Source organism: Sciurus carolinensis, chromosome 7 (genome assembly GCF_902686445.1).
Source record: "Sciurus carolinensis chromosome 7, mSciCar1.2, whole genome shotgun sequence".
Taxonomy (NCBI): Eukaryota; Metazoa; Chordata; class Mammalia; order Rodentia; family Sciuridae; genus Sciurus; species Sciurus carolinensis.
In genome coordinates, this window is record NC_062219.1 from 102,962,832 (window position 1) to 103,107,010 (window position 144,179).

At 38.6% G+C, this 144,179-nt stretch overlaps 3 protein-coding genes across 4 annotated transcripts; 2 read left to right on the forward strand and 1 right to left on the reverse strand.

Annotated features, from left to right (window-relative positions):
* Nucleotides 1-14,342: 14,342 nt before the first annotated feature.
* Fbxo9 (F-box protein 9) lies at nt 14,343-64,296 on the reverse strand. Of its 2 annotated transcripts, none has more exons than XM_047557831.1 (13): nt 63,953-64,296; nt 56,250-56,336; nt 54,034-54,192; nt 51,217-51,274; nt 48,058-48,157; nt 45,294-45,424; nt 44,434-44,548; nt 20,730-20,848; nt 20,435-20,525; nt 19,705-19,800; nt 19,290-19,383; nt 17,727-17,878; nt 14,343-14,925 (listed from the first exon to the last, which is right to left on the reverse strand). In XM_047557831.1, the coding sequence occupies exons 3-13, from the start codon at nt 54,178-54,180 to the stop codon at nt 14,817-14,819; spliced, it is 1,212 nt and encodes a 403-aa protein (XP_047413787.1). In that variant the 5' UTR covers nt 54,181-54,192; nt 56,250-56,336; nt 63,953-64,296; the 3' UTR covers nt 14,343-14,816. The 2 variants fall into 2 exon arrangements, with proteins under 2 accessions (XP_047413787.1, XP_047413786.1); XM_047557830.1 differs by lacking the exon at nt 63,953-64,296 and adding an exon at nt 61,088-61,658.
* On the forward strand, nt 64,156-118,905 carry Cilk1 (ciliogenesis associated kinase 1). The gene is made up of 14 exons (XM_047557829.1): nt 64,156-64,421; nt 81,549-81,821; nt 84,894-84,948; nt 90,455-90,576; nt 91,529-91,608; nt 100,182-100,314; nt 100,963-101,134; nt 102,565-102,732; nt 106,552-106,872; nt 108,544-108,734; nt 108,858-109,006; nt 111,705-111,833; nt 114,161-114,283; nt 115,221-118,905. The coding sequence occupies exons 2-14, from the start codon at nt 81,721-81,723 to the stop codon at nt 115,373-115,375; spliced, it is 1,899 nt and encodes a 632-aa protein (XP_047413785.1). The 5' UTR covers nt 64,156-64,421; nt 81,549-81,720; the 3' UTR covers nt 115,376-118,905.
* A 3,129-nt stretch (nt 118,906-122,034) lies between these two features.
* Nucleotides 122,035-136,023, forward strand: LOC124989026 (glutathione S-transferase A4). The gene is made up of 7 exons (XM_047558933.1): nt 122,035-122,135; nt 123,064-123,167; nt 128,375-128,426; nt 129,712-129,844; nt 131,733-131,874; nt 133,409-133,540; nt 135,446-136,023. Exons 2-7 carry the CDS (start codon nt 123,081-123,083, stop codon nt 135,566-135,568), a joined length of 669 nt encoding a protein of 222 aa, XP_047414889.1. The 5' UTR covers nt 122,035-122,135; nt 123,064-123,080; the 3' UTR covers nt 135,569-136,023.
* Nucleotides 136,024-144,179: the final 8,156 nt, after the last annotated feature.

Sequence of the window (144,179 nt, forward strand, 5' to 3'; positions counted from 1 at the left end):
TGGAGATTAATGCTCTATCTGAAGTGTAGGTGGCAAAGATTTTCTCCAACTCTGTAGGTTCTCTCTTCACGTTACTGTTTCCTTTGCTAAGAAGAAACTTTTTAGTTTGAATCCATTCCTTTTATTGATTCTTGATTTTACTTCTTGTTCTTTAAGAGTCTTATTGAGGAAGTCAGTTACTAAACTGACATGATGGAGAGTTGGGCCTACATTTTCTTCTAGTAGGCACAGTATCTCTGGTCTAATGTCTAGGTCCTTGACCCACTTTGAGTTGATTTTTGTGCAGGGTGAGAGATAGAGTTTTATTTCATTCTGCTACATAAGGATTTCCAGTTTCCCAGCACCACTTGTTAAGAGGTCATCTTTTCCCCAATGTATGTTAATGTGCCTTTGTCTAGTGTGAGATAACTGTATTTATGTGGGTTTGTGTCTTCTATTCTGTTCCTTTGGTGTTCATGTCTGTTTTTGTTCTAATACCACGCTGTTATTGTTACTAAACCTCTATAGTATAATTTCAGGTCTGGTATTGTTATGCCTCCTGCTTCACTTTTCTTACTAAGGACCTTTTATTTTTCCAAATAAAATTTCATGACTTTTTCTATTTATATGAAGAACATCATTGGAATTTTAATAGGAATTGCATCAAATTTGTATAGTACTTTTGATAGTATAGCCATTCTGACAATATTAATTCTGCCTATCCAAGAACATGGGAGGTCTTTCCATCTTCTAAGATTTTTGTTAATTTATTTTTTGTAGTTTTCATTGTAGAGGTCTTTTACCTCTTTTGTTAGATTGATTCTCAAGTTTTTTTTTTTTTTTTTTTTGAGGCTATTGTGAATGGGATGGTTTCCCTAATTTCTCTTTCAGTTGATTCATCATTGGTATATAGGAACACAATTGATATTATGGGTATTAATTTACATCCTGCTACTTTGCTGAATTTGAGTTCTAGAAGTTTTCTGTTGGAATTTTTTGAGTCTTCTAAATGTAGAATCATGTCAGCAAATAGTGATAGTTTGAGTTCTTTCCTCTTTGTATCGCTTAAATTTCTTTTTTTTTTTTGCCTACTTGCTCTGGTTAGAGTTTCAAGGAGTATGTTGAATATAAGTGAAAGAAGGCATCCCTGTCTTATTTCAGTTTTTAGAGGGAATGCTTTCAATTTTTCTCCATTTAGAATAATGTTTGCCTTGGGTTTAACATATGTAGCTTTTACAATGTTGAGGTTATGTTTCTACTACTATCCCTAGTTTTTCTAGTGTTTTGAATATGAATGGATGCTGTATTGAGCTTATCATGTGATTCTTATCTTTAAGTCTACTGAGGTAATGAATTTATGTTAATGATTTCCACATGTTGAACCAACTTTGCATCCCTGGGATAACCCCACTCCATCATGGTGCACTGTCCTTTTAATATGTTTTTGTATGTGATTTGTGAATATTTTATTAAGAATTTTTGCTTCTGTATTCATCAGGGATATTGGTCTGAAGTTTTCTTTCCTTGATGTGTCTTCATCTGGTTTGGGTTATTAGGGTGATACTAGCTTCACAGAATGAGTTTGGAAGAATGCCCTCCTTTTCTATTTCAAGGAATAATTTGAGGAGGGTTGGTGTTAGCTCTTCTTGGACAGTCTGATAGAACTCGGCTGAGAATCCTGGGCTTTTCTTTGTTGGTAGGTTTTTCATGGTGTCTTCAATTTCACTGCCTGAAATTCATGTGTTTAAATTTTCTATGTCCTCCTGATTTGATTTTAGCAAGTCATATGTCTCTAGAAATTTGTTGATGTCTTCAAGATTTTCTATTTTATTAGAGTATAAATTTTCAAAAGTGTCTGATTATCATCTGTATTTCTGTAGTGCCCATGGTGATATTTCCTTTTTCATCAGGAATTTTAGTAATTTGAGTTTTCTTTCCCTTCATTAACTTGGCTAAGGGTTTATCAATTTTATTTAATTTTTCATAGAACCAACTCAGAAATCTATATTTAGGGAAAGTAACCTTCAAAAATGAAAGTGAAATGAAGACATTTTCAGTCAATGAAATTCTAAAGTTCATTTCCAGCAGACTTGATTTCATCTCTAATTTTAATTATTTCCTGTCTCTGCTTATCGTAGAAGATTGTATAAGGCCTAACCCCCCACAAGCAGCTGCAAAAGCCCCCGCCCCCTTGGAACCACACCTCGGCAACATGGCGCATATCCTGCTTCTCTTCCGGAGCGTCAGTTTCCCTGGGCACACCCCGCACCCAATCACTCTCCACTGCCCTGCCTCAATCCCCTAGCGACATAGCTTGCCAAATCACCTACCACCCTATCCCATACCCTGGCCTATGAGACCTCTCTCCACTCTTTAAATAAAGTGCATGTATTCTCTGAATAAAGCGGAACTTCTCCGATGGACTGGCAGTTGGTGTCACCTCGTTCTTTCAGTGGTGCCGAAACCCGGGAGAGATGAGCGCCTCTCTGGCTCCGTCTTTCTTCTGCTGCCGCTCCGACCTCGTCCATCTTTCCTGGCGCTGGCTCTCTTCACTCACCACTGGCTCATCTTTTGGGTAAGTCCCCCCGGGGCAGAGGAGCCACTCTCGTTTGGGCTATCGTGGGACTCTTGACTGTGATCGTCTGGCAACGTCCCAAAGCCCAACGGGAAGGGAGGTCACACCCTGCCTAGGCCTTCAGGGCCACAGCGGACTCCCGGGTTTCTCCTCAGCCATAACACTCCAAAATCGGCACTTCACTTAGATCTTAACACATAACTCAATCAGGACTCATACTCCCGTCGCCCAGTTTCACTTTTAAAGAAATTGACCTTCCCTTGCGCCACCCCTTCTCTCCACCGTTCCTCTTTGCTGTTCTTTCCAGACCGTGGGGTCTCCAGAAACCCTGGTGCCAGGTTCCTTCAGGCTCTGGGCCTTTGCCCCCCAAAGAGTGAGGGCCTGGGTGATGATCCACACCCTTCTCTTCTCCCGGTTCGTTTTCGAACCCCTTTGGGATTGATTGAGACCTATCGGGGATGCCCTTTAGGATCTCTTCTCTCCTTACTGGCCGAAGGATATTCCTCTATCACCTTTCTTTTTCCTTCTCTCTCTCTCTTTCCCCTTTCTCTCCCTTCCCTGTCTCTCCTGTCTCTCCTCCTCTCCTTCTTGGCAATGGGAACGTCTTCTTCCTCCCCCTGGGGGACTCCCTCCTTCAATGTCTCCTAAAAAAACCTTAGCACCCTGTCCCTCAAGCCAGATTTGCACCCAGGATTGGCCTCACTATCCCCTAGACAATCAGAGTGTGTGGCCCCCCGAGGGTACACTAGATCCCAATATTTTTCGAGACCTCTCCAATTATTTCCAGCGCCAGGAAAAATGGAAGGAGATTCCCTACATCCAAGCTTTCCGCCTTCTAGCCCAACGTCCCTCACTCTGCTCTACCTGCACTCTGTCTCAGGTCCTTTTAGCCTGCAAATCTCCCTCACCCTGCAGGCCTCAGAGACAGCCTTCGACCCTGCTGACGAACCCCCCCCGCATAGGCCTCCACCTTCTGCCCCCGCGCTTCCTCCTGCTGCTCCCTCCTGCTGCTCCCTCCGCTATCCCAGTATCTTCCCCAACTTCCTCTCTGCCCCCACTTCCTCCCACCTCCAACCCTTTTAGCCCTCCCTTCACACCCTCCCGAGGGCCTCCCCTTACCCCCCTCACTATTGCCCCTCTCCATGAAGTGGCTGGCGCCGAGGGTGTGGTCCGGGTCCATGTGCCATTTTCCCTGGCAGACCTGATACAATTAGAGAGAAAACTGGGTTCCTTCAGTACAGATCCCACCACTTACATCAGGGAGTTTCAATGGGTCCTCCAGGCTTTTAGCCTAACACACCATGACATTTTCATGTTCCTGGCCAACACCCTCTTACTTGAAGAACGTTGCCGAGTCTGGGATGCCGCTCAAACCCATGCCAATGACACACATTGCACTGACCCCAACCATCCACCTGGCCCACATGCAGTCCCCGAACAAGACCCACATTGGGATATAACACCGCCCAAGGAATCCAAGCCAGGGACCGTTTTGCTTCTTGCCTGGTTATGGGTCTTAAAAAGGCTGCCCATAAGGTCGTCAATTTCCAAAGAGTTCAGGAAATTATCCAGAAGAGGGACGAAACCCCATCCAAATTCCTAAACAGGCTTACCCAGGCCCTCCAACAATACACCAACCTAGACCCCACCTCGGATGACGGCCGGCATGTCCTTATGACGTATTTTTTGGCCCAATCCTACCCTGACATTAAAGCCAAATGTAAAAAATTGGAACAGGGCCCAGCTACCCCTCAGACCGAGATCTTATCAGTGGCCTTCAAGGTTTTTCATAACAGGGAAGAGGAAAAGGAGCGCCGGAAGCAAAGAGCTGATCAAGCCAATTTCCAAATGCTGGCTCAGATCATGAAACCTACCCCCCTGGGCATTCTCCTGCCACACCCAACTCCAAGCCTCCACCTGGGGCATGCTTTAAGTGTGGCAAAGAAGGACATTGGTTAAAAGCCTGTCCCTCTCCCAGGCAACCCAGCACACCTTGCCCAAAATGCCAAAAGAGGGGCCATTGGGGTTCTGACTGCCCTTTCGCCTGAAGGGGCAGATGGTCAAGTGACCCCCAAGCACCCGGAACACAGCAACCATCTATGGTAGGGTTAGCCGATGAGGATCGACCAGGCCTTGGGTTCTCCTCGACCATGTCCATAATAAGAAGAGAACCCAGGGTCATTATTATTGTGGATGGTGCCCCCACCTCCTTCCTCCTAGATACTGGGGCCACTTTCTCGGTCTTGAGGGAATTCCGGGGCCTTACCACACTTAGCACCTCTCCTATAGTTGGGGTAGGAGGGAAACAAATTCTCCGCCACAAAACCCCCCTCCTAACTTGCTCCATTAAAGTCAGTAATTTTTCTTTCTCCCACTCTTTCTTAGTTATGCCTCAATGCCCTGTCCCTCTCATGGGAAGGGATATCCTCTCCCTATTAAAGGTGTCTATCACCATACCATTTTCATCCTCTCCCACGACCCCCTTCCTTTTAGCCCTCATTTCTGAAACCAGGGATCCCATCCCAGAAAATTATTCCCTCCCCACTTTGACCTACCCCGTAAATACTGCAGTATGAGACACTAGTAGCCCCTCCAATGCCCAATGTTCCCCTATTACTATTAAACTACAAGACCCCACCAAATATATACATCAGGCCCAATATCTCCTAAGCACCACCGCACTCCTTGGACTTCAACCCATCATTGAGGATCTCCACCAAAAACAGTACATCCGTCACACGCATTCACCCTTCAACACCCCTATTCTGGCAGTTAAAAAGGCCAATGGATCATACCGCCTAGTCCAAGACCTCCGCCTAATCAACGCTGCCATTGTTCCCATACATCCCCTAGTCCCTAACCCGTACACTTTACTATCCCAAGTCCCCGCATCATCCACACACTTCTCGGTCTTGGATTTAAAGGATGCCTTCTTTTCCATTCCCCTTGACCCTTCCTCCCAAGATATCTTTGCTTTCACTTGGATGGACCCACACACGCGGCATTCTGAACAGATGACATGGACAGTCCTTCCTCAAGGGTTTCGGGATAGTCACCACCTCTTTGGACAGGTTTTGGCCCAGGATCTCAAAACCTTCCATGCATCCCATCCACAATCTGTCCTCCTGCAGTATGTGGATGACTCTGTAGTTCATCCTGGGAACAATCCCAAATTGACACTGCTTCACTCCTCAACTTTTTAGCCGAGAGGGGTTACCGCCTTTCCCCTTCCGAGGCCCAAATCTCCCTCTCAACCGTGACTTACCTAGGTTTCGTACCTAGGTTTCCAGCTCTCCCCACAGAGAAAGGAAATTACTCTTGACAGGAAACAGCTCCTCACCACCCTCCCCATCCCCAAAACCAAAGCCGAGATCCTCTCATTCCTGGGACTGGCCGGGTACTTCAGGGCCTGGATTCCAAACTTCTCCCTGTTGGCTCGTCCCCTCTATGACCTAGTGAAAGGGGACCCTGAAGAACCTCTATCCTACACACCTCGCCTCCCCTTCCTCAAACTTAGACAAGCTCTAGTTGAAGCCCCCGCACTTCATCTCCCGGACCTTACCAGACCTTTTCCCCTCTATGTCCACGAGAATAGCGGTCAAGCCTTGGGGGTCCTAAGGACAGATCTATGGCCCTTCCTTCGCCCCTGTGGCCTACCTTTCCAAACAATTAGATCCCACTGTACAAGGATGGGCCCCCTGCCTACGAGCCCTAGCAGCCGGGCACCTATTACAAAAGGAAGCCTACAAATTAACTTTTGGGGCACCTCTCACCATCCTTTCACCCCATCACCTCAAGGATCTGCTCTCCTATAAAGCTCTCCAGTCCCTTCCGCCGTCCAGACTCCTAGCCCTCCTATCTTCCTTCCTGGAGAATCCCACCATCTCCTTTCTCCCATGCCCGCCCCTAAACCCTGCCACTCTACTCCCAATACCATACCCTCCCAACACACCTCTCCATAATTGCTTGGAGACCCTCCAGAACTTTATACCCTGTCACTCCTCCATTTCCGAGGGCCCCCTCCCACATACTGACTTTACATGGTTTACAGATGGGTCTTCATTCAGGGAAGACCACACCCATTATGCGGGTTACGCAGTAGTCTCCCTGGATTCAGTCATAGAGGCCCAATCATTACCAGCAGGTACTGCTAATCAGCAAGCAGAGCTCACTGCCGCCACCCGAACTTGCACCCTCACCGAAGGGAGGAACCTCAACCTGTACACAGACTCTTAAGTATGTCTTTCACGTTCTCCTGTCCCATGCGGCTGTATGGAAAGAAAGAGGCTTACTTAACACCAAAGGGAATAAAATCACAAATCCAGCACTAATCACCAGACTCCTAGAAGCATCTCAACTGCCCCATTCATTAGGGGTCAATCACTGCAAAGCCCATCAAAAAGACAACTCCCCCATAACTCAGGGTAACCGTAAAGCAGATATCGCCGCACGGGCCACAGCTGTGTCAGGGACCACCAATACCCTCCTCCCAGCCTTACCCCAGCAATCAGAAACCCCAACTTCAACTTCCCCTGAGGTCACCCTTCAGGAAGACTCTCATTACAACTTCCTGAGGATAAACTCTCCCTCTTCTGTCTTCTCCATGCTCTCTTCCACTCCAGCCCCCAATCACTGTCCCATTTTTTACAAACCTTCTTCTCACTTACCCAGCGGATAAAACCCTACTCCACTATATTTCCCTCTCCTGCACCGTTTGCCAGCGCACCAACCCCAACACTCCCCTCAAACCTAAACCTTATCCCTCACACCAGGCCAGGGGCCACACCCCTGCGGCTGACTGGCAGGTCTATTTTACCAACATGCCCCCTGTCTGGCGTCACAAATACCTCCTAGTATTTGTGGACACCTTCTCAGGACGGGTGGAAGCATTCCCAACAACCAATAAAAAGTCCTCCACCGTGGCTCACTCTCTCCTAATACAGATCGTTCCCAGATTTGGAATGCCTACTTCCATCCAATCTGATAACGGACCAGAGTTCACAGCCCAAATAATCCAGGGAGTATCTAAATTCCTTCCACTCCCTTGGCACTACCACTGTCCCTACTGACCACAAGCATCAGGGAAAGTGGAAAGAACCAACAGAACGTTAAAAGATATTTTAACCAAACTGTCTCTAGAGCTGCATCTTGACTGGGTTCGTCTTCTACCCCTCGCCCTGCTTCGACTTAGAGCACTCCCAAAGAAACCCACCAACCTTTCCCCATTTGAGGTCATGTTTGGAAGGCCTCTCCTACCACCTGGCATCACAGCCATTCCAGGGCCCATACCATCTGCTATAGCCCTACCCTCACTCTCCCACCTTCGGGCTGAACTATGGAAACATCAAGATTGGCTACTCCCAGACCCGTCGGCCACAAAAAATGATCTTATACTACACCCAGGCCAATTGGTCTTTCTCAACACCCCAGAACCCAAAGCCCCCCTAACTCCCAAATGGGAGGGACCATATCCCCATCATCCTATGTACCCCAACAGCCGCTAAGCTTGCCACATCCAATAACCATGTAACACCATGGGTTCATATTTCTAGATTGAGGCCTTATACCAGGAACCCATCCTCAGCAGCCGCGGACCTTGACCATCTACAGGACGAACCAATACACCACTCTTTTCAGTGCACCCCCACCCCTCCAACCCTCTAAGCTCTGTCTCTCCCGCTCCCCAACCCTGTCCCCCATTCAGGAAGAATGACTCCCCTCTTAAGCCTCCTACTTCTACTCCCTCTCTACCCAGAGGGTTCTCAAAAACCATCCTTTGTCTGGAGATTTAAAGTGTGTGAAACCTACACAGACAGGCAAATCAGTATCACTCATCTTGCCTCCACAAAGGACTGCCCCCTGACAGGGTGTTCCTCGGCCATTGACTTTCCCTTACCTCCTCCCAATTAACCTGTTGGTGCGCAGAAAAGCTATTTCTCCCCTACTTATGCGCTACCCATGACCAAAACTCCACCGGTAGCCTCCTAAGGGGGCACACCTGAAATTCAAATAACCTCTTTCTTCACATCCATGATCCCTGGGGCTTCTTCTCCATTTCTCAGGAATACGTCCCTGTACACGGAACTCTTTCCCTGGTTTCTGTCAACATCCAACACAAAGAGGAGCAGCTCTCCTCTGCCCTAGAACCACCCTCTCACTCCTCCGCCAACTCCCCTGGGTCACCCATTTACACTTGGGTGCAGGTTCTACTCTCGCTGTTCTCAATCGGTCCCTTCCTTCCTTCTCCCCTGGGAACTGTTTTCTCTGTGCTTCTCTTGCACGCCTGCTTCTAGCCTACAGACACACACAAGTTCTAACCCTCTCTCTGCCTTTATCCAAAACCCCCTCCTCACTTGTATGTGGCCCATTCTAGGCCCCTTAGCTGTCATCTTAGTGGCCTGTCTCTTCCTACCTTATATCATGAAATTCATCCAAACCCAGGTGGAAAAAATCTCTAATCAAAGCTTTAACCAGCTCTTACTCAGGAATTACCAGCTTCTAGCCACCGAGGACCCAACCAACTCCTCGCGAGAACATCTCACCAGTTGTTAAGATGACCAACCCCTTCCGTCACCAGTGGCAGCTATTCCTGGAAACCCTTGCCGCAGATGCCTGGATGGTCACCCCCAGCAACTCCCTCTCCCAATGGGACGACCAGCTGCAAATTTTGTGGTTCCAAGGGACTTTCATGGACTTCCCTCCCGGTGAAGTGGCTGCATTTGGCCTTCTGTTATGGGGACTAATAAGTGGTCTACTCCTCAACCCTCCCTTCTTGCCTCTACCTTCCTCACGACGACCCACTCCAGCAGGAGCCAGAGGAAGAACAACGACCCCATTCCCGTATATAGAAGAAAAAGGGAGGAATATAGGGCCTAACCCCCAACAAGCAGCTGCAAAAGCCCCCCACCCCTTGGAACCACACCTCAGCAATATGGTGCATATCCTGCTTCTCTTCCTGAGGGTCAGTTTCCCGCTGGCGTGGCCCTGCACTCAATCACTCTCCAACGCCCTGCCTCAATCCCCTAGCGACAAAGCTTGCCCAATCACCTACCGCCCCGTCCCATACCCTGGCCTATGAGATTCTCTCCACTCTATAAAAGTGCTTGTATTCTCTGAATAAAGCTGAACTTCTCCAGTGGACTGGCAGTTGGTGTCACCTCATTCTTTCAGATTGCTTATTGATTTGTTCTTTTTCTAGGGCTTTGAGGTATAATGATAAGTTATTTATTTGCTGACTTTCTATTCCTTTAAAGAATGCACTCAATGCAATGAACTTTCCTTTAGCACTACCTTCATAGTGTCCCAGAGATTTTGGTAAGTTGTGTCACTATTCTCATTTACCTCTAAGAATTTTTTTTTATTTCATCCCTGATTTCTTCTGCTATCCACTGGTTATTCAATAGTTTATTATTTAATCTCCAGGTGTTAGAGTACCTTTTATATTTTATTATTGATTTCTAATTTCATTTCATCATGATCTGATAGAATACAAGGCATCATCTCTATTTGTATTTGCTAAGAGTTGCCTTGTGGCCTAAAGTATGGTCTATTTTAGAGATGAATCTGTGTGCTACTGAGAAGAAAGTGTATTCAGTCATTTTTTTTTTTTTTTTTTTTTTTTTTTTTTTTTTTTTTCTTTTTTTTTTTTTTTTTTTTCTTTTTATTGTAAACAAATGGGATACATCTTGTTTCTCTGTTTGTAGTATTCAGTCATTGATGGATGAAATATTCCATATTTGTCCGTTAAGTCTAAATTGGATTTGTTCTATAACCTCTTTAGTTTTTGTTTGGAGGACCTATCCAGTGATGAGAAAGGCTTGATAAAGTCACCCAGGATTATTGTGTTGTGGTCTATTTGATTCTTGAAATTGAGAAGGGTTCGTTTGATGTATGTAGATGCTCCACTGTTTGGGGCATAAATATTTATGATTGTTATGTCTTGTTGATATATAATTCCCTTAAGCAATATGAAATGACCTTCTTGGTCTCTTCTGATTAACTTAGGCTTGAAGTCCACTTTATCTGATATGAGGATAGAAGCCCTTGCTTGTTTATGAGATCTATGTGAATGATATGCTTTTCCCATCCTTTTACCCTCATCCTGTGGATATCTTTGCCTATGAGGTGAGTCTCTTGAACAGCATATTGTTGGGTCTTGTTTTTTAATCCAATCTCGCAGTTTGTCTTTTGATCACCAAGTTTAGGTCATTTACATTCAATTATTATTGAGATATGATTCTTATTCCCTGTCCTTTTGATTTCTGGTTTTTAATTTGAATTAGTTTCTCCTTTGATTAACTATTCTAGTGTAGTTCCTCCCTTGGCTGGTTTTCAGTTTTATTTTTTATTTATACTTCACAAAATATTTTATTGAGTAAGTTTTATAGTACAGGCTTTCTATTTGTGATTCTTTTATCTTTTATTATGGAAGGTTTTTTTTTTTCATTGTCAATTCAGAAGCTTAATTGCTGGGTATAGTATTCTTGACTGGCATCCATTTTCTTTCAGAGCTTGGTATGTATTATTCTACGACCTCCTAGCTTTGTGGGTCTGGTTTGAGAAATCAGATGAAGTCTGGATTGGTTTCCCTCCAAATGTGACCTATAGCTTTTCTCTGGCAGTCTCTAAAATTCTATTCTTATTCTGTATTTTAGGCATTTTCATAATAATGTGCTGTGATGTGGGTCTGTTGTAATTTTGTTTATTTGGGGTCTATAAGCCTCCTGTATTTGGTTTTCTAATTCATTCTTAAGGTTTGGAAAATTTTCTGATATTATTTCATTGAAAAGATTGTGCATTCCTTTGGTTTGCATCTCTTGAGTCTTCAACTATCCCCAAAGTTTGCTCTTTTCATTTTATCACATATTTCTTGGAAGTTCTGTTCATGGTCTCTTTAACATCTTTTCTCCATGAATAACTTTATTTTCAAGGTTATATATTTTGTCTTCATTGCCTGAAACTGTCTTCCAAGTGGTCCAGTCTGCTGGTGATGCTTTATAATGAATTTTTAATTTGGCTTATTGATTCCTTTATTCAAGGATTTCCCACAGATTCTTCTTCAGGATTTCTATCTCCTTATTGAAGTGATCTTTCACTTCTTGTATTTTCTCTCTGATTTCATTTCTTATGTCATCTTTTACCTCACAGATCAGTTTAAGCATGAACTTCTGATTCCATCTCTGACATTCCCTCCATTGTGATGTCAATGGAGTCTATTGTTGAGGTACTGTGTTATTTGGGATGGTTTGTTTTCTTGCTTTTTAATATCGTTTGTCTGTCTACCCATCTATGTGAATGGATCTCATGCTGTAGAGTTTCTACCTTATGAGTTTATAGTATCCCTCTATGTTACTAGTACCTCATAGATCAGGGAGGAGGGGGCTCCAATGAGAGCAAATCTTTGCAAGCAACATAAAGTAGTTATACTAGGTATTTGGTTCCTATTTTAATATATAGTGTTAATGGGTACAATATGTAAAAATAGTAGGATCAGCATTTCCATCAGTAAAAACAATAGTCAAGAATTATGTTTGGCTTAAAATCAAACAATAGGTGTTATCTATGACTTCTGCTGTATTAATTATTGCTGTGGCATTGGTGGTAGGGGTAGACATTATATACCTCAATTAGGATTACAAGGTATTAAGGATAGAGTTGAGTATGAGGAAAGAAGAGATTGGAGGTTAGAAAATTGTTTGCAATTTCAAAGGGTGAATAGGGTAGATGCAGTGGTAAGTTAGGATGTGTTGTTAATGTGAAAGGGGAAGGAAAAAAAATAGAAGACTATAAAGGAGGAAAGAGAATGGAATTTGGATGTCAACAGCAGAAAAAAGAGAGGGAGACAAGGGAGGTAAGAGTAATGGCAAGGACTATGCAAAACAAAATCAAAATATGCTAATCAAAAACCCTAACCCTCAAAACATAAAGCATGGGAAAATAACACCTTCAAAAAAAGAAATATAAAAAAAGAGCTAGAAATGAAGAGAAACAAATATGTATATGTATAGGAGTCCTTGAATCAATTAGTACACATCCAATTAAAGAAAAAGAAAACAACGGAAAAGGAAAAATCTTGGTGAAATGTTAAAAAACTAAGGAATAATTTCCAGTATGGTGGACAAAACAGTGAGTATTAAGTTCTCTACACCTGATTTTCTTTTCATTTCTTTCTGAGGTATAATCTAAGTGGGAGTATATATGGGCCATGGATTGTCAAGTCCTTCCTTATTATTGTGTTGCTCACCGAGTTGAAGGTTGGGGTTTAAAACTTCCCAATTTTCCCTCTTGGGAGATTAGTGTGGGCAGGCTGGGTGGTGAAGCTGTTGGCTTGGGCAGGTGGGCCTGGCAGTGAATTGGCATGTTGGGCAAGCTAGGCTGTGCTCAGGCAATGACACAGCTGGCCATGATAGAGGGGCCTAGCTGGCCTGAGCCTGGTACATTAGGGCCAGGCCCTGGGTCCTGTGAGCTGTGTGCTGGGCTGGGCAAGCCTGTCAGCCAAGTGGTGGTCTGGCTTGCAGGCTATGGGCTGGTGGTGAAGTTATGGGCCTAGTAGGCTGAGCAGTGGTTCAGGGTCTGGGAGTTGAGAGACTAGGGAGTAGGGGGCTGGAGGGCCCAGGCAAGTGCTAGACTGGTGCAGGACCCGGCAGGTCCCTGACCCAGCAGGTGCCAGATCAGCTGGCTGGGCAAGCTGAGAGTCAAGTGACCTCACACCCACCCTTCTAATCTCCCAACCGCCTATAGCTGGCCCTGTCAGCCCCTGCGAGCTGCAGGACTCACAGAGTTGGGGAGAACTGGTTTCTCTCTAGCCTCTCTAACCTGTGTTCCCCTGGGAAGAAATGCTCCTAGTTTCTGACTTTCAATGGGTTTGCTAGGCCCAACCAAGTCCTTGCTAAGCTCAGACAGGCCCACATGGAACCTAGCTGCAAACTCACAGATCTGGCTTTCCAGTTTCCGTTAGCTCTGCCACATGTTTTTTGTCCTTTGGATATTCTAATTTTCTCAAAAAAAAAAAAAAAAATGTATATTGCTCTGGTATTTTTTAAAAGTATTTCACACAGAAAATATAATCTGTAAAAAATTATACTATTTCTACCTCTAAACTAAATAAGAGAAAATTGGTTTAGCCCTTGCAAAAGAATCCCTGTTTAAACTTGGTTTCCATTGCCTGGAACAGATTACCTGATCCAGGGACAAACTACAGAACACCAGAGTTCTCAAATTCTACTTTCCTTAAGGATGTATTTTTCTAGCTGTATGACTATGGGCTAATCATATGTTCTATTAATTTGTCAAAAATAGTCATGTGGAGCACACTTGTAATCCCACTGAGACAGGAGGATCTAAGTTCAAGGCCAGCCTCAGTAACTTAGGCCCTGCCTCAAAAAAAGAAAAATGTTAAGTCATACCATGGACATCTGCCTTATCTTAGGCAAGTGGTTTTTTTTCTTTTATAACTTGAAAATTGATGATGGGGATCAAAACCCAGGGATACTATCAATCTTGATGTGTTAGCTTTTTTAAATGCCTCATAATGAATTGTGGGAACTTCTGTTTTTTTAATGTCAATATGAACTTGGAAGCAAATTTGAGTTAGATGAGCTTGTTGAAGAGTTCCAGTCCTGAGGGATTCACTCTTTGACACTTACACACTTATATAATACTTGGATAAAGTCAGAGTATAGTTTGAGCTAAATATAAAGATGAACAATGAAATAAGGCTGTGATTCTTAAGTATTTGCTGGCTATCCTGGGACTGTTTATTAAATAATCTTACACTTTTAGTCAAATATATTTCCTTGAAAGAAACATTTATGATCTTTATTGGTTAAACAGTTTCAAACAAATCCAAAACAAGTTTTCACACTTTGAGCCTTAGTGCAAAGACATTATGTCATGCGGGAAGTAAAATACTTACTCAGTAAAGCTCTCCCCTGATGCAATTAGATATTAAAATGATCAGGCAGAAGAAGACTTATGTGATGGAAATTTGCTTGAAAAAGGACATGATTAAAACCTCTATTAAGGTTGTTCACAACATAAATTTGCTCAAACAACTTATAATTTTAAAACAACACCCCAAGAATCAACTATCCCTTTAAATAAAAAAAATAATCAATTTATACTCTTCTTAAAAGAATTCCAACAATTTAAAATAAGTTCCAATTCCATATATATATATATATATGTACATTTATAACTTAGGTGCTCTTTTGCGCTATATACTTTTTATTCATGCAACAGTGACAGGACTGGACTTGAGGCTCTACAGTGGTCTTTCTGAGAAAGCGGTATAGCTCCTTACTCTGGCAAAGAACAAGGGGGTGTACATTTTGTCAATCTCAAAAGCACTGACTGCGGTCTCACCAGTTGATCTGGAAAGAAAGCACAAAATTATTAGTATAGGTATTATGGTTTGGATCTGTAATATCCCCCAAAGGCTCCTTTGTTGAAGGCTTGGTCACCAATGCAGCAATGTTCAAAGGTGGAGCTTTTGGGAAGTAACTGAAATATGAGAGCTCTGAGCTCCTCAGTGGGTTAATTCACTGATGGCATTATGGGAAGGTGGTGGAAACTATAGGAGGGGAGGCCTAGTTACAGGCGTGTCCTGGAAGGATATTACTTATCTCTGGAACCTTCCTTTTTCTCTCTCTGCTTCCTAGCTGCCAAGAGGTGAGCAGCCTTCCCCTGCCTCACCTCGGGCCCAGAGCAGTGGAGCTGTCTCACATAGACTGATACCTCTGAAACATAAATCTCTCCTCAGTTATTTGTCATAGAGATGAAAAGGTGACTAAGAGGGAAATTTCAACTCCTTTAAAAACCTTCAGTGTTTGTAGGAGTGAGTTTATTTGATGTTTTAACTTTTAATTAAAAATTATTTAATTCATCTCAGTAAGTTCTAAGTAATTTAGCCACGCCGTAGAACATTTGGAAAATTTAGAAAAGTATCAAGGTCACTAATTGTTCTACCACCTAGATATAGCCATATGAAGTACTTCTAGAGTTTTCCCCAAGCACCTATTGGAGGGATCATGCTCTATTATTGTTATGGTTTGGACAAGAAGTTTCCCCACCAAACTCCTGTTAATACAGGAACATTTGGAGGTAAAATGACTGGATTGTGAGAGCTGTAACTTATTTATTCTGTCCTACTTTGAATGGACTGAGTGGAGTATAGACAGGTGGAGTGTGGCTAGAGGAGGCACTGGGGTCATGGCCTGGAAGGGTTGTTCTACCTGAGGCACCCTTCCTCTCTCAGCTTCTTGACCCCAAGTTTCCCACTCTGGGTGCTTCCACCATGCTGTGCTGCTGCACCTCAGGACCACAGCAATGGAGCTGGCTGTCTATGGATTGAGACCTCTGAAACCATGAGCCCCAAATAAACTTCTTCCTCTCAGTTGTTTTCGTGGGGTGTTTTGGTCACAGTAATGAAAAAGTAAAACAGTAATCTTATTTTCTCTACATTATACTGCCTGTCTCTACAATTCATTTAATTCTTCCTTTGGAGATTTAGGTTGTTTTCAGTATTTGGCAATTTTAAAATGCTGTGTGTGCTGTGTGTGTGTGTGGTGTAGTGGATGGAACTGAGCAACTCATGCATGTCAGGCAAGTGTTCTACCACTGAACTACAACCATTCCCAGCCCTTTTCATTTTCTCTTGAGACAAGGTCTCACTCAGTTGCCCAGGTTGGCCTCAATCTTGGGATCCTCCTGCCTAAGCCTCCTAAGTAGCTGGGATTAATAGGTATATGCCACTGCACTCTGCAATAACGTGGTACTTTTTATTATGTTCTTCAAACATATTCCTCAATACTCCTAAGAGAATTTCTAAGATACATATAGATAATTTAAGGCTCTTGTTAAAATGTGTTTCAAAATGAAACTGCTTCCACAACAGGAAAATAACCAGTGAAGCAGAGGAAAAGCAGGTGATAAATTATGCTACCACAGTCTTTTATTATACCTTTCTCACTAAAAAGAGAAATAAACATAAACAGAAAATTTAAGTGATTTTTGCAAATATTAAATCAATGTAGTGACTAGCAGCTTCAAACAACACCTATTATAATGTCCTTTTTGTCCTAAAAAACAGATCCTAGTGAGTACAGTGGCACTTGTCTACAATACCAGCTACTTTGGAGGCAGAGGTGGGACTGCAAGTTTGAGGCCAGCTTCAGCAAGACCCTATCTCAAAAGGGTCAGGGATATAGCTCAGTGGTAAAGCAGCCCCGTGTTCAATCCCTAGTACTGCAAAAACTATCAATAACTAAAACAAAAAACCAAACAACTAATCCTAGTTTTCTAGTGGTTCAACCATGTAATATAGCTATAACTCATTAGCTTGGTTCTACTTATGGTTTTTCTTTCTTTGCATCAGATTATAAAGAGAAGCAAAAAGGACTGGTAACTCAGGTGTCCAAAACCCCCCCCCCCCCCCCAAAAAAAAAAAAAAAAAAAAAACTCAGTTGTCAGGGTTTATCCAAGTAAGTAGGGAAGAGTCATTTGCAAGGTGGAAATGTAATGAAGAAAGTTTTCAACAATATGGTCAAGATTGCAAACTTGTTTAGGGTTTTGGATTCAATCTGAATGGTAAGCCCTTAGTCATATACTGATACTCTTTCAAACCTACCACCTGTTAACTTTAATTATCAACATGAATTGGTATTTCACTTCTAATGCCTTTGTTTTATTTAACTTATTTCTACACTACTCCTTTTTCACATGTACCCTTCAGTTCATTAATTATTCCATACAGGTTAAATCCTATCTCAAGAACACCTTTAAACACAATTCGCCTACTATATTTAACTTTGAAATATATGAAAACTTATTATTTTCATATTTTCACTTATTTCCATTTGATTCATCCTAAGGAATTCTAAAAAATAATACTGAACTACAGGAGAAGAAAAATTACCTGGTAATTTAAAGGTGCCTTGAGTACATCAATAAGTAATGGAATACCAATTTCATATCCATGATGGTTGTACAATTCACTATAAGAGTGTTCTGGATCCTCTACTTTCTCACTTAGGCTTAGCCTTTTTAATTTTGGCCATTTTCTTGGTTTGCAGTGGCTTTGCTTTGTAATGCAAATTGAAAACATTTAACAGTTTCCCAAGCTGGATATTAACTATACATTTATGCTAATCTTGGAACTTTTGATTCCACTCACTTGTAGGTAATGTGACAAGAATGATGGATCCAGATGAGTTTGTTGAACCTCTGGTGGCCACTGGAACACAGCTGTAGCCCCACATGAAAACTGTGATCTGCCTCTTGTACAGGAACACGACGAAAATATCTGTATTTGTAGTCAAGTGGTTTCTGTAAAAGAAAAGGTGGATGAGCTGTAAGAAACCTATTTCATTTGTATGTTTATGGGATATACTATGTAAGGGTAATACTGGAGGTAATACTTGCACACAATAAAGAGCTGTCTTGGGTATCACAAAAAAATGTACAAGTGCCTTGAAAAAGGTTAGGTACTCTAAAAATAAAAGGTTTCCTCTCCCCATCATTATAACTCTGTATTAAACCTGACTATGGTATTTCTACTTCATGGGTGAAGAAATGAATGTACAGAGAGGTTAAACAAGTTAACCCAAGCTAAACTTCCATCCCTAAAACCTAGTACTTCCTTCTACTAAAAAACACCTAGGAATATTTTATTAGATAACCTGGTAAAAGCTGCAGAAAAAGCACAGGGTATAACTTATCTTTTAAAATAACAGTAAAATAATCAATGGAGAAATAGATGTGACAAGGTTCACTAAAATTACACTTTTGAAAATGCTACAGCACAAAAATGTAAACACTGTGAATGATTTTGTATAAAAGAAAACTGACAATCTTCATGGGAGTTCCTATACGGTTTTATTAGAAAAAAACCTAAACAACTAGAGTCTCATAATTCCCAATTTTGACCTCAGAAAACTCCTGGTCATAGTCAAGGCAACTATCTCTGTTCCTCAGACTACTGCCCTGCATTCCAGGAACCTATCTCAGGGAGATAGAGAAGTCAGTGACAGGTGGTTACAAGAAGATAGGACTCACAGATGAAATGCTGCCCTATTTTGGTACATGATGCTAGAGAAGAGGGGTTTCATACAACAAATTTCTTTCAAAAACTACTACTTATACAGGCAACAGGCAAATACTCATTCCATTTACTTACTAACTGATGTCTTACATGTATGTTTTTTAACCAGGATTTAAAAAATACATAAGGAAGAAGCTGTGGAAAAAAAAATTGGTCTTCAATCTGTTAAGATAATTTAAAGTACTCTAGAATACAGAATTTATCAGTAATCACATTTGCTTGGTATTTTTTTCTTTTGCAAGAACAAGAGGAAGGAAAGCAGATTTTCAGTAGAAACCAAAATTCTCTCCAAGAATCTTTATGAAAGAATGACCTACGTGGCTACTTTAGGAAGAAAAAACCTCTTATGATTCAAAGTGAGAAGAGCCAGAAAATATATTCAGGTATAATTTTTCACGAGATATTTTGACTTTATCTTTTCATGTGTAAAAACACTGGACTGAAAAAGGCAATCAGCTGGAGAAAAACAAGCTGATCCAATAAAAAATAACAGGATAGAAAACTCTCTAGCCCTCCTCAGGTACTTTAAGTTGCCATATATTTTGTGAAGTAGTATAATGAAACAGTACTTTATTCCAAGAATGCTTGAATGAATAGTTAAATAATAAAATTCTCAATTCCACCTTGCATACTCACTTCTTCTTTTTTCTTAGTTATTACAGCAAATACTTTGGTCTGATTGTCTGTATCTTGTGACAAGCGATAATGACCCAGCAGAATTGCATCGGTTCTAAAAAATAAAAAAACACTTTATATCTATTTATCAGTTATTATTAGTATTTATCTAGGAAGCCATGAATTACAACAGCATTTACTCAATTTGCCTAAAGACAATCAGCTAGGATATACGTAAACCTTGATTCCAAGTCCCCACAAACCTACCAAAGTATATTCTCATATGAGAGGCCCAGGTAAGTCTTCCCCACCCCCATGACTGCCTTTTTCATCATCCAGAATTAAGTCGACAGATTAATCATCCAGTATTAATTTAAGCACTGGTTTCCATGACCTGAAAATGTGAACTGTATAAAAAGCTACAAAAAAACACTACCTGGTATTCCGAGTTCTTAAACGGGGAACAATGGACTGAGGCTCTTCAGGGGTTGTCAACATCATCACATGGCCATCAGGAAAGAATCTTATGTATCTGCATAAAAAGAAAAAACACCAAAGCAGACCATATACATAAAGTATAAAGCAGGTCGTTATTTTTCAGTATCTAAACCTGTTCATAGTTTTGAAATCAAAACTGAAATACTATGGGCCAAAGAACTGATAAAATATCATTAAAGCAAACTTGATGAACAATCTGTTAACTCTATTGACAAAGAACTAAAGACGTTTTATTTTTTCATCTTCCTTAGAGGGAACTGGTAAATTTTTAATTTTACTCACTGAATAAAAATGAAATGCTTTTCTAAAGCAAAAAAAAAAAAGTAAAATCTGATAATTAATACGTAAGTTTATTTATTTCTCAATGACAGTAATACTTGGTAAACACTATGGCTGGATAAAAAGTTATTTGAAAAGGTAAACAGGTACGGTCACAACAAAAGAAAAGGAGAGCTTGAAAATATAATTTAGAGACCAGAAGTAATTATATAATTTATATTAAATTTTTGGTTTGAGTGCAAGTGCAGTTCCTATGTCATGACACTGGATAAAAATAATAAGTGGCATTTTTGTGGATAAACCAAAAGTGACAAAGAACAGACCAAATAACTAATGAGCTAATACTTGGAGAGAGAATTTTCCACTCACTCAGTTTACTACAGTTGTACCTGTAATATTCCACTTGGTGCCAGGCTCTATAGAAACCATCAAGAGACTGTTCCCCTTGACGAATATACGTAGTTTTACTGATATATACACCTATTAACAAAACAAACAAAACTTTTAAAAGCATATAAATAAAACTTTAAAAGTTACAATCATATAACACAGCATTATTTTTATTGTGGCTTCCTTTAAATATTCTCACAGTACTTAGATCTATTATAGAAAATTAAAACAATCATGTAATTATCGAATACATCACATATCACTATTTCTCCTGAGTTGTAGAGTATAACTTACCATCAAATCGAACACGAGGCCGTTCTAAAAACATCTCTCTCCATGATGAGTAAGGAACAAGTTTAATACAGCTTCTGCCCCACACTTTCAGGCAGGCCAGACGCCATATTTCAGGGTCCCTAAGTAAAAACAAAACAAAACAAAAAACAAAAAACACATCATCAAATACAAAAAGCTAACCTATAGGCAGACATAAAAGTTTTGCTACCAGCTATCTTTTACTGAACAAGTATTTGTTAAGCACCTGTGTAGCACAGTTCCAAGGGCTGAGGAGAGAATGAAAGGCAAGGGAAAGGCCCTGCTCTTTTACTGATGGGAAAGCAAAAGGAGAGAGAAAATTTTCAGGCAGTACACTCAGTACAAAAATTCAATTGACAAACAAAGTAGAATTAAGTGGACAGGAGTGATGGTGTTGAGGAAACAGACACTGCTTCAGAGAGAATGACTGGGAAAGGTCTCTGGGAAGGTAACTGCAGCAAGGAGAGAGTGTGTTGGGCAGCAGCCACAATAAGTACAAGGTCAGAGGCCAAAGGGTGACCTGTGGGTTCAGCAAAGAGTCAGAAGTAGCATGTGGCTGCAGCAAGGTGAGAAAGGACTATATAATCTGAGAGGTATTAAGGAGCAGCTGAGGTACAGTCTTATAGCGGGGAGTGGCTATTTACATGAGATGGATGTCAATGGAGGATTCTATGCATGATTATGTTTTTAAAAGATCACTGTGGGAGTGCCAGGTGTCGTGGCACATGCCTAATCCCAGAGACTTGGAAGATTAAGACAGGAAGATCACAAGTTCAAGGCCAGCCTGAGCAACTTAGCAAGAACCCATCTCTAAAAAATAAAAAGGGGTGAGGTAGTTCAGTGGTAAAGAGTTACTTGTTCAGTACCAAAACAAAAAAGATCACTGTGGGAGAGAGGGCAGAGCGAGACGGTAGAACGGGACTCTAGAGAAACAGAAATTGAAATAAAAAATCAGAAATCCTGAGCTGAAAAATACAATGAACTAAATGACAAAATGCAACAGAGCATCAACAGAAGAACTGATCAAGCAGAATCTGTGAAGACAGGTTATTTGAACACATACAGTCAAAAGGAGGAAAAAATGAAAGAATGAAGGTAGGTTAGGAAACTTACAGGACAGCACCAAAAGAGTAAATGTAGTAATTAGTGGTGTTAAAAGAATAGAAAATGATAAAGGGGTAGAAAGCTTTTCTTTTTCTTTTTTTTCTTTGCTAAGGATTGAACCCAGAGCCTTGCACATACCAGGCAAGTGCCCTTCCACTGAACTACACCCCAGCCCTGGTAGACACCTTATTTAAAGAAATAACAGTAGAAAACTTTCCAAATCTGGAGAAAGATATAAATATCCATGATATATGGAGTTCAAAGGATCCCAATCAGATACAAATCCAAATAAGACCCTTTCATGACATACTATAATCAAACTGTTAAAGATCAAAAACAGGATACTGAAATCAGCAAGAAAAAAAAAGTAAATGACTTATATGGAAGTTCCAATATGTCTCACAACAAACTTCTCAACAGAAACCTTGAAGATCAAGAAAGTGTAGGACAAATAGCTGAAAGGAAAACAAACTAACAAACAAACAAACACCAAAACTTGTCAGCTGAAGAGGAATGATCCAAAATGGCTAAACAGAGGTGCCCTGCATGCAACTCTACCACAAAGAACCAGAGTAACCAAGGAAAACCTATATGGAAGAACTCTGGAAATAAGCAAGGAAGTGATGAGAACCCTAAACAGCATGGAGAATCAGAAAGGCAACATGGAGAAAAGAACAAAGTAAATTACAATTTCAACCCTAGTGTCCTGGCTGGGGAGCTCTACACTGCCAGGAAAAGGTAAGCAGGAAATACCAGTAACTGCCATTGCAGCAGCAGATAGGTATCCTAACTGCAAAATTGCATGGTCCTCACAAGCTTTAAATACAGTCTGAGAAGCTGTCTAATATAAGAGTGGCTGCCCTGCTCCTAAGAAGAAACTCACATTGGACCTCCCTCACCCTCTAAACCCAAGTTGCTACAACAACCATGGCAAGATTCCTTCCTGCCTTAGGTGCCATCAGTTCTCATTTTCTATAGCACAGCAGGGTAACTACTGGTTAAAAAGCGATTTATGCTATATTTTAAAATGACTAGAGGAATATGGAATTCCCAGCACCTAAAAATAATTTACATTGAGGAGACAGAAATGCTTATTTCTCTAATTTGATTGTTGCACACTGTATACATGTATTGGGTTACTACAGTGTACATTGTAAAGAAGTATGTTTCAATTTAAAAAGGGGGCATAACAAGAAGGTAGTTGAATAAGATCTTCCTGTAATCTCCTCCTTCAGAATACCAAGCTGTTCACAGCTACTCATTCACCAAACTACCTTCTCAAGAGCTAAGAAAATCAGGTGCCTGCTTTTAGTATAACAAAATGAAAAAAAGCAGTGAAGAAGGGAAGAGATGCCCTTGTCACACCTTCCAACTCCAAGCAGCTCAACATGGAGAGAGAATTAAGCCCAGGCCTTGAACTGAAAACCAGCACCAGGCAGGCCATGGTGAAACGCAGTGCTGGGCAAAGCCTAACCCCTACTGACAGGATAATACCCAAGGACTGAGTCTATGGAATTGAGTTAGGCCAGGTGGCTGACTCTTGTTACCTCTTTTCCTCACGTCATAGAGGGGAGCAAGACTTTATTCACTGGAAGGTAGGGTACAAAAACTAGCAGACAGCTTTTGTCTTGGAGTCTAGTATGAGGCCTCGTTAGGTAAAACCAAGCACTGGGGTAGAAACGGCAGGCCCCATACATAGGCCGAGCCTCACAGATGGAGCCCTGGCACCCAGTAAACACCTGTGTGGCAGTAGTACACTTGAATTTTGGCCTGCATCAGTTCCAGTCTTGGAATGGACCTTGGGCACACCCAGTGCAGGCCCCCTGCAGCTGTGAGATTCAGGTATAACCCAGCTTAGCACCAGACTTGGTAAAGGGGTTATCTCTACCACTCATCCCTCTGACCTTGGGCAGCACAGCTCTCGCCAGGCCAGTGCTCCAGATGGGGCTCTAGAATTTCCTAGCACAAAGCAGATACCTACATCGCAGTGAGATAGGCTTGTGTTTTGGCCTGCATCACTGCCAGCTGTGCCATGGGTCCCAGGGAACCACTGGGACTGTGCAGGTCCTTGTGGATGCGAGGCTCAGGCACAACCCAGCTTGCCATCAGCCTAGGTGGGAAAGTGCTTGCCTTCAACAACACTACCCCAACTCTGGGCAGCACAGCATGGTGTAAGACCCAATTTGCTGGGGACAGGAAAGTTCAGTAAGCAGCAGTGTTTGCCCTGAATAATTTAAAACTTAATACCGAGCAGATCCTAATGGCCCCTCTATCTTTAGGCCTATCTATGGATGGAACTTCTAGAATAGTTCCAATGTGCAGGGAAGACACCTAGCCCCAGTCCATCAAATTTCTATTCTAGCTAGCATCACTTGTGACAGATTGCAGTGGTCTTGGGCCACAAATCCACCTCAGGGATGGGCAACCCATCGCAATGTGGGCCATTGCCTGTGTTGGTGTTAGTCTTGGCAGGCTGTGAGCTCAAGGGAATGAGACAGCCTGGCAGCACGGGTAACCACAAGTGTGATGTAGGAGCATGGGGACCGTCCATCCATGATGACTTCCCAGAGCAGGACAGAATGCCACAGTTCTTGACCTCAGGCCAGTGACTGAGGACAAGGCATTTGGACCTGACCTGGTCTTGAGAAAAGCCTTACAGGGACAGACTAGTCTTCCTATGTACCCTTTGAGTTCTTCATTAATAATACACCAAAAGGAGGGTACAGCAGAATCTGGGCTTGGATTATCCTCTGGAATAGTGACAACACATCAACAGCAGACTCCTGGTAAATACGATTCCATGTTTCCGTGAAAAAGTGAAAGTGACTACAGGATCAGAGAAAATAAGTAACCTCCTTAAAATTTCTGGAAACAGACACAGACAAAGCCAGATTAGAAAAACTGGAAAAAAATACCCCATTTTTCAATGCCCATCTGGATATTGCATACCAACAAGCATCAAGAGCTTTCAGAAAATCATGATTTCACCTAGTATTAAAAAAAAAAAAAGTGTCAGAAACTGACCAGGCAGTAATCAATATGGAGAATGCTCAGATAATTTAAAATAGCTGTTTTAAGAAAAATCAATGAGCTTGAAGAAAACAGAATAAATGTTTCAATACTCTGAGAGAAACTTAGAGATAGAAAGAGTTTTAAAAAATCAAACAAGGGCCAAAAGAAGACAGCAAGGGAGTTAGGCAGCAATTCCTGATCTCTTCACAACACAGGAGGCAGTGAAGAAAAAGCAGAATTGAGAGGTGGGAGACAAAATAAATGCGCTAAGATTCAGAACTACAAAGTTTGAGACCAAGAGAGACTTGAAGATTGGTTATTGGAGTAGAAAATAAGTGCAGAGTCCCCTAATCCTGAACTGGACCCAGGGTGGAAGAAGTAGGAAGAGAGAAAGGGTGGGGGCAGAAAAACTCTAAGCTCACCCACTTAGAAACATTTGGAAAGGCAGACAAAATTTAAAGCATGATGGGAATAATGGCGTCCTTTAAGCAGAGTAAGCAGCTTAAAATCAAACTGTGAAAACAAAGCTGAGCCATCAGCCATCTTATAGAGCCCTCAATCGCTTAGTGACCCTCTTAAATCAACATGGCACCTTGCCACTGCTAGGCAGCTGCAAATTAAATCAGAGGGAAGACCCCTGCAGTGGGACCTCTTAAGAATCCATCTAGAAGGAATTTCTACAGGGATCTCTCCTAGCTAAAAATCTCCTGGGGCAGGAAAGTGCACCTATCCCAGCACCCTGCTCAGCCTCCTTGTGAGGGAGTAGGCATCACCCACCCCAGCCCCCATTCACAACCTGGGGCAGTGGAAACTACAGCCCAGGTGAACCACCTAAGTCCCTTTACTACAGTACCCCAGAGAGTGGCATCAGCTGGGGGAATGCTTCTGCACCACAGACACCTGCAGAAAATCCACAACCAGAGGATGTGCTTATATATGGTCACTAGGCACTACACCACCATGAAAAGTATCCTGTAGAAGGGAACAGGTACACAGTGATCCACAGCAGGCAGAGGGATACTCAAGAGCCTGCATCCTGAACTCCTACACACACTAGAAACAACCAAGAAAAGGACACTACACCCTCCGAGAGAGCAGTTAGCTGCAGGTCTCTGAGCTGTCAAACCAGAACCAGCTGGTGGGTGGTCCATAGCAACTAGGGAAGTGGCTCTTGTGTCAGCAACTCTGGAGGGATCCATAGTCAAAGAATGATGGACACCTGCTAAATGTTCAATGTAATCAAGATTCAACAAGAATTTTCTTCACATTGGCATGGTTTACCATAAATAACTCTGTTAGCTTAGATCATATATATCATTCTTTAACTTGATTGATAGTTATTACCCTAACACCCAACATTGCAATTTACCTTCAAAGCATATGAATGTATTTCTTCTTCTTCTTTTTCTTTTTTGGTTGAACACAGGGGTACTTTACCTCTGAGCTATATCCCCAGCCCTTTTTACTTTTTGAGACAGGGTCTTGCTAAGGTACTGAGGCTGGCCTTTAACTTATGATCCTCCTGCCTCAGTCTCTCAAATCACTGGGATTACAGGTGTGCAACACGGTGACTGGCTGAATGTATGTCCTCTAATGGGTTAAAGCATTAATTGGAATCGACCTATCTTTGTTTTCCTAGTTCTAGTTTATGCTTGTTTCCTTTATCTCCTATATTTCCTCTTATATTATCCACTACTACCTCAAACAACCACCATCCATTTCTCCTTTCTACCTTGATGTATATTATTCTTTCCTTTATCCCCTATGTTTCCTCTTATATTATCCACTACTACCTCAAACAACCACCATCCATTTCTCCTTTCTACCTTGATGTATATTATTCTTTTCTGTCTTTTCTCTTTCTCCTTTTCCCCATCTCTTTATTGCCCAATCTTTCTTTCTCCCCACTTTAAGTTCTCATTTAATGTTACAGCAATTTTACTAAATTTAAGAACTTATTTTTCAACCTATCCCAGAACTTTACTACAAGTTTATTCCTGGATTTGAGGAACTGGGGAGAACACTATCATCAAGCTTTTGGTTTTCAAAAAGTTGAATGACACAAGGCTTGGCTCTCAAGTGACTGTAGTAAATAGGGTTCAGTGGCATCTCTTAAAGTGGTGCTGATAATAGATCAGCAGAGATCACACACTGACTTAAAACATCAATAACTGGATATTCACCCAACCCAGGCTCTTAAGAGAATGAAGCTTACAGAGTGTAAGTGATACAAGAGATGGGTAGACATACAAATACAAGAAAGCAAGGGAACATACAACCCCAAACAGCCCATAATGTTTCAACAACTGACACCACTGACACCACAGTGGAGGAAATGTCAGAGAAAGAATTTAGAAAGTTCACAGTTAAAATTTCCTATAAGTTAAAAGAAGAGGTAAGTAGTAAAATTAGAAAATACAGGAAGTGAAAGGGCACTTCAATAAAGAGAGATTCTGAGAACCAAAAAGAAATCCTGGAAATGAAAGATTCAATAAAACAAATTAAAACCAAAAAGAAATCCTGGAAATGAAAGATTCAATAAAACAAATTAAAATTCAATGGAAAGCATCACTAATAGATTAGACCACCTTTGAAGATAGACTTTCAGGTATCAAAGTATATAATCTTGAAAATAAAGTAGACTATAAAGAAAAGATGTTAAGAGACCATGACCAGAATAGTCAAGAAATCTGGAATAACATCAAGGGGACAAATTTAAGCCAGGTACCATGGCATGTGCCTATAATCTCAGCAGCTTATGAGGCTGAGGCAGGAGGACTGCAAGCTCAAAGTCAGCCTCAGCAATTTGGAGGCCCGAAGCAACTTGGCAAAAACCTGTCTCAAAATAGAAAATGAAAAGGGTTAGGAATATGGCTCAGTTGTTAAGTGCCCCTAGGTTCAATCCTTGATGCCAAAAAAAAAAAAAAAAAAAAGCCAAATTTAAGACTTATTGGGATACCTGAAGGTTCTGAAATACAAGCTAAAGGGATGTACAATCTTTTCAATGAAATAATATCCCCAAATTTTCCAAACCTTAAGAATTAGATGGAAATTCAATTACAAGAAGCATACAGGACTCCGAATATACAAAATCACAACAGATCTACTCTAAGACACATTATATTGAATATGCCTAAAATACAGAATAAAGATAGAATTTTTAAAAGCTGCAAGAGAAAAGCAGTTGGTCATATTTAGAGGTAAACCAATCCAGATTTCAACTGACTTCTCAACCCAGACCTTAAACTCCAGGAGGGCTTGGAATAACAAATACCAAGCATTGAAAGAAAATGAATGCCAACAAGAATACTATACCCAGCAAAAGTAAGCTTCAGAATAGAAGATGAAATAACCTTCCATGATAAACAGAAGCTAAAAGAATTCATAACCAGAAAGCCTACACTACAGAAGATACTTAAATATTTCATGAAGGAATAAAAACTAGCAGTGATGAATTACATTAGAAGAATAGTCAGTTAAAGGAGAATCAAGTCTAATTTAGAAATACTTCAAAATGGCACAAAATAAGGAGCATCTCTCTATAACACTGGATGTAAATGGTCTAAACTCTTCAATCAAAAGACATATGTTGGGTTGGGGTTGTGGCTCAGTGGTAGAGCACTTGTCTAGCACATGTGAGGCACTAGGTTCAATCCTCAGCACTACTGAAATAATCTTAATCTGTTTTTTTCTTTTTGCAGTACTGGGGATCGAACTCAGCGCCTTGTGCTTATGAGGCAAGCACTCCACCAGCTGAGCTATTCCAATTAAAATCCCAATGATGTACCTTGCAGAAATAGAGCAAGCAATTATGAAATTCATCTGGAAGAATAAAAAACCTAGAATAGCTAAAGCAATCCTCAGTAGCAAGAGCGAAGCAGGGGGTATTGCAATACCAGATCTTCAACTCTACTACAAAGCAATAGTAACAAAAACGGCATGGTATTGGTACCAAAATAGACAGGTAGATCAATGGTACAGAATAGAGGACATGGACACAAACCCAAATAAATACAATTTTCTCATACTAGACAAAGGTTCCAAAAATATGCAATGGAGAAAAGATAGCCTCTTCAACAAATGGTGCTGGGAAAACTGGAAAACCATATGCAATAAAATGAAATTAAACCCCTATCTCTCACCCTACACAAAACTCAAATCAAAATGGATTAAGGACCTTGGAATCAGACCAGAGACCCTGCATCTTATAGAAGAAAAAGTAGGTACAAATCTTCAACTTGTTGGCTTAGGATCAGACTTCCTTAACAGGACTCCCATAGCACAAGAAATGAAAGCAAGAATCAACAACTGGGATAGATTCAAACTAAAAAGCTTTCTCTCAGCAAAGGAAACTATCAGAAATGTGAAGAGAGAGCCTACAGAGTGGGAGAATATTTTTGCCAACCATACCTCAGATAGAGCGCTAATTTCCAGAATCTATAAAGAACTCAAAAAACTCTACACGAAGAATACAAATAATCCAATCAACAAATGGGCTAAGGAAATGAACAGACACTTCACAGAAGAAGATGTACAAGTAATCAACAGATATATGAAAAAATGTTCAACATCCCTAGTAATAAGGGAAATGCAAATCAAAACTACCCTAAGATTTCATCTCACCCCAATTAGAATGGCGATTATCAAGAATACAAGCGACAATAGGTGTTGGCGAGGATGTGGTGAAAAAGGAACACTCATACATTGCTGGTGGGGTTGCAAATTAGTGCAGCCACTCTGGAAAGAAGTGTGGAGATTCCTCAGAAAGCTTGGAATGGAAACACCATTTGACCCAGCTATCCCACTCCTTGGTCTATACCCAAAGGACTTAAAATCAGCATACTACAGAGATACAGCCACATCAATGTTCATTGCTGCTCAATTCACCATAGCCAGATTGTGGAACCAACCTAGATGCCCTTCAGTTGATGAATGGATAAAGAAACTGTGGCATATTTATACAATGGAATATTACTACGCAATGAAGAATGATAAAATTATGGCATTTGTAGGCAAATGGTCGAAATTGGAGAATATCATGCTAAGTGAGATAAGCCAATCTCAAAAAACTAAAGGACGAATGATCTCGCTGATAAGCGGATGAGGACATATAATGGGGGTGGGAGGGGTTAGCATTAGGTTTAGGGTTAGGTTTAGAGTTAGGCTAAGGAGAGCGGTAAGAATGAAGGAAAGAAGGACTGTATAAAGGGAAAAGGGTGGGAGGGGTGGGGGGGAAGGGAAAAAAAATAAACATCATTACCCTATGTAAACGTAAAAAAAAAAAAAAAAAATCCTCAGCACTACATAAAACAGATAAATAAATAAATAAATAAAGCCATTGTCCATCTACAGCTAAAAAAATATATTAAAAAAAGACATATGTTGGCAGATTGGATTAAAAGAACAAGACCTAACAATACACTGTTTGCAAAAGAGTCACCTCACAGGCAAAGACATCCACAGACTGAAGGTGAAGGATGGGAAAAGACATAGAATGAAAATGGTACCTAAAAAGAAGCAGGAGTAGCTATTGTCATATCAGACAAAGTGAATTTCAAGCAAATCAAAAAAGACAAAGCAGGTTCACTTCATACTGCTTAAGGGAGATATAATGATTGTAAATATATATGTACCAAACAATGGTACATATACATACATACAACAAACTCTTCTCAATACTAAAAATCAAACAGACCACAGTATAATACTAGGTGACTTTAACATACCTCTTTCACCACTAGATAGATCATTCAGACATAAACTAGATTCTACACAACTAAAAAATACAATAATATGGACATAACACACATAAAAAGAATATTTCATCCATTAACAACAACTGAATTCACTTTCTTCTCAGCAGCACCTGGAATATTTTCTGAAACAGACGTATTTCAGGTCATAAAACAAAACTTAGTAAATACAAAAAAACAGAGGTAATACCTTCACTCTATCAGATCATAATGTAATGAAAGGAAAAAAATCAATGCTAAGATACAAAACAGAAACCACTCTAATAACACCTGGAGATAATATACTTTTGGTTGGGTGTGGTGGTGTACATCTATAATCCCAGAGGCTGAGGAGGCAGAGGAGGATTGCAAGATCAAAGCCGGCCTCAGTAACTTATTGAGGCCCTAAGCAACTTAGCAAGATTTCGTCTCAAAATAAAATATAGAGAAGGAGTGGGGATGCAGCTCAGTAGTTGAGTATCCCTGGGTTCAATTCCTGGGCACCACTACCCCCCAATATACTTTTGAGTGATGAATGGATAACAGAAGAAATCAGGGGAGAAATAAGAAAGCTCTTAGAAGTGGAAAAAAAAAATAGTGACATAACATATCAAAATCTCTGGGACAGTAGAAAGGCAGTGCTAAGAGGAAAGATTATGGCATTGAGTTCACACATCAAAATAATAGAAAGCTATCAAATAATCTAACATGGTCCTAGAAAAAGAACAACAAACCAACACCCAAATCAGCAAGATAGGAAATAATCAAAATCACACCAGAAATTAATGGAATTGAGAATTTTAAAAAATACATAAAATGAATGAAATGAAGAGTTTGGTTTTTTTAAAGTATAAACAAACAAGACTGAAAAATCCTTAGTCAAACTAACTAAAATAGAGAAAGCACTCATATTGACAAATTCCTAGAGACATATGACTTACCCAAATTGAAACATGAGGCTCTAGAATGGAATTAAAGCAGCTTATCAAAAACCTTCCAACAAAGAAAGGCCTAGGACTGAATGGTTTCTCAGCTGAGTTTTACCAGAATTTTAAAGAACTAATATAACCCCCTTCAAATTATTACATGAAATGGAAAGGAGGGAACACTGCCAATCATTCTACAAAATCAGTATTATCCTGATACCAAAACCAGACAAAGACATATCAAGGCAAAAAAATTCCAGGTCAATATTTTTAATGAACATAGAGGCAAAAATTCTTAATATTGGTAAGCCACATACAAAAACACAGTAAAAAGATAGTGCACCATGATCAAGTGGGTTTCATCCAAGGATGCTAGGTTGGTTCAACATATAGAAATCAATAGAAAAAGGTTTTGACAAAATACAGTATTCATGTTTAAAGCACTGGAAAAACAAGGGATAGAAGGAACTTATCTTAACATTGTAAAGACTACCTATGACAAACCCAAGGCCAACATTACACTGAATGGAGAAAAACAAAGCACTTTCTCTAAAAACAGGAACAAAACAAGGAGCCCACTTTCAACACTCCACATAGTTCTTGAAACTTCAGCAGAGTAATCAGGCAAGAGAAGAAAATTAATGGGATACAAATAGGAAAAGAGGAGCTCAAATTATCTGTTTGCTGATAACATGATCCTCTATCTAGAAGACCAAAAACTTCACCAGAAGTTTTTTAGAGTTGGTAAAGCAAAGTAGGGGATACAAGATTACTCATAAATCAGTTATATTCTTGTACTCCAAGAATCTGCTAAAAAGAAATTGAGAAAACCATTCCATTCATAAAATAATCTAAACAAACAACTTGGGAATCAATCTAACAAAAAAAGAGGTGAGTGACCTCTTCAATGAAAACTATAGAACACTAAAGAAAGAAACTGAACACCTTAAAAGACAGAAAGACCTCCCATGTTCTTGGATAGGCAGAACTGAAGCTGTCAAAATGGCCATTCTACTGCTATACAGAATCAGTGCAATTCCCATCAAAATTCCAATGATCGCCTTCATAGAAATATAAAAAGGAGTCATGGAATTCATCTGGAAAAATAAAAGACCCAATAGCCAAAGCCATCCTTAGCGAGAAGAGTAAAGTTGAAGGCATCACAATAACAGAGCTCAAATTAGGCAAGTTATAGTAACAAAAACAGTATGTACTGGCACCAAAACAGACATGAAGACCAATGGAACAGAGCAGAAGACACAGAGACAAACCCACCTAAATACGGTTATCTCATATAAGACAAAGGTGCCATAAACATACACTGGAGAAAAGATAGCCTCTTCAACAACATGGCAATGGGAAAACTGGAAATCCATATGCAGTAGAATAAAATATAACCCCTACCTCTCACCCTGCACAAAACTCAAAGTGGATCAAGCACCTACTAGAGACCCTTCACCTACTAGAAGAAAATGTAGGTCCAACTCTCCATCACACTGGCTTCAGAACTGATTTCCTCAAGAAGACTCCTAAAGTGCAAGAAATAAAATCAAGAATCTTTATAAATGGGATGGTATCAAACTAAAAAGCTTCTTCAGAGCAAAGAAAACAATCAAGAATGTGAAGAGAGAGCCTACAGTATGGGAGATATCTTTGCCACCTGCTCCTCAGGGCATCAATATTTAGAATATACATAGAACTCAAAAAAATTAATACCAAAAACATACTCCAAATAAACCAATCAATAAATGGGCAAAAGAACTAAACAGACACTTTACAAAAATTTGAAAAATGTTCAATATCTCTAGCAATTAGGGAAATGCATATCAAAGCTACATTGAGATTACATTTCATTCAAGTCATAATGATAATTATCCAGAACACAAATAATAAGAAATGTTGGCAAGGATGTGGAGAAAAGGATACATTCATACATTGTTGGTGGGTTGCACAAATTAGCACAACCACTCTGGAAAGCAATATGAACATTCCTCAAAGAACTAAAAATGGAGCCACCATATCACCCAGCTATCCTACTCCTTAGTATGTATCCAAAAGAACTAAAATCAGCACATTATAGTGATATAGCCACATCAATGTTTACAGCAGCAAAATTTACAATAGCTAACTATGGAACCAAACTAGATACTCTTCAACAGATGAACTCATAAAGAAAATGTGGGAAAAGAGAGCCTAGAGAATGGGAGAAAATCTTTTCCATAAGCACTTCAAATAGAGCACTAATCTCCAAAATTTATAAAGAACTTAACAAAACTTTATACCAAAAATACAAAGAACCCAATCAATAAATGGGCCAAGGAACTGGACAGACACCTTATAGAAGATATACAGGCAATTAATAAATATATGAAAAAGTGTTAAATATCTCTAGTAATTAAGAGAAATGCAAATTAAAACCTCCCTAAGATTTCATTTTACTCTAATTAGAATGGCTATTACTAAGAACACAAGCAATAATAGGTGCTGGTGTGGATATGGGGAAAAAGGCACACTCATACATTGCTGGTGGAGTTGCAAAGTGGTGCAGCCACCCTGAAAAGCAGTTATGGAGATTCCTCAGAAAATCTGGAATGGACCCACCTTTTGACCCAGTTATCTCACTCCTTGGTTTATACCCAAAGGACTTAAAATTAGCACACTACAGTACCGCAGCTACATCAATGTTTACAGCAGCTCAATTCACAATAGCCAGATTGTGGAACCAACCTAGATGGTCTTCAACAGATGAATGGATAAAGAAACTGTGGTGTGTGTGTGTGTATATATATAAGCCAATCCCAAATAACAAAAGGCCTAATGTTTCCCCTGATAGGTGGATGATGATACATAATGGGGGCGGGGAGGTGGAGGATAAGAGAATGGAGGAACTCTAGATTATGTAGAAAGAAATGAGAAGAGGGAGGGGGTGGGGTATAAAAGATGGTGGAATGAAACAGACAACATTACCCTATGTACATGTATGATTACATGAATGATGTGAATCTACATTGGGTACAACCATATAAACGAAAAGCTGTACTCTATTTGTGTACAATGAATCAAAATGCAGTCTGTAAAAATAAAAAAAAATATGAAAATGTGGTATATATATACAATGGAGTATTAGTCAAAAAAAGAATGAAATTACGGCATTTGCCAGTAAATGGATGAAACTGGAGACTATCATGTTTAGTGAAATAAGCCAGTCTCAAAGAGTCAAAGGTCGAATATTTTCTCTAATATACAGAAGCTAAGCCAAAAGATGGGCGGGGGGGGGGGGGGGAAGAAAAAGAGAAAAGGAAAAAAGGGAGAGGGAATTTCACTAAAATAGAAGAAAGATCAGTAGAGTAGATGAAGGGGACTGAGAGGAAGGAAAGAAGGACAAGAAAAGGAAAGAACAGTGGAATGAATCTAACCCAACTTTCATACGTAAATATATGAATATAGCACAGAGAATCCCAATATCAAGTATATCCATAAGATACTAATTAAAAAAAAAACTGTAAATAAATTGCAGAAAGATCAGTAGAGGAAAGAGAGCAGGGGGATGGAGGAGGAGAGGAGAGAAGTGCTAGAGACTGTATTACAGTAAATTGTATTTCATGCTTTTGTGATTTTGTCAAAATGTATCCTAATATTATATGTAACTAAAAAGAATCAATAAAAAACCTCATCAAACTTTACACTTTAAATAGATGCAGTCATTTGTATTTCAATAAAGCTGTTTTTTTTAAATTCTAAAAACAAACAAATAAATTCTTGATCTACAAAATATACTCAGCAGATTAAAAACACAACCTAGGCATCAATAGCAGGATAGATCAAACAGAAGAAAGAATCAGTTAAGTTTGAAGACAGGTTAATTGAAAACATACAGTTGGAGGAAAAAAAATAAAAAAGGAGCAAAGAAAGTTTATGGAACTTTAGGACAGTACTAAAAGAATAAATATTCAGGTGATTTGGGTTCAAGAAGGGCTTGAGAATGTCAAAGGGGTAGAAAACTTATTAAAATAGTAACAGAAAACTTCCCAAACCTAGAGAATGACAGAAATATCCATATACAGAAAAGCCGAAGATTACCTGAAAATTTTAAGCAAATCTACCCTAAGACATCTCATAATCAAACTCTCAAAGATGAACAACAGAAAAGAAATAACACACAGGGGTATTACAGTTCTCCTCATAGCAGACCTCTCAGCAGAAAGCTTACAGGCCAGGAGAGGGTGGCATGAGATTTTCACAGTACTGAAGAAAAAACTTATCAGTCAAAAATATTGTTACCCTGAAAAGAAAGATATGATTTAGGAATCAAAGAGGGAAAAGACACTCCCAACAACAGCTGACAGACTATATCTCTACCAGACCTATTTTACAAGAAATGCTAAAGGAAGTTCTTCAAACTGAAACACATACTACTGAGAAAGAAGAAAACTCACTAGTTAAGAGTAATTATGCAAACAAATTCATCATGCTCTGAATGGGTAAACCATTCATGAGATTACTATGAAGCTAAAAAACAAAACAACCAAAAATAACTACATAATAAGAGGCAATATACAAAATATAAACTGGGTTATTAAAAATTTTAAATGCTGGAATAGAGTGCAAGTGGAGAGCTTTCTTAGTATATATTCTCTTGTCATTTTGTTTGTTTCTTTTCATATAAATTGCTATCAATTCAGAATAGCTTGTTATAATCAAAAGAATTTTTTATAAGCTTCATGATAACCCCAGAGCAAAAATCTAAAATACACAAGCCAAAAATAATAAGGAACCAAAAACACACTATTAGAGCAATTCACTTAATGCAAAAGAAGACTATGAGAGGGAGAAAGAATAGAACTACAACAAACCAAGAAAACAAGTTCTAAGTGGTTACAGTATGACTTTATCTATTAATAATTACCATGAATGTAAATGGATTAAATTCTTCAATTAAAAGACATAAAGTGGCTAAAGGGATTAAAAAACAATACTCAATTATATATTGCTTACAGGGAACTCAGATCAACCCTAAGGATTGAGACAGAAAGTAAAGAGATGAAATAAGATACACCATGCAAATGAAATCCAAAAGAAAGGAGGAGCACCCATGTTTGTATTAGGTAAAACAGACTTTAAATTAAAATCAGAAAAATGAGATAAAGGTCATTTTGTAAAGATAAAGGAGTCAATTCAGTGAGAGGAAAGAATTAAAGCAAATACTAACAGATCTAAAGGGAGAGATAGACTTCAGTAATAGTTAGGGACATTACCACTCTACATATACCAATGAACAGATCATTCAGAGAGAAACGCAACAAAGAAATAGCAGAATTAAATTGCAACATAGACCAAATGGACCTAAAAGACAGCCACAGAACATTTCATCCAACTATTGCTTAATGCACACTTGAGAAACAACATACGGAACATTCTCCAGGATAGATGATATGGTAGGACACAAAACAAGTCAGTAAACTTAAAAAAAAAAAAAAAAAAAAAAAAAAATTGAAATTCTTTCTGACCACAATGCACTAAAGCTAGAAATCAATAAGAAGAAAAAAAATTGGAAACTACTGAAACCAAGGGGATACAACAAAAGCAGTTCTAACAGGGAAGTTTATAGTAATCAATGCCACATCAAAAGAGTAGAAAGATATCAAACAACCCATTGCTGCATCTAGGAAACAAACCAAACCTCACTTTAGTAGAAGGAAAGAAATAATATAGTGGAGAAATAAATGAACTGGAGACTAAACAAAAATACAAAAGATTAATGAAGCAAAGAGACAATTCCTTGAAAAGATAAGCAAAATGGACAAACCTTCAGCTACATTAACAGGAAAAGGTGAAAGAAGATAAAATCAGAAAGGAAAAAGGAAACATTACAATTCACACAACAGCAGAATATCATTAGAGATCATTATGAACATTTGTCAAAAAATTTGAAAATCTAGAAGAAATGAACAAATTTCTAGACATATCATGACTGACCTATGAAAAAAATAGAAAACCTGAAGAGACCAACAAATGACAAAATTAAATCAATAATAAATAGCTTTCTATCAAAGAAAAGACCACGACCAGATGATTTCACTACTGAAGTCTACAAAACATTTAAAAAAGAAATGATGTCAATTCTAAGTTATTCCAAGAAATGGAAGTGGAGAGTTCTTCCCAATACTTTCTCTGAGGCCAGCCTCATCCTGATCCAAAACCAGAAAAAGACGTAACAAAAAAAAAAAAAGAAAAGAAAAGAAAACTACACACCAATATCCTTGATGAATATAGATGCAGAGATTCTCAACAAAATACTAGCAAACTAAATGGCACATTAAAGATTATTCCCCATGATCAAGTAGGATTCATCCCATGGACAGAAGGATGATTTAATATATGCAAGTCAATAAATTTAATACATCACATCAATGTAATAAAGGACAAAAACCATATGGTTATCTCATCTGACACAGAAAAGGTCTTTCACAAAGTACAACATCCCTTTACGATAAATGCACTGAACAAATTAGGTACAGAAGGAACGTACTTCAAAATAACCTTTTTAATAAGCCAACAGTTAACATCATTCTGAATAAGGAAAAGTTGAAAGTTTTCTTTTTAAGATCTGGAATGACAAAAAGATATCCACTTTTATTCAACATGGTGCTGAAAGTTCAATCCAGCAATTAGGTAAGAGAAAGGAAGAAAGGGCATCCAAACTGGAAAAGAAGACATTCAAATTGTCAGTTTATAGATGACATGATCTTATATATAGAAAACTCCAAAGAGTCCATCAAAAAAACTACTGACACTAATAAATGAATTCAGCAAATCAATATACACAAGTCAGTAGCATTGCTATACACCAATAGCAAATTATATGAAATAGAAATCAAGGAAATAATCCTATTTACAACACTATTTGCAAATAAAGTCAAACAATAGCTAGGAATAAATTTAAAAGAGGTGAAAGATCTCTACAATGATAATTATAAAACTTAATCAAAGAAAGTGAAGAGGACCTGACAAAGTAGGAATACTCCCAATCCCATGTTCATGGATTGAAAGAATCAATATTGTTAAAATGTCCATACTACCCAAAGAAATGTATAGATCTAATGCAATCCCTATGAAATACCAATGACATTCTTCAAAAAAACAAGAAAAAAAAAGATTCTAAAATTATACAGAGCACAAAAAATCCCAGACTAGCCAAAGTCATACTGAGCAAAAAGAACACAGCAAGGGGTAGTATACCACCTGACTTCAAAACATTACAGAGCTGTAGTAATCAAAACACCTTGCTACTGGCATAACGAGAGACAGGTAGAATAGAACAGAGGGCCTAGAAGGAAGTCCATGAATCCACAGTCAACAGATTTTTTTTGTGACAAAGAGGTTAAGAACTTGCATTGGAGAAAGGATAGTCTTTTCAATAAATGGTGCTGGGAAAATTGGACATCTGTATGCAAATTAAGAAAGCCAGTCACAAAAATCAATTCAAAATGGGTTAAAGACTTAAATGTAAGACCTGAAATTATGAAACTATCAGAAGAAAACACAGGAGGAACTTCAGGAGATTGGAATGGGCAAGAATTTTTTGGACAAGACCCCAAAAGCACAGGAACAAAAAGCAAAAATCAACAAATGGGATTATATCAGCTTTGCTGAGCTTCTGCACAGCAAAGATAACAATCTACACAGAACAAAAATAAAGGAATATCCTATAGAGTGGTAAAAACGATTTGCAAACTACATATCTGACAAGAAGATGATAACCAGAATGCATAAGGAACTCCAGAAATTCAATAGCAAAACCCCAAATAACCCAATTTAAAAACGGATGATAGGCCACCCACAGTAACCTCAGTGATTTGGGATGCTGAAGCAAGAGCATTACAAGATCAAGGCCCTGCAACTTAGTGAAGCCCTGTCTCAAAAAATAAAAAGGGCTGGAGATGTAGCCCCTGGGTTCAATTCCCAGTACTGCCAAAAAAAAAAAAAAAAAAAAAAAAAAAGGGGGGGGTTAATAAATAGTAATTTCCTAAAAGATACAAAAAAGATACAAATGGTCAACATGTACATAAAAAAATGCTCAGCATCAATAATTAGCAGAGAAATGCAAATCAAAACCACAATGAGATACTACCTTATTCCAGTAAAGAATGACCAGCTTCAAAGACTAAGGATAACAAGTGTGGGTGAGCATGTGATTAAAAAAAAAGGAACCCTTGATCACTAATGGTGGTGGGAATGTACATTAATATAGCCATTATGGAAAACAGTATGAGGTTTCTCAAAATATTAAAAACAGAACTACCATATGATCCAGCAATCACGCTACTGGGTATATATCCAAAGGAAATGAAACCAGTATGCTGAAGAGGTACCTGCACTCCCATGTTCAATGTGGCACTATTCACAACAGCAAAGAAATGAAAACAACCTAAACATTCAACAACTGATGAATGCAAAAGAAAATATGGTAAACATACAGAGTAGAATACTATTCAGCCACCAAAGTGAAAACCTGTCATTTGTAGCAACATAGGTGATGAGTGAAATGAGTCAGGCACAGAAAGATAAGTACCATATAATCTTACTTACGTAGAATATTAAAAAAATTGATCTCAGAGGTTTTGAGTAGAATACTGGTTGCCAAAGGCTGGGGAAAGTAGCTTGGGGAGGGATGTAGAAAGGCTGATCAATGGATACTAAATCATAGTTAGATAGGAGCAAGAAGCTCTGGTGTACTATTGCACAGTAGGGTGACTGCAGATACTAATAACATGTTGTACATTTCAAAGAGTTGGAAGAAAGAATTTTAGAAGTCTTCACTGTAAAGAAATAAATGGGCGATAAGCATGTTTAACCTTATTTAAACATTATGATATATACATGTATTGAACACTAATTACATGGTACTCCAATAATATGGACAATTTTTATATTTTTGTACATTAATTAAAAAGTAAATAAATCAAAAAATGCAAAACAAAACAAACCTGCCAACCGATACTGTATCAAGTAAAGCAGTCCTTCAAAAACAATGAGAGACTCTCCCAGATAAACCAAACTTAGGGTGTTCACTGAACACTGTGTCTTACAAGAAATGATAAAGGAAGTTCTTCAAGCTGAAAGAAAAGGATGCTTAAGAATAACAAAAACATCTAAATTATATATAATATAAGAAGATGTAAATTATAATATTAATTCAATATACAGGGGGGAAGTGAAGTTAAGGTAAAGAGTTTTAGGTTTTTTGTGATCAGTGAAGTTGCTAACAGTTGTTAAAATAACCTGTGAAGATGTTTTTGGTTGGTCTCACAGTAACCACAAAGCAAAAAACTAACAGGTATACTAAAAATAAAAAACAAGGAATTAAAACACACTGCTAGACAAAATCAGCTAGCCACAAGACAAGAGAAAAAAAAAAGAATTTACAAAACAACTAGAAAGCAATTAACAAAAGTGACAGTAGTAAGCCCTCATTCATCAATAATTACTTTAAATGTAAATGCACTAAATCCTCCAATTAAAAGACAGTGCTACATGGATTTAAAAAAACAATATCCAACTTATCCTGCTTATGAGAGACTCACTTCATCTGTAAGGACACACAAAGACTGAAAATGAAGAGCTAGAAAGAGATATTCCATGTAAATGGAAACCAAAAGGGATCAGGAGTAACTATACTTAACATGAGATAAGACAAATTTCAGTGCAAAAGTTGTAAAAGAGACAAAGAAGGTAATTATATAATGATAAAAGGGTCAACTCAGCAAGAGCATACACAATTATAAACAGGTGTGCACCCAATATAAGAGTAACTAAATATATAAAGCAAACACTAGTATATCTAAAAAGAGAGAGGGACTACAATATAAATAGAAAGGGATTTCAGCACTCCACTTTCATCAATGGACCCATCATCCAGATAGAAAATCAACAAACAGTGGATTTAAAAAACACTCTAGACCAAACAGACCTAATTCACATTCATAGAACACTCTGTCCAACAGTAGCAAAATAAACATTCTTCTCAACTACTCAAAGAACACTGCCCAGGACAAATAATATGTTAGGTCACAAGACAAGTCTTTACAAATTTAAGATTGAAATGATATTAAATACCTTTTCTGAATACAAAAATATATACATAGAAATCAAAGATAGGAGAAACTTCAGAAACTATATGAATATATGCAAACTAAACAACATGCTCCTAAATAACCAATGGATCAATGAAAAAACTAACAGCAAAAATAAAAAAATTTAAGATGAAAATGGAAACACAACATACTCAAACCAATGGAATTCAGCAAAAGCAGTTCTAATAGGCAAGTTAATAGTAGTAAACACCAACATCAAAAAAGAAGAGGTTTAAATAAACAACACTGCATCTCAAGGAACTAAAAAAACAAGAAACTCAGAGTCAGAAGAAAATAAAAAATGAGAGCAGAAATAAATGAAATAGAGAATAGTAAAATATGAAAAAAAAACCCCAACAAAAAAAGGATATTTTAAAAATGAGAAAATGAACAAATCCATAGACTAAGAAAGAAGAAAAAATCAGAGATGAAAAGACAGTCATTACAACTGATACTGTAGAAATACAAAGAATCATAAAAGATGGTCTCTTCAATAAATGGTGTTAGGAAAAAAATATAAATACACAGAAGAATGAAATTAGACTGTTATCTCACACCATATACAAAAGCAACTCAAAATGAACTGAAGGTTTAAAAGACACAAAATTATACAACTATACATATATGATAAGCTCCTGATATTGATCAGTGATTAAGATTTTTTTGGGTACAACCTCAAAGGCACAGGCACAAAACAAAAAACAGACAAATGGGATTATATCAAATCAAAAAGCTTCTGTACAGCAAAGGAAATAATAGGGTTGAAGAGACAGTGTACAGAACGGGAGAAAATATTTACAAACTAAATATGCAATAAGACATTAATATCCAAAATACGTAAGTAACTCAATCAACCTGATAGTAAGAAAACAAATAGCCAATTTAGAAATAGGCAAAAGATCAAAACATCACTATCAGGAAATTTAAATCCAAACCAGAATAAGCTATTACCTCACTCTTATTAGAATGGCTAACATCAAATGAACACAAGATCACGTGTTGGCAAGGATGTGGAGAAAAGGAAATCCTTATAAATTGTTGGTGAGAATGTAAATTAGTATGGCCATTATTGAAACTGGTATGGAGATGCCTCAAAATATTAAAAATAGAACTACCATAAGATCCAGCAATTCTACTTTTGGGTTTATATCCAAAGGAACGGAAATCAGTATGTTGAAGATATATCTTCACTTGCATATTTACACTATTCACAACAGGTGAGATACAGAATCAACCTCAGTGTCCACTAATGGATGAATGGATAAAATAAATGTGGTTATGTATACACAATGGAATATGATTTTCAGCTATAAAAAAGAATGAAGAACATAATGTTAAGTGAAATAAGCCAGGCACAAAGACTTCACTGCATGATCTAAAAACAAACAAAAACGATTGATCCCATAGAAGTAGCAAACAGAATGGTGGCTAACAGAAGCAGAAGTGGTTCAGAAGGGAAGGGGAAGATGTTGAGTAAACAACATATAAACACAGGAGGAATACATCAAGAAATAATCCCATAGCATGGTGACTATTGTTAATGAAGACATACTGTATTCTTTGAAAATGCAGAGTGAATGTTGAGTATTCTCACCACAAAAATGATAACTATGGAAATACTGTACTATTAGCTAGACTGAAACATTCCACAGTGTATATATACTTCAAAACACCATGCTGTAAGCAATACACACATTTTTTTCTATCAAATTTTTTTTTTAAATAAAAAATTTAAAAAGCCCAGTTACTGGGGACTTATAGAGACGTGTGCGAGGATTAGAAGAGTGAAAGCAGGAAGACCATGAGGATGCCACTGCATTTTTCATGCAGAATGGTGGCTGAGTAGGAATGTCAGTTGTATAAGTAAGTGAAATGGTCACACTGGAAATAAATTTTCAGAGTAACATCAATGGGACTTGGTTATGGAATTAGTGAAATGAGATGAATAAAAGACGTATTGAAAATTGACATGATACTGATACAGCTCAAAATAACTCCATTTATAACTTAAAATACCCAGTTTTAAAGAAGCAAAATCTACTTATATTGGTGTCAGACTGAAAAAAATAAATCTCTCAAAATTTATGTTGAAATGTGTATTTAAATTTTTTCTCTTAATTATTTTTATGATGACATATAAAGTTTTTATTCCTGAAACTTGCTTTCTGACCCAAATTTTTATGTTTCTCATGCATAATAAATGGAATAACACTGCTTGAATATCCAATTTTGAAAGGTTGGTTATGATTCAACAGTTGCTTAACCTATTAAATTACAAGTTTTCAATTCTGCAAATACTTCAATGATATAGTTGCATTAAAATAAATTAACAACACTCAATTTAAGTTCCACATCTGGGACAATAGGACAAAATGAGCTAATAGGTATTTGTTAAATACAATAAAACAGAGAATGACCATTTGGAATCTTATAGAAGTTATATTATACAATATAAATTTAAATACTTATTACTTGATAGGTTTAGAATCACTATAAAAATAACAAATATACTTTTATAATGTAATTCTTCTTTTCAAGTGGGCTAATCTGCATGCAAACTCTATAAGCAGTGACTGTAATAGTTCTACAAATTTTTCTAAACCCTGGAAACATGCTAATCTTAAATACTAAGATATTTGAAAGAACCATGCTAAGTAGAGCTTTGCAAAACTTTTGTTCTTTCTAAGCTTTTACTCAAAACATCAATCAAGTTCTTCAACAAAACTGGCAGAAAATTATAATCCTTTACCCCACTTCATGATTTTTTTAAAAAAAGCACCTGGCACAGATATAGAATCCTCTGCACACCAGAGACAACTGCTCTAATGATCTGAGGTCCAAGTCACTGGACACCACCCATCGGAAGATGTACATTAGGACTTCCATTGGCAGCACTGTGAAAGAAAACCATCCTTTAATTACTCTCCTGTATGACATTTCACTATCAAAAAACATTCTCGGTACATTTATGCATTACTAGAAATTTATAGAGGTATAAATCACACCCTCAGTACTTCTCAGAGCTACAGCATGAGTGTATTTAACTACCCAACAGTAATCAATATTTCCTAGCATCAAGAAACAAAAATCTTTTTCAGTACAGAATAGATTGGAAGTTACTTCTATAAAGCACCCTTTTCCTTTATAAAATTATTTTTCCAGGAAGATATATTAAAATGTGTGAGAAAAATAATCTAATATATGTGTGTGATCCATATTGCATTCATTAACACTAAAAAATTATTTTATTGAAAATTTTAAATTGTCCTCCTCTGAAAAATTCCATAACAATATTCAACATACGAAGAAAAATTACATTAACTTCTAACATCTGGCTGCCTCAGGACTATTTTCCACCCTGGTGAAAATCCTTAGGCTATCAGCACTACTCCAGTTTCCTGGGGGCTATCTCAACAACTCCAACTGATCCTTTCAGATCTTCACTGAAAAATGTATGGCATTCTTAAAAAATTGCATTACAACTCTGATCTGCTTCAGATTTTGAAAAGTTTTTAGTATATATAAACAGTTACCAAAACTAGATCTTCTACCATATCCTGAACTAAGGTTACAATTATCTGGCAATATGTTAAGTCCAGAAAACTTCAACTTAAGGTGAAAACAACCAAGAATCCACACCTGATATGTGAGTCTGACTGCTCTCAAGCTCAGGCTGACAAAGTTTGAGCACAGACTCCTGAAATGTGAGCTGCTGCTGGAAGTAGGACAAGAGATCTGCCATCTTGCTGTCATCGTCATTATCTTCAATGCTGAAAAAAGGAGGGAGGTGAATAAAACGTCTCAGACTATGAACATAAGTTTAGAAACTGATTTTTCATAGCACTTTCAAATTTGCTTTAGAAAGTCACCCAAAAACAAGCTTTCTTACTGTTTTAAAAAAAATGCAATAGTAGTTTATCCTGCCTTGCAAAGGAGTTATCATACAAAATTTTTCAAAGAAAAAAGTTTCAGTGATCATCACCTATTAAGAATTAGGGTTTTTGGATTTAGGTAATGAGATACCTTAGTTTTATTTTAGAAATTGTCAAGTGATCTAAAAATCTTATGTAATTCTTTAAGTGATCTAAATTCTTTCTAAATAAATAAAAATCAAATATACTGATGCCATTTGAGGTACTTACTTACCAAGGATTTTCTTACAGATGTATCTAGTTATCCTTTTAAAAGAAAATATCTATTTTGGAAAGATCTTGGGGTCCACACATATCATCTACCAAGATATATCAAGGTGCAGTTAAGAGTCTTTAAAGGCTAGCTCTCCATTTTTCTTGAAGTTAACTTTAAAGATGATCAGACTTACAAAAAGTCTTGAATGAGAACCAGGAAGGTTTTTTTTTTTTTTTATAATACAACAAAAAGCAAGTTTGGTTAAGGCTAGTTGAACTCAATGGCTAGTTTACCAATATTTTACTGGGGAAGGCAAAACCAAATAAATAATGAGTCCATCAAACTTCTAAGGCTTATCAGATCAGGTAATTAAAAAAATCAGTCATTAAAAAATGACTATCTTTAAAGAACTTTGATGATATCTGGGTTGTATAAAAGAATGGGACAGAAAACAAATGCTTCTTTAATGTTTTAACACAATCTTCCTTAACAGCACCCAGCCTTTTGTTATAAAATTGGCTAATGACCTAGCTCTAAATGACTCTATCCAAACTTAAACAAGGTTTAGAAAAGCCCAAATGATTCATTTTGAGTATGAACTACCTCACACTGTTAACTCCAATTTGGTGAGCAATACTGTTAGATAAAACAGGCAATTAATACTGACTTCACTGGATGTTTATAATATGGTTTTCCAATTCTTAAATGTTTATATATGTGTGTGTGTCTATATACACGTGTGTGTATACATAAGTATACATATGCATATATACATATATGTACACGTACACATTTGCATTTAAGAAACACTAGTAAATGCATGCCTGTAATCTCAGTTACTAAGGAGGCTGAAGCAGGAGGATTGCAACTCAAGGCCAGTCTGGACAATCCAGCAAGACTCTATCTCAAAATAAAATTAAAATGGCTTAAAATTTAGTACAGTGGTAGAACACTTGCCTAACATGCATGAGGACCTGGGTTCAATCATCAATAACACACACACACACACAAGGCAATAATGGTTAATGTAACCTAATTACTTCAGGGCAGTGAAGATAATAATAGCCAAAATCTCCTTACCAAAACTCTAGTTTTAAAACCTGACATTGTCTCATGGGTACAGACACCCCTCCCTTCTAATATCATCAAAATGGACTCTAAGGGATAGAGGTATTAGGCCAAAACAATTTTATAATTGTCTTGCAAATACTTTTGATAGCATTGGCTTAAAAATATGTTCTCTTGATCTTTGTTCATATTAAACCATTAGTATTACTTCATAACTTTGATGCAAATGATATCTGTACAGTGAAATGCAATTTCTTTTAGAAATGCTTCCATCTTGCATCTTTTTTTTCTTTTAAAGTATTGGAGATTGAACCCAATGGTACTCTACCACTGAACTACATCCCCAGTCCTTTGTTTATTTTGAGACAAGATCTCACTAAGTTGCCAATCTGGCTTTGGACTTGTAATTCTCCTGCTTGGTCTTTCTAAACTGCTGCAATTTTAGGCCTGTGCCACCATGCCTGGCTGCACCTACAGTTTCAAACAATGTTACTTTAGAATTAAATAGTGTTTTACCTATATACTTTATGAGATTAATATTTTGTTATACTTCAGCATTTTCCTAATAAAACGCCACTTTTAAAATGTAAAGCATTTTGCTAGGCACAGTGGCACACACCTATAATCCCAGCAACTTGAGAGGTTAATAAGGCAGGAGGATTGCAAGTTTAGGTCAGCTTCAGCAACTCAGTGAGATAAAAAAGAAAAGAAAAGAAAGGACTGGGGATGTAGCTCAGTGGTAAAAGTTCCTCTGGGATCAATCAATCCCTAGTACTGAAAAAAAAAAAGTAGAGTTTTAAACACAAAAGGATTAAGACTGGTGCAATGAAATCTCACGTACCCACCATCCAATTTTAACCATTATTAACATTTGGTCAACTAGCCCTATTTTATATTTTAGTATTTTTATTTCAAATGTTTCATAAAGATGAAGTGTATTCTTTAATTTACTCCTTTCAGCAATCACTTGCTTTTATTTAAAAAATTCATCACCTTTTGTTAAATCTATTTAAAATGTACATTTTCATATTTTAATCTTGAGTTTCCTAATTTAAAATTTCCTGTAATTTATAAATAAGGATATACTAAATACTATACAGCTTAACAGAATTAGCACCATCTTCTCATCATGTTAAGAGTCAGCATGGCAAAGACACTTAACTTTAACACACTCTATGCATTACTGTCTATCAAATTATATACGCACTAGCTGTTTCCAACGCCATCACCATCTGGAGACCGGGTATAAGTAATCTTGAACTCTATATCAGGTACAAGTTGCATAGCCCTACGATAAAACTTGATGGCTAAAAGAAGAAATAAAGCTAAATTAGCTAGGACCACACATTTTTGTCATTTCCTTTGATTACCCTTAAGTGTAATTTAATTTTGCAACTTTCTTTACAAACAGCAAATTCTTTTTATAGATGCAACAGGAGCTCAGTGAACAAACTAATTTCCAAATCTTACTAGTTGTAGTTTATACTGCCTTGCAAAGGAGTTATCATACCAAGTTTTTCAAAGAAAAAAGTAGTAAGAAACTTTTTCTCTTCAAGTTAACATGTTATGGGAATTTGTGATGTATTTTACTCTTATCTTTTTGCCCTTCTCATATTTTTCCTCACCCTCTTATGTCTCATCAGAAGTGACTTTATATGGAAGTCTTTCTTCTGACTCGAAATGCAATTTCTACAGCCCCAACAAAAACATTTCTAAGCAAAATTTTCATTCTAGAACACAGTTAATAAAATCAAATGTTTCCTATCTCATGTAATGCAGAGTGTTTGAAATTTTACCTTTAAATCAAACTTCCTTTCGCTTAGCTGCTTTTTATTTGGCCAAATAACTTTAAGACCCATTTTTTATAAACCTCCTAGTCAAGTGGTTTAGAGCTGTAATACTCAATAATCTCTCTCCACAGAGGGAGGCCACTGAAATCTGGGGCTGCAGAGGCTAACTAGTTCTTTTCCCCCTTGGATGAATTCTATTCAATTCAATATATTCTGCCATGTTCATTTTTTTCACTTTTAAAATTGTTGCATTCATGATTGGATTTGTTGTTACATATTCATACATGCACACAATATAATTTGGCCAGTATCACTCCCTAGCACTTCCTCCCTCCCACCACTTGGTCCCTTTTCCTCTTCTGGTCTCCCTTTAATTTTCATGAGATCTGCCCCACTTTTTTCTTTTTCCCTACTAGCTTCCACATGAGAGAAAAAGTACAACACTTGAACTTCTGAGTTTGACTTATTTTATCATAATGTTTTCCATTTTCCTGCACATGATATGTAATTCTTCATTATGGCTGACTAAAACTCCATTGGGTATATATACACATTTTCTTTATCCATTCATCCACTGAAGGATACCCAGGCTGGTTCTGTAGTTTGGCTATTGTGAATTGTGCTGCTATAAACATGAGAATGCATGTAACTATAGTATGATGACTTTAATTCTTTAGGATATATACAACACAAACAACAGTATAGCTAGGTCATATGGTGGTACCATTCCTAGTCTTTCAAGGAATATCCATACTGATTTCAATAGTGGTTATACTAATTTACAATACCAACAGAGTAAAAGTGTTCCTTTTTCTCCATGTCCTCTACAGAATTTTGTATTCTTGATGATTGCTATTCTGACTGGTGTGAGATAAAAATCTCAGTGTAGTTCTGCATTTCCCTAATTGCTAATGATGTTGAACACTTTTTCATATACTTGTTGGTCATTTGTATTCCTTCTTTTGAGAGATTTAATTCATTTGCCCATTTATTAATTGGGTTGATTTTTTGGTGTAAAGTTCTGACTTCTTTATACATTCTAGATATTAATCCTGTCAGAAGAGTAGCTAGCAAAGATTTTTCTCCCATGCTGTTGGTTCTCTCTTCACATTCCTAATTGTTTCCTTTGCTGTGCAGAAACTTTTAAATTCGATGCTGTCTCATTTATTAACTCTTGGCATTATTTCCTGAGCTTTAGGGATCCTATTGAGAAAGTTGTTGCCTGTCCTGGAGTGTTGACCCTAAATTTTCTTTTAGGAATGGCATAGTTTCTGTTCTAATATCTTTGATATATTTTGAGATGATGTTCGTGCAGGGCAAGAGATGAGTCTGGTTTCATTCTTCTACTTATAGATAACCAGTTTCCCCAGCACCATTTTTAAAAAGGCTGTCTTTTCTCTAATGAATGTTTTTGGCACATTTGTCAAGGATCAAATGACTGTAGATGTATGGATTTGTTTCTGTGTCTTCTATTCTGTACCACTGGTCTATGTGTCTGATTTTATGCCAGAACCATGCAGTTTTTGTTACTATAGCGCTGAAGTATAATTTGGAATCAGGTATCGTGATGCCTCTAGCATTTTTTTTTTTTTTTTCATGTTCTATTTTAATCTGGGTGAATTACCATGCACTAAGCTGAATTGGGAGTCTTACAAACAAATGAAGACTGCATAGGGATTTGACCAATGGGACCTTTTTAAGGTTTAAAATGTTTAAGAAACCTGCAAAGAAATAAAGGAACAGTGAATGGTGTTGTTTTTTGGGTATTTCCAAATGATTGAAGCATGAGCATTTTTCCCATGACTCAATTATCTTTACCATAAAAAATGAAAACACAACTACAAAATCTATTTTGGTTAACAGTTCCATCACTCTGAATACATATGCATTTCTAGTGGATTATTAAAAGAGAGCCAGGTTTTGGAAGGGGTGGGGGGGAAGGAAAAATAACAGAATGAATCAAACACCATTACCCTATGTAAATGTATGATTACACAAATGGTATGCCTCTACTTCATGTACAAACAGAGAAACAAGTTGTACCCCATTTGTTTACAATAAAAAAAAGATTTTAAAATTAAAAAAAAAGAATGTCACTGGCATTTTAATTGGAATTGCATTAAATCTGCAAAATGCAAAAAAAAAGACAATTAAAGATGAAGCATATTCTTTTGGTAAAATGTAAATTAGAACTTAGAAAGGAAAACATCTATATATTCCTTGATTTATTCCTTATATTTCTGTCCTCTGAAGTAACTTTCACCTATGAAAGTGTATCCTATTTTAAAATGAATACAATTTTTAAGATTTTATTAATGAAGAATAAACACTAAAACTAAATGTAGAAAAACATTATTTTACTCATCCTTCCAATATGATGTTTCCCCAGAAATATTTTTTGGAAACAGACAAGCTGTATAGAAATAAAATCATAAAATTTTTTGATATAAAAATTCATTTCAAATATAGGAAGATTAATGTTCTATACTATTTTTAGTTTAGTTAAAAAAATCTGTAACAAAGAGTTCTTAAAAAAAAATTGTCATAAGTATATGATCTTGGGCCTTCAGTTTTACCTTCATAGAGAGCTCCATTTTGTTCTTCTTCTACTGCTTTTAGGAAGAGTTCTCGAGCCTATAAAAATAAAAAGTGAAAAATCACTTTTGAAAATCTGTATTAAAAGTGAATATGGATGGCAGGAGGATCTTTTCAACAAAAGGTGCTAGCCCAATTGGATATTGATAGGCAAAACAATGCACTTGAACTAAACTTCATATCTTACATAAAAATTAACTTGAAATGAACCATACAGTTAAATGTAAAACCTATGAAACTATTAGAGAGGAAAAAAAATGTAAGAAAATCTTGGAGACCTAGGATTATGCAAAAAGAGTTCTTACATTTGACACCAAAAGCAAGATTCATAAAAGGAAAAGTTGGCTGGTAAATTGGACTTCATCAAAAAATTTTGTTCTACAAAATTCCAGGACTTGTATCTAGAATACATAAAGAACTCTCAAAACTCAACAGTAATAATATAAACAATCCATTTTAAAAAGGCATAAACATTATTTTACAGAGAGGATGTAAGGATGAGAAAAAAGCACATGATAAGATATATGACATTATTATCCTTTAAGGAAATGCAAATTAAAATCACAGTGAGATATGGCAAAAATTAAAAAGTAGTGACAATACCAAATGTTAATGAGGACACATAGAAATTGGATCACTCAGACACTGCTGTTGGAAATACAGATACTTGGGAAAAAGTAGTGACAATACCAAATGTTAATGAGGACACACAGAAATTTGATCACTCAGACACTGCTGTTGGAAATACAGATACTTGGGAAAAGACTGGCAATCTCTTTTAAGACAAAACAAGCACTTACCATAGAACCCAGCGAGAAATGAAAACTTATGTTCATGCAAAAACCTGCATACAAATATTCACAGCAGTTTTATTCACAATAGCCCCAAACTAGAAACAAATATTTTTCAACCACTGAATGGTTAAAAAAAAAACGGGAACATTTCTACCAGGCAATACTGTCCAGAAATAAAAAGAACAAACTGCTGACACACATGAACAGATTTCAAGAGAATTATGTCCAGCTGAAAAACGTCTACCTCAAAAGGTTATATACTGTGTGATACTATTTTCCAAACATTTTTGGAATGTAAACATAAAATGGAGAACAGATTAGTGGTAGCTGCCAGTGGTTAGGAATAGCTGGGGAAGTAGGAGGGAGAGTGTAACTATAAGAATAAAGGATCCTTGAGGCAATAAAATAGTTTGTGAAAGTTGTCAGAATCTAAATGTAGTCACTTATGTCAACTTTAGCAAAATAAAGCTGGGGTATCATGAGGGAAGGGCTCTCATACATGATTTGCCTGAAAATAAGAACTACTACAAGAGACTCTGCCATAACTACAAACTTGTCCAAAGATCATGGAAACTCACAAAAGAATATTTCTACAAGAACATCTGTCTAGCAGGTAATTGCCTGTCAACCTTGAGTTGATGCCACAGTTGTTATTAACTCTTGTAGACAAAGTTAACTATTTCAAAACAATTTATGCAATCTTACTCATTTTACCTTTTAAACAACTCCTTTGCCCCCCGAATATGCCTAATGGCCTACTATAGCATGCACATTCCAGAATGCAACCTGCTTATTCTGCAATAAAATTATTTAAAAGTCACACTCTGTTATTATTTAGGTTGGCAAGTTCTGTTTTTTTTTTTTTTGGTAGCAGGGATTGAACTAAGAGGAGCTAAACCACTGAGCCACATCCCCAGTCCTTTTTTAATATTTTATTTAGAGACAGGGTTGCGATGAGTTGCTAAGTGCCTTGCTAAGTTGCTGAGGCTAGCTTTGACCTCTTGATCCTCCTGCCTCAGCCTCCATAGCCGCTGGGATTACAGGCTCGTGGCACTGTGCCTGGTGACAGGTTATATATCTTGATTGTGGTAGTGGTTATACAAGCTACCCATGTAATAAAATTGCATAGAACTATTTATACACATACACATGGATAAGTATGTGTAAACCCAGAGGATATATGAATAAGCTCTATGGACTATACCAATGTCTTTTTCCTACTTTTTTGATACTGTACTACAGTTAGGCAAAACCTTACTACAGGGAGTGGGGGGAGGCTGGGTGAAGGGTGCATGGAACTTCCCTGCATTTGTGAACCTGTAATTATTTTTAAATAAAAATTAAAACAAGTTTGGCAGATTTTAGTCATCATGGTAATGTCAATTATTTAATGACTAACTGTAAACAAAAACTTAGATCTGATGGTGTGAAGATGAAGCCTCTGTAAAAGAGGATAATGAAAAATGAAATCGTGTGCTGTGCTTACTCCATGTGATTAAGTACTGGAGAGCAGTGAGTAGTTAGCATTCAAAATATCTTCACTGTAAGCATTTCAAATTTTTCCAGAATGATTAATACAGCATTATAGGTTCAACTTAAAATATAACAAAACATTACATTAAATTAAGATTGCCTTTGAAAAGGCATTAAGATTTGAACAATTTCTTTTTTCTTTTGGGGCTTCTGCTAATAAATTCAGAGGCATTAATCTTTTAGGGATCAAGTGATTCTAAAGGATCTACAAATTAACAAAAGACAATTCCATGAAGATAGCATATTTACAGGGAGAGAAGCCCACCCACCGCAGTGGTATCATGCAAAGCACCTGAAAGTGAGGAATGTATAAATTGGCATTTTAGTTGAAATTTTTTTACAGGAAGAAGAATTCTTTTATTTGATAAATTATGTGATTATGTCACCAGAATATTACAAATGATTACTTATGTCAGTGAAAATCCTATGTGGGGGAAAAAAGTAATTTGTTAAAATGTCTTAAATACTTAACTTTTCTTCTTTTGCCAGTTCTTGTTTTCCTTTGGTATCTGCTGCTGCTTTCAGTAAAGAGCCTCTTGCTGCTTTGCAAGGTCGAGTTTCTAAACTACTAGAGCCTACACCTGGGGCAAGTTCAAACATCCACTGAGCACGGAACATCTGGAGTTGTGCCTAAAAGGAGAAAAGCATTTTAGTACTCATTAAAGACAGGTAGCTAAACTATGGAACAATTTATAATATTTTCAACATCTATTTCCAGGTATATATTCTTATTATTCTAAGACCAAAACATTCTTACAAATGACTATTAAATAAATATTTATCATCTTCTCAAATAATTTTCTACTTAAAAATTTAAAGAATAAAAATTAGCCTCAAATAAGTCTGATTATACAGTAAAAGAACTAACAGTATTGGAGAGCCAAATTTAAATTAGAATCAAAAATATAAGTCATGACTTAGGGACTGAAATGTAAAGCTTCCAATAATTTGTTAATGGATATATCATTTGTAGATATTAAGAATGCTGCTTTAGCAATGTGGTTCCATAGGTGAGTTCAAAGTCTTTCTTTTAATAAATATTCCCTATTTCAAGGAGAATATATTTTTTTCTAACACCTACCATATTAAGTATGTGAAATAAAAAAAGTGAAGCCTTCTATATGGTAGACTGTGATGGACTCCTTTTTCAGGAATAAAGAACTTGTACCCCAAATTTCTGAAGAACCACTTGAAAACAACACTGAATTGTCAACCCTTTGGGTATTGCCTCAGCTTGGCCACACTGCCTTCCCAGTCCTCACTGATGGTTTTCTCATGACTCAGGCCAGCCTTGAAAGGATATCTATCTTCAGAACTCCCACAGGATTGGCTAAGGACGTCCATTAAGGTTGCCCTCTTTTCCCTTTTTTGCCTCCCTCCCACCATTCCTCTCTTCTATAATCATTGATGCTAAGAGTGCTTCTCAATAAAATCTCAATTTTATTGAGAGAAGTGGCAATCTCCACTTCTCTGTTTCCCTCCCAGGGAGACCACACTGGGGTATCCCCACTCCCAAAAATAGCCACTGTTAATAGAATTGTATGTATTATTGTTAGCTTCCTTTTAAAACGTACATATAAAATGTTTTAAAAATAGTTTTTTCTCTATATCCTGGACACTGGTCTGGTTCCCACATATGGTTCTAGTATGCCATATGCATACCTCTGACTTACAGAATCTTCAGCAGCATTTCAAATAGACAAGCTCATTATTATAAAGCTCATGAATTTAATAATTCGCTTAAACTTCTTTTTCCTATTTCAATGCACAAAGATTTACCTCATCTTTTTAAATGGCTGCAGTGCATCTCACCCTATGAATGCATCATTACTTAACATAAGTGGATATTTAGGTCATTTGACACTTTTGCATATAAACATCTTTGCCTATGCATATTTACTCACTTCCTCCATTACTTCCCTGGGGTTAATGTACTGGAAGTGCTGTTTCCAGGGGAATTCATGTTTTTCATTTTGATCCATATTGCCAATCTGACTTCCAGAAAAATTGTGGCAATTTATACTTTTGTGTATATTGCATGCGTGATCTCACAGCCTCATCAACAATAAACAATATTTACCAAACAGATTTAAAAAAATTTTTTTTCCTGGACCCAGGGGCACTTTACCACTGAGCTAAATCCCCAGCACCCACCCTTTCCCCTTTTTTGGTCTTTCTAAGTTGCCCAAGCTGGCTGTGAACTTGCAATATTCCTGCCACAGCCTCCTCAATAGCTGTGATTACACGTACTTTTCCATTAACTGTCCATTCACATATTTCCATCCCATGTTCCTCTTATTTATAAGAGTGGTCAGTAGATTATCAATCCTCTGCCTATATGTGGTGAACAGTTATTCTAGTTATTTGCTAAATATTATGCACGTGTTTTAAAACTTTTAGCTGGTCAAACTTGTCAATCTTTTTCTTTAAAGTTATGAGTTTTGAGTGATGCTTAAGCCTTATTTTGAATATTTTAAAACCATATACTGAAATACATGGCAGCAATAAATATTTCTTTCATAGAAAAAAAAATATATAACATAGTTTAAGTATTCTATAAAGCAATATGCAAATACAGTTAAATTCAACACAAACACAAACCTGCGAATCTCCATAATTATGACCAATTTCTGTTTATGTAAGGAAGCAGTGGAATAAGAATTAAAAATATAATTGAAGATACATGCCTGCAGATCTGTTTCAGCAGGACTTTCATTTTCTTCATCATCTCCTGCTCTGACAGTATCAGAATGACAATCTTCCTCAGCTTCTGCCTAAGGAAAAAAGAACAAAATAACATAAGGATTATTACACTTTCATGTATACTGCCTAAGAGTTTCCCTTTGTAATCTAATCTCCTACTCAGCTACTTGGTACTTAATACCACAATGTCAATGGTCTGTGGAATCCTCTTTAAAATCCAAGTCTGTAGGGTGCATTTGGGATCTTATTATTTATTTCCAAAGGAAAATGAGTCTGAAAGGTATATTCTTAATTCCAAACCACAGTATTAACATCACCATGAATCTTAATATTCTGATCCCCTAAACTTAGTATCAATTCCATTCATCCAAAAATCAATCTAATTATACATAAAATAATTCAAGTTCATTACTATTCATAAATGATTTAATATAATTAGGTAAATGAAGCCAGTTCCTTCTTCAATACATATCCTATAAGCATTTACTCCTAAACTACTTTCACTTATCCTAAGAAAAAGATGAAATAATAAAAAGAACACCTATGTTTTCCTACAAAAAGATGAAATAAAATAGAACACCCCTGTTTTCATTCTTGGTTCCATAACAAAACAAGGGTATTTTATCTTAACTTTTAATGAAAAAAATATTTAAATATATTCAAGAGTAAAGAGAAGTGTAATTAATCTTCAAGTAATTGTGATTCAGCTTCAGTAATTACCTATGTGAACAAAAATTCCTTAATATCAAATACCAACTCAGTATTCATATTTCTGAAAATAGTTTGTGAAATTGATTCAATTATGTGCATGTGATTACATGACCAATGTAATTCTACATCATGTACAACCAGAAGAATGAGAAGTTATGCTCCATATATTTAAGTCAAAATACATTCTACTACACATACTATCATGTATAACTGAGAATTAAAAAAGATTCAAATAAGGTACCCATGTTGCAGTTTATTGATACATTTCTTTTGTAATCTTCTTGTCTTGTTTTTTTTTCCCCCCACCCCCCTAATACTGGGGATTGAACCCAGGGCCCCAAGCATCTAGGTAAGTGCTCTGCCACTAAGCTATATCTGCAGTCCTTTTTTGGAGACAGGGTCTTGCTATGTTGCTGAGGCTAGTCTCAATCTTCTGATTCTTCTGCCTTAGCCTCCTGTGTAGTTCGAATTACAGGTGTGTGCTAGAATGTCTGGTTTCTCTTTTTTATAACTTATTTGGGATGAAAAGGGACATTTTTGCTGCAGCATCAGTAAATATGTTCCTCTGCCCTTTTACTTCCTATAAATTGTGACTGATCTAGACAGGCTTATTAGATTTTGTTGATTTTCTTCTTCTTCTTGTTACCCAAGACTACCTCACGGTGATGTTGCATTTTTCATCCAGAAGGGAAATGTTCTGAAATGCAGTTGACAAAGTGATATGGCAGATGTTTCAAACACAATCATTTCAGTTCAACTAAGGCAAAAACTCAAGTAATTTTAGTGTTCACGAACTTTAGCAAGTTCTTACCAGAATATTATTTCATGCCAATGAAATAGAGTTGTTTTCCCCTAGATTAGCTTCTTTGCTGGTAAGCTTAATGATAACCAATCAGATAAAAATTGATACAATTGTTAAAATACTGTAAAATCAACTCCACTGGATACCAGTGTACAATGTTTTAGTAGGTGGTTAGAAAGGATAAAATTGCTCAGAAAATGTTTAGTTGTGGTACAGAGTTAGGTAAACAGTTTTTATTTCAAGGATCGCTTAAGACTACAGTCCAGGGCTGGGGGTGTAGCTTAATGGTAGAGTACTTACTCAGCATGTTTCAAGCCCTGGGCTTGATCCCCAGCATCACCTGGTGACAAAAATGAAAAACTACAGTCCACTGAAAGATGTCCCTTCTTGTATATAACAGGCACATTATTAAACGTGCTCTGTAATACGACTTCTGCTTATTAATATTTTAAATGCACTAGGAAAGTTCATCAAAGAATTGTAACAGTAAATGCTTTTATCAAGAAACCCATTTTATCTGTCTTATAAATCCAACTTTTACATATTGGAGCGGTTTAAGGTGGAATAATGCTGGACTAGAAATACTGCGTGTGGCTTTGGACTTAATGGAGATCTCAGGTTAGAATCCTTCCATTTTATCCTTTTAGTCTCAATGTTTGTTAAAATGAATCCTAACTTCTAGTGAAAATGTTGCTTTAGTTCAGTCTATTAGCTAATAGACTTATTACAAATACAGCTTGCTCAACATTTAACGTGTTCAGTCCTATTTAGAAATGTGGCAATAAGGAAAATGACCTTGAAGTTTAACTAGAAATAATAATAAAACCAATTTTACCTAGTTCCAAAGTTAGCAAGTTTTATGATTGCAAATTTTAGCTGTAAGTTATTTCCAGGAAAAAAAAAATGTTTCCACTAACACTGCTCTTTGAACACAAAAACCAGATATACTTGCACTACATTACAGTGCAACATAAATAAGTCTTTGTATCTTACCTCTGGAAACCAGACTCCAAGTAGGGATTGCTTTTAACACTTGAACTAGTTACATTAGTAGGTAGTAAAATGCTTGGCATATTTATTTCAGTGAAGAAATAAATATGAGGCAGTTAAGTTGGGAGCTTTTTCTACTGCTTTGGTTTGGCTTAGTGTCCCCCAAAGGTCCATGTGTTGAAGGCTCAGTCACCAGGGTGGCACTACTGGGAGTTAGCAGAACATTTAGGATGTAGAGGCTTGTGGGTTGTCCTTAAATCACTGGGGGTATGCCCTCCAAATGAGTTGTTGGACCCCTTTTTCTTCTGCTTACTAGCTATGAAGTGAGTAGTTTGCTGCACTATGTACTCCTATCAAGATGTCCTACCTCATCAGAGGCCCAAAGCAATGGGGTCACTGGATCTTGAAGTAAAATCTCTAGACCCATGAGTCAAAATAAACCCCTTGTCTTCAAAACTTATCTCAGGTGTTTTGTTATAGTAACAGGAAGCTAATATGCCTATTAAGAACATCTCTAGTAGGAAAATATGAGAACTGAATGTATAGATCTCTTTGAAAAGTATATTTCTCAGGAGACTGATTTATTACTGTATACACTAAACACTGTCAATCTGAGAAAAGGGTCCTATGGGGTATTCTTTTAGTAATGTAGCTTTCTACCTCTTGCCTAGCAATTAGACTATGCTGACTTCATCTGAAGAGATTCCCCTGCTTTCTCCAATTAGCGCTTGTGGTCAGAAGCATTTTTCAACCCTTTCTAATTGCCCCTCTTGTGTCCCCTAATACAAGTTATTTTTGTTTCCTTCACTGGAATTAGTGCACTGAGGACAGGGAATGCATCTTGGTTATCTTTGCAACCTTAGGGCCAACATATAGCTTAATTCACAGTACAGGCCGAGCTAGGTATCAGCTCTCTCCTCTTCAGAGACTTGTGTTAAGAGATTTGATAATTTCTAAAGTTCCTTTGCAGATGTGACATGTCATGATCAAAAGTTTATCATAAATCATCTTACAGGTTTGGTTGAAAATCTATTATACTAAAGTCTGACACCATACCAGGCTGAAAACAGATACTCAAAAAAAATTGGCTGAATTAACAAAATTCCATGTGGCTATATAATGCATATCTCAAAGATGGGGAAAACTGTAACAAGGTAACATCTTCCTTCTCCCCTGAACTTCTGTGTTATAACAGATTATAGTAATTACCTCGATTTTGACAGTATTACAGAAACAAAAATTTGTTTTACTACATTTGGTCAACTCAAATTCTACTTGAGATAAATAGGCCCTCAGCTACCACCCGGAAGTTTTCACTTTTCTTCATAACTGAGTTTGATCTAAATATCACCTTTCACTAGACTAGCTCACAGTTCTGAGCAGCTCAAGTTTTCATTTTACTTGTTTGACAGATAGGATTAGCATAAAGGTTAAGGGCTTAAACCTGGTCAAAGAATTAAGAAAGTTTAGAGGCAGAGTCAACTGGTGCTTTCCCCATCCTCCAGCATTAGTTATAAGAAATAAATTCATTCAGTCATTTCACTTATTCAATAAATATTTGAGTTTTCTGAGAGCTTGTTTGGTACCATTTCATCCTTGATTCATTTAGCCCTGGCCAGAGTGAGTTTCTCAGATGGACAATTTATAGGACATCAAAGAAAGGCACAGAGTAGGGACTACAGTCTCCTGCTATTCGTGCTGTCAATCTCCGGAGCTTAGCTGTTTCTCCGTTTGGACTTCAAAGCAGCTGCTTAGGCCCTCAATGCCATGAAAGTGAGACAGGATCCCTCCAACCCCACTCCGCCAGGACTACCTGCCAGCATCCTACATAGGCACTGCGTTTAAACTCAGACCTCCTGAAAGGGGCTGGAATCGCCTCTCTACGGGTTTAGCTTTCCAGAAGAGGAGCAATCAACAAGTGTCTGCTTGCCAGGGCTCCCTCCCGAATTCAGATGTAGGGAAGTGCAGCAGACCTCAATCCTCAAAAGCTCACTGCTTTTGATAAAAATCACTGGAGAGGTGCGAGATTGGTTCTACGTAGTCAGTAAGGCTGGGCATTTTTCTGGGCTGTACTGCAAACCCTCTTTCCTCACATCAGGGACGGTTGGGGAGTTCGTCTACCAGGAATGAACCCTGGGGAGCCGCAGAGACAGTATTCCCTCAACTCCTCTTCAGGTCAGGGCCCTATACTGGTGGCCGCCGTGCAGCTCCGACTGCTCCCGGTCTTCCCTCGGCCTCCACCCCGAGGCCCAGCCCCTCCAGCACCCCGCCCCCCGCCCCCCGCCCTGCAGTGTCCCCAGGGTCCCCTCCCCAAGTTACCATGCTGGCGGGGCGGCCGGCCGCGGTCGAGGGGCTCTGTGCGCCCCCTCTGCACCGCCCCCCAAAAGAGGGGTGCTCGGTGTCGGGTGTCTACTCCTGCCTGTCTACTGCAGCTGGGCTTAGCAGAGTTCTCGGTCGGAGAAGCGCACCAGGCAGCGGCAGTAACTGCGGGCCCGGCGTACGGCAGCCATCTTCGCGGGACAGGGGGCCAGATCCGGGCGCGCTGGAGCGGCGGCCGGGTACTCGGGCTGCGGAGGGGCGCCGGTTGCCACGGAGGACCGTAGGAGCGCTAGAGCGTCGGCCCTGCTGGAGACCCCGGACGCCGCTGCGGAGCTGCCCGCTCTGCTGCGGAAGCCTGCGCCGACGCACTGAGCATGCGTAGTGTCGCCGCCGCGGTCCGTGCGCGCCGCGGGCTCCCCGGCCGCTCTGCCCCAGCGGCGGTCGAGGGGGGCGTGGGCCTACTGTGTGTGCGAAAAGACGCCGGGTGCGGCAGTCCGTCCACTGTGTTCGGCCCAGTGAACACCGAGGCAAATGTGAACAGGCGTTAGCTCAAAAATGTTTTCTCCTAAGTTTGGGGTTGAGCCCTAGTCAAGCCTTCCCCGAGGAGAATCAAACTGGATATTCCAGACAGACGCGACACAGTCGTGGGCACTGGGTGTGCGCCAGGAATGCAGCAGCAGTTACAGGCTGTTATGAAAATTAATCTTAAGAGCACAGACTCGAGGCTAAGGAAAGGATGCACTTATGTGCGCAGCAGGAGGGCAAGAAAACAGCCCACGGGAGGCGCATCCCACTACAAATCCCACAATGCAATGGGGGAGGCGTGCGGCTCCGGCCGAGTCCTGCGGAGACACGTTGGCGTGGCACTCTGGGATTTATAGTCCGCTGCTGCACGTTGAGCGCCGGGACTGCCCCACCTGCCTGCTCCACCTCTTAAAGCCCAAACACTTCATTTCACTTCAAGGGGAGGCACACTTGTTTAGCACTACAAATCTTTATGGGTGTATGTTTTATGAGAACGCACAGGCGTCATAGCCTCTTACCTTCCTTTAGCAAACATTTATGAGTATAAAGTTTCTGTAAGGGCCATCGATTAATTGTCACCAGGATTCGGGCCCACATTCTGCAAGCTCACAGAACTTAAATTTAATTATTTTATTCTGAAGTACCTAGAAATGCATCTACTGCAGAGAATGGAGACCAAAAAAGGGGCATGATTTGATGAGCTACAATAAGGAAATCCAAATACTAAGGTACACCTTTCTGTTGGGTGTGTTTTTATTTGCACCCTAAATTAACTACCTATAAAAGGTACCTCCATGTTTAAAAGAAGCCAACAATTTTAATAGTTCTTAAAGGAGATTATAAGGCTTACGTCTCAAGGAAAAATTTTCTCCCAATGATCCCTTTAAAATTGGATTTTGAAATTTAAATTGATGAAAAGGTTTAGGATTTATAACAAATGAAAATGATTAAAAGGACTCATAATTTCTAATATCAGTTTTGGAAACAATGAGATTGAAGTAATTTTAAGAACTACTGAAAAATATTGAATGTTTAAGGTAGTCTGGTCAATTAGCATAGATGGTTTTTGTTATTCTAGCAAGTAATAATAAGGCTCAATAAAATAATATTTGTAAAGATAAGTTGAATACCCATTTTATTAAAACATCAGTATGCTTCACACCTATTAATTTTCTCTTTTAGATCAGCTCCACTGCATCCAATAGCCCTCATTACAGGCTTGTATTCTGTCATCGAATTGTATTTACAGGACTGTAATTTTTCCAGGTCCAGCACTGATCTAAGTCTACCTCTATTTGTGAGGTAGACTTGCCTGGACAATTAAATTAGACTAAAAACTGATCATTTTAGTTATGAGTACTATATGATTCATTAGGCTCCTTTTCTACCTATCTTTTCACTGAAGAAATTTTCATTTGCCATATAGTTTAGCTGTTATATAGGTAAACACAAAGGTAGATAAATGTTATACATTTGCCCAGTAGCAGGATGACCCTTTACCTCTTGGAACAGGAAATCTAAGGGATTTTGACTATCTAGTAGGTTTCTTCAACAGTAGCAAGAGGAGAGAGGGATTCCAGTCTTTGGTTAGATTCTTTCAGGGGAAAAAAAAAAACACCCAAATCTTCAGTTCTCAGGATTGGGAAATAAGTAGTGAAAGAAAATTGATATAGTAATAAACTGGGAAATTTAACTTCAGAAAAGAATCCTCAATGGTTGAAGGGATACTGATTTGTTAATTAAAATTGTGTTGTTTAAGGAAGTGTGATTCTCCTGACCAGAAACATCCACACCAGAAATCCCTACAGTAGGGCCCTAACATTTGTTTTAAATAGCCCTCCAGGTGATTCTGGTGTCTTTTGCAAATGATTGAGACCCACAGGCTTGCAACAGTTACGTAAATTTAAACCAGGGACCTGGGAGCAATTCTTTTTTATAAAGTGCTTCAAAGTCAATCCTTATGATTTAAGATAAAGCCTACAATAAAGTTTGCGAAAAAGAGAATATGTTTAAAAGGTATATGTGTTAGATTTCATATAACTAGTGCAGAAAGGACGATTACTGTGTAGAGGTCATGTAGTAAACCTCACAACCTGGATAAGAATTCAGTCTTTTAAACTTAAAGTGCTAATAATATAAACACTCTTAAAGGTTCAAGTGAATGCTACAGTTAATCGGTTGATTTTTTATTTTAAACATTTTCCAATTATAAAATATATATAACAAAAATTGTCGTTTTAAACATTTTGGAGGATACAATTCAATGGCACTGATTGCACTCAATGTCCTGCAACCTCAGCTACATTTTTGAAAACCAGGAACGTGTATCAGCCAGATTACCTTTAGTTAGTTGTGCTCAGAACGTGCGGGGACAGTCTCCATGTCTACATCATGACGGAGGATCAGTAGGTGGCCTTCGGGTCCCGGGCGGCCGGGTCCCCGCGCTCCGCACCGCCTCGGTGGGGCACCGGGCGAACTGGCCGCGCTGCAGGGACGCGCAGGGCCAGCGAGGGGAGCTGCAGGGTAACTTTTCCCAGGGAAAGCGGCCGGTCGTCCTCACTAGCAGCCACCCTGTCTTTTGTTTGTTTTCCTGAAGGAGGCTGGAGAGCGGCCGGGTTCCTGCTGCACTGCCATGCGCCCCGCGGCCCGGGCGACACGCCGGACCTGCCGGGCGTCCCAGCGCGGAGCCCGCGGCCCGTCCTAGCAGGAATCGCCCCGCTTTCCAGTTCCCCGGCCGGCGGCGGCGCCCCACTCGCCGACTAGCTGCGCTCACCGCAGGGGCGGGCCCCCGCCTGAGTCCGCGGCGCCAGTAAGTAGGGCTAGTGGATGGAGGGGCTGCCACCCCGCGCCCTGCCACGCGGGGGGCCGGGCAGGGGCAGCCGAGGGCGCCTGCCGGTGGCCGGGCGAAGGATGGGGGGCAGGAATAGGCTAGGGCGCTGTGCTTCCTCGGAAACCTCGGGCGTGCGGGTCTTTCCTTCCTGGCATGAAAACTCCGGAGTCTGGACGATTTTGATGGGTGTGTTTACCTTTTCCCCTGAAAGAGAGGGCAAGATCCTGGCCCATTTGAAGCCTCCCGGGGAATGTTTAGGACTGCTCTTGCAATTTTCCTAACTAGGCCCTTGGCTGTCCCGCAAGGGGTCTGTCTGAGCAGAAACCTCCACATACTTATTTGCAACCATTTTTCACTGGATTTCTTTCTGCTATGATTTCTGTTTTACTAACCTGAGTAAATGTTTTGAGAAGGATGCTGAAGGATTTAACAGAATAACCATTTCTTTTGTAATGTTAGCCTTTTAAAGTTTGACAGCCACAGTAAGAGCTTATATAGAATGTAGTTTAATGCATCATCCTGCAGAGAAGAACATTCATTCCCACTTAAAACTAAGTAAAAATTTGCTTTTGCTAAAGCTGGGCTAGGCTGAGGGAATACCACCCTGAATCCTGCCAGCGGACTGGATTTCTCTAAGGTATTGACGTTAGTTATTAATTTATTTTTTGGCCTTCAGCACTCTTTATTAATAGAAGTTTGATAGTTACAGTTTTCATTTCCAAGTGAGTAAGGTTTCAGGGTGTGCCTCAATAGTGAATGGTGCCAATGCTGAATATAAAATTTAAATGAGTTTTAAATTTGTATCGTCAACATATAAATTATTAAGAAGAATTTGTGCCTCAGCCATATGCTTAACTGTGCAAGGAGTTAATATATGCATAAATATGCACATTTGAAATAGTTTCAGAACAAAGCTCTACAATTTGGTAAAGAATCTTTACCAAAAAAAAAAAGTCTTCCTATCTATTTGAGGACCAAGAATTATAAAACCCTAAGCAGTGGGTGTAGAAAAGTGCTGAGATTTTTTTTATTTTAAATGACATCCTGTACCATTTCCCATCTACATCCCCAAGATCCAACCCTGCAGTGACCCTGAACATTTTTTGTTTTTCCCTTTCCACTTTGCCTTGTCCCTTTCTTCCAAGTCAAAATGGTAGCAAGGTGGGAAGGGGAGCCATGGTTCAGACAGTGGAAGGCTGTGTTGGGCTTGCTAGAGCTTACTGAGTAAGCACACCCCCATCTTCCTTGCCAAGGGAACAGCATGTACAGTGATCACAAAGAAATGGTTTCTCTCGCTGAAGTTTCTTACCTACAGTGTGTAAAGGCACTACCAGGGTAATGAACAGGCCATTTGGAGTTTTGTTTATTGACTTTTCAACATCATCAAAGCCCTTTTCATACTTTCCTTGTTTGCTGTTTGTTTTTATCCTTATTGCCTTTTGAGGTTCCTAGTAAAGGTGGAAATTATTTCAATCCTGACACTTTGGAATTTCCCTTTATGATCTTTTCCTTCTTTCTTGTCATCTTCTGTATTGTCGAATCATCAAGACCTTTGAAACGTGTTTTCAGCAGGTCATTCCCTCTGTATTCTACCCTTGTACTTCCTTTCCTGCAGCACTGGAACCACCTTTTTATTCAGCCTCCCAAGATTGGCTCTTAGTGAGCCCTCAATGAATGTTTGCCCAATGAAGGAATGAACCAATGAAGAAGCAGCTTCCCTCTCTGAACTATTCAGCCTTCTCTTGCCCAGCTAATCTTCTTAAATGATCCTTTTATCATGTCTCTTCTGACCTTGCAAACTTCAGTTCCTCTTCATTATCTATTACCTCAGGTCTATACTAGTACATCTGACTTTTCAAGGTTTTTCATAATGAGCCTCACCCTTCTTTGTGCAAAGGATTCTTTGGTTTTCTTTCTGTCCTGAGGGGCCCAGTCTTCTTTCTACTGAAATGTCATTATTTGTATTACTCTCTAGAAACTGCTTTCCTCCTCTCCACTCTTCTTTGTGGAGGAGCCCAAGTCCTACTTTTATAATATTTTCTCTAACTATTTTTTTCTCTTTCTTTAAAGTCTTGGGATACTTGTTTGTTAGCCCTTCATTACATTGCCTGTATTGATCTCTAATTGGCTTAGGTTATTTTAAGCCTCTTTAGGTCAGGAACCATATTTTATGCATGGTAATGTGGTATTGTGGGCTTTGGAGTCAGGCAGAATTGTGGTCAGGGCTTGACTACATTTTTTAGTCACATGGCCATGTGGAATTTTTCTAGTGTTACAATTCTCATGTATAAAATAGGGGAATATTTTCCTAGCCAATTGTGGTGTGAAGGTGGTCTGTAGTGTCTATTCAGTAACTGCCAACCACCTGACAAAGTTCTGTTCATCCCTTGACAACGACTAGTTCTGAATATGTGGCATATATTTAGTAAATGTTTATGGACTGATTTGTAATAGACAACAGTAATGGGTCAGCCAAGAGGTCCAAAGGACCAGCGTAACTACGCTGTGAATCCTTAGTAAGTATTATTCTGCTCTTACTGAATATGACTTGAGCTTAAGTTATTCCTGGCTACAGCTCTGCTTCTGGGATCTGTTGCTATTTTTCCATCTGAACCTTGCCAGGAACACTTCTGCCTTTGGAAAAAAAAAATTTTTTTTTTTTTTAAACTTCTGCTCTTGCAGCAAGCTCTTCCATTTTATTTTATAGGATCTTACTGAGTTAAAGATGTACCTAGGCCTCTATTGATGTCTGCCCTTATAAAAGCATTTTTCTACTTGTGGATTATGAGTGTGTGTGATTTATGTAGGACTACTTACCTATGGTTTTTTGGGGTTTTTTTGGCAGAATTCTGGGTATTGTGACCTTTTTGTATATGTCAATATGTAAGTGTGAATAGTATCTCACTGTTGATTCTTCCATCAGCATTTTTTAGCCTTGGCATTCTGAGAAGGGCTTGTGACTAGAATATCAGAAATCTACTTCCTGTGACTTGGTATTTATGGGTGATATGGGTGACTAAGAGAACACACAAACAGAGGTGTGTGCTGGATGATTTACATTATCATGAGATCAGCTGTATGCTAGTGTGTAGTTGTGCTTACCTTGGAATATAGCCTTAACTTCCTTATAAAAATACATTTGTCCCTATAATGACTGCATGACTGACGTGACCCTACAATATGTACCATCAGAAAAATGAGAAATTACACTCCATTTTATGTATGATTTATCAAAATGTATAAATGCATTGTACTGTCATGTACAACTAATTAGAACCAAAAAAGCCATATGTTCTAGAAAATTACATTGTAAAAAGAATTTGGTGAATCAAGTAATTTTCCAAGACAAATAGCATTAAATTTCTAAGGAAATACTGTGGCAGGGGAAAAAAAATGAGAGATGTCTTTACTTGCAGCCAGAACTAAAAAGTAAAAGAAGCCACTCAGACTCGCCTGAAAATGGTAACTGAGGTTCTGTGGGCATTCATGCTCAGACTCTACTCCTCTTGAGCTGCTGTCTGATGTTAGGATAAAGTACCAGTGTTCAACAAATTTGGGGGAAATAATCAATACATGTTGAAGGCCGCCTCCATTCCTGATTTCCTTGCAAGGAAATTAAAGCATCCTTGTAGGTTGCTGTACCTTGAAATTGAAATCTTCATTGGACAAATGAAGATAGTCCCCCTTTCATAAAGAAATCTGCCTCTTCTAATGGGACTCATTGTGCAGGCTACAAACATGTCCTGTGTAGGTTGATTGAGAAGTTGTGTACAGGCTCAAGATTAGCAAAATATTCATATATCTTTTACCAAAGGAGAAGGAAAGAGTATTGTGGTACACCTTTAGTAGACTAAAACGTGATATATTCACGTTTCAAAAATATTCTACTCTGCCTTGGGTACAATTTCCAGTGCTACAAAGCAAAACAAAACAAAACTAAAAACTATGCTATTCTGAAGATAACAAGAATTCTATTGTTATTAATTGGGTCTCTGAACCTCATCTTATAACGTGAGAATGTTGGATGATGATTAGGTTCCCTTACTGGAAGGAAAAAAAAAGTTCTAATTCTATAGTCTGATGGTTTCCTTAACATTATAGTTTGAACTTAGATTATACTGAATTTAGCTTTCATATCTACCCTGATTAGCATTCAGTTATTCATTATTATACTTTAAAAATTTTCCTTGATTTTAAGTTTGTCATCTTAGCTCAGTTTTTGAAATAGAAGGCTCACCGTAGAACCTCACATTTCACTTGGTACTTTTTCTACCATGATGGGGTTCCATAGTGGGCCCTTGATAAGATCCATTATGATGACAGAACTGTGCGAACCACACATTTTTGAAGAAAGATCGAAGTCTTTTTAACCTTTCTGTAGGCACAGCATGACCTGTGATGAAGTGCTAGTGACATGTGACTGCCCTCATGACTGCTTTAAAAGATAATGCCCCAGAACCAGAAGGATAAAGTTTTATGGTGTAATGTATTTATGTATAACTACTAATTTGACAATACCATGAAAGTTACCAAAGGTTGAACATTCTTAACCCAGAAATTAAAAATCTGAAAAATTTTAAGCATGGACCTAATACCACAAGTAGAAAATTCCACACCTGACTTTATGTGATGGACGGCAGCCAAAATATAGGTACACTAAAAATATTGTATAAAATTACCTTCAGACTATGTATATGTGATATATGTGAAACATAAATGAATTTCATGTTCAGACTTGGGTCCTCTCCCTAAGATAGCTCATATACATATGCACATATCCCAAAATCTGAAAAAAAAAAATCCCAAATCTGAAACACTTCTGGTGGCAAGCATTTTGAATAAGGGATATTCAGCCTGAATCCACACAAACTTGAAGTTCTCAGAAGGTAACAGTTAATGGTTTTGTCCTCTTGCATATAGACTTTGCTTTAAAAGTGAATTTGTCAGAGAATGATTTAACTAAAATGAAGTTGAATGAGAGGAGAGCAAGATATACATGTCTTTGTGTTAGCTGTTGAAAAGCCAGTGTTTTCCAAATCAATGTAAAATTTTTAGAAATACTCATAATTTTGGTACTTTAGTCTCACTATCATTATTCAATTTTTAAAAATTTTTTAAAATTTATTTTTTTGTAAACAAATGGGATACATCTTGTTTCTCTGTACATGAAGTACAGGCATACCATTTGTGTAATCATACATTTACCTAGGGTAATAGTTTTTGATTCATTCTGTTATTTTTTTCCTTTCCCCCACCCCTCCCATCACTCTTATCCCTCTATACAGTCCCTCCTTCCTCCATTCTTGCCCCTCCCCACCCCCCATTTTGTGTCATCACCGCTTATCAGCGAGATCATTCGTCCTTGGTTTTTTGAGATTGGCTTATCTCACTTAGCATGATATTCTCCAATTTCATCCATTTGCCTGCAAATGCCATAATTTTATTATTCTTTATGGCTGAATAATATTCCATTGTATATATATACCACAGTTTCTTTATCCATTCATCAATTGAAGGGCATCTAGTTTGGTTCCACAATCTGGCTATTGTGAATTAAGCAGCTATGAACATTGATGTGGCTGCATTTCTGTAGTATGCTGATTTTAAGTCCTTTGGGTATAGGCCAAAGAGTGGGATAGCTGGGTCAAATGGTGGTTCCATTCCAAGTTTTCTAAGGAATCTCCACACTTCTTTCCAGAGTGACTGCGCTAATTTGCAACTCCACCAGCAATGTATGAGTGTACCTTTTTCCCCACATCCTCTCCAACACCTATTGTTCCTTGTATTTCATTATTCAATTTTGGAAAAAAAAAAAAGGAGGGTATTAGGGATAACAGTGGGGTGAACTTCATGGTACAGGAAAATCACCAATAATCAGAATTACCTTCAGAGGTCCACAGTCGCTCATTCATTCATTCACTCATTTATTCAACACATCTTTCTTATGAGAACCTATATGTAACAGCTATATGCTAGATACTCTTGTAGATATCAGGAATACAGTTTTGAACCTAAAGTTTCTGTTCTCACAGAGCTTATGTTCTGGTGATAAGATGAGCCTGTAACCTGGAAGTAAATAAGCATTATGTGAAGGGTGCTGAAGTACAAAAATGTTTTTGCTTATATGTGGCATTCCTATTTCAGGGGTTGACAAGGTATGGCCTGTGTACTTTATCCTGCCTGCTTCCTGTTTCTGGAAATAAAATTGTCTGGGAAAACCAGTATGGCCACTTATTTATATATGGTCTATGCTTCTACACTACAACAAGAGAGTTCAGTAATCGTGACAGACATGTAGCCTTCAAAGCTTGAAATAGTCACTGGCCTTTCACAGATGCTGACCTCTACTCTGCTTTATTCTTATATTAAGTTCCTGTTTCTTCCTTAGTAGATTTTGTTGATTTGTTTGTTATACATGGTAGTGAAGTATCTCATACTGAGATCTATTGCTTAAATGTGTAATATCTGTATAGGCCATGAATATGTGATACATTTTAATCCCCCCCACATCTTTACCTCACCTACCCTGTTCACCTCTAAAACGGGGTGGCAAGTAGTTGGAGCAGGACCATTGTCTCCCTCACTGGTCTTCATTTGCCTGGGGAGCTCTCACCCCAGCTCATCTAGTTTCATATAGGTCTGGGTGAAGTTATTTTTCTCTAACTCTTGAACATTTTGTTCTTCCTTTAGTTCTTTACATTCCACAAAAACCACCTATGTGTCATAGTTGAAAATCATCTGATTGAAGACTTTTCTTTAAAGCATGGGGCATGAGCACCCTTGGTGGTACAGGAGAAGCGATAGGAACCCGTGGGTCCTTCTCAGGAAATTAGGACCTGGTGCCTGAGGAATTCTTTTCTCAGAAGCTGGGATTGGAGGAGAGGGGCCAAAAGGCATGAAGCAGTTTCTGGGGCCTGGGAAGCACACCAGAATAACTTACTGTCTTCTGCTAGCATCTACTTGATACAATAACCAAAAACATCTTGAATGAAGTCTCTATCAAGGTAAAGACAAAGGAAGTTCCACAGAAAGAAGGTTCTTTTGGCCTAGGAGCTGTTGCTCCCAATGCAGAAAAAAGCACTACTCCAAGAGGCAAAATGCATAAAAGATTTGTTTGCCAAAATGTATATGGGCAGAAGAATTAGGCCCTACGGTCAAAAACCTAAACTATTTTTAGCACCCCTTTAAAATAATTAATTTACTCTTGTAAAGTTATGACACGTTTGAACTTAGAGTATGAAGTGTAGTCATGAGCCTGTAAAGGTAGAATGAATTCAGAAGTATCATGAGAAGGGTCATCTATGAATTTTGCACATAATCCAAGTTTCCTATGAGGACAGATGGACATACAGAATCTTTTCAGGATACAGTGATGAAGTCTAAGGAAGATAAGCTCCTTCTAAGGGTCTGAAGAGTGTAAATGGGCTTGGTAAATCACAACTCAGAGAGAATCCCAAGTTACACATAATTTTATGTGATCTTAAAAAAATGCACAATTGTGACATTTATCCCATGACTACTAGGATTTCAAAATAAAAACAGAATACAATCGTCCTGGCTCCCAGCTTGTTTTCCAGGCTGTGAATGAGCAGGGCCCCTGATGTCAACTGCTGGTCATGAACAGATGTTTTTTGCCTCCACTGAGGATTGAAGCTGAGGGGAGGGAATTGGGGCACAGGACAGGAAGGTTTCCCCAGTGTCACTTAGAAAGGAGAGTCCTAATGTGTATTTCAAAGATTTGCTGGAATTCTTTCTCTGTTAGTTGCATACAGCCTTACCCAAAGGCCAAAGACCTGATCTGGTGGCATGGAGAGTCCTATCTGTGATTGAGGGCTCCCAGCATTCTATGGTATTTACTATTCTTCCACTTCAGAACTTCAAAACATTTCTGTTCAAGTCAAACAATTTTCTGATCTTTACTTTGGACATGAGGAAATAGAAGCACTGAAAGTTTTGAAGTACTTACATAAGGAGGTACAGAAAATAAATTGCTAAGTTTAAACTTCAAATTGGGGCCATTCAAACCGTCTTTGAGGACCTGCTGTGTGCAAACACAAATCCAAAGGTGGTGTAGGTTGCATCCTGGCAAGAGGGTCACTCACCATGGGGGCAGGGACCACAGTGAGGTGAAGACAGGTACTGTGGTGTTATGGGTGAGGACCTTTAACTGTGGCTGTCTCTGTGGGTTGGGCAGGAGGCTCCAGAAATGGTATGTGTTAGCTGTACTAATGGAAGAAAAGGAAGCGATTCTTAACTTTGGGGCCTGGCTGAGGCACTGGGGTACCTGTTCCTCTCTTGACAGAGAGTCATTGCAGAGCATAGAGAGCCCTGTTTTCTTCATTGACCTTTGTGCATGCAAGGAAAAAAGTGGAAAAGTTTATCCATGTTAGACAAATGCTAGCTTCACAAAATCACAGAGTATTCAAGGAGGAAATCACCTCACGTTATCATTAAGTAATGCCTAATTCCACTGAAAGTAAACCTGAGGATGAAGAAATGCCCCAAGTCACAGTAGTCCAGTGCTAAGTGAAAACTTGGACTCAGTCCCTCTTCATCTACATTCACTTTGCCTCCACCGAAGAGGTTTGGTTAGTGCAACTAAGGGCCCTTGCAGATCTGCTGATTATTATCATCGCATTTTTGGCTTAGTTGATGTATGAAGACACTCTGTGTGTGTTAGTTATAATGAGTGATTCATTCAGGTTAACTCTGGGACTCAGTGGTATTTAGGAGTATGCTGGTTCTGACATGCTAATTCCCAAGGTAATGAATGTAATGAATGGGCCCCTACATTCCATTTTCTTTCTGGCAGTGTTAGCTGTCTAAACCAGGAGCTGAACTTAAATACTCTCAGGGGTAGGAAGGAAACATAAAAGACTCAAAACTCAAGAAAGCTGGGTGTGTGCTTGTCAAATGGTCAGAAATTGTGCTTCTTTTCTAAGAAAGGGCAATTTTTCTTCTCTTTTAATATTTCTTTAAACAAAAATTGTCGTTTCTTTTTTTCTTCAGCCTTTTACTTTATCACTTTGGGTAGAGGCATAGGAACAGAGGATTTTTTTTCCCAGTAAAACAAGTGATTGTGAAGACACAAAGGACAATTGGAAAAAAAAAAATGGCACCTGACAACCGGAAAGATAAGGTCCTGAAGAGCTGCAGAGCACACCAAGCTATAAAACTAGTAGCATTTCTCTAGCTTTTTATGGCTATGCAGGTATGCAGGGCTAAAGACTCTGTGTTGTTAACTTTTTGGTTTTTCCAAAGAAATCTCAAATTTGGATTTATATATGAACTTTGTATTTTTAAATAGGCTTAAAGCACACTTTTGAATTCAGCATCCAGGCTGCCCATTTGTGGCCTCTGGTAACACAGTGTGAAAACTCCATATGTTAATGTCATATATTTGGAGATTTCAGGCCAGAGATGTGAAATCCAGTCCACTGGGCAAAGTTAAAGAGAAATGCTCTATATTTCAAAAACAAAGGCCCTTATGCTCATTGGGTAAGCAGATTTCTGATCTTGCTTCATTTCTTTTTTCTTTCTTTCTTTCTTTCTTTCTTTTTTTTTTTTTTTGTACAGTGATTGAACCCAGGGGCTCTTAACCACTGAGCCACACCCCCAGCCCTTCTTATTTTTTATTTTGAGACAGGTTCTCACTAATTTGCTTGGGCCCTCATTAAGTTGCTGAGGCTGACTTTGAACTTGCCATCCTCTTGCCTCAGCCTCGAGCCACTTCCAATTTCATTTCCAATGCACTCAACTTTGAATGAATGAATGCTGCTGCTATATAATTTAGATAATTGTATGAAAGTCTTTGGGATGTCGTATTGGAGAATAATAAATAATAGCCCACAAAGACACCAGGTCCTAATCCCTGGAATCTATGAATGTTACCTTATTTGATTAATACACTCCATAGATATAATTAAATTAAGAAGTTCGAAATGTGGAGATTGTTTTGGATTACTTGGGTAGACCCTAAGTGCAAACCTAAGTCCTTTAAGAGAGAGATAGGAAGGGAGAAGAGAGATTTGAAAACAGAAGAGCAGACAACATGCTCATGAAGGCAGAGATTAGAGTGATGTGGTCATAAGCCTGTGAGTGCTGGCAGCCCTCAGAAACTGGAAGGGACATTAAATAGATCCCCCTAGATCCCCCTAAAGCCCCCGGAGAAAGTGTTGATATCTTGATTTTAGTCCAATGATAATTGGTTTCAGATTTCTGGCTTCCAGAAATATGAGAGAATAAATTTCTGTTATTTTGAGCTACAAATTTTATGGAAGTTTGTTAACAGCAGCAGCTGTGGGAAACTAATACAGTTAGTAAGAAAAACTTTTATATTTTTTAAATTTATTTTTTGTCTGTGATAAATGACTCATAATATAGAAAAGTAGCATGTCCTTAACGAGAGAAATTAGCCATTATTTAGAGACTAGTATTTAGAAACTTCCTCAAGCCTCCCTTGCCAATGAGCTACAAGGTGACTTTTTCCTTCCTTGTGCATTGTAGCACTAGTCTCTACTCTTCCCAGGAACTTACCCCAAATGCTGCACCTACTGATCACGTGTATGTGTTCTACCTAGAGCTAGATGGGAAGTTCTCTGAAGTCTGATCTACTCCCACAGTCCTTTGGATCTTACATTTCAGTACTGAGCATAGTGCCTTATGCTTAATTTTTCACTTCAGTGATACTTTATTGATAATTTAACTTCTTAAACTATTTCCTGTATATCTGAAATATGTATTCTTTTGTTTTTTTTCTTTTCTTTTTTATGTTCTTGGGATTGAGCCCAAGGGTGCTTTACCACTGAGACAAGGTTTCTGCTAAGTCTGGCTGCAAACTTGCAATCCTCCTGCTCAACCTCCCTGAGTTGCTGGAATTACAGACATGTGCCACCGTGCTTGGTTTGAAATATATATTCGATAAAAATAAGTGTTTCACATATTTCTATATCATGCAACACAAATGTGGGTAAAACTCACAATCATAGAAAAGATAGTTGTTGGCCTTTTTACCAAGTTGTAAAGAAACCAATGATAGAAACTGCCTTCTACCTTTGGACTGAGGGGCAAGTGGAATGACTTATGCATAGATATTGTAGAGAGGAGCAGACATGATGTGCTTGAGAGGAACCAGAGTAGCATGATGATGTCTTATTTCTATACTGAATTGAAACTTGAGCTATATATAATTGAAGACACAGGGTATATTTGTGGTTATTGTTTTAAATGAGCATTTCAAAACTTTGGGTTAATAAAATCTATCCATGAATTCAACTTAAAAAATAGCTATTTCACATATGCATTTTACATCTTTGATTTTTTTTTTTTTTTTTTTTTTGCTTCTTTCTTTGAAGAACTGACTCTACCTTTGGATGTCTCCCACTGAATATCAAAGAAGAATTATAATAAAATAGTTGTTAATGTGCTAAAACCTTTTTTCCTGCAAAAACGTGAGCATTATTTCTCTTGCGGCCTTTGATATAAGCTCTCCTGTTACCTATGGTAAATTTCATCAGTGACATGCAAAGTGAGCCCACTGGACTCTACTTGTCATGCAAGATAGACTCCATTCATGATTGCCACCTACCATGTTGCAGGGCTAGGACGGATTCTAGAACCTCATGTGGCATGGATTAAGGAAGAGGTTCTATTGGAGAAACTTTCAAATCAAGGATAGCAGGAAATACAGAAATGAAGGTTGCAGTTTCTTATCATTTTCATGGAGAGTCATACTGGGCCATCTACTTTGTTGCACATGCCATATAGGGATAAGAAGAGTCTTGTCTGCAGGGGGAATAATCAGAGAATTTGCAGTCTGGGTTTCGATGCCAGCTGTGAATAGCAGTTTTATGGGAAAGCATCTGCTCACCCTGTGGGGAACTTAATGTTCCAAAGGAAGTTGGGTTTAGAAACAATCTAGGGAGAAGACAGAACCCTCAATTCCAGCTAGCCAGTTGTCCAGGTAACCCTTAATGATCCCCAGGGCCATATTTTTTTGACATTCCTTATTGCATCACAGTAGGTTTATATCATATTTATATTAGATATTATTTCAAAATGGAAGCACATAATGGTGGGTGAAAAATGCCCCTTAGGCTAATAGAGAATTACTTCTAATTTATTTCCAGCTACATACCTTCAAAACTATGCTAACTACGAAGATCTGTCACCCTCTGTAAAGAATTTTGTATTGCATTTCCTATATGAGTGTAGCCTTAGCCTGCTTTATCTGGAATGCATTCAGCTGTACTTGATAGACTAATAGTGACTATGGCAACAAAGACCTTTAATTAGGTCATCTAGCAAGAAATGAAAGGCATTTTTTTTCAGAGATCATGCAGCAGCCTGCTGATGTCATGGAGGACTAAGCCTCTTTGTCTATTCATCCTCAGTTGATGGAATTCTCATCTTTAGAGTTGATTTCTCATAGTCACTAGTCTTCCAAAGCCCTACATAATACAGTTTTACACAACCACGCTCATGGTGGAGATGCAGGGCAGCTTCTTTGTCAACTGTCTTTATCAGGGAGTAGATTCCTTCTAAGGAAGCCTTCCCCTCCCTCACCAGCTCACTTCCCTTTATCTCCATAAGCGAGAGCCATAGTTCTAGTACTACACTCTGTTTAGTAGTAAGTACAATTGCTTTGCTTGGCTTAGATTTACCTAGATCATACCCTGGGGCTGGAATAGGTGGCTCCTGAGCCTAAGTATGTTAAATTCTGAATAAAATCAGTGTTCTATAAACTAAGCAAGAAGACTAACATTGCTATTGGGTAGATTAGTAATGGCATCTGCCAGAGTTCCCTTCTTTTTCCTAGGGCATTGTCCATTCCTCTATTGTTTTCCCAGAGTAACAATGAGTTTTTGTTCTTTACTTTCTGATTCTGACATGAGTCAACATATCTGGGCCACCACAAAAATGATGAATAACTGAACAAGAGGGATCTCACATGTATATAACTACTTCTTGCTAGGATATGCTCAGATCTGATTGTGAGTTCATTAGTGCTTCTTGTCTGATGCTAATTTGGCTAATACCATTTCTTTTTTTTTTTTTTTTTTTCTTGTATGAGAACTAATTCACCAGCAGGAGGACAGAAAACTGTGACAGTGGTCATTGTTCTAGTCTATGACTCCATAAATACACGCAACTTTTCTTTCTCTCTGGTGTCCCTTTGTATACTTGAAATAATAATCTTGACTCCCCAACTCTCCTTTGCCTCTGGCATCCTGTATTTCTTCAACTACTTTTCTTGTGCTTTCATTTAGGCCCTCACTATGTTCTTTAATATCTCTCTTGCAGGTGGCATCTGCAATTGAACAGGAATTCAGTGATATGATGAGACTATGGCATCCCTAGGTCTGAGCCCAGGGCTGCTCTGTTGTTTAACTCTGCTGGGACTGTTCATGTTGTGTTCTGTGTGAATGCAGTACTCCAGAGTTGTGCAGTCTGTTGGCCTTGTCTGAATGCTGTGTTCCTAGTAAGAACTAAATAGAACAAAGCTTAGAGCTGTTTGTAGCTGCCTTGTGAGCATTTCCAATGAGAAGTTTTATACATACCTCAAATTCAGCACTCTAGAAATCAGAACCCATATCTCTTCGCATTGCCAAAAACACATGCCCACACATTTCCTATCCAAAAGTAATTGTCCCTATGTATCTCAGATTCATCTAGTCTAGTGCTTTTGTTCATATATCAGCTGGCCTATTATAGTAGTCCCCTAGCTACTCTCTTTGCCTATATTCTAACATCTATTAGTCTCCATAGGGATCCTTCTCTTGGTGTTTCTCTGCTTAAAGACTCTGGAGAACTCTCCTTTGCAGAATAAAGACCAAACTCCTCCATGATGCCCATATCCTCCATAATTGGCCCCTACCCTGAGTTTCTAGCTAGTTGTTTCTATTTTCCCACTGCCTTCCATTGATTTGGTGTCCTAATCCCACCTGAAGAGCTCTCAAAGCTATCAGAGTTCTGTGCTCACTCTTGACCTGCCTCTTGGGTGGAAGTGGGCATCATTAGATGTTAGACATTCCCCAGATGATTTAATGTTCAGTGAGGGTAAGAACCACTAGGCTTTTGCTCTCCTGTGAGCATGTGAAGCTCTTTTACTTGCCAATATTTTGCAGTTTTCCCCACCTTTCTCTTTTCTTCTACATGACGAAGCATCGCTTATTCTTCAGTATCTCAGTACTGTCTTTTCTCTGAAGGATTGTCTGATTTCTCTCCACCTTCCAAAAGTTGGTTGTTCTCTCTACCATGTTCTCATAGCACTTTCTGTTATGTGTCAAATGTGAATTATTTAAATCAAAGACCCTTACCTTATATCCTTAATGTGCCTTCAAAAACCTGCATAATGTTTAGCATCTCAGTAAAATTTGACTAGAATTTTATACTGTCAACTTGGTGTATGAAGAGACACTACTGTAATCTGTTGTACAATTGATATGTAATTACCTGAAATGGCATATTAGAAAGCAACTACTGTGCTAAGAGTCAGATCTTGCCAGAATAACTTGAGTTTTGTTCCTTGATCTTGTGACAAACTGTAGTAAAGAGGAATGTCACGTTGACTGTGTGTTGAATGAAAATCTCTTGTCTGTCTCTTTTCTGGCAATACTGGGGTTTGAACCCAGGGGTTCTCTACCACTGAGCCACATCCCCAGCCTTTTTTTATTTTGAGACAAGTTCTTACTAAGTTGTCTAGGCTAGCCTCCAACTTGGGATCCTCCTGCCTCACACTCCTGAGTAGCTGGGATTACAGGTGTTTGCCACTGTGCTTGGGGACCCAATCTATCTCCATTTCAATAAAGTTTTAAATTCTTTCACAGTTTTCTCCATGATAATCTTGGAAAATCTTGTTCTAATTATACAACTTAAGTGGAGCATTAGCTATCACATAAATGCTTCTATTAATATTATTTATTAATAGGTAGAATCAAATTGGTAGTATAATGCCAATGCAAAAGAAGAACTGTCACTCTAATATAGATCATTATTATTATTTCTTAAATTTTATTTATTTATTTATTTATTTATTTATTTATTTATTTATTTTTGTGGTGCTGAGGATTGAACCCAGGTCCTCCAACTTGCCAGGCCAGTGCTGTACCACTGAGCTACACCCTCAGCCCAACAAAGATCATTATTAAGTTTTGGTCACCAGAATTCATCAAGGAGATGGAGAAGTATGTGAGGATTCAGAGATGAATGCCAAAGATAATTAAAGGAATGGAAAATAGGTCCTATGAGGAAAGGTTGTGTAATTAAGGCAGAAGAAGGCTGAAAGACTCACACTTGATTACTAATTTCATGTGCATACTATTATGACATGGTTTCTTTAAATACACAAAAAACTAAACATGAAGAAATTACCTTAAATTAGCTTTACTTGAACATGAACTAAAATCTTCTAACTAACTGGATTATAAAGTGCAAATCTGATTGTTATACCATAGTTAAAATACAACAAACAAAAAATAAACTTACTTGACTTCATGTTATCTCTAGGGAAATGCTGCCTTTTTAATTTTTTAATAAAAGACATGGTTTATTAGATGATTTTTGGCAAATCATAGTTCTGGTGGTTTTTTTTTTAACAGGAATATGACATGCTGTGATGGGTTGGGAGTCTTAATTTGTTAGGAAAATAAATTATTATAATTATTATAATAAATATGATACTATAGAAACCATTTGTGCTATGTCAAAAAATAGATGAAGATAGATATGAGAAAGAAAAAAGTAGTAAACAAATGCATAACCATGGTTGCTTGTGCTGTGACCCAGTATTAGTATAATTTTATACTAATATTAGACAGAAAGTTTGCAAAAATGGTTCTGTGAGTCCTAGAAACCCTTCAACCAGCTTCCCCTAATATTAACATCTTAGATAACCATAGTACAATGATTGAAAGCAGGAAATTAATGATGGTATCAAACTTAATCACTTGGGTAAAGCAGTTTCTGCTGAATTTCTTCTTGTGAAGTTACAATCTTTCTCTCTGAAGTTAATAATTATCTTAGAGATACTCCAAGACTATGCAGACATCCTATTAATCCCATCCACTGGTTTTCTTATCTATCAATATACCTTGCCTGCTACAAATCTTATTTTATTTACGTAATAGTGGATTTCTTATTCCTCTCTTTCCATCCACGTGTATAGATAGGAACTCTTCTTGAAGGAGAAACTGCATAGACTGTATTTAGATATAGAATGTCACATGCTTGCATTTTCTATCTTTTGATTCTTTGGATTATTAATTTGACAGTATATAGATTTTTAAAGATACACCTTTATCATTCCTATTTAAGTATTTACATGTTGTTAATATTTACCTAAAGGCATTGTAATTACTTAAGTTATTTTTTTTAATTACAGGCAGAATGATTGACTCTCAAGTATATAAGTGAAAAAAATCAGTGACATTATTTTTTAAAAAAACATAAAACTGAGTTATATTTAAAAGTGCACACCCTACGCATTGATCTTGAATTATTAGTTCTTTGTTCAGCTTCTAAATGTCTACTTGTAAAAAATAATGTTAATGCTTAGCCACAAATAGTTCATGGAGCACATGCTGGCTCTTTCTGGAGAACTTAATGTTAGCCTTCTGTGGCTTTTGCACATTTACATTTTTAATTATAGCTGAAATCCACCTAATAGTATATTTAGGATTGATTCTCATAAGTCAGCAGTTTTCACCAATCATAGTTATTGGGCAGAGTTTGCTCAGAATGGTTAGTCAGCAGAAAAGCATTGAACTGGAGCTGATTCATTTCATTACTTTCTAAGCATGGTATCTCTAGTTTATAAAGTGTTGGAAAAGAACATTATTTAGACCAGGGGTTGACAGTTGTTTTCTGTAAAGGACCAGACAGTAAATACTTGAGACTTTGGAGGCCATACAGTGTCTCAAGCATCACCTCTTCTGTTGTAACCACAGACTACAAGTGTGTGGGTGTGACTCTGTCCCAGTGAAACTTTATAAGAATGAGTGGTGGACTGGGAGTTGCAGTTCACTGACCCCTGATTTAGATTATAAAAGTCTAAAAACTCAAAATATACATTAGCATTTGTCCTTGTCTCTTGTTTTTTCTTTACAGGCAGAAGACTGATCTTTGAAAATATGTATTTGGGAGATAGTCACGTTCTGTTGAATACCTTGTGCTGTTGCTGCCATCGAAAAATCTGGTTACACTCTGGGGAGGCCTGCTACCACTGCAGGACTGAACCGCCTCAGCCCTGAGATGAGTGTCGGGCCTGCGCAGGCACACCATGAATAGATACACAACGATCAAGCAGCTTGGGGATGGAACCTACGGTTCCGTCCTGCTGGGAAGAAGCAACGAGTCTGGGGAACTGATTGCCATTAAGAAGTAAGTTGTATCCTTCGCTTTCATGATGCTGTCTTCAGCTACACATTGTCAAGATAGTTTCAACTCCACCTTCTCCAGCTGCTCTCTCAGAAACAATCCTTTAGGGGAGGTGGGGCATGTAGAGAAGAACCTTAGATGATGACTACTATAGATTAGATGAGTGTTATGAATGCTGTAGCACTCATGTGAGAGGCCTTCAAAATCCCCATGTTACACTTACTTACCATTTACTGGTTACTGCTTACCACTTGGAGAAAGTACTAGTGAAGTACTAGTTCTATCTGTATGCACTAGTACTTTTCTAAGTATTTTCTCATCTTGTGAGGTAGTAATAAGCAGATGAATAAACATCATTTTGTAGGAGAGGATACAATTTCTAAAAATTTCTGTGATTAACTTGAGTCATTTATATGTGTGGTGGTCTGATGACTTCTATCTTATTTCCTCTACATTCTTGATCTTTGCAGCCAGAGATGTATTATATTAGTTATCTGTTGCTGTGTAACGAATTACTTCAAGACCTAGTGGTTTAAAACAACACATTTATCATCTTTCAGTTTCTGTGGTTCAGAACATCTTAATTGAGTCCTCTAGTTTAGAGTGTTTCAAGAGGGTGCAGTCAAGGTTCTGACTGGGACCAGGGTCTCATTGAAGGCTGGACTGGGGAAGAATCCACTCCCAAACTCATTCATGTGATTGTAGGAGCATTGACCACCTAGTGTTTTGAATTGGGGGCCTCAGTTCCCTGCTGGTTGGAGGCTGGTCTTCAGTTCCTGGCCAAGTTGGGGGGGGGTGGGTTCTTCAAAAGCAGCTCACAGGATGGCAGCTTGCTTCTTCAAGACGTGAGCAGTGAAAGAGTCTTCTACAGTAGAAGTGTTATCTTTTTCTTTTATAAACTAATCACAGAAATGGCATCCTCTCAAATTGCTGTATTCTATTGGTTAGAAGCAAGTCACTGAAGGAGAGGGGTCACATGAGGCTATGATACCAGGAGGTGGGGGTCTTTGGGATCCACGTTAGGGTCTACCTGCTCGCTCATCTTTGGCCAGTGCCTTCTTGGCGTCTATGTTTGGATGTCCTTCAAACATTTCAAATGCATCAAACTGAACTCATATTCAACATACTCTTCCTCTCTTACCCCATACTTTTTCTCTATCAGTATTCTTTATGTTGATAAATGATACTACCATATCTTTAAAACCTGACAGTCCTCCTTATGCCTTATGCCTCACCTTTGGTCATCTAGTCCTATCAATTCTACCAAGTAGTTGTCTGGTTCCCTACTTCTCTGTATTCCCACTGAATGTTTCATTAACCTGTTTACCAACTGACCATTAGGTCCTCTGCAGGGCTGCAGGTTTCCATTCATTCCCCTTTTCTTACCAGACTGAAGAGATTATCCTAAGCACATGAATCTAATTGACTAAAATAATTTGCAGCAAACATTTTCTGAGTCCTGCTGGCCCATCACAGCCCCTGGTCCCACCCGACTTCAGTGCCCCCTATAGACCTGAGCCCCACATGCCCACCTTGGGACCAGCTCAGTCATGTGCCCGTTATTGGGCTTTTCCGCCTCTTTGCAGTTTCTCTGGTCTTTTCTCTGGCTTCCTGGACTCATCTCCCAAATGAACTATCTGTATCCAAGCCCTTGCCTCTGCTTTTGCAGGAGAGTCCAAACTAGATAGCTTTCAATGTCTTCCTGTCAGTTTTAGGACCAAGAACTACTTTTTAAATATGACCTACAAATTGATGCATCATTGACTCCTGCCTCTTTGCTTCAGCGTTGTCCCTTATCACTAACCCCTTGCCTATTTTTTACTTCAGTCTCTGTGGCCTTTGCTTCTTGAACTCATCAAATGCCTTTCTGCCCAGATCCTTCACTGCAGATTTCCATTTCATTTCTCCTACTAAATTCTTCTCACCCTTCAGGTCTGGGTTGAAATATATTTTCATTAGAGAAGTGTTCCCTGACACCCAAGACTAGATTAGGACCCTCTGAGGTCCATTCTCATATTGCCCTGTTTTTCCTTCATAGAACTTAGTACAGAAAGTTATTGTTTACCTCCTACTACAACCGTCAGTTCCAGGAGGGACATCTTACTCATCATTTTATCCCTAGCGCCTGCAAAGTCCCTACCATGTAGAGGGGATAGTATTTGGGTCATGAATAAAGGAATTGATCACTCAACCAGGAAACACTGTGACAAGGGAAAGTGATGGAGTGAGCTGGAGAGATGGAGGTTGGTCTGTTAGTAACCAGCACTGGGAAAGCTATGTACTTTCCCTGTATCTTGCTCTCCTCATTTCTCTGTATCTTTCTCTCCTCATTCCACCTGTTTGACAGAGCAACGTAAAAACAAATGAATGTGTGTGATTGTGTTCCCATAAACTTTCATTTATGGAAACTAAATTTTGATTGCATATAATTTTCACATATTACAAAATATTATTCATCTTTCAAGTTGTTTTCCCCAATTATTTAAAATGCAAATGCTATTCTTAGCTCATCAACTACATAAAACAATGTCAGGGTGGATCTGTCCTGTGGGTCATCATTTGCCCACCTTGCACTGGAGGGTCTAGAACTCCAATATATTAGTGAGCTACCATATACAGCATCTAAATTGAAATTAAATTGAAATTAAAATTCAGTTTCTATGTTGTACTTAGCCACATTCCAAGTGCTCAGTAGTCCCAAATCTAGTGGCTACCATACCAGAGAGCATAGAACATTTTCACCAACACAGAATGTTCTGTTCAACAACTCTGTTGCAGACAGAAGCAACCTGAGAGATTTCCCTCCAGGACAAGTTAGCTCATTAGTAGTAGAGCAAGTCCAGGTTTTTTGCACCGTAGCACACCACCTCTGCTCAGCAATTTTGTGACTTAGGCTTGATTGTACTGCCCACATTTAACAACACTTTTTAAAATGTTGTTTTTAGATGGTATATTGTTTGATAGAAACTGAAACCAACTTCAAGTAGTATTGACTAGGTTCAGAATGAAAACATTAAAAAAAATAGTTTAGTCTGTTATTGGGAATAAGTATGCTATTTCTTTCTTCTCTTCTAGAATGAAAAGAAAGTTTTATTCCTGGGAAGAATGCATGAACCTTCGGGAAGTTAAGGTATTTATTAACATACCAGGGAATAATTTTTGTTTGATTAAAATAGATTTATATTATCAATAGGCTTATAGTTGATATAGTCATTCTGTTTGTATTTTTTCATTAATGCTAAAACTGTGGGCAAATGATATATAGTGTTTTAGTCAGCTTTTGTATTGCTGTGACCAAAATATCCAACAAAAGCAACTTAGAGGAGAAAAGTTTATTTGGGGCTCATGATTTCAGAAGTCTCAGTCCAGAGACAGCTGACTCCATTGCTTTGGGCCCAAGGTGAGGGCCCAGCAGAGGAAAGCTGCTCAGTTCCTGGTGAGGTCAGAAAGTACAAAGAGAGGAGGAGGACGGGCTGCAGGACAGATGCACCCTTCTAGGGTACACCCTCAATGATCCACCTCCTCCAGCCATGCTCCACCTGCATACAGTTCCACCCAGTCAGTCCATTCACTGGGAAGGACTGACTAGGTGATAGGTCTCACAGTTCAGTCATTTCATCTCTGAACATTTCTGCATTAACACAGGAGTTTTGGGGGAAACCTCATATCCAAACCATAATATACAGCTATTAGCTGAACATAGAAGATTACTAGGTTATTATATTAGTGAATGTACTGTTACTAGAAAGTTTTATCTTTAATGGGATATTTATATCAATATATTTCAATATAAATAAGTTGAGTGTGTTGATTTAGTGAATTATTTTTGCCTCTAAAGATGATCATTGCTGGGCCCTCAACTTGTTTGTATATTGTTTTTCCTAGATATAACAGCAGTATCTATTTCAATTTCTTGCTCTAATGATGTATACTCTATTGTCTGTGGTGGAATTCTTGGATCAGGGTGTGAGTTGTGTCAGCATTGTGTAGCACATTTCTTCACTTCTATTCAGCCTCCTAGCTGGGGTCGCCACTCCCTTCCTTTTTCCTAGCCCCCTCTTTTTATTCTAAATCTCTTGTTTCTGCCTAAGTAGACTGACCTCTTTGGTTTTGCATGTGTCATTATCTTCCTTGTGCACCTGAGTGGTGCTTCTTCCACTCTTAGTCTTTTCACCCAGCTCTGTTAGAGATGCTAGAAGAGTACTGAAACCAGTTGTGCCTGTTCTTCCAGAGGACTCCTGTATATTGAGGGGGGTTTCAGGTTTAGAGCAAAGATCTACAGTCTCTTTCTGTAAAGGGCCAGGTAGTAAATCTTTTAGACATCATGGACCAAAATGTCACATAGAGGATATTATATAAGCATATATGTAACAAGATTAAAGTTTTAATTTATAAAATATAAAGTATAATAATAATAGACATCATTTTTTGTATCACGATACCATTTTTTTGTATTCATCCAGTGAGATGAATAACATTCTTTTTGTGAGGGGACATCACAAGTAACTTAATTAGGGTTTGAAGTTACTGTTTGCCATCATCAACCTGATGACAAATGTTCATCTGTAAAAAGTATTCTTCGCTCATGGACCATACAAAAACAGGTGGTGGGCTGGATTTTCCCCATGGTTCAGAGTGTGACAACCTCTTGCCTACAGAATATAAGCTCTGGGAAATCCTAAAACATTAGAGACAGGAAAAAAAGGATGATCCAGGGACATTTTCTCAGTGACATGAAGCTCTGGCATCCTCGACTTAGATGCTAAACCTTTCCTTTTTTGTACAACTAACAGTATGTTAGTTCTCATGGAAGAGAGATCACTCATACAAACAGCTTAGAAAAACTGTAGGTACATAGCACCTTGGGAAGCAAGTGAATGCTTGTTAAGGTAGTTGGGGGCACTGTTCTTTGTCTGGTCACCACCAACGTTCCCTGCTCTTTCCTTGCCTACACAGATGCTACATCTACTGCCAAGCACAGTCTTCCTTACCCCATCTGCCCCTGTTGATCCTCACACAAACTTGCCAGCACTGAGCCAGAGCCAGCTGTGGAATACGGAGGGGAGGGAAGGAAGAAGGGGTAGAAAGGAGGCACCTTGCCAAAGTTTTTCATCCCTTCCTCCTTGCTGAGGTCTTTCTTTTCTGCCTGCTGATGCAGAGGGGGATTGGAAAGGAAGGTCACTAAAGGACTCTTGTCACCATTTGTCCTGCTTAATTCCAGCAGCAAAAGGAATTGAAGAGAAATTTTACACTTTGGTACTCACTATGCAACGGTTCCATCTTCACATCTTTTCTTTTGCATTTCCATCTGCCCATCTATCCCCACGTGTACCTGTGGAGATTCTGTAGCTGACAACCTGATGCAGGGGCAGAAATCCTCGCTCTGTGTTATTCCAGGAACATTTTTCTTTGAGCATTGTCTTACAGGGTGCTGTTGTGTTCCAGCTACCATCCTGGAGTAGCAGGGAGCCTGCAACCTGCCTACTCTGCTCCAGTGTGCTCGTTTGTTTATTTAACTATCTTAACTTCTGATGTGTTTAGATCCTTGCTCCAGCAATTTTCCCTTCTCTTATCTTTAAGCTCTTCCTTTCCAATGGCTTCTTTTCTTTAGTCTGTATGCCCACCATTCCCCCTAATTCAAAAATGTCTCAGTTTCTTCCCCCTTGGTCTTCCACCTCTTTTCCTTTCTTTATCTTACATTTTAAACTTCTCCCTTCAATGAGCTTCACGTAGATTTTTACTTTTCAACCAAATCAAATCAGTCATCTTCTTAGCTGCAACTTTACCAAAGCTACAAGATTCACCAGAACAACTCAAAGGTTTTATATCTGGAATATATAAAACATTTTGAGCCCTGCTCACTTCTCTAACCAGAGTCTTCAAGATAAGCCTCCTCCAGAGTCAAAATGGGATGATTCTTACCCTTTAAGTCTGCAGCATAGGGTTCACTCCATTTTCAAGCCTTACAAAGGATGGGCTTCCCTTTTGAGGTACCCTTCCCTCCCCGTGCACTTGCCTGGGTATAACTCTTACTTCAGTTACATCCTAGAGATGCTCTCATTGGCTCCTCAGTGTTTGCTGATTACTCCTTTTTGAAATATTTCTAATGTTTCTTGTTTCTTTCATTCCTGTGACACTTAATATGGTTTTCCTTATTCTGTTACATGGATTTTGAATTTATGCACTATCTTCCCAATTACATTGTTTGTCTGTTAAGAGCAGACACTGTCTTATTTATGCCTCAGGATATCATTGGGTCCAGTACATTGTAATTTTATTTTATTTTTGGTACCACGGATTGAACCACTGAGCCACATCCTTGGCACTTTTTTATTTTTTATTTTGAGACGGCGTCTCACTAAGTTGCGTAGGGCCTTGCTTAGTCCCTGAGGCTGGGTTTGAACTTGCAGTTCTCCTGCTTCAGCCTCTTGAGCCTCCAGGATTATAAGTGTACACCACCACACCCAGCTACCTTACAGTTTTAATAGTTAGAATCTATGCATCCATCTCTGAGAAGGGCAGAATTGATCATATCCAACTGTAATCTTCATCCATGGGGACTGTCCCCATGTGGACCACTTACTGGGTTTGCTTTGCTATTCATACTTCTCTGCTCTGATACAGGTAACCTGCCTCTATTGCTTCTTTGGAATCCTTTCGTAAGCCAAACAAGATGCTCCTTTCTGGAAATGCATCTCTATAAGGAAGTCTTCCACACAAAGTTCATTATTTTTATATTAAACCACTATAGACTTTAACTTGTTCATAAACTTCACTTAGAAACAAGAGCTGTTGCCAGGTACAGTGGTACACACCTATAGTCCCAACTACTTTGGGGGGTGAGGCAAGAGGATCGTAAGTTCTATGCTAGCCTTAGCAACTTAGCGAGACCGTGTCTCAAAAGAAAGAATAAGAAGGGCTGGGGATATAGCTCAGTGGTAGATCACCCCTGAGTTCAACCCCTAGCACCACAAAAAAAAAAAAAAAAAAAAAAGAGCTGTGAGTCACTCTTAGACTTGGACCAGTAATTCTTGCTCAAAACAGACTTAAGGCTGAGAGCTAAAGGTACTGCATTCCTCACCCAGAAATCTCTTCTAGAAAAGTTCTAAAACTAACTGTTTTCTCTAAATGAATTTGCCCTGAGGCTACCTATCCAAGGGCAATCTCCCCTACTGTTTGTGATGTATTTTAAGCAAGCAGGCAGAAAAGATGGCTACAGTGAGGAGAGTCCAGTGAATACTTAAGAATTAAGCAATGTTTATGATTGCTACTCATGGAGAACCAGGAATCCAACCCAACTACAAGAAATAATCATCCTGGTTGGGTCATTCTGGAAGGATCTGGCGAAGACAGCTGAGAATCTGTGCCAGAGAAGTGTCTTGGCAGGAGCTTGTCTTTGGGGAAGAAGTTCCAGAATAGTCTTATTGTGTCCTCATTCACTGACCATATTCCCTCCCTCTTCCCAGCTGCTTGAAGTAACTTGATCATATTACACATTCCCAAGCTCTGATCCCTTGGGTACTTGGTTACTGAATGTCCTTCCAGATTTGGATATTCATTTTTTAACACTTCCATCTTTAAACATTTTGTTCATTTTTATAAAAGGGATGTTCTTTTAAATGAAATTCAAAGATAAAAAGGGTTTTATGATTTATTATTATTGGATTCAGTGCTCTATGAGGAAAAGTCTATTTGAATTAAAGATTCATTTTACTGACCAGAGTGAACCTTGGAGGCTTCCTTGAAGGGAACAAACCATCAAATTCTGATCATCCCATGAGCAAACCAACAGTTGTGCGTGTCTGGATGTTGTATATTGCTACTAACCAATAAAGTTTTTGTTTACCACTGGCTGAACTGATGATGCAAACAGAAAGAAGTGTGCATGTGGCTGTACTCACATGGACTCACAAAACCACACACGTATGAGCATGAGTGACCAGGTCATGTACTGTTTTCTGTACTCCCCTCTTGTTCCTCATCTACTGCCTGACTTTTTTTTATCTTTGCTCTTGGAAGCAGAGGAATTTCTCTCATCTTAACTGCAGGTCCTTTCCCATAAAGCATCTCTTTCCTCCTCTGTAATTAAAACTCATATTGTAAGAAGGAGCCTTCTAGGTCTCATGGACACACGTCAGCAGAAGTCAAGAGAATTAGGCTGTCAGCCTCCACCTATTTGAGCAATATCCTATTTAAAGTCTCAGCACACTGTTAGCTGGTGATCTCAGCCCAAAGCAGCTGCGTTCTCCAGTGCTAGAAAATTCAAAGCCTCAGCTTCCTATATTGGTTCCCTTCTGGCTATTTCCACAGCCTGAATGAATTCCATGGTCTGGAGGGGCTGAGCCTAAAATAACCCTGGCTTATTGCCGAGTGCTGGGTGCAGCCAGGAATACCAGTTACTGGTCTAATGGAATACTTATCTTCTAGTCAGTTCATCAAAACAGTTTTTCTAGGTAGAGTTACTATTGATTTCAAGGAAATACTGGTAATTAAATATAAATAAAATATCACTTATGGCATGCATGTCTGTGGTTCTAAAATTAGTCATTTCTTCCTGAGCACATATAGGATCACTTTTTTTTTTTCAACAACAGATCTTCTCTAATTTTTTTGCATTTTTCTTCCTCCTGTTTTAGTCACTGAAGAAGCTCAACCATGCCAATGTAGTAAAATTAAAAGAAGTTATCAGGGAAAATGATCATCTTTATTTTATCTTCGAGTACATGAAGGAAAATCTGTACCAACTCATTAAAGAAAGGTACCATTGGGTCATTATGATCTTAGAAACAAATATTGCAAAGTAGATGTGCTTTCTTTCTCCTTTTGTTTATCTCATCTCCCAGTTCTTTCTCTGGTCATTAAAAGGTCAAACTACTGGGCACAGTGATAGCTTCAGGGAAGTTGCTTTCAGAGAAGCAGTTTTCAGATTTTAAAGAGTTAATCCCCCAAAGAAGCTCATAGAGCTTATAGAAGGTCTACAATTCTGCCTTCCTGTAAGGATGTATAGGCAGAGCAACTACAAGTCGGGGTGGACACAGTTTCATTTAATTTGAGATCTCTGTTGAAAAATTCTAGGTTTATTTTGGCTCCTGACCTGCTGCAGTGCTTAGGTGCTTGCATGCTGGTAAAGGGAGACTAATAAAAAACTTACCTGCTATGGTAATTTTGAATTTTGAGGGTGGACCATGTAGAACCTCTTGGGCACACTTCCTTGGTGGCAAAGTGAATGCCATTCAGAGCATCCCTTTGGGGGCTTTGAGTGAACAAATATCTTGATTGTCAACAACAGCACTGGAGCTGTGAGGTTTGTTGACCAGGGAAAAATGTTAGCATCCATTACAGCTCATAAAGGCTTCATCTAAAAGACCTCAAACTGTCCCCACAATAATTTTTTAAAGTTTTAGTTTATATCATGAAGAGAGATTTTTTTAGATTTTTATGTTACATTGGAGGGATTACTTTTTGTATTGTAAAATGTTTAATCTTTTCTTCATAATATAACTGAATATATTTGATGTTTATAAGGTAGCTCCCTTATATGGACAAATGATTGATTTTCTTTGGTGTTTATCATCAAAGGATCTGGCCAAAAATTAGTGTACCAGCAAATGTTTTCTTAATTTCTTACTATGTAACCAAAAGGATATGAATGCAGAAGTTTCCTTTTAATACATAGGAATTTATAACTTTGTATTCCTCTGTCCATACAGGAACAAGTTGTTTCCTGAGTCTGCTATACGGAATATCATGTATCAGATATTGCAAGGACTTGCATTTATTCACAAGCATGGTAGGTGATGTGGAGCATTGTGCTTTCAAATAGCAGTGAAATATCATCAAGTAGAAGATGTAGGAAGCACTAATACCCAAAAGAGATTGAAGAGTCAAGAGACTGCTAATGGATTTTGGAATATATTATCTTTTGGAATTTGATTTCTGAATTTTCCTTAATTATCATGTCCTTGTGTTTTTTATTCTTTTTTTAAAAATGTTTTTATTAGTGCATTTTAATTATAGATGATACTGGGGTTCATTTTGACATATTCATCCAGGCACGTCGTGTTTTTGTTCTTTAAGTTTTAACATTATGCTTGTTAGTATAGACCTAAGAATTATCCTGACCAGGTGTATTAATAAGAGACTTCAAATTAGAATTCTGAGACATTTCAGGTGTTATGTTTAACCCACTAACAACCCTTCCCTGTGGTTTCTCATTTTTCTAAGGTATTTACATTTCAGTTTGTTTTGAAAGCATTTAAAAATGACTTGACATAGGATTTATGTGACACAGAAAAATAAAATAAATTAAAAATTAGCAAAATGAAGAAAGAAGCAAAAGCAAAACAAGGCATAGATAAGCCAGGAGTGAGGTTAATCCTTAAAATGCATACCAGCAACTTTTATTTCAGTAGAAGCAGGCTACAGATTTAGTTCTGAGCTTCTTATCATATCAAGCAAAATGTGAAATGTAACCAATTAGAACATACATTCTTCCCTGAGGTAAAAACAGATCAGTTGCACAAGAGAAGCAGAACTATTCTTGATATCAAGACCAAAGAGAAACTTCTGTCATGAACCCTTTAGAGGGGACAGTATGTCACATGACTTTGTAGAAAATGTAGTGATGGCTGCTTAGGGCAGTTTTATGTCATATTCCTCAATGTAGGCTAATTAGATCACCTGATCATAAAAACCAGGGATGATCCGTTAGTACAGGGAGAGATTTAGAATATTCAGAGGACAAGACAGCTCTGTACCCTTTAGGAAATCCTTCATTTTGATTTTTTCTTCTTAGCTGAGCTTTTGAAAGGTTTTAAGCAACAATGAGTTTGAGGCTGCAATCTCTAGCAACTAACTGCATTCAGTTATTAACTGGATGCAGACCCACATGAGGTTGGATCAATAACCATGTGATCACAGAGCTGCCAGATGGACATATTTATGGATGGAGCCAAAAGTCCTCTGAGAAGGTCACTTGAGGTCATTTAAACATACAGACAGATGGGCAAGTGACTGATTTTGCACAGGCAGAAATACATTCACTCTCAGTCTGAGCATGTCGTTGCCATTGCAAATACCTCACCAACAAATGAATTTTGTTACTCAATAAGGAGACTGGATTGAAACCCTTTGACAACACAGTCTGTTTAGATTTGATGTAAATTGGCAGTGAGGAGAAAAGTCTTGTGTTGCACAAGGTGGCACAGTTCATCTGGGATCATCACCAGCTTTCTCTTTACCTCCTAAGTTGCCTCTCACAGTTAGAGATTAAATGGAACACAGACAGCCCAACAAAGGCTATCTACACAAATCCCTGTCAGCCTCAGGCATGTGGTGAGTGGTCAGTATGACCCAAGCAAGACTGAGTCAAATCGGAACCAGTTCTAGTAAAAAGCCTCTAGTACAGTTCACCTATGATTCCACTGACATTCATGGAGCTACCACTTTAGCCTTTATCCACAAGAAATCACAGGGCATAGTATGAATTTGCAAAACACTAAAAACTTCTGGCATGGTGTCTTAAGGACAATTAGAAGGACACTTACTAAATTTAAGAGCTCAAGGAAAAGAAATAATGAGATGTCAAAAGTGTTTTTCAAGAGACAGAGGTCAACCAGCATGCTTTCAGGTGAGTTGATCACAACATTTTAGGTCTTCAGGCTATTTGCTCAGTACTAGAAACTGAGTGGACCTAAAAGAAAATAAGTATTCTTCAGCTTTTTTTTTTCTTCCCTTTTTGCTACTTGTTATAAGACTCAGATATTTGTTTCATCCAGATCTTTACCTAATCAAATGGATATCTATATAGCTTTATAGATAGATAAATAGGATCCTCCCCCCCAGCTACATCCCCAGCCCTTTTTATTTTTATTTTGAGATGGGGTCTAACTAATTTGCTGAAGCATCCTCCTGGCTCAGCCTCCCAAGTTGCTGGGATTACAGGTATGTGACACCTCTGCTTACTCAAATCTGTATCTAGATACAAACACATATGCACCACACATCATCCCCCATACCCGTATATATATGCATCCCATCTAAGACCACATAGTTTACACACACACACACACACACACACACACATACACTCTCTCTCTCTCTCTCTCATCCCATATACACGAATATACATGCATGTACAAACATACACATATTTAAAATAGAATTTAACACCCTTTATCAAAATAGCCCTTTGGAACTCTGTGCTTGCATGCCTCAGACAGTTGCAGTGTGTAGAAACAGTGCAAGGGAAGGCTCAACTTATGGAGAAGATTAGACCTCTGCTTTTATGACCTCAGTACCTTTGCCATTACCAAAGATATCTTTTGGACACTTTTCCCCAGCAGTCATGTGTACAGTTCTACTTGGAGCTTAATAAAGCTTCATCTGTTACCTTATTTATGTCCTCACCAACTTCTCAGGTAAAGAGAACAGATGATATCTATTCCTTTCAAAGAAAAGGCAACTGAAGTTCAGAGAGGCTTAAAAATCAGAAGTCCCATTGCAATAGAGTGTTAGAATGAAGATAGTTCAGATCGTTTGTGCCCATCTGTTGTGATTCACTACAAAAACATGTCAGTTCTCAAAGAGAACAAGACAGTATGAGATGAAGAAAATAATGATTCTAAGTGGGATGGATACTACTTGTACAGGTCCTGTTCCAAGTTCATTGATAAATGGTTTTTAGAAACTTATGGTTTTTGTATGTTATTGACTTGACTTTGGTTAAGAATGCATGTACTTCCGTATTATTTCTTTCCTTGAGTGATGAGGAAAAAAAAATATCTAAAACACTTCACAAAGATGTCTTATGAGTCTCAGACACTTCCCTGGTAGCTTGTTCTCACTGTGGGAAGGTACATTCTGCCCTTGGGGAGTAGACTCCTCTGAGAGGGAAGAACAGCACTGCAGGTAGTTGCTATGGCCATATTTCATGTCACTGAGTATTTCCCCCACTGGGAATGAACACACAGCTCTACTTGGTACTGATTGAACAATGTCAAAGTATACGTACTTCACAGAAATTAAATAATTAAAACAAACTGGCCATTTCATCTTTGACCTGCCCTTACAAATATCTAGGTCATACTTCCCTGTGCAGGTAATAGAAATGCAGTAGGACAAAGTTTTGCCCCAAGAGGTAGTTCTCTGCTTCTTTGTCTTACCACTATCTGACTGTGCATGACCTTGACCCAGTCCTTTACATTTCTGTGCATCACAGTTCTTATGGTCTTCGAAAAAAAAAAAAAAAAGTGTTGGTTTAAATTCAGTAATATCTAAAATCAAAACATTTACAGTGGGAAGGTATGCTACATAAATTCATAGTGTTTAACTATTCTCTGGTCATTTCCATATGTTTATATCAGATTTGTTAATGAATTATAATTTATTAGTGAATTATAACAGTGTGGTGCAGGAAGAAAGCCTTGAGTTTTCCTTGCCCATTTTTATTAACAAAAAAGTAAGCACAACAGATTTTTCTGCCAGGATGAAAGGGAAAATCCCTCTGTTGTTCAACTGGCATGCAGTATCCTGAGCTTAGATTACAGGTCTGTTCCCAGTTTTGAACAAGAAGGTTTTTATCATAACAGCACTCTGCTGTGGTGTGATCTCTGAGTTACCCAGCTATAAGGATTTTCATTGTCAATCAGGAATTCAGAGGAAGAAATGGGCCCATTGTTACGACCACATTGTGCTCATCAGCAGAACGTGTACCCAGCTAGGAATCAGATCAGAGTTGTAGCGCCACCTTAACAATTTTAAGTGGTATGGATACTAATTGAACAGGGCCTGGCCCATGTTCATTGATAAATTTTTAGAAACTTATGGGTTTTATATGGTATTGACTTGACTTTGGTTAAGTGCACATGCACCTGCTTATTATTTCTTTCCTCCAGTAATAGGAAAATATACCTAAAGCACTTCACAGTTGGGGCATATCAATAGCCTACAAGCCTTAATTCTTATCTGGAAAAAAAAAGAAGAAGATGGTTCTATGCTGTGCATTCTAACAGATTATTGGGAGGGTAAAATGAAAGAATTTTCTAATACTAGTACTAATAATGACTAGCTCTTCCAAGGAGCTGATGTGCAAAGCACAGCTCTAAAAGCTTTAAATGTATTTAATCATGAAAAAAAATAACCCATGAGGTATGTGCTATTTTCCCCCCAGGTGGGGAAAGTGAGTCACAGAGAGTTGAGAGACTTTCCAGATATCGAGTAACAACATTGGGATTTGAAATCAGCCTGGTAGGTCTGTACACTTAATTACTAAGCTGCTTTGCCTTTTACATGGAAATAGTAATGTTTTGTTAAAACAGAAAAAAAGTCACTGTGTATCACATAAGAGCCTTATACTTTTAATTCCTAAGAAATAGAACTCAGGGGCATAAGGCTATTAAAAGGTAATTGTGATCTTATTCATTAAGAGGATTAGATATTCTACAGACATATCCATGGATGTATTATAAAGACTTATACTTGAAGATTGTATAGTAGATACAACATATGTCAACTGACAGTTTTTAGCAGTCACTCTTAATAAGAGACTTTTGCAATTAATGTTTTTTCCTTGCCATTTTTCCTCTAATTGTTTTGGAGGGAAACAATTAGGAGTGTAAAAGGGAAGCTGCTTAGAAGGATGTGTGGGGACTTGGAATCCTCATTCTCCTCATTTCACTTGTGTGCATGTTTTCTGTGGAAGGAGGAGGAGAGGAGTCAGCAGTGGGAGAGGATAGAGCCTGACTTTGTGGGGAGGAGGCTGGTGTTTACAGGAGCACAACTCTGGTGGATGCAGAAAACCAGGTCAGGAGTTCAAGGATGATGCTTATCCAAGTACAAGTCAACGTGGTAGGATGAACTGAACTGGGAGAAGACCTGGGTTTGTTGAGGTAGCTGTTATAGATGGTTGTGGAAGGAGTTGCCTTGGGGTGGGAGAGGCTGGAGGACGGGTAAGTCATTATAAGAGAAATACTACATTAGTTTGGAAATAATAATTACCCCAATTTGAGGAGGAAAAAGAAGGAGAAATAGCATTAATCTGGTCTTGAGAGGACCAAAACCACAGATCATGATTTAACTGTATGGAAAGAGTAGAGCTTGACACTGATAGAGCTATGACACATTTCTTGGTGAGATTGTGAATAATTCATCTACCCCACCCCTTCCATGACTCAGTTTTCCCATCTGTTCAGTAAGAAAATGGTTTCTGCCATTTCTTTTTCACTGGAGTGTTTTTAATGCCCTAAGTTTTTATAAACCCTGGCCTCACAGTTCATATCTTTTCCAAGAGTGAATGGAATCCTCCTAGGTATATTCATAAAGGTCATTCTTGAACAGCTGTTCCCATCTTTACACATTCTTCAACCAAGTCCAAGATGGGAGCACATAGCCAGGTCTTCTGGGAGCTGCAGGGTACTCTGAACAGAGGGTCCAAACACAATGACTCAGTTATAGCGAGGCTTAGAACAGACATCACCCACTCTAGGGGACGGGGATACACGTTATTTAATTAGGCTGATAATAAGTCATCCAAATTTGTCCTTATCAGAAATTCTTTTCTTTCACTTTAAAGGCCATTCTTGACTAATATTGAATTACTCTTTGTACTTGTCAAATTGACAACCTGGAGTGTGGTTCTTATTGTAATTTAGGTTTGATTTGCTATTAATTTGATTGGGATACTTCAAGGAACTGGTATTTGGAAGCCTATTAGGTATATTATCAGATGGCAGGATGAAGAGTAAAGCCATGACCTACACATATAATTTTACAGTATACACACACACACACACCTGTGCTATAACAATCACCAACTTGTACCTGTCTCTGTAACCCAGGGCTGTCTCCTTTGATCTTATCAATGCCTTGGGTTATGAAAAAGCAGCAGCACTGAGGTGGAAAGGAAGAACTTCCTCCTCTCACTTGTGTCCATCTTGAATGCATTTGATAAGTTCTATACCTCCATCCTCTTACATGTGAGCTGGGTTATAGGCTCCATAACCATATTCATCTGTCCATCTAAGCTGTTACCTTGCAGATCCATCACTCTGCCATAATATTGTCCACGTGGAAGTTGGACCTAATACTGAACCCTGTTGTCTTTAGAATGATAACAGGGAGGAATGTCCATTCACTAAAACACTGTTGCTTTCTGTGGTGCATTTCACATAGTGCATTTTCACATGTAACTGTGTCACAGTTGCCCTTTCCCTAGAGCAGAGACAGTCTTTGGAAAATGAACTTGACTAATAGGTTTAGTCCTGCTGGAACTCCCTCTGTGTCGTGGACATCCAGCTCTGTGCCCTCCCTCATTGTCTCCACACTGCTGCAGAGCCCCTGCTCTTCTCTCAGTGGTAGGTTCCTGTCTTGTGAGCCTTCTTCCTTTTCCTCTCCCCTCAGCTCTGCTCTGCTCTCTGTTGACCTTGCCTTCTTGGCCCAGGTAGATATGTCACTGTTAAGCTCCTTCATGTTCCCTGCAAACCCACACAAGTCCTTTATTTAATCAACAAGAATTTATTATGAGACCACCATGCTCCTGCCCTTGTGCTAGGCATTCAGCAGAAATATAATTGTGGCCTCTTCCCTTAACGTGCTTCCATCTAATTTAAGAAAAATGGTTAACATATTCTGAAAATGACAGAACTCTAAAGAAGTTCAGAGGGAGGGCCTATTGTATGCACAGAGGCATAGAGAGATCTAAGATCCACAACCATTTGGATTGCTTCTGAATCCACAGAGCTGACCAATTGCCTGGCATGGCCCTTCTGAATATTTCTTGGTAGAATAAAGGAATGAAGAAGGCTAGCATATTAGAATGGCTTCATGGAAACAAGGAAATTCAAAATAAGTCTTGAAGGATGACAAAATTGGGATTGAGATAGAAAAAAAAAAAAAAAAAAAAAAAGCCCAACAGCATTAATGGGAATACATGCAATGAACTTAAAGGGAATGAAGGATTTTACCTGACTGGAACACATTTTACACAAATTGATGAAGTGTTAGAAAATACATTTGTCTGTTTAGGGAGGATGAAAACATTTTAAATAATCTTAAAAATGTGATGGAAAGTGTTTATGTGTGTGTGCACGGAAGCATGACAAGGGAAAGATGGCGCCTAAATTTTCAGGATGTGTGGGAATTCAGGGAGGCCAGAGCGAGGGGAGCCTGTGAGAACTCGATAAGGCAGTGAGAGACAAGAGATAAAGTGTGGGGGACGCTTGAAAAGGAAGACAGGGATGGGTAGGATGCGCTTTGATGGAAAATGCAACACAATCCCCTTACTGTCTGTGGAAGGATGGACTCAACATGACTACAAGGTATCTAGCAATTTTATCAAAGATTTGAGAAATGATTTGGAGAGGAGAAAAGCAGTGTGCCCATGCTGATACAGGGTTGACAGGTGCTATCTTATTAGAGATGCTGATCTTGAGTAGAGATGGCATGTTAGAAATGTAAATTGTCAGCACAGAGGTGGTCTAGAAATAGTGTAGGTTTCCGGTGATGGCTATTAATTTCTCTCATAATGTGGTAGTTAGTCCAGCTTTCACAGCTTTGATAATGGTGGCATATAATATCACCATCAGCAGCATCAACCAATTTCCAATTTGGGCATCCCATTGAGATTTAGAGTCATACTGAATGCTGTCTGTGTTGGTAATACAGTCAGGAAGTGGGTAAAAATTACTGATCACTAGGTGTCTGAGCAAACCTAAAAGACTGCCATGTTGAATATCTCCTGCCTGTGCCTCTGGAGCACCTCTGCAGCTGACACGGGTTTCTCATTTGATGAGTTTCCTTTGCCTTTCACTGTGTGAGCTACAGATACACCTCTGTACTTCTTCCTTAGGCAAAGTAATAAGCACTTAACATTTAAATGTGTGTCAAAACATGCAGTGAAATCTCAGGTATGAGAAGATCATATTCATAAATCCTTTGTCTTTTAGAAAAAAATTATAACTGTAGTATAAACTCAATACCCATTAAGACTATTTTCTTTTGAAATGGTTTCAATCTCAATTTTTTTTTTTTCTGACTGATTTGGGCAAAGCAGGAATAGTATTTTTCCCTCGAGTGAGTTTGTTTTATACTTATCTGAGTTCATGGGCTTTGATATTTTAAGAGAAGTTTTCTCTTGTAAAAGAAAACACTTTTATAAGAAGACGATCAATTTTTAAATGATTTTGCAAAGGGAAATGATTGAAGTCTTGTGAGAAGTCCAAAACTTTGTGCATCATCTAGAGGATGGACACAGTCTTTGGTATCATATCAGAGTGCTTTTAAAGTTGTAGCTGTCATGAGAAGAACAGTAAGATTACAAAGAGTAATGCAGCAGACTTGCATGTGGATCCTTCACTGTTCCTCCAGGCTTTTTCCATCGAGACTTAAAGCCTGAGAACCTCCTCTGCATGGGACCAGAACTTGTGAAAATCGCAGACTTTGGATTGGCCCGAGAAATCCGATCAAGACCTCCATACACAGACTACGTGTCTACCAGATGGTGAATACTTTTGTTTTTTTGTCAAAATTACTTAATAGCACTTATTCAAAAAGATACCTTTCTATTGAGGGTTGATTTTCAATCATAAACATTAACTTTTCACAAGAGGAGGAGTGCAGTCTGAAATACTGTAGGTGTGTTGGCATTGGACAAGGTTAAAAACTTGAATGTAAATAATTTTAAAGGAAACCCATCATCTTTCTCCATAGTATAAATAAGATGTTATATATGGGTCTTCCTGAGGACAGTTTCAAAAAAGAGTCATAAAAGATTCTCCAAAGACCTATCTGAAAGTCTGCCTAATTGCTATTACTAAAACTTTTCAACCCTAGGAGCTGATATACAGTTCGCCATGATCAAGAAGTAGCCCTCACACAAGTTTTATGTTCTCTTTCCCTTTCTCTCCTGTCTCTTTCTCTTAAAGATGCTATAGAGAAGACTTCTGTAGAGAAATGCTCAATAGAAAATAATGTGAATAGAGAAGCATTGCTTTTTGACAGCAGCCGTGGCAGAAATCAAGTCCTTAAAAAGTTCATGTACCACACTGAACCAGGAAGAAAACAGATATATAAATTTTATTGAGAATTGCTTGTTATTTAATTTCTGGCCAGTGGAAGTGATAGCTAACAGTTAACTTTGTCCCTCCAGGTACAGGGCTCCAGAAGTTCTTCTGAGGTCTACCAACTACAGCTCCCCCATTGACATCTGGGCTGTGGGCTGCATCATGGCAGAGGTGTACACCCTCAGGCCACTCTTCCCTGGGGCCAGTGAAATTGACACGATATTCAAAATTTGCCAACTGTTGGGGACACCAAAAAAGGTAATGATGTGAAACAAAGGCCTGTGAACCAAAGCTCGTGACTTCTCAGACCCCTTCCCCTCTTCTCCACTCCAGATCTCCTGACTGTGTTCCCTGAAATTTCTCTTCTTCTGCGCCTTGCACATGCACTCTGAGTGTCTTCTGTGACCAAATCCTGCTCTTCTTCCCAGGCCCCCAGTAATCTCCCTCCACACTGTTTCTCCAGTCTCCACTGTTTCATCTTCTGTGTTCTGCATTATTAGTGTAACTATCTGTTTTTATATCTCTCTTGCACCATAAACTCATTTGGCAAAGATTTGTCTTGTGTTTATTTATGTCCCAGCACCATTACTGGAATGAGCTAGAACCTCAAAAATTTTTCTTAATCATTTGAATGAATCATTATTGCTGCTTCTCCAAGGTTTCCGAATTCTCCTGCTGGCATTTCTTCCTCCTCTGCCTATCTATATCTGTACTTTTCTTGTGTCTTTTTTTATTCTGTATTATTGTGTATTTTTTTAAAGTGACCTATTTTCTCTATTAAGACCAGTGATATTCTTAAATATAGGACATATATTGAATTATTTTTTGATATTCAGTTGCATTAAATGTTCACTTAGGAACTATCTAAGTGAATGGATGTTTTAAGATACACAGTGCCACTTGGCTTTGGAAAAAAGGGGGGAGGAGGCAGTTATATCAAGATGTGTCTTACAGAACAGTAGTGTTAGAACTAGAAGGAACCTTAAAGACCAGTTACTCAGCATTTTTTGTTATTCGTTCTAGCATTCAGTATCCCACAGGTTTTTTTTTTGTTTAATTTTTTTTTTAGTTGTAGATGGACATATTTTATTTATTTTTTTAATGTGATGCTGAGGATTGAACCCAGTGCCTCACATGTGCTAGGCAAGTGCTCTACCACTGAGCTGCAACCCAGTCCCCCACAAGTTTCGATGCATGGAAAAGTGGGGAGCCAGAGATGAGGTACAACTGCTGTCTTTACCTCTGGTTTCCTCAGCACGTGTATTTCAAATCATCAAGTTGGGGTTATAAATAATATGGAAGGTTTCAAACATTTAACCAGGAACAAGGTGTTTTCTTTTATTTTGTCTTTTCCCCACAAATATCTCATTAGCAATTTCTAAAGCCTCTGTCTCCTGACACACAGTCGGGGAAATACTAATTATGTTTAATCCCCAAATTCAAGAGATGGGCTATCTTATATAGAGGTTATAAACAATTTGGTATATCTCTTCCGCTTTTTCCTGGAATTCATATTCTTCCGAGTCTCTTCATGTATGTGGCATGGGTCTCACAACATACGCTGCTGCCATAATCACTGTGGCGGGGCCATGGCACGATTGCTTTCCTTGATGGGCACACGTGAAGAATACACACTTGAGGCACAGCAATTAGCCAAGAAAGGCTTTCTGTTGTTTTCCTTCTTTCAGACTGACTGGCCTGAAGGCTACCAACTTTCAAGTGCTATGAACTTCCACTGGCCCCAGTGCATACCCAACAACTTGAAGACCCTGATTCCAAATGCTAGTAGTGAAGCGATTCAGCTCCTGAGAGACATGCTTCAGTGGGATCCCAAGAAACGACCAACAGCTAGTCAGGTTTTCCTCCATTTTCTGCTTTTTGATGCATTTCTTGTAAAGTTCATATCTAACTGAATGATTTCTATAAATCACATGGACATATTTAGTATTTTAGGTGACAAATGGTATTGAATACCACTAGTGCTACATTACTGTATCAGGTATAAGAACTTAAAATAGTTTGAAACTTACAGTGTATCATTAAAGAGGTTAAGTTTAAACAATATAGTTGCTTTGAAAAATAGCATATATTCATAGGATATATCAGTATATATGTGGAAGTTAAAATAAACAGATATATTCATCTGTCTTTGGAAAGTGTTTGTAAATATATTCTCTATGGATTAAGATTATAGAGTAATTTAATGTTATTAACCACTACTGGTTGTTGAAAGGTAACCTTAAACTTCTTGAGAGAATGACAGATGGGATAGAGTCAGGCTAAATTTCTGCAATTCATATTTTATGGCACTTTACATTTCACCAACTCTTGAGTGTATCTTAGGTGATTTTAACCTAAGGAGGACTCCATGAGATAGGCATTTTTGTTTTCACTTCCATAGGTGAGAAAACAGAATCTCAGAAAGTTTAAGTGATTTTTTTCCCTGATCGCTCATCCAGTAACTAGTATGGAGAGTGTGACCAGCTGCAGTCCTGTTGTGTAGACAGCAGGTCTCTGGCTGACTTCATGCCTTCTGGCTTCTCACCCACCCTCCCCCAGGCTGCTTTGACATAGATTATGAAGTGCACCCAAAAGAGATGTGATGCAGTGAGCTCTGACCACTCACCTGCCTGCTGCAAGCCTCCTGTTGCATTCGTTGTACTTGACCTTTCCTCAACTTGTCTCATGACACTTACACTGCTCAGAGGATCTAATAAGTGACCAGTTCTTTTTTTTTTCTTTGTTGTTTTTAGATATACATGACAGTAAAGTGTATTTTGACATTTTATACATGCATGGAGCATAGCTTCCATTCTTGTGGTTATATATGGTGTGGAGTTTCAATGGTCATGTATTCATATACAAACCTAGGAAAGTTATGTCAGATTCATTCTACTCTTTCCCAATACCATCCCCTTCCCTTCCTTTCATTCCCCTTTGTCTAATCCAATGAATTTCTGTTTTTCCCTTCCTCTCATCTTATTGTGTGTTAGCATCCACATATCAGAGACCATTTGGCTTTTGATTTTTGGGGCCTTACTTATTTCACTTAGTATGATAGTCTCCAGTTCCATCCATTTACCTGTAAATGCCATAATTTCATTCTTCTTTAAGGCTGAGTAATATTCCATTGTGTCAATACACCACATTTTCCTTATCCTTTTATCTATTGAAGGGCACCTGGGTTGGGTCGATAGCTTTGCTGTTGTGAATTGAGCTGCTACAGACATTGATGTGACTGTGTCACTGTAATATGCTGATTTTAAGTCCTTTGGGTATATGCTGAGGAGTGGTATAACTAGGTCAAATGTGGTTCCATTCCAGGTTTTCTGAGGAATCTCCATACTGCTTTCCATAGTAGTTGCACCAATTTTCAGTCCCACTAGCAATGTGTGAGGGTACCTTTTTCCCAAATCCTCACCAATATTTATTGTTGCTTGTATTCTTGATAATTGCCATTCTGGCTGGAGTGACATGAAATCTCAGTGTCATTTTAATTTGCATCTAATTGCTAGAGATTTTGAATATTTTTTTCATATATTTTTTGACCAATTGTGTTCTGTGAAGTTTCTGTCCAGTTCCTTTGCCCATTTATCGATTGGGTTATTTGTGTTTTTGAAGTTAAGGTTTTTGAGTTCTTTATATATCCTGGAGATTAATGCTCTATCTGAGGTGCAGGTGGCAAAGATTTTCTTCCATCCTGAAGGTTCTCTCTTCATGTTCTTGATTGTTTCCTTTGCTCTGAAGAAGCTTTTTAATTTGATACCATCTCATTTATTGATTCTTGATTTTACTTCTTACACTTTAGGAGTCTTGTTGAGGAAGTCAGTTCTGAAGCTGGTATTTTTCTTCTAGTAGATGAAGGGTCTCTGGTCTAATGCCTAGATCCTTGATCCACTTTGAGTGAGAGATAGGGATTAAATTTCATTCTACTACATATGGATTTCCAGTTAGGATTTTCAGTTTTGTGGAGGGTGAGAGATAAGTGTTGAATTTCATTCTACTATATATGGATTTCCAGTTTTCTCATCACCATTTGTTGAAGAGGCTATCTTTTCTCCAATATATGTGTATGGCACCTTTGTCTCATATGAGATAACTGTATTTATGTAGGTTTGTCTCTGTGTCTTCTATTCTGTCCTTTGGTTTTCTTGTCTGTTTTTGTACCAATACCATGCTCTCTTTGTTACTATAGCTCTGTAGTATATAATTTAAGGTCTGGTATTGTGATGCTTCCTGCTTCATAAGTGACTGATTCTAATCAGAGATGATTTGACTAATAAAAAGTGGTGGGGATCTATAAGGAACATGATAATGTGATGTTAGAATTTGTGGTAGTTGGAGAGATGATAGTTGGGGAAGGGGAATGAAGAAGTGTAGAAAAGCACTTTTCCAAGAACTCAGTGAAGAAAGTGTTATAATCTACTGCCCTAAGTAGGACTCCGACTTGCTTAAGAGGGTTGGAAAGCTTTCTGAAATGTCCCTCTGATGGTGAGATTCACCATCTGCTTCAGGGCAGAAAGGAAGATTGCCGATGAACCACTTTTAAACTCTTTTTTTTTGGGTATCAGGAATTGGACCCAGGGATACTTTGCCACTAAGCCTTATCCCCAGTCCTTTTTATTTTTAATTTTGAGACAGGGTCTTGCTAAGTTGTTTAGGGCCTCACTAAGTTGCTAAGGCTGACTTTGAACTTGTAATCCTCTTGCTTCAACCTCCTGAGCTACTAGGTATACGAACATGCACCACTCTGCCCAGCTGAATCATTTTTTAAAATGATGCAAGAGATGGAAAGAAAAAAGATTCTGTAACAGGGAATCAAGAGAGGAATGTGTGCTTTTAAGAATAGTGTCAGAAAAACTAAAAATACCCCAGATCAATCCAGACTTGCTTGAACACCTAGGACTACAGAGAAGACTTTCTAAGTTAAAAGCTAGAATTCAGGACCTCAACAAGAGTACCCATATTATTTGCCTCTGTATCTACACTTAAGTGTAATTGTTACAGATGTTTATGATTATGTCTCGGACTCACGAAGAAATATTGTTATTTTCAACAATGTCAAACAAAGAAGGGAATACAGGTAAGAAAGTTTCAGAAAGATTTATAAGCCCTAGAAATTTAAGATTTATCCCTTGGCTATCCTGAAAACTTGATAATCCAGATCAACTGGCAACTAAACCTTGTCTTGCCAGGGAAGGTTTAATGTATTATACTACTGGTACTTCTGAGAGAAAAGCAGATGTACTTGCTTATTTTGAACTTGATTTTTCAGAGTCTTCCCAGGTCATGATATTTGCCTCTTTCTGTTTTATTTTGTTCTCTTTATGAAGAATGAAAAAATGGGCTTAGAAGCATAAAATACCGTACTTAACACACATAGCAAGGGAGTTACAAAATCAGGATCTGTGTTGAGCCAGAATGCTCCTCAAAAGTAACAGTGTAACTGACTACTTCATCCAAAGAATTTTAATTGTTGCAAGTACTACATAAATTTTATGTTATCTTAGATAAGGAAAGTCACAAGGGATATTACTAATTCAGAGTGCTGTCTTAGAGTTGGTTTGGGCTAGAAATCTGCTGTGAACTGGTCACATGTGCTATTACCCAGTGATCATGATGGCGTTTATCCTCCAGGCTAGACTTTTCTCCTAACACCTCATTTGTCATTCCAGGCACTTCGATATCCTTACTTCCAGGTTGGACACCCACTGGGCAGCACTACACAGAGCCTTCAGGATTCAGGAAAGTCACAGAAAGACATCCTGGAAAAAAAAGGCCCACCTCCTCTCATCAAGCCGGTCCCTCCTGCCCAGCCCCCAACCAAGCCACACACGAGAATCTCTTCCCGACAGCATCAAGCCGGCCAGCCCCCTCAGCATCTCATCTACCCCTACAAAGCAGAAGCCTCCAGGACAGAGCACCTGAGTCATCTTCAGGAGGACAAGCCAAGCCCGCTGCTCTTCCCATCCCTCCACAGCAAGAATCCTCAATCCGTAAGTAGCGAGAATTCACCCATGAATTTTGTGTCTCACTTACTCCTCTTCTAACCACACATAATGTATGAAATATTTTCTTTTTTACTACATAAGGTCCAAATATAAAACATTGTTTTTGCAGGAGCATTTGTGAAGAGAATTTGGTTCAAGGTCTAAATAGGAATTGTGAAGAGACCTTTGGTTCAAGGTCTAAATTCAAGTTCAGGCTCTGCCTCTTGATAATGGTGCCATTCCTGGAGTCAGTTGAGGTAAGGGCTGAGAACTAGACTCTGCAGCCAGATCACCAGAGTCTCAAATCTCAGCCCTGGTATTCAATAGCTCAGTGACACTGAGCAGGTTACCTGGCTTTTCCAGTCTTCATCACCTCATCTGTAAGATACAACTAATAATAACCTTTTTTGATATAATTTTTTTAAGAACTAAATGAGTTAATTCTTCAGAAGAATTTAAAATAGCACCTAGCACATAGTTAGAACTCAGTAAGTTAGTGGTCGTTGTTATTATTAATCCCTATATACTCAGTTTTCTCATCTATAAAAAGAAGATCATAATACCTGTCTTGCCCTCCAGGCAGTGTTGTTCATGAGGATCAAAGGTCATGATGCTTGGGAAGATGTTTCGAAAATCACAGAGAGGCACAGTGGTGCATGCCTGTAATCCCAGCAACTCAGTAGGCTGAGGCAAGAGGATTGCAAGTTCAAGGCCAGCCTAAGCAACTTAATGAGACCCTGTCTCAAAATAAAAAAATAAAAGGTCTGAGGATGTAGCTCAGTGACAAAGTACCCATGGGTTTAATCCCTAGTACCAAAAAAAAAAAAAAAAAAAAAAAAAAATCATAAGATGCCTCCTGGTTGCTATTCATATTACTGCTGTAAATTGATTTTGGTAATACTGAGCTATTAATTGAGCCCAGATCTTTCTTTTATTGGACTGGTTATGTAAAAGGAAACAATGAGTATTAGATTCAGGTAGAATGATAACCTGACAAGGGATTGTAGTTATCATTAGCTTTGTAATACTGTCTGAAGAATATGACTCTAAAACTTTTATGCAAAAGAGGTACCTTTTCTGTCAACTAGTATTCACTGAGTGTGGGCTGCCAACCAACTAAGTGTGGATGCTGCCAGAGGTGGCAGGGTTGGTACTTTGCTCACTTCATCCTAGCCCATGATTTGGTTGTGGTGCCTGTTTGGAAATTTGCTGTTGTAGCTATTTTGTAGTCAAAAGATAGTGTCCAGATCTACTGAGAAGGCAAAGCAGGCGTTGTTGGCACTGTTTTCTATAAAAGAGCAGGATGGCTGACACCTTAGCTATAATCTCTTACGTCTCTATGGTAACAGTAGAAATCATAGTAACTCCCAGGGATGAGGCCCAAGTGAGAATCCAGCCATCTTCCAGTGTGTAAGAGGAATCCTAAGATTCCTTTTTTGTGTTGCATAGCTTAGTACACTCAATGGAAGGCATCCAATGTAATCTGTCAGGGTAGGTGAGAGACAGGATGTCTGGGAATGCATTTTCCACAACTGTCCCTTCAAATAAGCAGTGAATATTGAAGAATGTTGTGCCTCAGGATCCTCCTTCTCATTACAAAGGAAGTTCACAGGAGGAATTATTCACGGATGAACTCCATTAATGCCAAGTATTGCTTTTCTGTCCTTATACACACAGAAAATCCTAGCTGGCCTGGAACACAAAAATGGTGAGATCAAGCCAAAGAGTAGGAGAAGATGGGGTCTTATTTCCAGGTCAACAAAGGATTCCGATGATTGGGCTGAGTTGGATGACTTGGATTTCAGTCCATCCTTCACCAGGATTGACCTGAAAAACAAAAAAAGACAGACTGATGATGCTCTCTGCAGGTAAGTGTGCTGCTTATACCTATGACCAGAGTGAATCTGGGACTTCTGATTATCTATACCTGTCAGATGGTGTTTTTTTTTTTTTCTCTCTCTCTCTGATTTAAACCATATTCTTCGATTCAGATTTGAGAGTGTTTTGGACCTGAAGCCCTCTGAGCCCGTGGGTACAGGAAATAGTGCCCCCATCCAGACTTCTTATCAGAGGCGAGACACACCAACTCTGAGATCTGCAGCCAAACAGCACTACTTGAAGCACTCTCGATACTTGCCTGGTAACATGAATGACTTGCCTTTACTTTGATCAGTGATAAAAAATCTTGTCTTTGGAATCACAAAGATTCTGGTTTGGCAGACAAGTTCTTCCAAATTGGTTCTTGCATCACCTCAGTACACAAGATAATATCTTGTCACTTCTCCACTTAAAACCCTTCAAGAGCTTCACACTGCTCATGAATTGAAATCCAAATTTTTTACAGGGTCAAAAGATGCCTCAGGAACCTACTATAGCCTCCTCTCTTGCTACGCCCTAGGCAGAATGGCCTCTGCTGGACTTGTTGGCAACATCATAGGAATATTTGCTGAGTTCTGGTTCTCATATTTTTACCTTGGGTTGTCACCTGAGGCAATAAATTTGGTATAGGAAACTAAATACAGCCTCAGAGGAGGGAGGAATGGCTGAGAACTAGGCAATACATCTGAAGCTCTCCATCAGGACAGGTTTAGGAGAAATTGCCAGTCAGGAAACCATGACAAGAACTCAGTCACACCCTCTGGCAATACTACAGGGCTTAAGTATCAATGATATAGGTTGGTGGGTGCCTGAGCCTCTCTCTAGATTCTTTGGGTCTAAACTAACAAATTCATTTAATTAGTAAATATGTTTTGAGCACCTGTTGTATGCTAAGTACTGGGAATACTATCGTGAACAAAACAGCCAAGCAGGGCCCCTAAGATGCACAACTCCACAGAGCTCCTTCGTGTCTGAGCCTCCACAGTGGCTTCACACAGCAGCCTGGAGACAAAGCCCTCATGCACATACAGCATAGATCCTAGTGGTGGCAGAGATACTTCAGTGAATAGACAAGCAGTAATCAAAGATGGTGATAGAGTGGTCAGGAAAGGCCTCTCTGAGCAAGTGACTCTTAGCTGAGTCCCCACAGAATGAGAAAGAACCAAATATGCAGAAGCGAAGGAAGAAAAGATGAGGCAGCAAAAACACAGCAGCACAAAGGCCTAAAGGCATGAAAGGGATTAACCTGTGAGAGGAACAGCTGAAGCCAGTGTGCACAGAGCATGGTGAGAGAGGAGGTGGTGTAGTATAGAGTGAGACATCTTTTGGGGTCTTGTAAGAAATTTGGGTTCATTTCACGAGCAATGGGAAGCTTTGAAGGGTGTTAACTGAAAGAGTGAATTGGGTTTATATGCATCTGAGTGGGTGAGGTCCTGTAAGCCACAGCTGTCACCTAGCAAGGGAAGTGGTAGCCTGAGCTGGGGGTACAGTCAGCAGGGAAGGGATGCAGTGGGTACTTCAGGCCCCCCTGTGCATTCAATTTTTCACTGTCAGGTTAGGAACAGGGCAAATACTGCCAGACTTCATAGGGATTGACACTATGTTCTAGAAGATTGGCCTGATAGTTCCCAGCATGACCTGAAAGAAGAGAGACAGATGATAGGTACAGAGGGATCCAGCCGTGAGGAAACCACACGCAAAAAGATCAAGGAGTGAATTGGAGAGTTGTTTCTTTTTTGGCTGTGGGGGCAGCAGGAGAAGGATAAAAGAGGTATTTAGGCTTTCAGTTCTGAAAAGTAGTTGGAGTGTCTGCATAAGTGGGATCGCAGAAGTGAGACCACTTCTAAACTTAGAGGGAAAGTGATGATTCTTGAGGTCGAGTTGATTGAGGTCAAAGTCAAGGTGACTTGTTCTGGGAGGCTTTGGATGTGAGGGACCAGAGTTTGTGAGGGTTGTTGGTGCAAACCAACGTCATTAGCACATGATGGTGAGGATGGTCCAGGTCAGGTAAGAAGATGGAGCCTCAGAGGACAAAGAAAGAGGAGAGCAGCAGGTTTCAGAGCTGGGCGTCGGGGTGGGGAAGGGGATGGAAAAGAACCTGGACAGGTGACAGAAAGAAAGCTTTCTGGGAAAGGGGAAGATTAGAATGTCCAGGACCACCAAAGTCAGCACAGTGCCAGAAGGTCAAGACAAGGGACAAGAGATACTTCTCAGGCCACCCACGAGTAAGACTTATATTAACCTCAGTGATGGCATCTTTCCTTTACCCTCTGTTAAATGACATCATCAGTCAGATTTTGCTTTGATTTTTGCACCATAGGAAGTTTTTGGACAATTGGGTTCAATTTCATTTGCGATGTCTGGTACAAGATTAAATGTGTATTTTGCATTTTAAATAAACTATATTGTGTATAAATAAGGCACATGACATGATATTATGGATAACATGTAGCTAGTAAGAAGTGGCAAATAACACCCAGCATCTCATGTAGTTAGAATTTTTCCTCCAGTGGCAAGAAGAGCTAAAATTTACTCATTTAGTACAAATCCCATGTGCAGTACAGTTTTATTACCTATGGTCCTTGTGTTGTACATCAGATCTTTACACTTGTTCATCCTACATATGTGCTGTTTGTATTTTTTATGACTTACATCATCTCCCTTGTTCTTCTGCCCATTCCACCCCTGGAAACTACCACCCCTGGTACTACTATCTGTTGTCTCTTTATACTAATTTTTATTTATTTATTTATTTATTTTGTAGATCCCATATGTAAGTGAGATCATGCAATATTTTTCTTTCTGGCTTATTTCACTTAGCATAATATCTGCCAGGCTCATCCATGTTGTGGCAAATAGCAAGACCTCATTCTTTTTTAGGAGTGAATAGTATTCCATTGTATAAATGTACTATAGTTACTTTATCTATTTGCTTTTTAAAACCATTTCTTTTCTACTAGGAATAAATATAAGAAATGGCATGCTCCCAAATCCAGGCAAAGACTTTATTCCATCTAACCCATGGTCCAGTTCTGGTTTGTCTGGAAAGTCTTCAGGGACAGTATCAGTAATCAGCAAAATAAATTCAGGTGAGTAATTATTACTAATTCCTAAATGACAAAAAGCAGATTCTCTTTTTGTGGCAAAGTGAGAGAAATGGGACAAGGCCTTTCTTGGCAGCATACCATGGGGCTCGGCCAGCTCCCATGGGGGTCTGCCCTCAAGGAGAGTTAGGGAGTAAGGCTCTGGTGTGCTGTGGGCAGTGGCCCTTCTGAGGTGGATGTTGACATGGGGCCATTTTCCTTGATCCAGAAGGTACTTGGTCTGATGACCCAGCCTTAGGCCTAGGGCATCAGCATCCTTGCTGGTTGGAAGGTGGACTATTTGGAAAGGCTTCCTCAGTGTTTTCCGTTAAATGAGTCCTCCAAATTTGCAATGCTAACCCCATTCTTGGTAGCCCTGTTTGCCATGTTGTGTTTCCCACACTGAGGGAACCCCTGCCAAGTGCTACTTCCCCTTCAGTATTGCCAAGTAAACACTGGACTTCACTTCTCCTCACCTTCTCCACCCTTTAGGGTTCCTTTATTTTAAGGAGCACACAAAAAATGTAGAAGTAGTATATCAGTACCCATGTACCCACACCTGGTGTAAGAAGTCAAATTTTGCATATACATGAAGCCTAGTGTCTAGCTTTCCCTCTCTATTTCCCAACTGCCTCACACCAGTCTGATTTAGGTGTTTATTATTCCCATGCATTTTTTAAAAATCCGTAAGATTCATAGTGTGGTTTTACATGTTTTCAAGTTTAAATGGGTCAATCCTGGGTCACCACTTCAATTATTTTAATAAATATGTGTGTAGCAATTATATATTACATATATATGTACATATATCATTATAGACTATACAACTGTGTAATACCATAACTTATTATACTAGATTGTTATTTATTCCTTCTCTTCTTGACAACCATGTAAGTTGTTTACAGTTTGCTATTAGAAAGAGTGCTGAAATGAATAGTATTGTGTCCCTATTGTTGTGCACACATGCAAGGGTTTCTCTGCTGGAATAAATACTTTAGGTTAAAGGGTATACTTATCTTTGGCTTTACAGATATTGCCAAATTGCTCTCCAGCAGGGCATGGGAGTTGCGCTTCACCCTTGATAGCACTTGGTACTGTCAAGTCTAAACTTTGTGCTAATCTGATGAATGTGAAATGGTATCTTACTGTGATTTAAATGTGCATGTCTTGTTTACCGATGGGGTTCATTGTCTTTTTTTGTGTGTGTTGATTCTACTTTTTTTTCCCTTTTGTGACTAACTTCTTCAAATTCTCTTCCTGGTCTTCTTCATATCGCTTTTATTCACCAAAACTGCAAAACTTGCTCCAGCTAATAGCATAGCTCCTCACACATGCATTCCAGGCTGTTTTCCCATTTTCCCACTCTGTCCTACACAATGGCTGAGAGAGCAACCGCACCACTTATTAACTCCTCAGGGATGGAACTTCTGTTTGCGTAATGGCTAGTAATAACATTTTTCATCATTATTTTGTTCCTTTAAGTCCTAATTAGCATTATAGATATTCACCCCCCCAATAATTAATTGATTACTGCTATATGCAAGTCATATCATTAACCTCCCAGAACACAAAGATTAGTAGCACACAGAACCTGTCCTTAACACACTTACATGGAAATAACATCAATAACAAATGTAGTTCATATTTTTATTAAGGATAATTTCTTGATTATCAATAAAAGTATTTAGTGTTTAATTATTTATAATACCTAAATAATTAAGATAATCCTTATAAGCAAATGGTTAAATTAGTTATGTTTAGCTATAATTTAGAATTTGTGTATACTGACAAAGAAGGATATTATATGAGTGGAAAAAGCAAATTTCAGAACTGGCTAAGCCTACTTTTACAAAAAATAAAGAAATATGTTACATATCATCTTTCTTTTTTTTCTTTTCCTGGTACTGGGGATTCAATCCAGGGGCACTTACCTTTTAGCTATATCCCCAGCCCTTTTTATTTTTTATTCTGAGACAGGGTCTCACTAAGTTACCCAGGCTGGCCTCAAACTTTCCATCCTCCTGCCACAGCCTCCCAAATATTGGGGATTACAGGTATGTGCCCGGCTTCAAATAGTCCTTTTTCATTTAACAAGCAACCCTCAGCTTGGTTGCCAGCTTTGGGAGTAGCACTATCTTTGCCCCGCCACACCTTCCTGACAGTGTGGCGTGGTAGAAGGCTCTACTCAGAATTCACTGTTTTCATCACACTTTTTTTCTTACCCCTAAAAGTAAAATTTTAATTCTTTATTGTTCTGCACAGTTGTTCTTTGACTCTGTTGGTGTCATATAACTGTGTCTTTGTAGTAATGAGCTTTTGCTTTTGCAAATTAGTTGGTTCCGGCTCTACAAGTTCTAGTGGACTGACTGGAAATTATATCCCTTCCTTTCTGAAAAAAGAAATTGGTTCTGCTATGCAGAGGGTACACCTAACATCTATTCCAGATCCTTCTCCAGGTAGGTTCTATTTCAAAATATTCATGAATTGATTCAATAGTGAACTGAACAATTGCTTTGTGCCAGTCATGTTGTAAGCCTGGAATGAGCTAGAACTCCTGGCCCTGGGAAAACTCACACTCTGCAGACCATGAGTGAGTTGAATAAGTATAACATATAGTAAGGCAGATGCTCATAAGTGCTAAGGAAAAAATAAAACAGGCAGGAAGTGTAGGGATTGTGGGAGTGTGTGGTGCAGATTGTAATTTTAGGCAAAGAAGCCAAAGAAGAACTTTCTGCAAAGGAGTCATTGAGTAAAGATCTGAAGGAAGCATGAACAAGCATGCAAAATGGGTAAGACTGTTGCAGACATGGGATTCTTGAGTGCATAGACTTTGAAGCAGAACATGCCTGGCAAACTCAAGGACTAGCAAGGAGGTCAGAGTGCAGGAGGAGCAAGAGTGAAAAAGTAACAAGAGGAGGACAGGGGTGACTGAGAGGCCCAAGGGTATGAGGCCCTGCAGCAAACCACTGTAAGCCTGTTTTCACTGACTCTAAAGGACAAGGGAGCCCCTGGAAGCTTTTGAGCAGAGTAACATTATCTGACCACCAGCTTCACAGTCTTGCTCAAGCCTCTGGTTATCATTTGACTAAGTAAGAGGAAGGAGTCTGTTTTAGTTATCCAGGTAGGAAATGATGCTAGCTGAAAACATTGTATCAGTAGTTGATTTGGTAGAACTGGTGAGTGGGATATGAGAAAAAGAAAGGGGTCAAGATTGACACCTGTATTTGTGGCTCAACAACTTTTCTTAACTGAGAATGGGAAGACTAGAGAAGGAGGCAAATGGTTCTTTTGAATTTCTCATTTTCTGATATTTTTGTTACCATGAGGTATTTATCTGTACTTTGATTGTTTGGGTCTCTTATCAATCAGACCAGTCTTTCTCTTCCATTGCAGGTTATTCTTCCCTGAAGGCTATGAGACCTCATCCTGGGCGACCTTTTTTCCACACCCAGCCTAGAAGCAATCCTGGGTTGATCCCACGGCCTCCAGCCGCCCAGCCAGTGCATGGCAGGACAGACTGGGCTTCCAAGTACCCATCTCGGCGATGACTGTCTCCACAATGAGGCTCTTGGTCAGGGAGAGGACACTTTCCCTTGACTGACTGTGTTCCACCTGCAAGAGACATGCTGATGATATATGAAGGCAAACCAGTTGTTAGTTCAGTTATTCTTCTGAACTAAGACATTTCAATATTCTTTTTTAAAGTTTTTTTTTAACATTGATTTGAATGCAGTACCCTTTTTTGTATAAAATTATTTTATTCTAAAACTGGGTCCCATTATTTTCTTAAACAACAGCATTTTGTACATATGGGTTATGTTTTAGCATTTTATACAGTCAACTTTGTAATGAACTTTTTAAAGATTAAGTGTTTTTCCTTTGGGGTTCCAGGTAATATTTTATACAGCTTTTGAAAAATGTAATACTATTGATGCAGTATTGCAACAGGGGTGCAATTTTAAGGCTATTTTAAGGGTTATTTACTCGATATGTGCGAGTATTGTGAAGTGATTACATTTAAATGTGGCTCGTTAGGTGTTTCAGGCTTTCTTGGATTGACCTTAGGAAAGTGATCTTCTGCTTTTCTTAATACCCTATCATCAGTTTGATTTTTTTATACCACTGTGCTATATTAAAAGTACTATTATAATTCATTTTGTTTTATTTTTGTTCCCCAGAACAAAAGAACTCTACATACAAAATTTTTTGGAAATTTTTACAATGCCCTTTAATGTGATTACAGATTTCCAAATGAAAGCAAGTTTAGTCATACTAAGCTGTCACATTCTATTTTCTTCAATTTTTGAAATTAAATTGTATACACACACACAAACACAAATCATATATATATATATATAAAAGGGCAACTTTTCAGGTCAAATGTTCTCAACAGTAAGGTTCACAAAACACATCAATTAAATTTATGTCCTTGTCAAGATGCATGATCAAAACTACCAAGTTTCAAAGCAACAGAAAATTTTTTTTATTGTAATAACTGAGATGGAATTTTGCATTCAGCTCAGTTCTCCAGATGTGGTTAGGAGCAGCTCATAAATAATCTTCTGCCCTAGCCAAATTCTCAGGACAATTTGGGGAAAAGATTTAGAGGAGTCCTACGTACCTAGGCAGCCATGGTTACTGTGATGTTAGTATCCATAGGGTGCCACATTTGAACTCCTAACCTGCATAGTGAGAAGTCTATTTGTTGGATAGAGGCTGTTCCATTGAGAGGAATGTTTACAGCAGTTTTGCAAATGACAAAGCTAGTTTGGAGACAGAAAAAGACAGAATGTCCACTCTCATCCATCTCTGTATAGCACGTCTGCCTCCACTCACAGTTACCTCAGAGGCAAAAGGGACAGTCATCACCAGTGAATGCGATAGTGACCTCAACAGCATTATCGATTCACATTCTCCCAGGGCTCAAACTACTCTCTTTTGGTCCCAGGTTCCAGGATACAGCAAGGTGAACCATATGAAGTGATCTAATTTGTAGGTTGAAATGATAGGTTAAGGTGAATATAGATACTTTCATAGGGTCCAACCTAGTAAGTTGGCAAATGATTGCTTGATGTATTAGTGATATGTTGCAGCCTGAACACATTATCATGACTTCCAAAGGGCTCTAACCTAAAATCAGGGAGTAATTTATGCTTTGGAGAATCTGACTCAGAAATATACTTGACCAAGCACTATGATGCTGAAGGCCATGAGAGAAGCACATAATGGATGTGAATCTGACAGATAATATTTTCCTGTTAACAAGCTGGCGGCAAAGCTTCAGAAAATGTATATGCAAGCACAACTTGAAGCTGAATTCATTTCTGTATTATATTCTTAACTTGTTATCTAAAGCAACAGAAAGTGTGTTTTCAGAGATGAGTCCTTTACTGTGAGGTTAATATTTATTTTTCTCCTTGTATTATATATAAAAGGTAAATTAATCTGAAACCTTGCCCAGCTTGCTGGAAAGCCGGTTTTAAATTGTAAATACCCCTTAGATAAGCAAATGAATTGTCAATGCCATATTTTCTATATTCTAGCTTGTGTTAAGGTCATTACTATTTTAAAATTGAAAAGCTGAGTTACCTGGTTGTTATACATTGTAAAATTGTTTTCCTAATACTTTTATAAAGCCCACCTTCAGAGAATACTTCATTTTCTTCCTTTTACCCTTTCCTTAGTTTGCCAGCAAACAACTTCCCTTGGGAAGCTCAACACATTTATTCACATGCAAGTTAAAAGCTGATATGCAGTTGAAAAAACTGGAAGACTGAAGAAATAATCTAAATTCTAAAGAGCTAGCAAAATCCCATATAGAACTCTTTGTTATCCCTCCCCCAAATAGGTAAAGGACAAATTGTATATATAAGCTATATAGTGTAAAAGGAAATAGGGACCATTTTTTGTTAAGTGAAAATAAAATGTTACCTGTTGCATATATTTTTATTTGCTATAGAATTATAAAATGAAATGCAAGACACCAACAGGAGTGATGAGTTCTTATGTACCTATCCAATGACTATACCTCATTTATTGTCAGAAAGCTTTCTGGGATGTCAGATATGGTACAGGGTGGCTCTTATTCCATGTCCAAAGGTTTGGTGACAGTGGTGTGCTGAGGGGCACAGCGAGCACAGGAGGGAAACTGCATTTCCATAAAAACTACTCTTGGCATGATTGTTCATTTTACAATAAAATTCCTTTCATTACCAAGCCCTCACCCAGCTTAAGTATGGTAGGATTGAAATAGGCGTAAAATTGAACTTGAAACAATTTTTTGGACATCTTGCTTGCCTAAAGGACCACATAGATCTAAAAATATCATCTTCTGAAATTATACGAAATTGAGTATCATCAAGGTAACGTGTGTTAAACAAAGCAATTGTCTCATTTTTAAGTGCAAATACAGGTACTGTTGGAATTAATGGGCATCTGGTTTTCATATAAAGTAACACTTCCGTACACCATCAAGCCATCCTTTTGTGCCATGTAGGAGAGGAAGATAAAACTATGAAATGCAGGCTGTGTACTTCAGCTCAGTGTATGGCCAAAAGCAATATGTTTATAAGAAAATGTTTGACATACTAATTGTTTTATATCATTTTAAGCATATTGTAGCAACTTGTTTGTTTAATATATGTGCTTAGTTTTTAGAATTATTTTTACAATTTCCAACCAAATGTACTGTACATTTATATAATTTATTGTGAGGACCTTCTCATGGAAGCCATCAAAGAGACAAATTGGGGGCAAATATCACATTGATCTGTATTATCGATTCCTTAAAGACACTCTGCTAATGTGAATTTAAAATGACCTGAACAAATACATCTGTTATGTCAATACAGATAGGAGTTGATTACAGTGGAGTAACTGAGAGAATATATTTATTTATAAAGCAAATTCATAATAGTGAGAAGATTGGAGGGCAGAAACCACTGAAGCAAGACCATTCTGAAATAAAATGTCATTTTTTGAATAGTTTGTCCTAAGGTGTTTAATAATGTTAACTTTATGTAAGGAAAATTCTCCTGCTCCAAATAAAGTTACAGTTTAAGAAGAGCCTGATTTGAGTATTTTGTTTTTGTTTTCATATTCTTCATCAAAAAACTTTAGGGTTGGAGCTGGAACTCAGTGGTATGGTACTTAGCATTGCAAAGCACTGGGTTTTATTCCCAGCACTGCAAAAGAATAAAAAGAAAAAGAAAACTTTAGTCGTTTCTTATTTTCATATTTTGGTTACTCATTTGGAACTCTGATATTTATAACTCTTTCTTAATGCTTAGTATAGTGTTAACTACTGTGAAATTGGAAGCATACACTTGGAGTAGCAATATGAAGAGTTATTGTGCAATGTGGAGGATTTTTTAAAATTTAACCTTTATCTAATTAGGTGAAAGGGGATTTTTTTAAAAAGCTGATCAAAGCAATTTTTTGTTGCTGATTTCATCATGCTTGTTTTTTTACCATTTCACTGCAAATTCATATGTACAACTGAAACCTTCAAAAGAAATCCATAATTCATGAACCACATACAGAATGCTACAGGAAATTCATTTTCTAAACATTCTCTGAATGCTTAAGAGAATTTTGTAGGAACATGATCTACCAAACACATAATGATGAAGCCCTAAATGTGCCTTTCACCATCAGAACATGACTGACCCTTACGGTACATTTTGAGTATTTGTCTAAACTTTTGGCAATCCTGACCCTTCAAAAGCCTAGCACCTTCAAGATCTCAGTCATTTTTGAAGATTAAGAACAATAGTTGCATATCAGCAATATAAGATTAAACCAGTTAGAACTAAGCAAAGTTGAATAATGACACTTGTTCACCTAGCTCAGCTAAGTGAATCCTTATTCCTGTACAAAGATTTGATGGAAAAAATTAATGAAGAATGATCACTTTCAGGACGAATGGGATAAAGCATTGCTATTTAAGCCCGTGGTAGCACCTGATTTTTATATTGTGCTCTTTTTTTATTTGAAAATAAATAAAACTTCAATAAAAAAAGATGATCACTTTCAGGAAGTTTGGAAAATGTAGTTTCTTACCCACGTTAATCTGAATAATCTCTGTATTAGGTCAGAATTAGGAAAATGAAATTAGACACATGCTGTTAGTGTAAAAGTGACTTTTCTGACTCCTGGGGTGCATAATTGTCCTAGAATTGCTTTTTCCTTTATTCGACTTGTCCTGCTGCTAGTTTGATCCATTATTAGTCCTTTCTTCTAAGTCATAACTGAGTATTCTACTGTCTAGTAGCCATTTCTAGGTGGATGATTGATTGGAACAAAAGATACAAAATTTCTCCAAAATTTGTCTTCCTCCTCTGGAATTTATTGAGCTAGAAATGAAAGCATTGTTCATTCATTCATTCAAGTTTTCTCTGAATGTTTACCCCATACTAAGCAGAGTTTGAAAAGGGAAACAAATAAACAAAAATCCAAAGACAAAAATCCCTGACCTCTTGGAATTTACATTCTATAAATCTACAGACAGATAAACAAATAAATAATATGTTAGATGACAATATTATGAAAAGTAGGGAAGGTATGAAAGGAAATGTGTGTGTGTGTGTGTGTGTGTGTGTGTGTGTATGTGTGTAAGAGAGAGAGAAGAGAGAGAGAGAGAGAGAGAGAGAGAGAGAGAGTGAATTGGTATTAGGGCATTATTCTAGACTTTTCTCTTTCTTCCTTCCCTCAAGAGTCAATCCTCTGCCTTCTATCTATATCTGGTCTTGTCTTTTCCATCTTCTTCAAGCTCACAATGCTACCCCCGAGTTCACCCAGACACTTAACAGAGCTCTCTTTCTATACTGGCACATTTCTAATTCATTCTCGCACTCCTGTCAGAGCAATCTACTAAAAATAAAATCTGATCAGGTTAAGGTACTCTCAAGAGCCCTTCATGGGTAAAGACAATAATCAGTAACGTTATAGTCTGAGAAATAGCAAAAGCTGCCTCTAAAAAGAAAAAAAAAATTGTTTATATATGTGTAAACAATATATATTGCTGGGGATCAAATATGCCAGGCAAATATTTGTTCTGCAACTGAGTCACATCCTCAGGCCAGTTATATATTTTTAATTTTAAAATTCATGTGAATTTTACATTCTTTTCCATTATATAGGCTTGGTAGTTGAAATTTTTAAAGTTTTAACTTATTCATGAGCTAAATTTCTTTTTTAACACCACGCCCATTAAAACCCCAATGTCCTCATTTAAGGTGCTGTTTGGCCCTGAGGCTTATAGTACTCCTCTAAAGTGTCCAGATTGAAGGGATTGCTTAAGATGACCATTGGGATAAAGGAAGAAAAAAAGCGGGGGAAAAAGGTATGTCTGTACAAGACCAGAAAAAAACAGATCTAATCATATGTGGGTTGAGAGTGCTTATGTAAAACTAGATAGCTACATGAAGTCTTTTGCCTAATTAACAACATTTAAAAGTTAAGTACACCTCTATGACGTTCCTAAGAGGTGGAACGTTGCGTGCTTGCTGCTTTCTTATGAGGAAAAAAAAAGAAAGGAAGGGAGAAAAAAATACAAAAATCCAAAAACACTACGTACATTTGCAGTTTGATGGTCAAAAGAAAGGCAGACTGCCACGTGCAGCGCCTCATTTGGATGTGTCTGGAGTCTTGGAAGCTTGACTACCCTACGTTCTCCTACAAATGGACCTTGAGAGCTTGTTTGGAGGTTCTAGCAGGGGAGCGCAGCTACTCGTATACCCTTGACCGAAGAACGGTCCTCCTCTATCGGGGAAGGTCGTCCTCTTCGACCGAGCGCGCAGCTTCGGGAGGGACGCACATGGAGCGGTGAGGGAGGAAGGGGACACCCGCCTAGCCAGCCAGATCAGCCGAATCAACCCTGGCGATCAATGGGGTGACAGATGTCGCAGCCAGATCGCCCTCACATCCGAGAGAGTAGAGCGGGACACAGGCTATATAAACCTGAAGAGATTTATAACTTTTCGCATAGGTTGAGTTTGACCTCCATGTTTTGCATGTAACAATATATTGCAACTAAAACAAAACCTAACATATTCACAGTAAAGGTAATTTTGTTTCCCCCAAAATGCTAAAATCTAAATGAAAGTGGCTTAAATTGGGGATTTTTTCACAGTATCCAGAATCCCTTGCAGCTGGGTGGGGTATGCTAAATATTGTCGTCTCTATTGGTGAAGTCCTCCCGGAGCCTCGCCCATGTGGAGAGCCTCGCCTCCTGGCGCCCCGCCCACCTCGCTGCAGACAGCTGGCCGAGCGCTTTGTGCAGTTCGTGGCGCTCCGAGTGGACCCCAGGTCTGTCTCCCTCCCACCGTCCCTGCCCGCCCTTTCCCCTCTTGTTGTTTCTCCTCCCGGCTATTCTCCGAGCCCCTGACCGCCCCATCCATCCCTGACGCCCTCATTCTTCAGTCCTTTCCTTGTCTTCCTCCCTCTTGTCTTTTGCACCTCCGCCCCCATTTGGGCAGACGCGGGCCCCTATGTTGGGGTTGGGTCATTCTTGGCTCTGTGTACGTTTATAACCCCCCTTTGCGAAGTCTGAATCCAGGAGAAGGTAGGCTCAGATTGCCCCAGGCGACCAGGCGACTGCTGCCAGCCCTTCATAGATTGAGCTGAAAGTCTAGTTTTCAGAGAGCCAAGTGTGGCCTGGGCGCATTTTGCAAGCCAGAGAGATTCCTAGCAGGGACTGGACACGTGCGGGGCCGGGAGAGCCACCGAAATTCACTTCTTGCGGACAATAGCAATATTTGGCCTGTTCACCTCCCAGTTGCTGTGATAACGTATGAGGATGCATGTGAAACATGAATACTTAGATTCCAGTGTGCATGCAGTTCGCCTCCGCGGCCCTCTGTGACTTGCCCCTCCAAGCTGAATTTGGAAAAATCCTAAGATTTTCAAGGTCAAAAAAACATCGTAATGATATGGTGAATCTGTGACATACCGTACTGCTAGCACAAATGTCTTTACAACAACTCGCCCCCAGGTTCCCAAGATCCAGAACAAGAAATCATAAATAGAAACAATATGAAAGCCAAATCTGTTGCTTTTTCTTTATTCCATGTTTTAAAATGGTGGTGTGTTTTTTTAGAGTAAAGGGAAATGCAGCAATAAAAGAAAACAATTTCCTGTTCCAAAATCCTGAATATTCATATAGCCCCTGAGCACTGGCGGAGGACGCTGCACTAAGAACGTGTGTGAGGAGCTGTCTGCTGCATTTGTTTTTCAGAAGCCTGAAAAGCCATCATGGCAGCGAGGCCCAAGCTCCACTACCCCAACGGAAGAGGCCGCATGGAATCCGTAAGATGGGTTTTAGCTGCTGCTGGAGTCGAGGTACCCTCTCTGCTGTTTCTTCACAGATTTACCATACAACTTTGAGACCTTTGAGGAAACAATAAGTTTTGGAGCACCTATTCATCCTCCACCAAAATCACAGCTGTGCTTTGGGTCAACTGGCAACCTTGACATTTTCCTTGCATACTTGGGAGCCTTGGTCCACATGGCATTTTTGTTCGTTAGTTTCTTATTATGAAAAGTTCAAATACGGACGACATAGAGCATTGCCATAAATTCTATGCAGGCGCCCATCATCCAGCTCCAACAATCTTTAGCCTTATACTAATCCTATTTGGTCAAGCTCCTCTTGTTTTGTGGGAGCATTTTAAAGTAAAATCCAAACATCCTATAATTTCATCTGGGAAGACTGTACTTCCATATTTCTCTCTAACAGGTTGGGAATTTAAAACTTAAACAATAGCATTCTCACACCCAATGAAGTAAACAATTACTTATCATCTAACACTCTGATTTTGTCTCAGATTTTTTAGTAGTTTATTCTAGTCCATATATAAACAAGGTCAACATATTGCATTTAGTTTTGTGTCTTCCAGTATTTTAAAATTCTACAACAGTTTCCTCCACATTTTAAAAATAAACTTTATAGTTAGCAATAATTCCAGATTTATAGAAAGTTGTAAAATTGTGCCATGTAACATTCTCTTCCTTAATAATAACATCTGACATGTCAAACTAAGAAATGTGTGACTAACTACAGACTTTATTTGCTTTCATTATTTTTTCCACTAACGTCCTTTTTCTGTTCCATGATCCAACACCATATTTGTATGTTTCTTTACTTGCCCTCAATCTGTAATAGTTACTCAGCCTTTTTTTAATTTTGACTCCTTGACTATATTTTTGTAGACTACGTTCTCCATGTCTGATGTTTTCCCGTGATTAGATGGATTTATTAGTTTGAGGGCAGGAAGTGCCAAACTGATGTTCTCTTTGCGTCTTAGCCTGGGTTAGATGATATCAACGTGAATCATCACTAGAGCTGTTAATCATGATTTTTTGGTTAAGGCCTGTCACATTCCTCCATTGTTGTTACTGTTTTTCCCTGTATTCTTTGGAAGCAAATCATTAAGTCCAGCCCACACTCAACATGATGGGAACTAAAACTCCACCTCCTGGCGGAGGGAGTGTTCACGTTTGGAATTTTTATGTAAGGGAGATTTGCTACACACACACATACACCCGTGCACACACACACCATTTAGTTATTGCTCAGGTTGTTCCAGCTTTGTCCAATGGGGCTCTTTTCCTTTTTTTCTTTTTCTCAGCACTTCATTACGTTCTGACACTATGAGATGTTCTATGCTTATCTTGTATTTTCACTGCTCTAATAGAATCAGGTATTTCTCCAAGGGGACCTGGTCCCTTATAGTAGAAAATTATATTAGAAAACAAGATCTGGGTGCTAGGTATCTGCATTTGTTTCTAAGTCATTTATTTGTGAAAAACCCTGCCTTGTAGAATCTCACCCATTCTGGATTTGGCCTATCTACCCTCTGGGAGTCATTTTGAGATAATGTGATAAAATGAGGCTGCTCTTGTTTTAACACCTTCTCTCTTCTCTATATTTCCTATAAGTTGCACATTGACTCCAGAGGTGTGATTAGATCCAGATTTTTTTCTTTCCTAGTTTTTTTTTTTTTTTTTTTTTTTTTTTCTCTCTTTCCAGACTACATTAGGAGGGCAAGTGGGAGCATACTTCTATTATACCACATCAGGGGCTGCATAATGTCTGTTGTCTGGTTTTCAGTGACACTGAGCTTGACGACTGTTTCCTGTGATGTCAGCCTGATACACACATTATAATTTACCCATCACTTTTTCAACTGGTGCTTTTAGCAGCTACTGATCATCATCATTGTTAGGAATTACACAATAGCAATTTTTCTATCATTTCACCTAAATTTATTAGTGATGATTCCCTTATAATGAGTAATTTTCACTCTTTATTTAATTTCCTTGAAATATGGTACATGTAGAAAAATCTTGGTAAATGTTTGATTCTCTTTATCAATTTTCAGAACAATTGGTTGTTACTCTAACAATTTCCAAAGATAACAAATATGGGTTTTTGTTTTTATTTTTGCATGTTGTTATAACTTTCCACACAGTATTTTACAGTTTTCTAAATTGGTTGACATCATTTTTATAAACAAATCTTGCTTCTGACTTCTCTTAAGAAATTGAAAGATCTGATGATGCTGGGCCCTAATTTCTACAGAGTAGCAATTGCTGGATCTGAATAAGAACTTCCCCACCATCCCCTGTTGTCTTAGCTTTTATTTTCTAATTGTATGAAGAAGAGAATGAAAGAAATTGTGGTCCTAGGACCTGAACCTGGTTGACTTTACTTCTTTGTCACTTGTCTAATTCTGGTAGGCTTCAGATTTTGTAGTTCTTGATTTGTTTTGTAGGTTTAGATAGATATCTTAAATATGTATGTCATAACATCCTCTTTTCCCTGTCTTCGTTCCTCTCTGCCCTTCCTACTCTCTTATGAGTCAAGAGTCTTCCTTATAGTAATAGAATCCCAGCCTTAAATAAGTTTACAAAAAGAACTTAGGTCATATAATCACCTACCAAAGACCAATCATACTGCACAGGCTGATAGGTTAGAATAATGAGCCCAGTGGGATCTCCAGGGTGAAGGGAACTAGATTGATCCTCCTTGTGCTGCCAACCATATGGTTTATAGTAGCAGTTTCTAAAAGATGGGTGTTGAGGGTCACTCCCTATCTCTTTACAAAAAGACATTTTTAGCTAAATTTATTCTCAGGCATCCACCAGACAAGTTTGTGATTTCCAGTGACCCAGGACTGAGTGGTTGGTCCTATCGTGGAAAGCACACACACATCTAAATAATGAGGTGGCTTGAGGTGGCTAGCACCTGCTGAAAATCAACTGTCCTGATGCAGGGAATCAGCATCCTCCTCTCAGGCACTTGGTTTGAGCCCTCGCTGACATTGCTCTGAGCTGGTTGTTGGTCTTTGTTGTGCTGTTTTTGATGCTTTAATGCTTTGGACTTCATTTGTCTGAAGACCCCTCAGAAACCCAGCAAATACCCATGTTAAGAGGGAGAGTAACACATATAAAGGAGAAAAGTTAAAGGCCAGGAACTCCTGATTCAGGACTTCTGAGCAATTCACTTAGACGAAAGAATGTTCCATGTGGAAGGGGACAGTTCTCTATAGAATCCTATGTGGGAACTGTACCCTGGAGTAGGGAGAAAAGACAAGTGACTGGGTGGATAGAAGTCAAGATGCTGTCTCTATCCCTGCAGCCATAGGCTGTTACTTAGGATTTTTCCTTCCTTCTGTTTCCCCTGCCCTGCATGCCAGTGCCTGTTTCTCTTACATACCAATGGTTTATAAAGCTTGATACAAAGTAACCTTAGTGAGGGATAGCATTTATTTAGCACATGTGTTCTCAGAAGTAAAAAAAAAATCAGAATCATTCTTGTTTTAAAAATTACATACTTGTGGGCCCTCTCAAGTACTGAATGTGAGTCTCCCAGGCATACGTGTGTCCCCCTACTTTCCCTTGTGTTTTAAGTGATCATGGTCAAAAGCTTGAAAAACATTAGTATGGAGAGAAAGCTACTTGACCACCTCTGACCTTCCAGGAGTTAGGACAAATGTCCTAATCATGGTTGCCTATTCATTGCTATTGCCCTGTGGGCCTCAGATGAAGGTCCTCTGGGGAGTTAGGACCCCTCTCCTTGCACTGTGAAGACCCTGGTGAGTAGCAGAAGCCACACCTACACCTGGTCACCCTGCTTCATCCACATCAGCCAGCTCAGGTAGATGAACTGAGGCCTGCTGCTGCTACTCTCAGCTCCACCCTCCCTGGAATGACCTAGGCGAGCAGTGCAGGCTCAGAGCCGGTGGGGACTCTGGCCACAAAGTGTATTGATAGGGAGCATTTCAGAATGCATTTCATAATGTCACCAGAAGAGGGCCTCATTTTCATTCCTTTTTCTCCCCCCAACTTTTAAATTTGAAAACTTTCAAACCTACAGAAATGTTGTGATAGCATGCCTTTCAACTCAGTGCACCAGTTGTTCACACTTTGCTACATTTACATTCTCCCTTCCTCTCTGTATTTTTTCTGAATCATTTGAAAGAAGAAAGAATAAATAATTGTTCTGATAAAGATCAATTAAGAACATTAACAATAAGTCCCTAACATCTAATATGCAGTCCATACTCAGATTTTTCTTATTGTCAAATGTTTCTGTAACTATTACATGTTAATTAGCAGTTATAACAATGTCCCCTCATCTAGGTTCTAATCTAGAGTTAGGCATTTGGTGGTTCTGTCTCTTTAGTCTCTTCTTATTGAGGACAAGAGTCCAGGTCATTATGTCACAGAATGTCTCACATCCTGGATATGCCTGATTTCTACCTTGTGATTAAATTCAGGTGAAATGTTTTTTTAAATGTTTTTACAGGTGTCACTGTGCTCTTCTCTGTCTGTCAGGACAGAAAGCACCAGGAGGTCTTAAGTCTCCCCTTTACAGAGCTCAGTTTGATCATTAGATAGACAGTGAGATCTCCAGACCCTTCCATTGTAAGGACACATTTTTCCTTTATCATAGTTAAGTAACTTTGGGGTGATACTTGGAGAATGAGTGAATATTTTCTACCCCAATGATTTCAGCACTCATTATGATTCTTGTCAGAATTAGTTATTACACTGGAAGATGCAAATTGGTGATTTGCTAATTTTATCATTCATTAGCATTAATACTTCATCAGTTAGCACTAATTTTGCATAACAGATCTTTTACCCACTTCCCCTGTTGTTTTAGAATCATCATTTATGGGCATAGGGATTTTGTTGTGTGTTATAATCTATACCTGACATCATTCTTTTCATGCTCAATTTGTCTCACATTTGGTTAGGGAATCCCTCTAAAATAGGATCCTCCATGCCTTTTCCTGTGCCATGTATCATTCATTTTTGAGCACTTCCTTGCTTTCTGGCATAACAGTATCAACGTTTTCTTGTAAGAGCTCTGGATCATGTTAGTGGGCAGTGATATTTAGGAACCAAGACATGGATGCTAAGTATGCTCTTGGTCGCAGCTTCCTGAAGTAATTTAAATTGATGTTTTCAGTCCTGCACCTCTAATGACATTGACCTTCTTGGGGCCGGGGGTATCTTTTTTTTTTTTTTTAATTTAGTTTGATGAAGAATTTCTGGAAACGAAAGAACAGTTGCACAAGTTGCAGGATGGTGAGTATGAAAATGAAACCATTGTCTAGAGTACTGCTGTTTTTAAAGAACTGGTATTTATGTGGAAGGGTGAGGATGTGAGAAATATTAAGAATAGATTCCTAAAACCAGAAAAGTAAGAGGAATACACAGCTGCAATGACCAGGAAGTCACTTCTTGCTCAGGAGTTCTAATAAAAGTGTACTGAAGGACAGGAGCATTTCCTCCCCATCCAGGTGAACAGCTCTTCTCCATGCCTGTCTCCTCCCCTCACCCTCCCAACCTTTCTGCTCTTTTCCCTCTCTGTTTTGCTTCTCCCCTCCTTCTCATCTTGTACCATTTACTTACCAAATGAAAGTGAAATCCACAAAAGGCTTCCCTTTAGCCCTTGACCAGCCCTGCTCCCTCCGTGCCCATCGCCTGCATGGGAACCACCAGCATGTCCTTAAGGAATCCTACCAACCCTATGAGCTATTCCCTCCCAGCCCATCAGCAGGGCCCAGGCCCAAGTCAAGGCTCCCTTTAGGGAGCTGTAGCTCTCCAGGGTTGTAATGCCATCTATTGTGTGTGACACTGGTCTGAATCCAGTGCCCCAGCTGTTTGAAGGCTGTACTGAATCCTTTATCCACATCTCATCCCAAGGTTGGATGTATGGGCGGTGTTTGATATAAGTATGGAGAAGGTTCAGGGTTACTTTTCAACCAGTGACAGCAAACTTAGTAGTAAGTGGTCTGTGACTTTAGAACAAGAGAAGCCAGCAGGAATACCTGAGAATCTGCAGTACCTTGGGTTTCATGATCAGATTCTCTCAGTGCTGTTCAGTATACTCCGCAGTGACAGAAAGGTCCTGTTCTACACTAGCCAGTGATGCCACCACCAGCCACATGTGACCACTGAAAACTTGAAATGTGTCTAATGTGACTGAAGAACTGGATTTTAATTTTTAGTATTTTAATTGTTCTAATATAGATATAAATAGCTTCGTGTAGCTGTTGGATACTATATTGACTGTTGCAGCTCTGAACAAGTATCTTCAGTATGTGATCTCCCCAATCCCTTGTCTCAGTGGTAGGTATTTTTGATGGGGTGAAAGTAAAAAAGGGAAGTGTTAGTTTTCAATCTTCTTTTATGGTTAAACCTGCTCCCCTGGATGAAGTTTGAAATTGAAGTTAACTTTCATCAGGGAGCTTTCTGGTATTTCCTAAGGTGATGGTTCCACTTTCCCTTTTCATTCAGTAGAACCCTTTTTTAGGGGTTGGAGAACAGGATGAAGAGATCAATTCTAACTCTAGGCTCCTTTTTCCAGGTAACCACTTGCTGTTCCAGCAAGTGCCCATGGTTGAAATTGACGGGATGAAGTTGGTCCAGACCCGGAGCATTCTGCACTACATAGCAGAAAAGCACCAGCTGTTTGGCAAGGACCTCAAGGAGAGAACCCTGTACTGTCGCTCCTCTGATGCCCTTTCTGGAGCCTTAGCTGATGAGCAACCCTCTGTAGCACACCCCATGTCCTTTAAATCCTGCCTCATTAGTGTGAACAGGGGACATAACTCCAGAAAGGCTATGAAGATGGGTTGGAAATTCAGTATAGAAAGTCTGAGTAAAATAAATTTGGACCATAATTCCTAAAGACACAGTCCCAAACATCAAAATCCCAAAAAGTCTAAAATCCCTAAGTCTAAAATCCCAAAAGAACAAAATCCTAAAAATATAATTCTGGACAAACTAATTTTAAAAAATTCTTTAAAAAGATATTTATTGGGGCTAGGGCTGTTGCTCAGTGGCAGAGCACTTGCTTAGCATGTGTGAGGCACTGGGTTAGATCCTCAGCACCACACAAAAATAAATAAATATATAAAATTCAAATTAAAATAATTTAAAACAATATTTATTTACATTTTAAAGTGTTTTCATTTGAGAAACAAAAACATGCAGAAAATGTTTTTCTACTTTACACAATTAAAAAAATATCTGTTACCAGATATTTTTGCAAACATAAATGCTCAGGTAAACTAACAACAGTCACATGGATATAACATTTTTGAGCAGAAAAACAGTATTTATTAAAAAAATAGGCCAAAAACCAAAGCATATAAATTCATGTCACTGTGGTTGGTAAATGTGTGCACATAGCTTCTCAACTGTGGTCATCTGGAATATTGTGAGAGACCACCTATGACCTTTGATAAGATTGGCCCTGTGCTGCAATGAGCGACCACCACAGAATCAGTCACCCAGAGAGCTGAGATAACTGAGAAATTTTATCTCTCACAAATGCAGATGTACAAAAAGGCCATCTCTTCATTTACCAGAAAAATTTCAACGTTTTTATGTATGCGCTCACTGCTTAGACACAAAGCCAACCTTGGGATAATGTACCTTTAGGGAGTCAAAATTGCAAAACATACATAAAATGAATTAGAATTCTCTGAAATTCTTATCATAATTTATACCTCCAATATTGGAAATGATGCAAAAATGAAATAGATGGATATTGAATTATAAACAATAGTGCTGGCAACTTAAAATAGTGAGGGTGGGGGGTGTCTATAAAAAGACACCCTGTCAAAAAAATAACCTAGGTAGAAAATTTGACTTCCAGGATTTAACAATCAGGATTTTAATATTTCAGGATTGTGTCTTTGGGTTTATGATCAGACTCAAGTTAAATGATAGGAATTGAATTCTGATATATCTAGGATGTCATTATTTCAGATTTCAGCATCTTTAAATACTTCAGTGCTACCTTTTAACTTTCTTGCAAATTTACTCTCTTTGAATATTAAGAATGGGAAACAGACACTCAAGGCCTGGGATAGCATGCATTGCATTATAGTTGAACTGAGAACCTGGTCCTTGCACCTCCCCAATGCATGATCCTTTGCAAAGGGTTAGGCCCCAGTTTCCAACAACTGGGTATAATAATAATGTACAGGACACTACATGGTGTAATGGGATTCAATAAGATAATGAATGCAGAGTGCATGCCTGGTGTGCTCCAAGCATTCTTTAAATGATATTCATTATTTTAACAAATGTAAAGTTCATTGCACACCAGGAGACTGGAGTGTGGATGCTGGGGTGAGGGTGGGGGAGTAGGAGCTGGAGAGAGAGGGCAGCTGTGACTGTCAGAGTTCTGATTTGTGAAGGATGTTTTTGAGCTGTATCTAGAGTGTACTCTGCACTTTTGCTCTTCAGACAGTTTTAGGCAAACGTTCCTTGGCACTTAGGTTGCCAGAGCCTTAAGGAAAAGCACTCTGTGTTCTTTGAGGTGAAAACTGTTGAGTTCAAGGAGGAGGACTAAAACACCTGCTTTTCTGTTTGAAGGATTGACATGTATGTGGAGGGGACACTGGATCTGCTGGAACTGCTCATCATGCATCCTTTCTTAAAGCCAGATGATCAACAAAAGGAAGTGGTTAACATGGCCCAGAAGGCCATAATTAGATACTTTCCTGTGTTTGAAAAGGTAGGTAGCAGAAGCCTATGGACCCACATTACCCCACGGGGCATCACAGATGCCCTTTTTTGTTCAGGGCTGTGTAAGGTGAGCCCAGTTGGACTAACCTAAAAGTTAACAGACTCCTAAGAACCAGCTAATCATGGCCATCAATACTAAGCTGAAGCCCTGGAGCCCTTCAGACTCTATGAGGACTATATTATTATTTGTAATTCATCTAACACCTTGCTTAAGGGCAAAAAGAGAAACTACCTCATTCATTCAGTCAGCAAACACTTGTTAGACAGCTCTCAGGATCTAACATCCTGCCTGATAGTCTCCTCCCTGATGTGAGGAGATTCATTTCCATTTTCTCTTCCCTTTGCTCTTCTTGTTTTACAGTTTTCTACTTGGTATTACCATACTTATTTCTTTGAGTTTTAAATTACTTTTTTTCCTGAATTAGAAGGAATTTTTTTAAATCTTTCAATGAAAAACAAAACAAGAGTATATAAAATTATGGAAAGGCGTATTTGACAAACACTCCCTCTGTCTATCTTCAAGAATTGGCATTGAGTAGGGGAGGGTGGTCTTCGCTAGCTTGGTTTCATGGTGTCTTTCCCATAAACACTTTGTAAAGTAGGAAAGAGTCACTGGTGAGTCTAGTGGACCAGTGGCCCTTGTTAGGGCTCCTCATAACACAGCTATGAAGTAAAAATTGTTATCCTTCTTGTACATAGTGAATGGAATCAGATCCAGTGACCTGTGCAAGGTACATGGCTAGAAAATGGAGAACCAGGATGACACTCTTGGCCTCTGCCTACAAATTCTGGATTCACCATGCTTTACCAGTCTGGCCCTAGTAGCTATATTTGGTTTAGAGTCACATTCAGAGTCTCTGTCAGGCACCCCCCCACACACACATATGTACACACACACAAATTCTTGTAGACATCCAAAAGTTCACTGAGAAATGGAGAACACCTCGTCACCACTGTTCTTTGCCTCTCCCAAATCAGAATCTGTTCTTACAAATCCCTGTACCTATGTGTTACTCTCAAAATGGAGTCAGCATGAACTTAAGCTTTTCATTTTCTTTTTTTGGGGAGTTGTGAGAGGTTTATTTACATGGTCAGGTTTGGTTTATTGCTACAAGTCCCAAGGTTCACAGAATGGGAAGCGAGTGGACCCTGTGGAGAAGACTTATCATTTAGGCTCCTTACATCACTCCACCCCTCCCTGAGCTGCAGGGACTCATCAGTTCATTTCTGTGGCTTTATTCTTTTTTGAATGCAAGTCCAGAAACTGAGTTTTTCCTTCCCCTTTTCAGTGTCTCATTCTGATCTAGAGCAGATATTTAAGGCTGCTTTAATTTTTACACCTGTTTGTGCTCTTTCTCTCCACCTTAGATATAGGGGTGTCCTTTTCATTGATGTTGTTATAAAAGGATAAAAGGACAAGACCACAATTTAAACTCCTTGTTAGATACTACACTGATAAAACAGCTTCATCAGCTTTTGCATATGGAGTATTGTAACCAATGTAAACTTTTTATACCCGACAGATTTTAAGGGGTCATGGACAAAACTTTCTTGTTGGTAATCAGCTGAGCCTTGCTGATGTGATTCTACTCCAGACCATTTTGGCTCTAGAAGAGAAAATTCCTAATATCCTGTCTGCATTTCCTTTCCTCCAGGTAAACAAGATGGTATATTGGAAGACTGGCCCAGAACTCTTGGGCCTGGCTTCAGTTTCTGAAGGATGTGTGTGTGTATGGTGTGTGTGTGTGTGTGTGTGTGTGTGTGTGAGTGAGACAGAGAGGGAGATTCATTTCTAGATCTTATTTAGTAGCCAGGTGTGGTGGTGCATGCCCATGCCTATAATCCCAGTGACTTGGGAAGCTGAGGCAGGGGGATTGCAAAAAACCAGACTCAGCAACTTATTGAAGCCCTAAGTAACTTAGGGAAACCCTGTTTCTAAATAAAATATTTAAAAAAGGGCTGAGGATGTGACTCAGTGGTTAAGTACCCCTGGTTCAGCCCCTGATACAAAAAAAAAAAAAAAAAAAAAAAAAAAAAAAAAGGGTGGGGTGGGGTGGGGGTTATTTTAAGTAAAAATGAAATGAAGGTATAAACTTGAAATTGTTTTTCTGGTTCTTAAATCCTAACAGTTGAAAGATCATTGTCATGAAAGCATGAAAAAAGTTTTCATTTTAGCTTTTCATAACTAATAGGCAGTGAAATACTATACTTTGAATATACATGAAAGATTTAAAAAGTCTAGGGTAAATGATAAATACCTAACTTTTTTGGTAAACTGTGGCACCAGGACCTTGATAGTTTACATCCATGATGTTGACAACTTCCTTTTAAAGCCCAAGGCACATCTATGGAAACATAATTTTAATCTCTGAGCAGATTGGGTGTCAACATTAAAGGACTTCAGAATCTGCTAGAAATGTTAATTAAAAGGTTATTCCTGTATTAACTAAAGGATAGGTTAAAGTTATACACGTTTTATTTACATAAATATGAACTCCAGGTAAATCTTGAAATGACAGATCCTTTGGAGCAAGCTTTCAAATATTGATAAAATATTCAAAATTAGATAACACAAATAGATCTTAAATAAGTAATGAAAAAAGATTGTAATATTTGTATATTAATTGACATATTAGGGTTTTGTTAATATTAGTGACATGTGTATTTATGTTTTTTGTATGTATACCTAATTAAGGTGTGTCTTGCACATCATAGTCATTTAATAGTATCTTAAAAATAAATGACCTTAATTTAAAATGAATCTTTTAAAGTAAGATAATTTAATAAGAGAATTTTAAAAGATTTTTAAAAAATATTAAAATAAATATTTTTAATAAAACAATTTTAATAAAAGATTTAAAAGACAATTGAGTATACATGCCTTCATATACATACCAAATATACTTTGTTATTTTTCATAGAGCAAATGAACTTCTCAATTGCTGAGAATTTTAAGATTTGACTCTGAGCGAAAACCACATTTTTTATTCTTTCATTACAGTTTATATAAATATCTGGTGTCTGAGTGCCCAACTATGAAGCATGCCGCTGGCCATCTCCCACACATAGCCAAAATGAGAACTCATTTGCTAATAGGAGTAAAAAGAACAAGGAAGCAGAATCAAAATAGAAATTGTACCATCTTATGACTTTTGAAGCACTCTTATGTAAATGGATCATGCATGTCCTCTGAGCACATCAATATCCTTGAAGCATTTCCTGTGTACTTTTTCCTTCCTTTTTTTCTCTTTAAGCCAAGTATTACAATCCTTCTTTAAGTTTTTTTTTTTTTTTAATTTTGCTGCCTCTGAAGAGAATTCTCATCCTGTGTGAAACATGAGTTTTGCGTAAACCCTGGTGATGCTGCCATTGGAGGCAGAGATTGCAAATAATCATTACACAAGATCAGACCTTAGACAGATGTTGGACTGCAGTTCTGGTAGAATCCCTTCAACAGATAGTTATTGAACAAATTTTAATGAGACATTTAACACAACCATATTTTCATAGTTACTAATTTTCTTGCTCTTAACTTTGAACTTGTGTGCTTTCCTTTTTAGGAGTACACGGTGAAATTAAGTAATTTCCCTACAATTAAGAGATTCCTTGAGCCTGGAAGCAAGAAGAAGCCCCCTCCTGATGAAATCTACGTGAGAACCGTCTACAACATCTTCATGCCATAAAATAACCTGGCCATCTCTGCTCGTTCCCAGAGACGGCTGTGTCTGCAGTGCTGTCTTAATTGCTCTCAGCTCTATAGTAGTGCTATGGTTGAGTCGGGTCTTTCATGTCTAGATCTTCTCTTTGAAAAATGCCAACCTTTTTTTGACCAGTGAATAATTGTTATGGGACATTTTTTGGAAAACAGTTTTTGGGAAGGCCAACACTTGAGTTAGATCTGGTCAAGTTATCATGTCCTATTTTAGTCCATTCTGATAATTGGCAGGATCCCATGTTCTCCCCTGAGCTTCTTTCTCCTCTTTATATCTAAACCCCCGCTCCAGTCTTGTCCTGATTTTTAGTGTCTAATAACAATTCAACTTCTAGTGAATGACTCTGCTAAGAGCTAAAGTCAAATGGTAGTAGTGAATGCAGTTGATATTAGCCAAAATAAAGAATTTACCAATTATTGCCCTATTGCTAGAATCTTTTCATTAAACATTATGGAATATAGAAAATATTTACATGACTCGAAAGTCAAGCAAGCTGTAGTCTTGAAAGTCTTTACAACTCTGCCTCCTAGAAACTGAGTTCTTCTCACAAGCAAATACAGTTATTCTTTATATATCCTTCCAGTCTTATTTGACATATGTAGAAGAAAATGAAATATATATTTTATCATCTTACTACCCAAATGTTATGTATAGGCTTCTAATTATTTTGCATTTCAGAACTAAGTATGGTCTATTAATACTGCCTTGAAACATGTGTTGCCTCTCAAATCCTAATTGAGCACCTATTGTATGCCAGGCAGAGTGCAGGAGGCAGAATCATAAAATGGAGCCTCTGATCTAGAAACATTTACCACAGGGTGGAGGAGATACACATGTAGATAGCAGAAAGGAATTTTGGAAAAGGAAGAATTTCAAATATCAACTATTCAGATATTAAAAAGCCCAGAAAGGCAAGTTTTCAAAGAACGTCTCATAGCCAAGTTTTCGATGAGGGTCTAGTAGAAAGGACATGTTCATCTCTCACTATATGAGGGATCATTTACTCACAGGGAATAAAAAGAAAAAATAAAGACAATTGCAGGGTGATTGGTAATATCTGTCACAGCACAAAGTCCTCGTGTGTTTTCTGTTAGAGGGAATCCAGCACAAACAGGGAGGTCACTACTTGTCTTTTGTGAGTACTCTTATCACTGGTGTTTGCAATTTCTGGAAGACCAAAGATGGTGGCAAGAGCAGCACCTGAGCAATCTGAGGAATCAAGATGTCCTGGGCTGCATCTGAGAGATGTCCCAGCTCCAGTCAGGCCCCTAATTGTAGTAACCAACACAAGAAAATGTGGAAGTGAATAGGAAAGCATTTCACCTTGCTCCAAGAGAGACTGGCCTTTGCCTCTGGGAAACAGTGTTTAAACCTGTGCCATGTGTGGCCGACAGCATCACCTTTGCTGGCAGTAATGGTGTGATTTAGGGTAAGCACCTTGAGCCATACCTGTAGTGTGACACAAGGTTGGGGCTTTGGGTCAGGTAGTATCATCTCAACTCTGGAGAGGGTGAAAACAGACCAGCTTGGGTGCTCAATTTCCCACATCACAGACCCCCTAAAGCAGGGGTCAGGTGAGCTTCCCCAGTTGATGATACCCCATGTATATTGTCATACATTATTGCCAGGAGAAATTCACACTGCCTGTGACTCCACGGAAAGAGAACTTGAGAAGCCCTGCATTGGAACCTCCTGGACCCTGCTCTCCACATCTCTTTCCTTGGCTGATTTTCATCTGAATCCTTTCTGTGTAATAAACTATAGCTGTGAGTATAACAGGTCTCTGTGAGTCCTTCTAGTGAATTATTGAAACTGAGGGCGGTTTGGGGAAGCCCTTGAACTTGGTTGGTGTCAGAAGTGAGGGCAGTCTTGTGGACTGCTCCCTCTGAACTCTTCTGGGAGGAGAAACATTACACTCATCCAGAGATTGATTTACATATGAGTATAAAACATCGACTTGATCACACTCAAGAGATTATATTACTGAGTTTTATGAAATGGCAGCAAATTTGGGCTATTTTGTACTATCATTTTGGTGTGTTTTAAAAATCTAATACCATTGCCTGGTATTAATCGACCCCTTACTATATAGTCATTTTGCAAACATTGCTTTGGGATTTTAATTCATTTAGACACGTAAGGGTTCTAAACACCAGCTTTTTGAGGAAACAGCCAGAGGGTAAGGTTGGTTTCTACACTGAATGAGAGGATTAGAGAAAATGAAAACAAGAGGCAAGAGTGTCTCCAGTGAAGAGAGGTTCCCATGTCTTTCCTGGCCCTGACTGCAGGAACTTAAGATGTCATTCACTTTCCTTATTGAAAACCAGTCTCCTCCTCCCGTGTCCTGCCTCAGGACACACAAATCCTTTTTGGTGTAGAATCCCACCAGTTAGTCTCAAACCTCCCTTTACCACCACCACCCTCTCATTGTCATGAGTCACCAGACTTTGATAATACAATAGAATTTCAGAGACAGGATCATCTATTCTCGAACATGCTAGAGTGTTCATGGATGAACCCAAATACAGCTCTACTGCATACTTCTATATGAGACGGCACAGGACAGAACAGGGACAAGGACCAACGCATGGCAGATGAACCAGGGGTTTAAATTAGTGCACAAACCATGTATAATTGGTATCATCACAGAGTCTCTGGAATCTAGGACAATGAGGAATGATGAACTCCATGGGGCACTGGTATTTAGGCAGAACTAGGTGCAGCATGTAATGAGTCAAGTGACACCATATAAAGCCACACTCTGAGAGGCTTTGGCAGGTGCACCTTTAGAAACCTGATTCTTTCTTGTCTCTGCACTGCTAGTTGTTAGGGACCAAACTTCTGGAGGACAGTACAGAGCAGAAAGTAAACACCAGAGGGCAGTGTCTGCACATGGGCCTTTGTTTTTGCTGGTGCTACAGCATGCTTGAATGTGCTTTTTATTACTTCAGCACAAATCCTGCCCCAGAACACGGTACCATGGGTTCTTCTTTCTATCAGCACAAAAACCCACATGAGGGAATCCTCTAACCCTGAGATCTACAGCACTCCTCACAGGGAGAATACTCCAGCTTCTCTTGCTTTCCGTTGACTTTAATAATCACTAATTTTGGAAGTCACACATCTGAGCAATATATTACTAGTCTCCCACTAGTTTTGCTGTAGATGATACCTCTGACATGTTGGCCATGATGATAAAGATAGCCGAGGTTGGATGTCAGGGACTTAATGGATGCTTTGACTGAAAACACTGACTCTTCACTTGGGCCTGCATTTTTCTGACAGGTGACCAAGAGCAGCATAGAAAACCTCTCTGCCTTCATAGTTCATCTATCTCCTTTGCTATCTTGAGCTTTGGGTCAGATTTCTGCTCAACTCTACAATTAACATGTTAATTATTTATACACACATTCATATATCCATATTATGTATCATATACACATACATATAAATAAACATATATTAGCAGTTGCCTCATAGTTTGCAATATATAGTTACAAATAATCTTAGACCATTTTTGAAGAACACTACACCATTCCACAGGTACTTCATGACAGCTGCTGTGGTACGAATGTGTATCAGAGTCTATGTGTTGGAAACCTAATCCCCAGTGCAACCCTTTCGAGGTGGGATCTTTAAGAGGTGACTAGATCATGAAGGCTCTGCCCTTATGAGTGGACTACTGCCATTATTTGAGGAGTGGGTTAGTTTTTTTGGCAGTAGATGCCCGATAAGAGAATAAAGCCAGGGTGGTGGCGAATGCCTGCAATTCCATCCGCTCAGGAGACTGAGACAGAGGATCAAAAGATCAAAGCCAGCCTCAGTAACTTAGTGAGGTCCTGAGCAACTTAAGGAGACCCTGTCTCAAAATTTTAAAACAAATGAACAAAAAAAGGCTGAGGATGTGGCTCAGTGGTTAAGTACCCCTGGTACTAAAAAAAAAAAAAAGAATGAAGTTGGCACCCTTCCCCACTTTCTCTCTTTCTCACTCTCAAGGGTAGGTGATTCTCTTCCTTCTGCCTTCTACCATTGGATAAAGGCAACAAGAAATTTCTCACCAGATGCTGGCTGTTTGACCTTGGATTTGCCAGCCTCCAGGATTGTGAAAAATAAAATACAAGTCTCTGTTTTTTATAAATTTCCCAGTCTCAAGTATTCTGTTATAGCATCATAAAACACAGTGACTAAAACACAGTGACTCCTATTCCTCCCTCCCAGACTGTATAACCATTGTTGACAACTCACTTATGCACAAGCCACAATCATCCAATGTGGTGTTGCTGTTATTATTAACTTGAAAAAATAGCATTTATGTATATATACTTATATTGTCTGTCTTCCCTGCCTGGAATGTGAGCCCCATAGGTGCACAGGACTTGGATCTGTCATGTACACCTTTGTTCTATCAACACCTGTAATAGTGCCTGGCACAAAAGGGTACTCAATAAATATTTGTTTAATGAGCAGGAGGAATATATGCTGAATGAGTGAGATTTTCCTTTTTGTGTAACTTGATAGGTTATTAAATACACAAACAATGAATGTAAAGCAAAACTTCAGAGGTATGTGTACCAACTGGAATGCTTATTGGCTAATCCTTGGAGTGGCGGACCTCTCAATAGGAAAGGAGAGTGCTATAAACCCTCATTTAATCTCTCCTGCAGCACCCAGGAACAGCAGCCTAGAAGAGATAAGGTTAGTGATGACTTTCATATATGATCTTTTTGAACTTGGTTATAATTATATTTTATTGCCAAGTATGCAGTTTATAGTCAGCAAGTGTTTTACTTTGTGTTCAATTTATTGCTTATTATTCAAAGCTTGGCTATATCAAATCAAAGGAACAGATTTATTTTTTCTGCAGAGTAGATACATAAATGAAAAGGAGCTAGTAAATGTATATATAAACAAGGCCCTTTTGAAGTATTTCATTGCCTGTGCGTAATATATATATATATATATATATATATATATATATATATATCATCAGACATATTAAAATGTCCCCAAAACCCTATCATATATTAAATATAATTTCAAAAATAAGTATACAATAGAGAATTAGAAGTTGCTCTGCTAAAAGCACTGATTCTTTGCTTGGGCCTGCACGTGGGTAAATAAAGGCAGGTTAAAGACTGGCATCTCTGCCTTCCATTTGTATCTGTCTCCTTTATTACTTCAAACTTCAAGTCATCTTTGAATGTAGGATGCTAATACAAGATCTTTCAGCCATAGATTTACCTAATCTATTTCATTCCCCTTCAAGATTGAGGACACCAAGATAAGAATAAAAAAGATATTTTCAGGGACATTCAACTGCCAGCTTTTACAATGTCCTTTTCTAGACTCCTGGAATGGCACTGAGATGTCACCAGTCATTGTCCTAAAGCTTCTAGGAATGGGGGAGAGGTCTTCCAGACAGTCCATTCCATGAGACTGCCCCCTAAGCAGGAGCAATCATCTCATAAGAACTGAATTTCCCCCATCCAGGAACACAGGTCCAATTGATAAACATCCTGAGCAGCAAATGAACTTTGTTCCCTCAGCTCAGAACCTCTCTGCAATTGCCCTGCAGAACCAGAACGGAGATGATGATCAACCAGATCAGTTTGACCTCGACTCTCTTAATTATGCACACCTCTCACCCCTGCCTCAATTCTTCCTCTGTTTAAACTTCAAGCTTATGTCAGCACCCCAAAGACAGGACTAAGACCTAGATCTCACTTCGCCTTCCCAATATGGCCATATTTGATTAATGTTCCTTTCCTGCTTTTCACCATCTGGTTTTTGGGACCAGCAACTGGACCTAATTCGTAATGGGTCATGTGATGGCACACTTCATTTAGGCAGTGTTAAGAAACTGGGTAGAAAAAGTCTCTTGCTTGACTATCTAAGCAAATTTGTAAGCCTTGGAGGAATAAGTCAATCCCTCAGGAATTTAGAGAATATAACTCAATCCATTAGACCCTAATTAATAGGAAATTTCTTTTCTGAAAATTAAATATCAAGAGAAGACACTTAGTATATGAGCTTGGGATAAATGTACCTCCTCGATCACCATACTACATAAGTTAATACCCTCTCTTCACAGTAATATAGCATAGTTAGTTATATGGTGAAGATGTCATATTGATACTTGCATATTGACTGGTGACATGTCAAATCCAACTAGCTAAATCTTTTAAAATAAGTCATATGTTAGAAGAATAAAATTGTTCATAATACCTAAAACTTAATGGAAGTTATAATGAAGCTATATTCAAGCTATACCAAAAGCCCTGGTGGTATTGTTAATATTGCTATCTTTCAATTTTAAAATATCCTTTTTCCAATGCATTATTCACTTAGAACTAACACTATCTCAAGTTGACCCCTTATAAATTTTATTATCCAGCCTGCTTTTACCTATTCATGTAATTGAGGAAAACATGTTTTGTCTAAATTATCCAGAATGACTGTTAACATTGTCAATAAAATTTCACCCCAAAGAGATCATCTGCCTTCTCAAAATGTTTGTTCTGCAGATAGGAGCATCGAACAAATAATAGGGCACAGAAAGAGAAACAAGATTAGAAAGCTTTTTAAACTAAGAAGATGATCTGATTCCAGATCAACACCTCATTTCATAGTTGAGGGGAACTGACATCTCTTTCTGACCTTGCACCAGGTCTGGAACCCACACATCTGACACTTTGTTGAATTGGGGAATTGAGTGGGAACTTTGAATTCCAGGAATTCCACTCTTGAAAGAAGGTCAACAAATCGAAATGGGAATTTTACTTATAATTTTCCAGAATTCCTTCTCCTAATCCTCAGTCACCCACAACTCTAGCACTTCCACATTTTTTTCATAATACTTTTAAAACATCAGGTCCTTCCACACACACCTGCCCAGGGTTCCTGAAGAACAGTCTAGGGTCACACACCAAGCCCCAGTGACAGATTGGTTGACTTTTCACTTTAGGTTCAGTTTCTTGAACTTTGCTTTCACATGTCTGTGAGTGACCTGGGGATCTTGCTCAACAGGGAGACTCTGACCTGGACCTGGGACTGAGATTCTGCACTTCTAACAGATTCCCAGAATCTGCTACTGCTGGTCCAAAATGATACTTCTAGAGAAAGTTGTATATTTCTAAGAAAAGCAAATTGAACTTCTTTTCTCACTTAGAATGTTACTCTAATCTGTGGATGAGGAATCACATTTTAGGTCCTTATTATGTTCTGCAGTTTGTACACATTATCACATTTCAGTCTCATACCTAACCAAACAAATGAGCCTTGCTGCACAAATGAGAAAAACTGAGTCTCATAGAGGTTGAGAAACTTGCTCAACACAGAGGTAGAGCTGAGATTTGAAAGAGTACCCAGGGCCTCACTCAGAGTAATATGTTAGGAGAAATTTGTTCTTTCACATTTTCTAAAAGTTTTTGGTCCTATTTTATTTTTTTAATTGAAGGATCTTACTCCACCCAGCCAAAGGTTGCCATGTCGCCATCACTGCTTTCTTCTCAGTCCACACTTCTGCGTACACCTCTGTGTACTTCAGGTGCACTTCTGAGATGTGTACCTGGGGCTCTAGGGGTGCGGGAATGCTTCCCATTGCACCTCAGGTGAAGCGACTGGTAGGTGGAGTTTTGAGCCCTAAAGGATGAGGTTGACTTCCAGTGTCATAAGACCCAGGTAAGAAGCCTACTTGGTAATCCATTTTTGTTTAATTTAGGACACACCTGTTAACCAAGAACAGAGGCAAAGAAAGTCAGAGTTGAAGAAACGGGCATGGGTTTAAGCCTAGCTTGACTGTTCAGGTTCCGCTTTCTCCAGCAGCAGTATTCTCAGGCTATTGGCATTTGGGTGAAATCCAGACAGTACTGCTCCTTTCCTTCATTTCCCAGAGATGGAATTAATATTTCCATTGCACCTGTGTTTTTTTTTTTTTTTTTTTTTTTTAACGTTCAGACGGTGGACTTTTAAACAATGAGATAATTGGGTCTCTTTTTTGGAAGCATAAGCAAACTTGGTCTTCTGCATTACCAATAATTACCAACCTGGGATTTTTCTTAATCTTTGTTCAGTCAAGAAAAAAGGATTAGAGGATCTATACTTTAAAACAGGAAGGGGTGGGGGCCAGAAAAATTGATACTTACACTCACTCTGTTCATTTCCTGTAATACCATACTGCACTCTTTTTCTCCCCTTTGGCTGGAGATTGAGCACAAAGCCTTCTCATGTTAGGCTAGTGCTCTACCACTGAGCTACACCTCCAGCCCCATGTTGTGTTTTTACTAAACACTTATTTCATTTTGACTTGCCTCACAGTAGGATGGATGTTTTTGATGTCAGGAAGTACACTTTATTAATCTTTGCGTATCTAGAGTTCCTTACCTAGTGTTTTAATCAGCTTTTTCACTGCTGTGACTAATTATTCTATGACCAGAACAATTTTAGAGGAGGAAAAGTTTATTTGGGGGCTCCTGGTCTCAGAGGTCTCAGTCCATAGATAGCCAGTTTGAGGTGAGGTTGACCATCATGGTGGAAGAGTGTGGCAGAGGGAAGCAGCTCACATGATGATCAGGTAGCAGAG

Coding starts and splice junctions, on each gene's coding strand:
- Fbxo9 (XM_047557830.1), bottom strand. Junction 20,849..44,433: donor GGATTCTATATCTGTGCCAG/GTGCTTTTTTTA, acceptor GTTTTTACTTAG/GGACCCTGAAATATGGCGTC. Junction 19,384..19,704: donor TTAAGAACTCGGAATACCAG/GTAGTGTTTTTT, acceptor TTTATTTTTTAG/AACCGATGCAATTCTGCTGG.
- Cilk1 (XM_047557829.1), top strand. CDS start 81,721: ATGAATAGATACACAACGATCAAGCAGCTTGGGGATGGAACCTACGGT. Junction 81,822..84,893: donor GAACTGATTGCCATTAAGAA/GTAAGTTGTATC, acceptor CTTCTCTTCTAG/AATGAAAAGAAAGTTTTATT. Junction 109,007..111,704: donor GCACTCTCGATACTTGCCTG/GTAACATGAATG, acceptor CTTTTCTACTAG/GAATAAATATAAGAAATGGC.
- LOC124989026 (XM_047558933.1), top strand. CDS start 123,081: ATGGCAGCGAGGCCCAAGCTCCACTACCCCAACGGAAGAGGCCGCATG. Junction 128,427..129,711: donor GTTGCACAAGTTGCAGGATG/GTGAGTATGAAA, acceptor TCCTTTTTCCAG/GTAACCACTTGCTGTTCCAG. Junction 133,541..135,445: donor CTGCATTTCCTTTCCTCCAG/GTAAACAAGATG, acceptor TTTCCTTTTTAG/GAGTACACGGTGAAATTAAG.